Source organism: Ceratotherium simum, chromosome 5 (genome assembly GCF_057802395.1).
Source record: "Ceratotherium simum simum isolate JZ-2026a chromosome 5, ASM5780239v1, whole genome shotgun sequence".
NCBI lineage: Eukaryota > Metazoa > Chordata > Mammalia > Perissodactyla > Rhinocerotidae > Ceratotherium > Ceratotherium simum.
The window spans coordinates 92,824,183-92,968,361 of NC_141904.1; the positions used below are offsets into that span (position 1 = coordinate 92,824,183).

Consider the following 144,179-nt stretch of genomic DNA (forward strand, 5'->3'; position numbering starts at 1 on the left):
AAAATCCCATCCCCATAGGGTGACAAACCACTTCCGCCTTGTTCATTTTTCTGCATCAGACTTTGTGTTATGTCAAGCCCTCCATCTCCACAGTCCACAAACCACAGTGTACGTGAAATATAACTTTATTGGTGCTAATGAGTTCTAGTTGAAGTCCCCATGTCACCAGATGGCCAAACCTTCCCCTTACCACAAAGTTGCATCTAAGTTTTGGGGGGTGAGGGTGTCTTACCAAGGTACTCGAGTCACGTTAAGGGGCGTGCCTTCTGGTACTCGATGTCTGTCTTCTTTCTGCACTGACACCACGGAGAGGTCCATTGCCCCTAAGTACTTGGTTGTGCAAGGGCTCCCCACGTACCTGTCTGCACAAGTCTCTTGTTCAGTGGCTCTCTCTGCCACATGCAAGCCTCTGAAATGGCTACCTGGTGCCCTTGCTGCCCAAGATATTATGGAGTCATTCCCTCCATCTGGGTTCTGGCCACCTCGCTGCAGCGCTTCTCAGCGAGGGAGACATCAGTTCCCTCTCTTCTCAGATCCCACAAACCTCCCCATACTTAGTCCAGTCAAAATAGGTCTTCTTCCTTCTTACTTCTCTTTCAGAGTCCGCCCTTCTCCTCAGTTGGGGAAAGGGATATGGGAAGAGGATCTATTACTGTAATTTAGGTTTCCTCCCAAGTGTTTTATGCATGCCAATAATTCATTCCTTTCCTGAAAGGGCCTAGGCTTCTGGAATCAGAAAAGAGCTTTTCCATCCCCCACCCCACCCCACCCCTAGTTTTCTGCTGTCCTGATCTCCCGTAAGGCAATAAGCCTGGAGCAGTTGAACTTATTGAAATGGCACAGGAGCAAAGCATCATAAGGAAACATATGATGGAGGAAGGAAGGTGGAAAGAAACAGCTAATATTTTAAAAATATCACTCCACAGAGGCAGCCCTGATGGCCAAGCGGTTAAAGTTCAGTATGCTCCACTTCAGCGGCCCAGGTTCAGTTCCCAGGAGTGGAACCACAACACTCATCTGTCAGTAGCCATGCTGTGGAGGTGGCTCACGTAGAAGAATCAGAAGAATTTACAACTAGAATATACAACTATGTACTGGGGCTTTGAGGAAGGGAGAAGAAAAAAAAGGAGGAAGATTGGCAATAGATATTAGCTTAGGGCAAATCTTCCACTGCAAAAAAAAAAAAAAAATCACAGACAACAAGATATAGCAGAAGAAATGCAGCAGGGGAGTAAGAATGAAGACGTGGGAAGGAAAATAAAAGAAAGCTGATACCACTGTGTGTATCCATTGTTTTGGGGACTGAATGAAGTTTGAAATAATCAAATTGTTTGTTTTTTCATTTAGGAGCCTGGTTTTTCCTAATCGAAAGACTGCTCAAGCCAAGTTATAGATACAGCTCAAGATAGGGACCAAAATGTGCGGTGTCAGGAATAGTATTTCAGATGTGTGTACTTTTCCTTTAAAAGGTAGGGACATATGGGGTAGGAGGGGATGTGTGAGGAGAAAAGTGACTTCTGTATCAAGGAAAAGCTGCCCAGAGTCAAATCATAATAAAGGGAGCCATACACAGGTAGACCAGCTTCAAGGGGCCAGAACGAAGGAATAAATCACACCAAAATGGCAAAATCTGCCCAAAGGGATACAGAAAAACAACTCAACATTGTAAGAAAGTGAAAGCTGAAAATGAAGCTTTGAATAGGAAGAGAGGAGAAAAGATCACAAGAAGAGAAAGAGAGAGATAAGCAAGACGGAGTAGTGGTAGAAAAGGAGCAGTTTAAGTCCCTGCTGAGTAAAGAAGTACACATTTATAAATAGTATATTCAAGAAGCATATTCCAAAAACAAGTTTGTTATTACCAAAAACAAGTTTCTGGTCAGTCAGTATATGTGATAAACATTAATCCTTCATTAATCATTTGGCAAATGGATATTTTGGGAATTGACTAAAGCCCCAGAGTGAAAGCCCAGATTCTACCTTAGCCTCTGATCCCAAACCCTAGTTTTAGGGTTATTTCTCCACACAGTGGAGAAATAACTTCACATCATGTCCCACTTCCTCCTGAAACAAATGAAAGAGGTGAAATAAAGTAGCCAAATAGGAAATCAAACAGGGCCCTAGTGAAAATTAATAATGGAAACCTCATTTAAAATGGAGTTGAGAGGCAGACGGGGGACCTCTCATGCCCTACGATGATGGCAGAGCCCAACAGGAAGAAGAAAGACTTCTTCTTGCTCAGCAACAGCTCAGCCAATGAGAGATTGTCACAGCTCAGCCAATGAAAAGCCACTACACTTGGGACTCCCAGTCTCCTCAATGGACTCTGTTTACAACAGCCCTCCCAGCTTCCTCTTCCCCTCTATAAAAAAGTTTCTCCTCTCCTTGCTGCTTGGGGCTTACACATGGTTCACCATGGTTGCCAACCCCAAATTGCAATTCTTTGTTGATCCTGAATAAACCTTTTTTTTTTTTTGCTGAGGAAGATTCACCCTGAGCTAACATCTGTTGCCAATCTTCTACTTTGTTTACTTGAGGAAGATTAGCCCTGAGCTAACATCAGTGCCAATCTTCCTCCTCTATTTTGTGGGTCAGCACCACAGCATGGCTGCTGAGTGGTGTAAGCCCGTGCCCGGGATCTGAACCTGCGAACCTGGACCACCAAAGTGGAGTGCACTGAAACCAAACTACGCCATGGGGCTGGCTCCTGAATAAACCCATTTTTGCTGGAGAAATAACTGGTTGTCTATTTTTTAAGGTCAACATTTTGGTGGCCCATATAGGGATCCAGAGAAGACCCCCAATTACTCCGAGGCTGGTGATCAAACAGGTGTATCACCCACAAAAGAGCCCATTGAGCTTGCTGCTTTTCTCACCAACTCTGGAGTTTGAGAGTAAGACTTTCTCCAGATGTGAGCTTCCACACTCTTTGCATCTTGAAGGTCTCCAGGCTCTATTCAAGATCTATTTTAAGGTTTTGTCCTTTTCTGGTTAAGGCCTTGTTTTGTCTTTGACTACTTATTTGGCACTTTAGCCTGACTCTTCTGAATCAGGATGTTACATTGGAACTGGCTGCTCAGCCTTCAGTCCAATTTCTTTGGAATCAGACTGATCCCTTTTGTTTTGTTTTGTTTTGTTTTTTTAAAGATTTTATTTATTTATTTTTCCCCCCAAAGCCCCAGTAGATAGTTGTGTGTCATAGCTGCACATCCTTCTAGTTGCTGTATGTGGGATGCGGCCTCAGCATGGCCGGAGAAGCAGCGCGTCGGTGCGCGCCCGGGATCCAAACCCGGATCGCCAGCAGCAGAGCGCGCGCACTTAACCACCAAGCCACGGGGCCGGCCCCAGACTGATCCCTTTTGAACCAAGCTGTTCTATTAGAACTGTGCTGTTCAGCCTTTGGCCTGATTCTTTTGGGATTAGGCTGTTCCCTTAGAACTGTGCTAGTATTAAGCCTGCAGGTTGTTTGAGCTAATCAAGCTGTTTGAGCTGTTTAGGCTGTTTGAAAACTATTCTTTTACGCTAAAGAAAAACCTCTGATAAATGGGATCCCAGTTATCTCAGTATTTTGAGGCTGCCCCCTCCTATAGGGACCCTGGACAATTTTATTTTTAAAAACTGTGGTCACTCCTCATGTGCATTTCTAACTAAATGGACCAACTTAACCAAAAGTAATTTAGAATACCAATGGCCATTATGGGGAACTTTAGAACTCCCCAAACTTACTCTTCTTAAAACTGAATTGGACAGTTTTAGCTCTGTGATTTCCAAGGACTGAATGGAATGCCTATTTCGATTGGTATTTTGAGGTTTCCAAACATTATTAGGAGTCTAAAATTGCCTCTTTGCGCAATAAAATTTTAAGATTAACTGAGGCAAACAAATGATTAAAAAAGAGATAAAATGGCTTCTGAAGCCTCATGTTCCTCTCCCCCATTTCTCACGCTCAGGCCTTGCCTCTGGTGCCATCTTTCTCCTCCCCTTCTATACCATCTACAGGTCCCTGCTTTATAGAAATGGGATCAAGCACCGAGAGTGCGACTCTGGTGTCAGAAAGACACTCATCTCCAATTACTGAGGGTAACTCTATACCCTCAGTTCCCCCAGACTCTCTCACTGAACTTCCCTCTTTTCCTGAACCTCTCCCCACTGCCTCTTCCTCTGAACCTATCAGAACCTGTCCCTTTAAAATTAAGCCTTCTTGCAACAAAAAGAATAAAATACCTAGGAATAAACTTAACCAAAGAGGTGAAAGATCTGTACACCGAAAACTAGAAAACATTTCTGAAAGAAATTGAAGAAGACACAAAGAAATGGAAAGATATTCCGTGCTCTTGGATTGGAAGAATTAACATAGTTAAGATGTCCATACTTCCTAAAGCCATCTATAGAGTCAATGCAATCCCTATCAAAGTTCCAACAACATTTTTCACGGAAATAGAACAAAGAATCCTAAAATTTATATGGAACAACAAAAGACCCCGAATAGCTAAAGGAATCCTGAGAAAAAAGAACAAAGCTGGAGGTATCACACTCCCTGATTTCAAAATATACTACAAAGCTACAGTAACCAAAACGGCATGGTACTGGCACAAAAACAGACACACAGATCAATGGAATAGAATCGAAAGCCCAGAAATAAACCCACACATCTATGGACAGCTAATCTTTGACAAAGGAGCCAAGAACATACAATGGGGAAAAGAAAGTCTCTTCAACAAATGGTGTTGGGAAAACTGGATAGCGAGATGCAAAAAAATGAAAGTAGATCCTTACCTTACACCATACACAAAAATTAACTCCAAATGGATTAAAGACTTGAATGTAAGACCTGAAACTGTGAAACTTCTAGAAGAAAACATAGGCAGTACGCTCTTCGACATCGGTCTTAGCAACATCTTTTCAAACACCACGTCTGACCGGGCAAGAGAAACAATAGAAAAAATAAACAAATGGGACTACATCAAACTAAAAAGCTTCTGCACAGCAAAGGAAACCATCAACAAAACGAAAAGACAACCTAACAATTGGGAGAAGATATTTGCAAACCATACTTCTGATAAGGGCTTAATCTCCAAAATATATAAAGAACCCATGCATCTTGACAACAAAAAAACTACCAACCCAATTAAAAAATGGGCAAAAGACCTGAACAGACATTTCTCCAAAGAAGATATACACATGGCCAACAGACACATGAAAAGATGTTCAAAATCACTAACTATCAGGGAAATGCAAATCAAAACTACAATGAGATATCACCTCACGCCTGTCAGAATGGCTATAATTAACAAGACAGGAAACAACATGTGTTGGAGAGGATGTGGAGAGAAGGGAACTCTCATACACTGCTGGTGGGAGTGCAAACTGGTGCAGCCACTATGGAAAACAGTATGGAGTTTCCTCAAAAAATCAAAGATAGAACTACCATATGATCCAGCTATTCCACTGTTGGGTATTTAGCCAAAGAACTTGAAAACACCAATGCGTGAAGATACATGCACCCCTGTGTTCATTGTAGAGTTATTCACAATAGCCAAGACTTGGAAGCAACCTAAGTGCCCATCAAGGGACGAATGGATAAAGAAGATGTGGTATATATACACAATGGAATACTACTCAGCCATAAGAAACGATGAAATCCAGCCATTTGTGACAACATGGATGGACATTGAGGGTATAATGCAAAGTGAAATAAGTCAGAGGGAGAAGGTCAAATACTGTATGATTTCCTTCATTAAGTAGTAGATAATAACAACAATAAATAAACACATAGGGATAGAGATTGGCTTGGTGGTTACCAGAGGGGAAGGGGAGAGGGAGGAGGGGGAAAGGGATAATTCGGTACATGTGTGTGGTGATGGGTTATAATTAGTATTTTGGTGGTGAACATGATGTAATCTATGCAGAAATAGAAGTACAATGATGTACACCTGAAATTTTTACAATGTTATAAACCAATGTTACTGCAATAAACAAAAAATTAAAAAAAAAAAAAAGAATACACAACATTTTCCCACAGGAAAAAAAAAAAATTAAACCTTCTAAGTATCCAAAGGCTAAACCCTTAATTTCTTATATTTCCTGGACTAAAGCTGAACTGTGAGCCATAATCAAAGATTTTCGCAAAGTAACCAAAGATCCCCACAGATTTGCTGAGGAATTCAACAAATCAACAGTCATTCAACTTATCAACCTGGTTTCTCTGACTTACATCAGCTAGGTCATATGCTTGTTGGTGAAGCCCAGGCTCAGCATTGGATGAAAACTGCTCATTGTCAAGATCCTGGAAGGTCTCTAGAATTACAACCAGGAGACTAGTCCACTGACCTGTTGTATGATCAGGCTTGAACAATTGCTAGACAAATTCATAGGGCAATTCCCAGGGCTTTCCCAAAGCCTGTTGATTGGAAGAAAATTCAAGGTTGTGCACAAAAACCCGATGAACCTGTTCATAACTACTATAATCAACTTCAGATTGTTTTTAAAGAAAATTCTGGTCTTCCTTCAGATGTTGGTTCCACCTGGGTAGCTGGGCTGAATCAGGACCTTTCCCTTCTAGTAAAAAGGACCAGAATGGAATGGGAAACTATGTCCACACCAGATTTAGTTAATCTGGCAGACCAGCTCTCTCACACCCTAGATGAGTCACCTAAAAGAAAGACTGCTAAAATTCCTAATCTTCAACTCCAGCAAATGAAGGCCCCTAAAAAAATCAAAATCCTCCTAGTTCCTATTACTATTGCAAAGAGCCAGGACATTGGAAAAGAGACTGTGACATATTAAGCACTTCAGGCATATTCAGCCCTCTAAGTAGCCTTTCCAATGTCCTCCAAATCCCTAATGATGGGGCTCTGAGGAAATACAGGACCTCTTCCCAATCCTCACTCTCAATCGGCTTGGAGAAGCATTTCTCCAGATTGAAGATGAATGTCTTTCTGACACCAGAGCCACACTCTCAGTGCTCAACCCCATTTCTATAAAGCAGCCCCTGCCACAGAGAACTAAAACAGTTCAAACAGTGGGAATTTCTAATAAACCTCAACAGGTTCCTGTCTCTGAACCTATTCCCTTTTGTTTAGGCCCTTTGAGAGACACACATCCTTTTCTCCTTAGTTTCTCTGTCCTTATTCATTTATTAGGCCGAGACTTCTTAGAAAAGAATCAGGCCAGAATTTCTTTTCTCCAAAAGGGGGAAATAATTCTAGAATTTAACAGTGCTCATCAAAAAAGTGAATGAAATGACTCTGATGGTACTAGAGCTGGTTCTGGAGACACTGATCCTTTGTCCCTATTGAATCAGCTGCCACCCTCCTTCTGGGCAAAACCTCCAATGATATTGGTAAAATTCACAGTGCACCTCCCATCAAGATTCAAATAGATCCCTCAAAGCATCTCCCCAGAATTAATCAATACCCTGTAAGTAAAGATGCCCTTCAAGGTATAAAGCCCATAAAAGAGGATTACAAGGCTCAGGGCCTCATTATCCCTTGTACTAGTCCCTGTAATACTTCTATTTTACCTGTGAGAAAACCCAAGGGCTGAGGGTGCAGGTTTGTCCAGGACCTCCAAGCAATAAACAACACTGTTATCACTCAACATCCTGTTGTTCTTAGCCCCCATATGTTACTAACATCCATTTCCACTGGAAACAAATTGATTTATGTAATGCATTGTTTAGTATTCCAATTGATGAAGTTAGCCAATATCTCTTTGCCTTCAGTTGGGAAGGAAAACAATTCACCTGGACAGTAACACCTCAGGGTTTGAGAGCCTTCTTATTTCTCATAAATCCTGAAGGCTGATCTGGATGATATAAAGTTCTCTAGGGGTTCTACTTTGTTGCAACACGTGGATGATTTGTTTCTTTGTTCTGCCTCCCAAGCTTCCTCACAGGAAGACAGCATCTGCTTGCTAAAGCTTTGAGCCTTAAAGAGACATAAGGTCTCCAAAGTTTGCCCAAACCCAGGTTCAATGTTTAGAGCATCTGAAATCAGAACAAGGGCTACACCTAAATTGAGACAGGTTTCATGGTGTCCTAAGTTTCCCAAAACCCAAAATTAAGTGCCAGCTGCAAAGTTTTCTCAGACTAGTTGGTTATTGCAGAAATTGGATTCCAAACTTCTCTCTTATGGTCAATCTTGTGTATGTTTTACTAAAGAACAACAAACTTGACCCAATTTTATGGGAAGAACTGGATGATATAGCCTTTAGGGCCGTAAAGGAGAGTTTGATGAACCCAACTGCCCTTGGACATCCCAATTATCAGATTCTATTTTTCCTTTTTGTATATGAAAAGGAGGGAATGCCCTTGGGGTACTCGCCCAAAAACACAGGGACCACCATCGCTACAGCCAGCAACTGGACTCTGTGGCACGGAGATACCCCTCTTGCCTTAGAACCATTACTGCCACTCCCCTTTTGGTTAAGGCCATGGAGAAAATCACTGTGGGATCCCCTTTAACCATTTTTGTACCTCATGCAGTAGAAGCGCTCCTGAATTCTCATCACACTCAACATTTTTCAGTCAGCTGCCTCACCTCCTATGAAATCCCTTTGTTAACTGCTCCTCACATAACTCTTTTATGTCATAATAACCTTAACCCTATCACTCTTCTCCCCCCCATTACCAACAAAATCCTTCACAAGTGCTTAACGCTTATGGATCACCTCCTGACCCCTCATGATGATCTGCATGAAACTCCTTTGGTTAACGGCACCTTCTATGGTTCACTGATGGTTCTTATATAAAAAATGACAACGGAAAATATTGTGCTAGCTACGCTATTGCAACTCTTTCTGATATCATTGAGGCAGCACCTTTACCTATGGCTACTTCAGCCCAACAGGCTGAATTATACGTTCTTATACCAGTTTGTACTTTAGCCAAGGGCAAAACTGCCAACATTTATACCGATAGTAGAGATGCTTTCAGAGTTGCTCATGATTTTGGAATGTTGTCGAATCAACGTGGCTTCCTTACTTTCAGGGGAAATAAAATTTAAAATGGCCCCTATGTTCAGGAATTACTGGATGCTATACTTCACCTGCTGCTTTAGCTTTTATTAAGATTCTGGGGCATTGTAAACTTGACTCTCTGGAAGCTAAGGGAAATCACTTTGCTGATACTTCTGCAAGGAATGCTACCCTTAAAGGAACCAACAGCAGCCACGCTTCTGTCACAGTTCAAAGCGGTGTTTCCCCAAATGATAACTTAGAAAAACTGACTACAGAAGCCCAACAATTGGTCTCAGAGAAGGAAAAACACGAGTGGAAATTCAACAATTGTTGGTTTGATAAAAAGCGAAAGGATCTAGTTTGGACCAAATAACAACCCAGTTCTACCGGAGACTCCAAAATTCCCACTCACTCCTAACCACTGTATGTGCAATTAACCATTGGTCTACTGACAAAATGATAGCATTTATGAATCAATATTGGTGGGGAAATATTAACAAGTCCGCAAAAAGTGCCTACCTCACTTGTTCCACTTGTCCAAAATACAACCCAGGGAAGCCTGTTTATACTGCTCCTGGACATTTTAAGCTGCCTAATGGACCATTCAAAGTTGGGCAAATGGATTTCATACAATTTCACCATCTCATGAATGTAAATATGTTTTATTCATGGTCTCTATGTTTTCTCACTGGACTGGAGCCTTTCCTTGCAGATAGGCTACTGCCTTTTCTGTGGCTCACATCCATTTAGAAAAGATTATCCCTACCTGGGGAACTTCCCTCAAACTTCATAGTGATCAAAGAACCCATTTTACCGCTCAGGTACTTCGACAAGTCTGCACTGTTTGGCTGGTTTTACAATTTCACTGCACTTACTAACCTCAATCCTCTGGTTCAGTTGAACCCATTAACAGCATTATTAAAACTTACTTTGCAAAATTTGTAGAGACTCTCCAAATACCTTGGCCAAAAGCATTGCCATTGGTCCTCTAAATCTCAGATCCACCCCCTTTTGGAACTCGTAAACTCTCACCCTTTGAGACAGTCACAGGATGCCCAAGAGACTTGGTTCCTGCTTCTTTTGACCCACAGCTGATTAAAGGAGACATACTCCAATACTGCAAGGGCCTAATTGCTTTTATTAAAAGCAATCATGGTTTGGTAAAGCAATCTCTTCACAGTGCGTTCCAGGGAGACAAAGATTTTAAACATCACACTTTGCAACCTGGAGATTTTGTCTATTGGAAAAGACACCTCCAGAAGGACTCTCTGCAACTTTGCTGGTAAGGCCCCTATCAGGTACTGTTAACTAACCCTTGTGCCACCAAACTCCAGGAAATAGACTCTTGGATTCACGTGACACACCTAAAGAAAGCACCAAACCCTGACTGGACCTGCACATCATCTGGTGACCTGAAACTAAAGATTTCCTGGAATTGAAGCAGATGACATCTGATGGGACAGTTTTCCCAAGACGTCCAGACCAGGCCTGTTGGAAGTTTGCATGCCAAACCTTTGATGATGACATAAACTTCAGATAATCTCCAACGCCTATGATCTTGATAATATATGGACTTTAGAAAAGAAAAACACCTGAGAGTTCTCCCTTCTACCCCTCCTTGTTACTCGAACGTGACCTCAATAGGTTTCCAATCTGTGCACTTTCCCTCCAACCTGGGACACGACACCCAGGAAAAGTCCTTCCTGGCTTTGAGGGACAAAATGCCAATAAAACCAGAAAAACCTGACTCTTAATCAGTGATGCTTTTCGAGAAAAATCTCAATCAAAAGGGTAAAAGGTGAAAATTAACAGACACCTCATTTAAAATGAAGTCAGAAGGCCAGAAGGGGGAGTTCTCATGCACTACAATGCTGGCAGAGCCCAACAAGAAGACGACCTCCTCTTCCTGCCCAGCAACAGCTCAGCCAGTGAAAAGTCAGTATGCTTGGACCTCCCAGTCCTCTCCCATACACTCTCTGTTTACAATAACCCTCCCTGTCATCTGCTCTTATCCTCTATAAAGGAGTTTCCCCTCCCTCTGTTGCTCAGGACTTGCACATGACTCACCATGGTTGCAGACCCCAAATCGCAATTCTTTGTTGATCCCGCTTAAACCCCATTTTTGCTGAGAAATAACTGGCTGTCTGTTTAAGGTCAACATATATAGTTTACCACAAGTTTTAAGAAGTTGAAGAGGGAAGCAGAAGAAGAGGTAGCATCAAAGTGATGCAATGTGAAAAAGACTCTGCTGGATGTCTCTGGCTTCGAAGATGGAAGAAGGGGCCATGAGCTGGAGAATGGGGACAGTTAATAGAAGCTGGAAAGGGCAAGGAAATATTCTCTCCTACACCCTCCAGAAAGGAACACTGCCCTGCTGATGCCTTGATTTTAGCCCAGTGAGACCCATCTTGGACTGACCTTCAGACCTGGAAGAGAATAAATTCGTATAAAATAATAAATGCCAACACAGAAACAAATGTTTTGTTTTGTTTAAACTAGCTGACCTGGTACTACTGCTTTATCTACATAGCAGATATTCTGTGACACTTCCCTCAAAGAAACATTCCCCATCCCTGCACCACCCCAAACCTGAGAAGAGCTAACCTGTCCTTTCTCAGTCTTCTAGGAATCTTCTCACTCCGAGGGACAAGGCCACCAGCGATAGCTCCCAGGTAGAGGTGCCCAATGTAGCAAATAAAAATACAGCACCCAAAACAAACAACAACAACAACAAAAGACCCACACCCAGTTAAATGCGAATTGACCATGCAATATTTGCGACACACTATACAAAAAAAATACTGGCTGTTTACTGAAATTGACATTTAACGGGACATCCGGTATTTTACCTGGCAAGCTTACTCCCCGGGCCACATTCACTGAGACCACACATAGGGTTTTTTGGTCGTTTTGCATTTTTTAAAAAGATTAAACGGAAAGATTTGTGATTTTTAAAAGCCTCATTTAAGATACTCTTAGAAAATGTGTCCTCGCCCGCTCCTGGCCTAGCGCAGCCGCCCCGCACGCGGGTCGTCGCGGGAAGACTCGCGCAGGCGCAGAGCGGTCCTCTGGCTAGACAGTCACCGTCTGGAACAAGCGCGGGAAGGCCCTGCGCAGGCGCAGAGAGGCCGCCGGCGCTGTGGCGGCGTGGTCTCCGGCTGTGGCCCGAGGCGCGGAGGGCGAGCACCTGTCGCCTCGGCGGCGGAGCTGCCGGCGCTCTGGCTCCCCCGCCCTCCCGGCGCCGTCTATTTATATCGCGCAACCGGCACAGGCCCATATTTGGCAGTGTGCTCAGTCGGGCCCGTCGGCCGCCCCTCCCGGCTCGCCTGGCCCCGTGCCCTCCGCCCCGGGAGCGTCCAGGAGGCCCCCGGCAGGTCGCGGCGCCATTGCGGGCGGCCCCAGCGGAGCGAGTGCCTCAGGCCGGGGGCATCTCCGTGAGTAACAGAGGAAACGTGGGCCCCGTCGAAAGCTTGTCTTAGTTCCAGGGCCAGGTAATGGCGCAAGGCCGCGGGCGGGCCTGGGGCAGCGTCCGGGCCCTGTTCCCTTGCCGGTTCCTCTGCGCTTCCCTCAGGTCGCCGTGCGGCGGGCTCGGGCCGTCCGGGCTCCGCCCAGCCGTCGCCCCCTCAGACCGTCTCTGCCCAGCCGGGATCTCTTGCCTCCTGGCGGGCGCGGTCTTCGGTTTCGCAGCATTCGCAGTGTTCCGTTCTCTGAATTATCCCGCTAGGTTATCGTTCCCGCCCTCCCCAGACTGGAAGCTTCGGAAAGGTAGGGGCACTTCTGTCCTTCTGTTCCTGGGTGTCTTCCTGCAACCTTGAGTAGTGCCTGGCACTTTGAAAAGCTTCAGTAAGCATCGAATGTGTCCCGGGGCAACTCGCTTAACTTTAAAGGAAGAAATATAATCGCTCTGCAATTCCCCCCACGTGATTCTTAAGAGGAACTAATGAGCTGTAATGCATATTAAAGCACTTTGAATAACGCATGGTGAGAATGCAAAACTTTGTGAATTCCTCAAAGGAGAGAGAAAAGGAAACTTATTTAGCTTTATCATCCCTACGCCTGGCCGTTACTAAACGCCCAGTGTGTGGCATGAATTACTATTAAACGGATCAGGTATTTTTCCATACTAGTGGGGGACTCACTGCATTTAGGGTGGTGCAGGTGCTCTGAGCCATTTTCTACCAGTGTTTGCGGAAGATGGGGATGCCGAAACAAAATAGGATATAAGGATGTAATGGTAAAAACCAGGGGTCACAAACTTAAATGGCTATAGGTGATACCTGAAGGGGCAGGGGTGAAAAAAGCAGTAGCATCAGAAGGGTTATAAATGATGACTGACACTCAGGTCTCTAGAGGGGATACTGGGAGCTGGGGAATGGGAGAGTAGATGTGCCATCTGAGAGGGGGCAACTGGCTCCTCAGGTCCTGCACACGTTGTCGCCATGGGAATTAAGGGCCCACTGCTGCTATATCTCCCATTTTTTTCAATAGGTGCTGAAATGGTTCAGCTTTACATGTTGACAACTAATTAAAAAAAAGTGTGAGCAGCCAGTTTGTGAGCATAAGTGAAGCCAGTACCATGGCTTCAGTTGTTCTCTAAGAATGGGGGCCAAGTTTCTGAGAGCACGTGGTGACTGCGAATTAATTTTGAGGGTAGCAATCAGAAGTAGGTGTCACAATGCATTAAGCTATAGGCAAGGAAATCAACTTAATGATTCTGGGTGCTTTATCTGACTTGGACAAAGGGATAGCAACTTGCAGCATCAAGCAAGATTTTTTATGTAGAAAAAAAAATCTTCAAGATAGTGGATTATTAACATATATATAACCTAAAAGAAAAAAAAAGGTTTTCATGAACTTCTAATTTAGAACTAAGCAAATCATTCATTTAATTGCACAAACCGTATTGAGTAACTCGTATGTGCCAGGCGTCATCACAGACAGATTTTAAGAATACAGAAATGATTAAGTCATGAGTCCCCTGCTCTCGATGTGCTCATCACAGAAAGGGGAGGCAGGCATATGCATAAGTAAATTGCAGTAACAGCAGTACAACAACCACTGTGTTCAAGATACAAGAGAAGGGCAGGGAAGGCTCACTGAGAAAGTGATGTTTGAGCTGAATTTTGAAGAGCCAGTTACATTTTTTCAGGGGGAAGAGGAAGAAGGATATTCCAGACATAGAGAACAACATGTGTAAAGGCCTGTATGCATTAGAATTGTTAGTGGTTCAGTACTATTAAAGATTAAAAAATATGAGGAAGGAAAGTCAGGAGACGAGGCAGGAAAGGTTGGGAGGTGCATGATGTGAAGGGCCTCATAGTGCCTGATGAGGGCTAGTGTTGGTGAAAATAGGCTCAGGATAATTTTTTTAATGTGGGGTGGTGATTCTAAACATGATACATTGGAATTGGAACGTCATTTTCTGATATCATAATGTTGACATTCCTTGGCTTGCCGACCAGAGTCTGTTGAATGGAGTTTTAACAGACTGGAATTCAGGACCCTGTCCAAGTCATTTCTCAGGTCTTCACTTTTTTCATCAGTAAAGTTCAAGGCTTTATGTTGATCAACTCTTATCATATAATATTATAACCTACTTGCCATATTGAACATTTCTATGGGGAAAAAATACATACCAATTCAGGAATCTAGTAACCTCTTTTCCCATCACAAAGCAGGAGTAGGAAGGAAGTGTTTCTGCCCTTCCCCCTCATAGAGGCTGATGCCAGGAAATTAAGGAGGGAAGGCTTCAGCCACAAGTTTTCAAAGCAGTTGTCATTCAGACTTGTTGTAAGCCTTTGTATTTTCCAATCGCTCATAAATTGTGCTGCCTACACCTTGACAGTTAAAAAGAAAATTCATAATGTGTCTATGTATCCTCTCTCTCTCTATATATATAATATGCACAGACATGGTGTGCAATGTGGCTTAGATTTTCAAAAGCTGTAAGTTACTCTAATAATACAATTTTTTATTTTAAACTTAGTTTTATGCAATATTTAAGACATGCGAAACGCATAAAGAATAACAAATTATGTGTTGGGTACCTGCCGTACAGCCGGTGAAGTTAGACATTAGTTATGCAGTTGAAACTCCTTGTCACCCTTCCCCAGTTGGATCCACCTCCTTCCACACCTCCTGAAGACAACCACTTTTCTGAATTTGGTGTTGATATTTACATTTCATTTCCTTATATACCACTATAGTGGTATGTATCCTTAAAGAATATATAATTTTTTAAACTTTTTATTTTGATATAATTTCAAACACAGAAAAGTTCTAAGAATAGTACAAAAAACTCCCATATACTTTTTACCAGATTCATCAGTTGTTTATATTTGTCAGAATATATCATCTACATTTGCTGTAGTGGAATATGTAATATCATTTTGCGTATTTTAAAATGATATCAATGGTATGCAGCATCTATTCTTCCACAGTCTTTTTCATACATTGTTATGTTTGTCAGATTCATCCATGTTGATACATGTAATTCTAGTTCATTTTTTTATGCTGTACAATATTCTCTTGAATGAATATACTACGGTCTGTCTGTTCTCCTGTTAATGGGTATTTAGGTTTTTTCCAATTTTTGCTATTTCAAACAGTGCTGCTATGAATTCAAACGAATTTTAACTTCAAAACATGGAGACTTTTCATAGAAAAGAAGGCATGGTCATGTATCAGTCATTACTTAGAAAAAGTAGCAACTTTGGGCTCTGGCCCAGTGGCGTAGTGGTTAAGGTTGCATGCTCCGCTTTGGCGGCCTGGGGTTCATGGGTTCGTGGGTTTGGATCCCAGGTGTGAACCTACACACTGCTCATCAAGCCATGCTGTGGTGGCATCCCATGTACAAAATAGAGGAAGATTGGCACAGATGTTAGCTCAGGGACAATCTTCCTCATCAAAAAAAAAAAAAGTAGCAACTTTAAAGATAATATAAAGATTATAAAATTAAATATTGTAAAAGCAAAACCGACAGTTTAAGTAAATTAACATTCTTATGCCACATTAAAATCTATAGCAGTCCATTTCTCAAAACTAAGTGTAATGGATAGGAGTATAATTGCATTTTTGATTTGCAAAGTAATGAGGCTTTATTCTTGTGATTTATATTTATCTTTGCTACTCATTTTTTCTCCATTATTACGGGGACTATTAATATGAATGCACCAGTTCAGTCTTCTATAAATTGGAGCAGAGAATAACTTCCCATTGCTATGGTTGAGGACATTTATACAGCTTTGTTTTGCTGATAAAAGGAGAATGCCCCCTATGCCCTCATTACAAGAAAAAGTTGCTGTCAGCTCTCTTTATTTATGAACTGTGTCTCTACCCACAAGCAGTTTGTCTATGTCCCCAAACATTGTTATTATTTGAAAATTATTTGTACAGGTGTATCCTGCTTCACCTTTACCAAGCACATTACATATTGTATATGCATGGCCTTATTTAATTCTCCCAACTATTCTTATATAATTCTCAAAACTAATCCCAGGTGAGAAAACTGAAAGAGGCTAAGAAACTTGCTCATGTTACTAGATGGTACAGCAAGGATTCAAACCCAGGCCTCAGTAACTCAAGCCAAAGACCACATTTCTAGCCTCTGAGCTACACTATGCTACATTACTGTAAACTAACAATAATTTCCATTTGTTGAGCACTTGGATGCCAAGGACTAATCTGACTACTTTAATTATATACATTATCCCCATTCTCCAGATAAAGAAACCAAGGTTTAGAAAGGTTAAATAATCTCAAGATTACAGCAAGAGGCTAAACTGAAATTCAAAGCCAGGGCTATCTCACTTTAAAGCCCTGTCTGCAATGCCAATTTCTTCTCTACACCTTACACGTACAAGAAACAATGCCGAGAATGTTTTTTGAAGTGTGGTGCTAATTTAACTGCCCAGGTTATTTTCAGAATTTCCATCAGTCAGTTCATTTGGTCTGATTTTATAACAATCAGAGTAGTTTTGAGGAGTTGTAGGAAAGGCCGTTGGAAGGAAGGGATATTTAAAAAATCTCTGTGCCCATTTAAAAAATTCGTCAATGTTTCTTCACAATGTTTGAAACAGTTATTTCTGTTTTAAAAGTATTTTTTTGTTGTTGAAGTCAATGTTTGGGGCAGAGAAGCTGCATCCAAATAAAGTATTTATTCAAAAAACTGATTTATATTTGTGACCCCTGGAGACAACCAGATGATCTTTTTAAATAGGAATCTGACCATTTCCCTTTCCCAAAATTCTTCAGCTGGATTTAAGCAGAGAAGTGGAGCAGGCACCCACATAGGATATTGTCCTACTCATAATCTAGAAAGTGGATTTATTTATAACAGTAGAGCAGGAGTCAGTGACTTGTTGCCTCTTTTTGTATACCCTATGAGGTAAGAATGAATTTTATAATTTTGAATGGCTTTTAAAAGTCCAAAGAAGAATAATATTTCATGACGTGAAAATATATGAAATTCAAGTTTCAGTATCCATAAAACATTTTTTTGTTTTGTTTTGTTTTTGGTGAGGAAGATTAGCCCTAGGCTAACATCTGTTGCCAATCCTCTTTTTGCTGAGGAAGATTGGCCCTGGGCTAACATGCATGCCCATCTTCCTCTACTTTACACGTGGGAGGCCTGCCACAGCATGGCTTGATAAGCGGTGCGTAGGTCCCCACCCAGGATCCAAACCTGTGAACCCCAGGCCTCCGAAGCAGAGTGCACGAACTTAACAACTATGCCACTGGGCTGGCCCCCTCCATAAACGTTTTATTGGCACACAGTCACGCTCATTTATGGCTGCTTTTGTGCTACAATGACAGAGTTGAGTTGTTACAGAAGAGACCATATGACCTACAAGCCTACAGTATGTGTTCTCTGGCCCTAGTTTGCTGACCCTTGCACAAGAGGGAGAGGTTAAGAGTGCAGACTTTGGAGTCAGACAGAACTGGGTTCAACATTCAGTTCCTGCACCTATAAAATGTTGTGGCCATTAAATGAGTAGAAGTAAACTCAGAAGAGTGACTTAGTGATCGTTGCCTTCTATCAAGGAGAAATGAGGATAAGTAGAGGTTTCTATGGTTCTTTTCCCTGATAGTGTAATAATAGAAAATATAAGAGTATAACAAAAGTAAAATTTTATATAACATATAATTATGGTTACCATAGGTAATCTTTTCTCAATATTTTTGCATATGCCACTTATACTAGTAAGGACTCTTCAGTGCAAAGAACAGCAATCCCAGTTCAAACTAGCTTAAATAATAAAGGGATGGTTCATTTCTCAAAACTGAAAAATATAGATATAAGGCATGTTTCAAACTCCATTGCTGTGGATTTTCTGCCTTCTTCCCTGTATTGGCTTTGTCCTCATGCTAGCTTATGGGGACATGGCTGCCACAGTTCCAGACCTCCCATCTATGGACACCCCAACCACTGAACCAGGGACCTGAGCTTCGCTCTGATTAGGCTAGTTTCAGGTCTCACACCCATCCCTGAACCAGTCACAGTGGTGAGGGGGATGGGAGTCAACCCCACCCCAATGGTACTAAGAGAAGGCAGTTGGATACTAGGGGAAATGCAACATTGTCCACTATAGCGTTGTTTATAAGATACTACCTATAACGTGATTATAAAGAAAACAAGCACATAATGTACTAGTTATTCCATTTTTAATCTCTCTTTGAAACTAACGCCACTTGTGTTTTTATTAAAATAGCCCTATGTGAAAAAGCTCAACAAGGGTAGTTTGGTTTCTGCCTTAAAGGTATGAAATCCTAAGGTTGTGGTCATAACATTTGGGTCCCCAGCATCTCATTTCTGTCCTGGCAACATCATGATCAACACTTTAGGAACTAATGAGTCTGAACTACCTGCAGAGTGTTAGATCTAGTTATCCTGTCTGGAAGCTGCACTTGGCCTTTTAGCACTGTGAGTATTGGTATCCTCTGAGGGATTCTTGTATATCAGTACAAATTGAATAGTAGGAATTTTTTAATATTTATTTCCTTATAAGAAGGCTTTTATGCTTTTCAGTTCAAAGTAACAGCTGTCATTTATAAGTTGATTGATATGTTTATGTATAAAGAAGCCTACATAATATGATTTGGTCTGACCATAATGTATTGTAGGAGAGTTCAGAATATATAATGACCTCTTAATTGCCCATAATTGGATTCTCTTTGTAAAAATCTAAAACTAGTAAAAGCAAAAAGAAAAGGTTTACTTTTAACCTGCAAGCCCTCTCAAAGCCTTAAGCTTTTATTAAAATAAAACTGAGGGGCTGGCCCGGTGGCATAGTGGTTAAGTTTGTGCACTCCACTTCAGCAGCCCAGGGTTCGCAGGTTCGGATCCGGGGCGCGGACCTACACACTGCTTATCAAGCCATGCTGTGGCAGGCATCCCGCATATAAAGTAGAGGAAGATGAGCATGGATGTTAGCCCAGGGCCAGTCTTCCTCAGCAAAAAGAGGAGGATTGACAACAGATTTTAGTTCAGGGCTAATCTTCCTCACCGGAAAAAAACAAAACAAAAACCCTGAACCGTTAATGCCAGGAAATCTGGTAGGGAGGGTTTTATTCCCATTTCAAGTATTCAGATTCTAAGATTGACTAGTTATTATAATTCCACACTCTTCTGTGCAGTGATTTTTATAGTTGCCATTATATAATTAAACATTCCTATCATGCTGAACACTTATTTCCTGAAATGAACTTTAATTCAATACTGAAAAAAGTGCCATGTTTCATTGAGAACATGAGATTTCTAATCCTTTACAGGATTACAGAAATTTAGAAAATGTATAACCTTTACAGCTGACAAATTTTGCTTTCACCTTGTTGAAATTATCACCTCCCCTCCTTTCTTAACTCCTGGTCCTGACTTTTCTACCATCAACATTTATTATTATTGTATGCAACTTATAGCCAAGTAAGAACTAGAAAGGGTGACAGAAACTTGAGATCTGCTTCTCACATTAAGGTTTCTGACTCTAGGACTGTCCTCCTTTAAATCAAAACAGCTAATTAACTTCCTTGAAACATCTTGTGTTCATTCCCCTGGGGAAGGGGAAGATGTGACAACTAGCTTAAAAAGACTTCTAATTAGACTATTGCTTTTTAAGGCAAGAAGTGATTCAGTCTCTGCCACTATGAAATAGGGAACAAAGAGAAGCTGAGCAAGGAGGAAGGATAGAGAAATGGGATGGCTTTTGTGCATTTTTTAAGTTTACAATGCTTTAGTTGTAAGTTTCAAGTACTGTGAATTCTCAGATCAGCAGACATTTGGTTGGGCTTTCCAAAGCACTGTTTGAATTATTTGCCCCATAGCAAAGTTTGAGCAGAATTTTAATAGACTTTTTTTCTTCATGCATCCTACATGCACCCGTCGTGATTTTGTGGATTGGCCTAACATTTGGGTGCATTTTTTGGAGAGGTGCACATAACCTTTTTGGTGATGTTGCATCTCTTCAGAAAGAATGGTGCCTAATGATCCTGTACCCTCTGCCTGTGGGTCAGCTGTATTTGGTAACTGGAAATGGAATTGCAAAATGTGCCCATCTTATCACTTCTCTCTTCATTCATCTTGGGAGGGAGGACTTTCTGGCCTTTCTAGAAAAATCTCTGCTGCTGATTAGGAAAATATTGTTAGTGGTTAATAATTTACTGTTTATACAATCAGTGACATTATTTTTAGATACAAAAGTAGTGGTCTTAAACTACTCTGTTTGGAATGAATAATATTTATTTATAAATACTTCTTAGAACTAATGCTGCATGGTTAAATTATATAGAATTTTTTTCTTAGAAGAAAACTGCTTCTTTTTTTTCCCCTCAGGAATGTTACATCTCTGTTGCTTTGTGAGTAATCAGACATGCAAATAGCCCCTCAAGAATCAAGCTAAATTTAAAGACTTACTTTGAAACATTGAAGAGTGTGTCATGGAGTGCAATATTGAGGCAAAAGAAAAATATCAACATAGCTTGAATTTACTGAATAAAATTAAGAACATGAAAGAATTAGCAGAAATGATTGACGTAGTACTCATAGCAGAAGGGGAGAAATTTCCCTGCCACAGACTGGTCCTGGCTGCATTTAGTCCTTATTTCAAAGCTATGTTCACCTGTGGACTACTTGAATGTACTCAACGGGAAGTCATACTTTATGACATCACAGCAGAAAGTGTATCAGTAATATTAAATTACATGTACAATGCGGCTTTGGAGATCAGTAATGCCAATGTACAAACTGTAGCTATGGCTGCCTATTTTATGCAGATGGAAGAAGTCTTCAGTGTGTGTCAGAAATATATGATGGACCATATGGATGCCTCGAACTGTGTAGGTATCTATTATTTTGCAAAGCAGATTGGAGCTGAAGATTTATCTGATAAGTCGAAGAAATATTTATATCAGCACTTTGCTGAGGTGAGCTTACATGACGAAATACTAGAAATTGAAGTACACCAATTTCTGACACTAATTAAATCAGATGACCTTAACATATCCAGAGAGGAGAGCATTCTGGACTTAGTTCTGAAATGGGTAAATCATAATCAACAACTGCGCACAGAACATCTTGTTGAGCTTTTGAAGCAAGTCAGATTGGAACTTATAAATCCTTCTTTTTTAAGACAAGCCCTAAAAAGGAACACAATGCTTCTATGTGATGCAGGTTGCATTGACATAATTCAAAATGCATTCAAAGCCATCAAGACACCCCAAAAGCACTCTCTAAATCTTCGTTATGGCATGGAGACTACTAGTCTTTTGCTTTGCATTGGCAACAATTCTTCAGGAATCAGGTCAAGACACAGGAACTATGGGGATGCCAGTTTTTGTTATGATCCTGCATTACAGAAGACCTATTTCATCTCATCTCCCAAGTATGGGGAGGGTTTAGGAAATGTGTATACTGGTGTTGTCATGGAAAACAACACTATAATTGTGGCTGGAGAAGCAAGTGCCTCTAAGCTCTCTAGACAAAAGAACAAGAATGTTGAAATCTATAGGTTTGTATCTAGCAACATGTTTGTAAATTTGTTTCAGTTATCTGGCTTTGACGTCAGCAACAATAGGAGAAAGTACTGCTGAAAGAATGATCACATTTTAAGTTACATATAGTGAAAATTACCCTGTAATTACATATTTTATGTATATATAAAATTCATAATGAAATCACCCACATTTTAGAATTATTTTTCTCTTTATTTATAAGAACGTGTAGTTGAATTTGCATAAGTTAAATGTATGTATGCTATGATTCCATTGTGTATTTTCACTCTTAGCTTTCATTATTTATCCATATGATAGGGTGTAATTGCTTTGTTTTTGAAGAGGTTGATATAACTTTTAACAGGAAGAAAAGTTTATTAATGCTGACTCCTTTGAACTGATTTTTTTTAGTTCATAATTCAGAGTAGTAATAAGTAATTTTTTTCTTGGCCAAAAATTGCTAATTATGTGTCAGTTTTCATTCTCTATCCTTGATTTGTGGATTTTTCCTAAACCTCCAATAGTATAAAATGTTTGCAGCCTAAGAATACTTCAATCCTAGAATTTTAAGAGGAACGAGAGTGTCTGCTAAGAAGTAGCATATCATCTGGGTCTTGTATGTGAGGACACATACATTTGTTTACTGTTTATTCAGCAAGTATTCAGTGAGTAACAGCTCTTAAATCTAACTTGGTAAATAAGAAATATGCACATAGAATAGAGACTAGATAGTAAAGTTCTCCTTCAATATCCTTCCCCTCTCAGTTCCCTCCTACCAGGGTTTGTTCAGACTTTTCAGTCAGGAAGTAATTCTTCTTGACCGTGAAGTTGGGACAAAGAAAGAAGTAAGAGGTCTACTATTTTTCTGTCATCTCTTAGCATTCCATTATCTGTTTCAAGCTATATCCTGTCCCTTTTACACATTCATACCTTGAAGACATGTCTCATCTCCCCTAGTGTCTCATTCCCCCTAAGGGAGGGAATGCAGAGCTCTGGATGAGTGACCTGGCCCTAGGCCCATGGTAGCAGAGCATATCGCTGAGCAGCAGGAGCAGCCTTCTTCATAATTATCAGGTATAGACTACAGAACCAGGATATCAGATCCTGAAGGAAGAGGAAGCTTTGACTTTCCTGACATGGTTCTTACAGGTCCATGCCACTTGTTTTATACTTGCTCTTGGTTAGGTACCCTTCTTTCCATCTTAGAGCCTCTTGTAAAGGTACCTCAGTTTCTTTAGATAGCTCTTTTTTTTCCTTACCAAGATAGTCCACAATTCTGTCATCAGAATTTATTTTTTTAATTGTTTTACTGAGGTCTTATTGGCTTATAACGTATAAATTTCAGGTGTACATTATTATATTTCAATTTCTATATAGACTGCATCACATTCACCACCAATAGTGTAGTTTTTATCCATAGCTATACATATGTGCCCCTTTATCCCTTCACCCTCCTCCCACCCACTTCTCTGGTAACTGCTAATCTATTCTCCTTACTTGTGTGTTTTTCTTCCACGTATGGGTGAAATCATACAGTATTTGTCTTTCTCGGTCTAACTTATTTCACTTAGCATAATACCCACAAGGTGCATCCAAGTTGTCGCAAAGGTCATGATTTTGGTTTTTTTATGGCTGAGTAGTATTCCATTGTATATATATACCACATCTTCTTTATCCATTCATCCATTAATGGGCACTTGGGTTGTTTCCATATCTTGGCTGTTGTGAATGATGCGATACATAGGGGTGCATATATCTTTTTGAATTAGTGATTTCATGTTCTTTGGATAACTACCCAGCAGTGGAATAGCTGGATCATACGGTAGTTCTATCCTTAATTTTTTGAGGAAACTCCATACTGTTTTCCATAGTGGCTGCACCAGTTTGCACTCCCCCCAGCAGTGTATGAGAGTTCCCTTCTCTCCATATCCTCTCCAACACTTGTTTCCTGTCTTGTTAATTATAGCCATTCTGACGGGTGTGAGGTGATATCTCATTGTAGTTTTGATTTGCATTTCCCTGATAGTTAATGATGTTGAACATCTTTTCATGTGCCTGTTGGCCATCTGTATACCTTCTTTGGAGAAATGTCGGTTCAGGTCTTTGGCCCAATTTTTAATTGGGTGGTTAGTTTTTATGTTGTTGAGGTGCATGAGTTCTTTATATATTTTGGAGATTAACCCCTTATCAGATATATGGTTTGCAAATATCTTCGGCCAATTGTTAGGTTGTCTTTTCGTTTTGTTGGCGGTTTCCTTTGCTGTACAGAGCTTTTTAGTTTGATGTAGTCCCATTTGTTTCTTTTTTCTATTGTTTCTCTTGCCCGGTCAGACATGGTGCTTGAAAATATGTTGCTAAGACTGATGTCGAAGAGCGTACTGCCTATGTTTTCTTCTAGAAGTTTCATAGTTTCAGGTCTTACATTCAAGTCTTTAATCCATTTGGAGTTAATTTTTGTGTATAGTGTAAGGTAAGGGTCTACTTTCATTTTTTTGCATGTGGCTATCCAGTTTTCCCAACACCATTTGTTGAAGAGACTTTCTTTTCTCCATTGTATGTTCTTGGTTCCTTTGTGGAAGATTAGCTGTCCATAGATGTGTGGGTTTATTTCTGGGCTTTCAATACTATTCCATTGATCTGTGTTTCTGTTTTTGTGCCAGTACCATGCTGTTTTGATTATTTTATCTTTGTAGTATATTTTGAAATCAGGGAGTGTGATACCTCCAGCTTTGTTCTTTTTTCTCAGGATTCCTTTAGCTATTCGGGGTCTTTTGTTGTTCCATATAAATTTTAGGATTCTCTTTTCTATTTCTGTGAAAAATGTTGCTGGAACTTTGATAGGGATTGCATTGAAACTATGGATTGCTTTAGGAAGTATGGACATCTTAACTATGTTAATTCTTCCAATCCAAGAGCACGGAATATCTTTCCATTTCTTTGTGTCTTCTTCAATTTCTTTCAGCAATGTTTTATAGTTTTCGGTGTACAGATCTTTCACCTCTTTGGTTAAGTTTATTCCTAGGTATTTTATTCTTTTTGTTGCAATTGTAAATGGGGTTGTATTCTTAATTTCTCTTTCTGATACTTCGTTGTTAGTGTATAGAAATGCAACAGATTTTTGTATGTTGATTTTGTATCCTGCAACTTTACCGTATTCGTTTATTACTTCTAAAAGCTTTCTGGTGGATTCTTTAGGGTTTTCTATATATAAAATCATGTCATCTGCAAATGGTGAGAGTTTTACTTCTTCCTTTCCCATTTGGATCCCTTTTATTTCTTTTTCTTGCCTGATTGCTCTGGCTAGGACTTCCAGTACTATGTTAAATAGGAGTGGTGAGAGTGGGCATCCTTGTCTGGTTCCTGTCCTTAGAGGGATAGGTTTCAGTTTTTCACCATTGAGGATGATATTAGCTGTGAGTTTGTCATATATGGCCTTTATTATGTTGAGGTACTTTCCTTCTGGTACCCATTTTTTTCAGAGTTTTTATCATAAATGGATGCTGTATCTTGTCAAATGCTTCCTCTCCATCTATTGAGATGATCATGTGATTTTTATTCTTCATTTTATTAATGTGGTGTATTACGTTGATTGATTTGCCAATGTTGAAGCATCCCTGCATACCTGAAATAAATCTCACTTGATCATGGTGTATAATGTTTTTAATGTATTGTTATATGCGATTTGCTAGTATTTTGTTGAGGATTTTTGCATGGATGTTCATCAGTGATATTGGCCTGTAATTTTCTTTTTTTTGTGTTGTCCTTGTCTGGTTTTGGTATCAGGGTAATGTCAGCTTTGTAGAATGAGTTAGGGAGCTTCCCCCCTTCCTCAATTTTTTGGAAGAGTTTGAGAAGGAGAGGTATTAAGTCTTCTTTGAATGTTTGGTAGAATTCACCAGGGAAGCCATCTGGTCCTGGACTTTTATTTTTGGGGAGATTTTTGATTACTGTTTCGATCTCTTTACTGGTGATTGGTCTATTCAAATTCTCTACTTCTTCTTGATCCAGTTTTGGAAGGTTGTATGATTCTAAGAATTTATCCATTTCTTCCAGATTGTCGAATTGGTTGGCATATAGCTTTTCATAGTATTCTCTTATAATCCTTTGGTTTTCTATGGTGTCTATTGTAGTTTCTCCTCTTTCATTTCTGATTTTATTTATTTGAGTCGTCTCTCTTTTTTTCTTATTGAGTCTGGCTAAGGGTTTGTCAGTTTTGTTTATCTTTTCAAAGAACCAGCTCTTAGTTTCATTGATCTTTTCTATCATTTTTTTAGTCTCTATTTCATTTATTTCTGCTCTGATTTTTATTATTTCCTTCCTTCTACTGACTTTGGGCTTTGTTTGTTCTTTTTCTAGTTCTTTTAGGTGTAGTGTCAGATTGTTTACTTGATATTTTTCTTGTTTCTTGAAGTAGGCCTATATTGCTATAAATTTCCCTTTTAGTACCATTTTGCTGCATCCCATAGGTTTTGGTATGTTGTGTTTTCATATTTATTTGCCTCCAGGTATTTTTTGATTTCTCCTTTGATTTCTTCATTGATCTGATAGTTGTTCAGTAGCATATTGTTTAGTCTCCACATATAAATATTTATGACTTTCCCAGGTTTCTTCTTGTAGTTGATTTCTAGTTTCATACCATTGTGGTCAGAAAATATGCTTGATATGATTTTAATCTTCTTAAATTTATTGAGACTTGTTTTGTTTCTCAACATATGGTCCTTCTTTGAGAACGTTCCATGTGTATTCTCCTGTTTTGGGATGGAATGTTCTGTATACACACAGACACAGACACACACACACAGATATATCTATTAAGTCCATCTGGTCTAGTATTTCATCTAAGGCCACTGTTTCCTTGTTGGCTTTCTGTCTGGATGATCTACCCATTGATGTAAGTGGGATGTTAATGTCCCTTACTATTATTGTGTTGCTGTCAATTTCTTCCTTTAGGACTGTTAATAGTTGCTTTATATACTTTGGTGCTCCTGTATTAGGTGCATATATATTAATAAGTGTTATATATTCTTAGTAAAATGTCCTTTTTATCATTATATAATGCACATGTTTGTCTCTTGTTATCTTTTTTATCTTCAAGTCTGCTTTGTCTAGTGGGCTACACCCACTTTCTTTTGCTTGCCATTTGCTTGAAGTATTGCCTTCCATCCCTTCACTCTGAGCCTGTGTTTGTCTTGAGAGCTGTGTTGGGTTTCCTGGAGGCAGCATATTGTTGGGTCTTGTTTTTTAATCCATCCAGCCCCTCCATATCTTTTGATTGGTGAATTTAATCCATTTACATTTAGAGTGATTATTGATATATGAGGACTTCATACTGCCATTTTGTCTTTTGTTTTCTGTTTGTTGTATATTTCCATTATTTCTTTTTCCTTGTATTTCTGTCTGCCATTTCAGTTTGGTGGTTTTCTGTGATGTTTTTTGTTAGTTTTCTCCTTATTTATGATTTGTGACTCTGCTCTGACTTTTTTTTTACGGTTACCATGAGGTTTGTATAAAAGATCTCATAGATGAGATAGTCCTTTTTCTGATAACCTTTTATCTCCATTAGCCTATGCAGCTTCCATCCCTTTCCTCTTCCCTATGTTTTTATTGTCACAAATTATTTTCTTTTATGTTCTGAGTTTGTGACCAAATTGGAGTAGTTATAGTTATTTTCGATGCTTTCTTTCCCTTTATCCTTTATGTTACATTAAGTGTTTGCTAACTTATTCTGATATAGAGCTGCCATTTTCTGATTTTGTCTATCTCCTTCCTCCAAGCTTTGTAAACCTTTGCTTTTTTTTTTTTTTTCAGGTAGGAGGGCTCCCTTCAACATTTCTTGTAAGGCAGGTCTAGTGGCAATGAACTCCCTCAGCTTTTGTTTGTCTGGGAAAGCCTTTATTTCTCCATCCTATTTGAAGGATAGTTTTGCTGGATAGAGTATTCTTGGCTGATAGTTTTTGTCATTCAGTATTTTGAATATGTTATTCCACTCTCTCCTAACCTGTAGAGTTTCTACTGAGAAATCTGAAAGCCTGATGGGGGTTCCTTTGTAGGTTATTTTCTTCTCTCTGACTGCCCTTAATATTTTTTCTTTGTTGTTGACTTTTGGTAGTTTTAATATTATATGCCTTGGAGAAGGTCTTTTTACATTGAGGTAATTAGGAGTTCTGTTAGCTTAATGTACTTGCATGTCCAGTTCCTTCCCCAGGTTTGGGATGTTCTCAGCTATTATTTCTTTGAATGAATGCTCTGCTCCTTTCTCCCTCCCTTCTCCCTCTGGGATACCTATAATCCTTATGTTATTTTTCCTAATTGAGTTGGATCTTTCTTGAAAATTTTCTTCATTTTTTAAAATTCTTAGTTCTCTCTCCTCTTCCACCTGAATAATCTCTAGATTTCTATCTTCGAGCTCACTAATGCTCTCCTCAATGAGGTCTGTTCTATTTTTAATGCTTTCTACCTTATGTTTCATCTCATTGATTGTGTTCTTCAGATCCAGAATTTCTGTTAGGGATTTTTTAGGTCTTCGATGTCTTCAGTAAAGTATTCTTCATGTTCATTAATTTTATTCCTGAGCCAATTTTCCTTCTGTTATGCAGTAATACTGTAGTTCTTCATGGTATTTGATGAATTGATCCTCTCCTGGTTTGTTTGTGGTAGTAATCACTTTTTCTTGTTTGGGTATGGCTTTAGTTACTTTGGTTCTGAGCTGCTTCTGATTGTATTTGAGAGCCTGCGCTTTTCACCCTCTACTGCCTCTGCCAGAAGTATTGTCATTGCCCTCCTTGTGCCTCTTGTGCCTCTGGGGTTGCTGGTGCTTTGCTGCTTATGATGTTGCTGAGTCTCAGGTGACGCCACTGGGGTCACCAGGCTGCGAGCACTTCTGCTGCTTCCGGGATTGTCTGGGTCTCGTGTTCCTCCACTGGCTCTCTGCAGGTTTGGATGCTGCCGTCCCATGCCTCACCTATGCTGCTATTCCCAGGTTGTCTGCCAGTGCTGGGTGTACCACTGCTAGAGGTACTGGGTTCCTTGGTGTTGCTGTCTCTGGCAGGGGCTCATGGACCCTGGGACTTGTATGCAGCCACTGCTGCTGGTGGAGCTGGTGTCAGGGTGCCACCACTGGAGGCTAGGTCACTAGTTCTGCTGTGGTTCCTGATGCTTCTGGTTGCAGGTTCCACTTGCCACTGCTGGGGGCAGGGGCAGGGGCTGTTTTTTCTGCTTCGCCTTGTCTGCTTACAGTTGTGCAGGTCAGACTACTGCCACTGCTGCCATTCCACAAGCCATTGTGCAGGCTGGGCTGTCCTCGCCTTCACTTACAGTCGTGCAGGCCATTGCATGAGGATCCACACTCTGGATTGCTGCTTCCAGGGGAGGGAAAAGGGGCTGCTCCCCTACTTACACTACTTCCCAAGGGTCTAGTCCACCTACCTTCATATGTATAGATGTGTGGATTTCTTAATCATCCTGTTGTGCTGTGTAGGGATTCCTCTGTTTGTCAATGGATATCCATTTGCTTATAACTTAGAGGTGAGAGACAAAGGGAACAACGCACTCTGCTGTGATGCTGATGTCACTCCAGAATTTATTTTTAATAAATATCCAATCCTGTCAAAGTATCTTTCTGTTTTGATCCTCAAACATCTTTCCTCTAAAAATTTTGGAAAGGCTACTTCCCTTTGTTATGGCATATGTCTAACTATATACCCCATGTTTCCCTTCTTGTCTATCTTGAATTAAACCAGGTTCCCATCACCAGCCAGCTCCTCCACATTGGTCAGAATTAGGATAAAAGTATCAGTTGCCCTCCTCATTTCCTTCAATAATAAAATTTTCAGCAGGGCAGAGAATGAAATTATCAGAAGCATTCTTTTGGACTTAAATGAGACTTCCAGCAGATGTCTGGATAATTAAAATCTTATAGCACTACTGAAGGTCACTTTAGTGTCAGTTTTGTGATATATGTGAGAAATTATCATCTTGTGATACATTTGTACTAAATTATTTCTGTTTCTTATCCCTTTTATCTTTCCCTAGATGCTCTTAAGTTTGCCTCTACTCTATATAAATTTCCATGTAGATATATTTCTTCTTGACTTAAAAAAGGAAGTAGACTAGTACTCTGGTAGGTCATTTCTTTTCAAAAAGATATACTTTTCCATCTCTTTTAACTATCTCTCATACTTTGGTATACAAACAGCTGAGGACATAAATGTCTTTAACTATCAACCTCTATGAATCTTGAATGCTTTTGTCACTATTATTTTCTTTTTTATGTCATATCCATTATTCTTAAAAAGTTCTATAGTTTTATCTGGGCATTTTCTCTCCTCATTTTCAGTTCAAAATGTTAAAGCAAAAATCAGATTAGCAAGTTGTGCAGCAAACGTACACTTCCCAGCCTTCATGGGATGTATTTCATTCTTGGCCTATTTTCTTAAACCATGTCTTAGAAAACCAAAACCCATTTTTAGTTCTATTTATATATTCATCCATTGGCTTTACTTCAGTATCCCCCACCTGTAGACACCTAATTCTCCTTTCTCTTCTAAAATCCAGTACAACAAAAAATAGTGGTGAAAAATATCACCTGTGATTCTAGGGGCTTTTTTCTACCTGGAATTACATAGAAGACAGCTATCATAAGGTTTGGTAAATTTCTGCATTCAATTTGTGACAAGTCAGATGTGGCCTCTAGGAAAGGAACATAATCTTCCTACTTCTATGTCAAGCCTAAAGTAAAAGGTTATCTCTTGGTGTGAATATAAGAGTTGGCCTAGAACAACTGGGAAAAACTCCTATAATATTATTAACTGTTAAATATTTGATGCAAAGTAAGTAGTCTGTACTTAAAAATTGTACTCTGTATAGAACACACACATTATAATTTCTTCATTTGTTTCCAAACAGAACAACGTTTTTTTTTCTTATTTTCCATATTTTCCTAGTTTTTGTTGTTTGTTTTGTTTTGTTTTAGTTTTGAATCCCAGGTATATACTTTCTGGATTTTCCACAACAGATCTAATTTCACATATTTTATCCCACTCCCTCCATAAGTACTTTTGTCCTTAGACTGTGTCCCAAATCATGATTGGAGAAAATAGACTTACCATTATCCAGAGGCAAGACAGAGTTAGCCACAAAATCATATATTTAATGCCTAATGCCATACACACACAGATACATGCACACGTAGATAATCAGTTAATGTGTTGGACTCTACTAGGTATTGAGAGACCATATGTCTAAGTATCCCTACCTCCCAAGATTCTTCTCAGACCAACATAATTATTCATGGAAGAAATTACTTAAATTACCATACCTAGAGGATTAAGATAGTTGTTCAATGCCCATCAGACTCCTACAGGTGGGTTTTTATATACCTACAGGTGCTCTTGACTCTGTTCTAAGCCAGTTAGAACTATACGAACAATCCTTAAAATTCTACATATCATACATCATCCCATTATAAATCTCTAAATTGAGATATTTTCAGATTCTCTGCTCTAAAACTGATTTCTTTAATGTAGTATTAAAGTGAGACTTCTAGTTCACAGAATAAGACATTTTTGTATTTTTCTTTATTTTTACTTATTCTTATCCTCTGGTAAAATTACAGATGATTTGCTGAAAGGCTTTTCTATTTGTTCTTGATTTTCTTTCCCAGAATTAGGAAATGAAGGCTAGTCCTGGATATTCTATACTTTTTCAATATGTTATTTTTTCTAAAATTCTGCAGGTAGGTGTGGTTAATTGTTTCTGTGCACATTATATTTTGTTCATCAGTCTTTGCCAAAAAAAAAAAAAAAGCACAAACCTGTGTCAGTATCTTATATTAATAGTTTTTCCTCTCCAATTAGAAGAACCAAATTATCTTGTTGTTAGTTGGAAAAGAAACTTAAATGTGTTTCTTAGATAACGTTGTTTCATGTTTTCATGCTAATTCTCGGTTCTCTCTCTGTTAATTTACAGGTATCATGTTAGAGGAAACCAGTTTTGGGAAAAGTTATGCACAACTGAATTTCGAGAGCTCTATGCTCTGGGCAGTGTCCGTAATGACCTCTATGTTATAGGAGGACAGATGAAAATTAAAAACCAGTACCTTATTACAAACTGTGTTGATAAGTACTCTGTTGAACGGGACAACTGGAAAAGGGTGTCTCCCCTTCCGCTACAATTGGCGTGTCATGCTGTAGTAACAGTGAATAATAAACTTTATGTGATTGGAGGATGGACCCCTCAGGTTAAGAAATTTCCTGTATACCTAATTAGCATGGCTATGCTGAGTCTGGCTGCTATGTTGAAAAATGTTGTAGTTGTTGAATGTTAAAAGAGTATGGCTTCTTACATTTTGGTAAAATGCCATTTGTTTTATAGAACATTAAACTTAAGATTTTAAAGTGTTAAAGCAGTTTAGGAGAATGAATTTTAAAGTGTGTTATTCATAGACATGACTTCATTCAGTATTCATGCTATATTCTCCATAATCCTTCCCATTCTTGCTAATTATGAAAGATGTTTATGCTGATGGATTATTTGTAGGGAGCATCTAAGTAGGAGGCAGAGAAGCTGGATCCTCATCCCACTTCTGTCTGCTTAATAGCTATGTGACCTGAGGCAAATAGCTCTTAGGTCTTTTCCACATTTTGAATTCTTACTCTAAGTACAAAGCCAGAATACTCATTCTGTCATGGCACAATCATTTCCACAAAAATATGTTGTGATTTTAAACACTTTATCTTTTTGCTGGGCATCAGCAGATAAAGAAACCAGAATACTGTTTGTATTGAAGCCCAGCAAAGTGATAGCCAGCCAAATTGAAATCAGTAGTGTGTGACCACAGTGGCCCTTTCTTTTCTCTTTGGGTGTCCCTCCCAATGCCTTGGAGCTCTCACACTAGTATCACTCCAGCTGCCTTCTACCCTGGCCATCCAGTCTTTCTAATAAAAATTAATCTTAGTAGCTCATTGCCTGTCCCCATGACGTAAAGTAAATTTATTTTTGCCTGTATGATTTCTTATTTCTCTAGATTTGCTTCGTATGACTGATGCTTTTTGCATTAATTTCCTAAGCTTATAGCATATCATATCATATGATACCTGTTTGTATAGCATATCTACCTGTTTTTAAAACTTAAACTTCACATTTAATACATTTTTTAATTTGTGCTATGTATCAAAAAGTAGTACTGACTTAATCACAGCTAGTATCTGAAACCTGATAAATTATTTGTAATTAAACTTTTTCAGAACTATCCATTACATTCTTAATTTTTCATGAATAAGCTCCAAAAACAACTTAGAAGCTTTTGTTTCACTAAAATAGAGATTAAATACTTAAATTAGATGGAAAATTAAAACAATAAAGTCAATATTTGTTAATTTATAGTGTCTTTAAACAGATGACATGTGAATATTTATTGTATAACGAAAGCTTTTGCTAGTCTGTACCTAATACAATATATTAAATTGCAAGATGATGTGGGTTGTGATTGCAACATAGTAATCATAACTGTCGATGTATTTAAAGCAGTTAACTAAAATTAATTGCATACAACTTTCGTAAGTATGGCAATTATTTGTGTTGAACACCCACATCCGAAACAAAAACAAAAGACATGTAAGCATCCTTAGCCTGAAGTCATAGAAGTTTCTGACACATTGTAGAAAAAAAACACTTCACCTGAAGTTTATTAGTAGGAGAAGCCACATACATCTGTGTAAGAATAAACAGTCATTCGATTTGTACTGTCTCTAGTCATTAAAAATATATATAAATAAAATATATAAAAATAACTGCAAGTAATTTATATTAATCCATATATCTTGAAAATTAAATTCAGACCATTCCTATATAGGTCATAATTATGGTGTAAAAATACTCTAATTACTAAAACACTAAAATGTTTTTGTAATTTTGTTCCATTTGGATTAGAAAAATATTATAAAGAAAAATACCTTATAAATTATTAAAATTAGTTTCTCAAATATTATTAAAATCCACCACTATAAAGTTTGGTAAAGTACAATTACACTTTAAATGCTGTTCAAGAAAACTTGGTTTCATTTTTAAGTCTTTGTAGTTGCTTCATTTTTTAAAAAACGCTATATTGTCTCATTGTTAAGATCACAGATTGTTTGCTATAACACAACACCTTAGCCCCATTATTACAGAATATAGATTCTTCTGATATTGACAGTGTACTTATACCCGCAAGTCAAGGGATTTGGTGTGTTTGTATGAGTCACTACAGTTAACCTCTGTTTACCTCCTTGGCTGTCTGCTTTGATTAATTGCATTCTTATGCTCACAAAGATCGCCAAGTGGTATGTTATTACATTGGCTGTCATATTTTATACAGATGGATCTTCCTGATGAAGAACCTGATCGATTAAGCAACAAACTGTTGCAGTATGACCCCAACCAGGATCAGTGGACAGAGCAAGCACCCATGAAGTACTCTAAGTACCGATTCAGTACAGCTGTAGTCAACAGTGAGCTATATGTTTTGGGTAAGAAGAATCAGATTGCTAAAAGAGTATAACTACCTTTATTTTTCTCAGAAGTTTGCCTCAGTAAAAATGAAATATTCTCCATTCCTCTTGCGTCCTAGTTCAAATGTACACATAACTAGCCAAAAATTTTCTTTTGTTTCTTGTTTTCTAGAGCACAGTCAGATAAGATTAAATGAAAGTCCACTAACTTACTGAAAACAAAATTGTTTTATGGAATTTTCAAGTCCCTTGGAATGCAAGAATAGTAGTGATACATCCTTTTATATACTACCAAGTAAGATATTTTGAAATGAGAATAAGCCTTTGGCCACATTTACTCAGTGAAATGTGGGCTTTTGCAGCCAAGTGTGATTATGCTGATAGAAGAGAAAGCCACTATAGGTAAGACAATACTACAGATTATGGCAATCCTCCTTGTTTTACCTCACCCACCAAATTTCTATAGAGGTGTTATCAAATAATATTTATCTGAAGGCGTTTTTAAAAAATTTCTTGAATATATGTGGTCTTGTACCAGCTAGTAGGGATTGGTGAAAGATTGGTTCATTTGCACAAGAGTGGGTAAAACATTCTAGAACATCCCTTATATTCCCCTATCCTTTTTCACTCCTTGTTTTTTTCCTCTTTTATTAAGTCCTTTGCTCTTCCAAGCACATTCCATCTCCTTAACATCATTTTCTTTCACCTCCCCTCCCTCCCTCCCTATCACTTTCCTGTGAGTATGGGGAAGAATGAGGGTGAGATAAGGAGGCTTACTGGACTGGTAAAATGACAAGTATGCGAATATTCTTTATTTTATCCCATTAGCATTGGTGGCTAACTGGCAAAAACATGGGGAAGATGCTGGATAGCAAAGAGATGGCAAAGAAAAAACATGAAATATGGGCTGAAAGCAAACCTAGCATTTGAATAGTTTTTTTGTTTTTTGTTGTCTTTTACTAAAGAGAAGCCATTATCTCTTGGCTGCCTGCATAGCATGAAGCAAAATAATTAATGTACTCAAATATTAATAGTTTTATGATTTTAAGTACAAGAACATTATGCAACATTATGATACTTCAGTTATGAGACTCACTTGTAATTATAATTAAGTTTTTCCTCTGAATATACATTTGTTACTCTGTTATGACCATATGCTGTGTCATAGGCCCAGAAAAGACAATATCTAAACTAGGATAGATTGCCTAGGATAGATGTATAACTCAGGGGAGTGAAGGGCTGATGTGCTAATTATATTCAAGTTGGAGGTAGTCAAAAGTGGGATAAAAGTGATGTATCAATTGAATAAAAAAGAGATTTCCCACTAGTGTGGAGCCACAACTAGTCTAGATGTGAAATAAAAATGATAATGTCTTTTTGGTAAATTATATGGGGAAAGGCATCTTAGAGACACCCTTTGGATATTACACTTCATGGCATGAACAAATATCCACTGAATGAATGAAAGGAGGTAGATTTTAAAGAACCTGTAAGATTTGGGTGGGTGAAATAGAGAAAAGAGTATGCTCCAGGAAAGAAGGTAGTTTGGAGAGGCAGGGAAGAGTAAGTGGGGAGAACGGCACAATCAGAGGTTTGGAGGTGAGAATGAAGGTGGTAAGAGTGAAAGATGAAAGGAGAGTGAGTAAATGAGCCCACCAGGGGCAGGGAGTTGTGAGAGACAAAGTTGCATAGGTAAACTGGGAGTCAAATTATAAAGGCCTATGGATGAAGAATTAAGAGAATAATAGTAAATAGTGAGAAACTACACAGAAGCAACATGATTAAAGAATGTTTGGGGAATATTGGTGAGGTGAGAATATAAAGAACAGATCACAGGTGAGAAGAAACTGGGAGTGGAGAGACCATTTAGGAAGGCTGATGAAGTAGCTTAGAATCTGATTTCTGGATATTCAGAACTGACCAGATTCATAATGACTGAAATTTTACCATCTTGTAAGATTTAATCCAAAAGAGTCAATGTCCCCAATTCTACTTAATTCCAAAATGTATTTATAAGCATTGAAATGGAATGAAGTTCAGTTGTTTAGGTATTTTTGTGGTAGTCTTAGTTCAGATTTAATTGTTCATTGTATGCATAGTTGGAATTTGGGCAAATATCGTATAGAACCCTAAAACCTTATCAGTTTCAATCACTCACACAGGTACCTTACAGTCATTTGTTAATTGTCTTAGCAAAAGCTCTGTCTGCTTTTGGGAATCTATATGTGCCCCTCTGTAATTGGGGTCACTGTCAGTTAGTATAACAATAAACCCTCTTCTTAATACCTATAATGGATTTAATTCCTTACTGTCTCTTAGATAGGCTACAGGGTACCTCAAAAGAGCAGCCACTGAAATCTCTTTCACCATGGAAGCAGTATGGTAAAGTGGGGAAGGTACCACCTTTGGAATTGAGTAGATCTGGATTGAAATCCTGGCTCCACCATTTACTACCTGTATGTCCTTGGTCTGGTAAATCCTTTTTTGGCTAATACCAAAATTGGAATACCTACCTCTTGGAGTTAAGATTAAAATAATGTATGTAAAATCTCTACAATATAAGTGTTCAGATGTTGTTATAACTACTTTTTTTGAGCCCCTTTATGTTACAGATACTTTGCTGAATTCTTTGCATAAAGAATTTCATTTAATGGTCATAAATGAAAACTGACAAAGTATTAACTCTCCTCTTTATGGCTGACTAGATATCTGGACTGATCCTCCCCCTGAAAATACCAAAAAATATTGGGTAAAATGTTTTTTAAATCTCCTGAAAGTCTTCTAAGATCTGTCATGGCAGTAAGAATTTAGCAGGCCAAAAGCTAAGTGAAAGCGGTAGGCTTCCAGCTATGGAGAAGTGAATGGGTCGATGTCCTTTCCCCAAAAAGCAAATATAAAACCAGACAGATTTGTCAAAAACAACCATTTCAGATCTCTAGAAATCAACCAAAGACAAACAAATTGAGAAGAGCTTAACTTTTCAAAACTGCTGAACTTGAAGTAAGTCTTCAGGCATTCTGTGGCATTCTTCTCTGAGGCTGCCCCTATTCCCCATTTAGCCTGGTAGTTCTACCAGAGTGGGGCTAGCTATGAAAATTAGCATCTTTGTTTGCCAGAGGGGATTGGCTGACATATTTGGGAGTGGAGGGTGGAAAACCCATACTCACAGTGGCAAATGGGAAAAGCCTGCAGCTGTTTCCTAGCCATAGCTTTTAGTCCTGGTTGGGATAGCAGCAGTCAAGAGAACTAGCTAGAAGTTTAACAGGGATCTTCCAGGGAAATCCTGAAAATGAGAGTCATAGAGGGGCTTGATAAATTTTCCACACATCCCTGGGGACTAGGGAAGCTGCACAAACATGCAGCCCCCAAAAGGGTACAAGCTCTTCACACATTCCTGGGTGACTGGGTGGCTGAGCACATGTACAAAGGAGATCTGAGAGGACCAGGCACAAAGTAAAAGTCATGGTAGACTTGAAAACTACCTGAACTTTGAATGCATTCCCCAACCCACATAGACCCACAAAGAGAGGGTGGAAACCTTCTTGGTGTTTGAGTACAAACAGCTAGTCATTGACTAGCCACTAAATAATGAAGAAATAAGAGTAACCCCTAGGCTAAAAAATGAAAACGAGAATTTTCAAAAATTGAATAGAGACAGTGGCGAACCACAGGGAAGGGCAGATTAAATCCAACAGCGACAATGATGCAAAGCAGAAAAAAAAAATACCCTCAGGGGAAAAAAATAAAATCAGAGTCAAAAGTTGCTATGATGTAGTATTTTAAATGTCTAGTTACTAACAAAAATTTACAACATATACAAAGGAAAAGAAACAGGTGGGGGTCGGAGGAGAGCATTCAATAAAAACTGTCTCTGAGTGGGCCCAAATGTTGGATATAGCAGGCATAGACTTCAAAGTAGCTATTCAATATATGTTCAAAGAATTAGCAAAAACCATTTTTAAAGAATTAAAGAAAAATATGATGACAATGATGTCAAAAAGGAAATAGAAGTTATGTAAAAGAACCAAATGGAAATTCTAAAGTTGTAAAGTATAAAAACTCAAATGAAGAATGTACTAAATGAGCTCAAGAGCAGATTTGAGATATCGAAAGAAAGAATCAGTCAACTTGAGATAGAGCAATAGAAATTATATAATCTGAAGAAAAGATGGGAAAAAATTGAGGAAAAATTAGCAGAGCCTCAGAGACATGTGGAATAACATTCAAGCCTACAGCATAGGTATAATGGGAATTCCAAAAGGAGGAGAGAGAAAGGAGCAGGAAAATTTTTTTCAAATAAATAATGGTCAAAAACTTCTCAAACTTGATGGAAAAACATTAATCTACAGATCCAAGAAGCTCATCAAACTCCCAGTAAGATAATTCACAGAGATCCTTAACTAAACACATCATAGACAAACTATTGAAAGACAGAAGAGTCTTAAAAGCAGCAAGAAAAATGACACATTGTATAGAGGGGAACAACAATATGCTCAACAGGTGACTTATCAGAAACGGTGGAGGTAAGAAGGCACTGGAATAACATTCAAAGTGCTGCAAGAAAATAAATTCAAGGTGACATCAGCATCATGGCAGAGTGAGTTGTTCCCTTTGTCTCTCCCCTCTAAGTTATAATCAGTACAATATTCATAGACCAACAAAGGACTGTCTGCACAGCACAGCAGAACGCCAGAGAGATCCGTACATCTATATGTCTGAAGGTGGGTGGAGTGGACCTCCCGGACGTGGTGGAACCAGGGGAGCAGTGGGGGCAGCTCCTGAGACTGGAGGTTCCAGGAACTGCGGCCATGCCAGAGGCCCCAGGAACTGAGGTAACATCCATGAACAGAGACCTTGGAATCCAGGCAGCCAGCCCTCCTGGAGGCACCAGCAATTACTGTGGGCCTGCAACCAGAGGCTCTGAGAACTGCAGTGATGCCTGTAACCCAGACCCCTCCCTCTCCCCCAGAGGCAGCACCTCTGGTGCTGGCCCTTCCAGCAGCAGGGGCTGCATCCAAGACCACAATACCCCCAGCGGTGGTGGCAGTGCCCGTGCCCTGAGGTTCCAAAATGCACCAGTGCCAGAGACCAGAGGCTCAAGACCTGCAGCAGCACTCATGGCTCAGCTCCTACTCCTCCCTCAGGAGTGGCAGGTGGTGAACATGACATGAGGCTTCAGGAAACACAGTGGTGACTGTGACCCAGCCCCCTCCCCATCCCCCAGTGGGTCGCTTCCAATGCCTGCCCTTCGAGCACGGGGGTTGCATCCAAGACTGTAGTACCCCTGGCAGCAGCAGCAGTGCTGTGATCTGATATTCCAGGAATCATGCTGGTGCCTGAGACTAGAGAGTGTAGGAGCCACAGTGGCACTTGCAGCTCAGTCCCTACCCCTCCCCCAGCAGTGGCACCTGGTACCTATGACCTGAGGCTTCAGGAACTGCAGTGGTGCCCACAACCCAGGCCCCTGGCAGTGATGGTGGTGCCTGTGACCTGAGGTTCCAGGAACTGGGCAGATGCCAGAGACCAGAGGCATCTGGAACTCTGGCAGTGCTTGCAACCCAGATATCCCTCCCCCTGTGGTGATGGCGATATCACTGATGACCCTGGCCCACCCAACAGTGACAGCAACACCCACAAACCTGGCGTCCCTGGCAGTGGCGTTGCTGCCACCCCCAGATAACCCAGGAGCAGCAGTGCCTGACTCTGCAGAGAGCCTGTGGAGAGCCAGGTAACAGTGATAGCAGAACCCATGAGTCTGCTCCCCCTCAGCTGCAGAGACATCCACATCTTCACCACCACCTCCCCCTACATGTAGCAGCAGTGCCTGCAGACCCAACAAACCTGGATGTAGCAGAGATGCCCATGACCCCAAATCCCACCCTGCTTTCCCTCCCCCCACCACCACAGTGGGGGAACACACAACCCAGGCAACCCCAGAAGCAGCAGAGGTACTTGCAGCCCAGTGACCCCAGTGGCAGTGCCTGTAACTGCAATGACATCATAAGTAGCAAGGCACGAGCAACCTTGGGGGCACAAGCAGCACAATGAGAGCATTGATACCACCTTTGACCAAGGCGTGGAAGGTGGAAAGCACAGACTCTCAAATACAGCCAGAAGCAGCTCAGAATCAAAGTAAACAAAGTCTCACTGAAATAAAAAAGGTGTTTGCTACCACAAATGTGCTGGCAGTGGAACAACTCATCAAGCACTATGAAGAACTATAGTCACATGGTAGCACAAAAAGAAAATGACAACTCTTCAGAAAACAAAATTGAAGTCACAGAAGATTGTGATCCAACTGACAGAGAATTCAAAATAGCTGTCATGAAGAAACTCAGTGAGTTACAGGAAAACTCAGAAAGGCAATTCAATATGCTCAGGAATAAAATTATTAGCAGGAGTACTTCACCAAAGAAATTAAAACTTTAAAAAAAAACACAAATTCTGGAGCTGAAGAGCACAATAAATGAGATGAAGAATAAAGTAGAAAGCATTGAAAATAGAGCAGAGCATATGGAATAGAGAATTAGCAAGCTTGAAGATAGAAATCTAGAATGATTCAGGTAGAAGAGGAGAGAGAACTAAGGTTTTTTTAATGGAGAAGTTCTATGAGAAATATCTGACTCAATTAGGAAAAGCAACATAAGGATAATGGGTATCGTAGAAGGAGAAGAGAGGGAGAAAGGAGCAGAGAGCTTATTTAAAGAAATAATAGCTGAGAACTTCCCAAATTGGATAAGGAACCGGGTATACAAGTATATGAAGTTAGTAGAACACCTAATTATCTCAATGCAAAAAGACCTTCTCCAAGGCACATTATATTAAAACTATCAAAAGTCAATGACAAAGAATATTAAGGGCAGTCAGGGAGATGAAAATAACTTAGAAAGGAACCCCCATTAGGCTATCAGTGCATTTCTCAGTAGAAACTCTACAGGTTAGGAGAGAGTGGAATGATATATTCAAAATACTGAAAGACAAAAACTATATATTTTTTTCATATATTCATATATATACATATATATTCAATATTCAAAATATTGAAAGATAAAAACTATCAGCCGACAATATTCTGTCCAGCAAAGTTATCTTTTAGATATGAATGGGAAATAAAGGCTTTCCCAGACAAACAAAAGCTGAAGGAGTTCATCACCACTAGACCTGCCTTACAAGAAATGTTGAAAGGAGCCCTCCTACCTGAAACAAAAAGGCAAAGGTACACAAAACTTTGAGTAAGGTGATAAATAGACAGAATCAGAAAATTGCAACTCTATATCAGAATAGGGTAGTAAACAATAAAGGCTAAAGGAAAAGAAAGCATTAAAAATAACTATAACCACTTCAATTTGGTAACAAACTTACAATACAAAAATAATTTGTAACAAGAAAAACATAGAAGGGAACAGGAAAAAGACGGAACCTGCATAAGCAAATGGATATAAGTGGCTATCAGCAGAAAAAGGACTATCTCGTCTATGAGATCTTTTATACAAACCTCATGGTAACCACAAAACAAAAAATCAGAGCAGAGTTGCAAAACATGAAAAAGACGAAACAGAAACACATCATAGTAGATCAACAAACTGAAAAAGCAGACAGAAACACAAGGAAAAAGAAAACGTTTAACAGAAACACAGAACAACCAAAAAACAGGATAAAATGGCAGTATTAAGCCCTCATATGTCAATAATCATCCTAAATATAAATGGATTGAACTCACCAATCAAAAGACACAGAGTGGCTGGATGGATTAAAAAACAAGACCCAACAATACGCTGCCTCCAGGAGACCCATCTCAGACAAATATAGGCTCAGAGTGAAGGGATAGAAGGTGAAACTCCAAGCGAATGGCAAACAAAAGAAAGCTAGTGTAGCTATACTTATATCAGACAAAACAGACTTTAAGACAAAAAAGATAACAAGAGACAAAGATGGGCATTATATAATGATAAAGGGGACATTCCACCAAGAAGACATAACATTTATTAATATACATGCACCTAACATAGGAGCACCAAAGTATATAAAGCAACTATTAACAGACCTAAAGGGAGAAATTGACAGCAACACAATAATAGTGGGGGACTTTAATACCCCACTAACATCAATGGATAGATCACCCAGACAGAGTAACAAGGAAATATTGGCATTAGATGAAACACTAGATCAGATGGACTTAATAGATTTATATAGAACATTCCATCCAAAAGTAGAAGAATACACATTCTTCTCAAGTGCACATTGAACATTCTCAAAGATAGACCATACATTGAGAAACAAAACAATTCTCAATAAATTTAAGAAGATTGAAATCATATCAAGCATATTTTCTGACCACAATGGTATGAAACTAGAAATCAACTACAAGAAGAAACCTGGGGCAGTCACAAATATGTGGAGACTAAAGAACATGCTACTGAACAACTATCGGATCAATGAAGAAATCAAAGGAGAGATCAAAAAATACCTGAAAACAAATAAAAATGAAAACGCAACATACCAACCCCTATAGAATGCAGCAAAATGGTACTAAGAGGGAAATTTATAGCAATATAGGCCTACCTCAAGAAACAAGGAAAATATCAAATAAACAATCTGACACTACACCTAAAAGAACTAGAAAAAGAACAAAGCCCAAAGTCAGTAGAAGGAAGACAATAATAAAAATCAGAGCAGAAATAAATGAAATAGAGACTAAAAACACGATAGAAACGATCAATGAAACTAAGAGCTGGTTCTTTGAAAAGATAAACAAAACTGACAAACCCTTAGCCAGACTCAATAAGAAAAAAAGAGAGAAGACTCAAATAAATAAAATCAGAAATGAAAGAGGAGAAACTACAGTAGACACCATAGAAAACCAAAGGATTATAAGAGAATACTATGAAAAGCTATACACCAATAAATTGGATAACCTAGAAGAAATGGATAAATTCTTAGAATCATACAACCCCCCAAAACTGAACCAAGAAGAAACAGAGAATCTGAATAGACCAACCACAAGAGACTGAAAGAGTAATCAAAAACCTCCCAAAAAACAAAAATCCAGGACCAGATGGCTTCTCTGGTGAATTCTACCAAACATTCAAAGATTTGGTACCTATCCTTCTCAAACTCTTCCAAAGAATTGAAGAGTAGGGGACACTTCCTTACTCATTTTACACGGCCAACATAACCCTGATACCAAAACCAGACAAAGACAACACAAAAAAGGAAAATTACAGCCCAATATTGCTGACGAACATAGATCCAAAAGTCCTCAACAAAATTTAGCAAATCAAATACAACAATACATTAAAAGGATCATACACCACAATCAAGTGGGATTTATTCCAGGAATGCAGGGATGGTTCAACATCTGCAAATCAATCAATGTGATACACCACATTAAAAAAATGAAGAACAAGAATCACATGATCATCTCAATAGATGCAGAGAAAGCATTTGACAAGATCCAACATCCATTTATGACAAAAACTCTCAATAAAATGAGTATAGAAGGAAATAACCTCAACATAATAAAGGCCATATATGACAGACCCACAGCCAACATCATACTCAACAGTGAAAAACTGAAAGCCTTTCCTCTGAGAACATGAAGAAGACAAGGATGCCCACTCACATACTCTTATTCAACATACTATTGGAAGTCCTAGCCAGAGCAATTAGGCAAGAAAAAGAAATAAAAGGTACCCAAATTGGAAAGGAAGAAGTAAAACTCTCATTATTTGTGGATGACATGATTCTCTATATAGAGAACCCTAAGGAATCTACCAAAAAATTACTAGAAATAATCAAAAAATACAGCAAAGTTGTAGGGTACAAAATCAACACACAAAAATCAGTTGCATTTCTATACACTAATAACGAACTAGCAGAAAGAGAAGAAAACAATCACATTTACAATTGCAACAAAAAGAATAAAATACCTAGGAATAAATTTAACCAAAGAGGTGAAAGACCTATACACTGAAAACTATAAGACATTATTGAAATGTCTTTGATTTAAAGACAACATAAAGAAATGGAAAGATATTCCATGCTCATGGATTGGAAGAATAAACATAGCTAAAATGTCCATATAACCTAAAGCAATCTACAGATTCAATGCAATCCCAATCAGAATCCCAACATTTTTCACAGAAATAGAACCAAGAACCCTAAAATTTATATGGAACAACAAAAGACCCTGAATAGCCAAAGCAATCCTGAGAATACAAGGACAAAGCTGAAAGTATCACACCCCCTGATATCAAAATATACTACAAAGCTATAGTCATCAAAACAGCATTGTACTGGCAGAAGAACAGACACACAGATCAATGGAACAGAATTGAGAGCGCAGAAGTAAAACCACACATCTATGGATAGCTAATTTTCCACAAAGAAGCCAAGAACATACCATGGAGAAAGGAAAGTCTCTTCAATAAATAGTGTTGGGGAAACTGGATAACCACATGCAGAAGAATGAAGTAGATCATTATCTTACACCGTACACAAAAATTGACTCAAAATGGATTAAAGACTTGAATATAAGACCTGAAACCATAAAATCCCTAGAAGAAAACATAGGCAGTATGCCCTTTGACATCAGTCTTAGCAGTATCTTTTTGAGTATCATGTCTCCTCAGGCAAGGGAAACAAAAGAAAAAATAAACAAACTACATAAAACTAAAGAGCATCTGTACAGCAAAGGAAACCATCAACAAAATGAAAAGACAACCTACCAATTGGGAGAGGATATTTGCAAATCATATATCTGACAAGGGGTTAATTTCCAAAATATATATAGAACTCATACAACTCAACAATGAAGAAATGAACAACCCAATCAAAAAATGGGCAGAGGATATGAACAGACATTTTCCCAAAGAAGATATACGGATGGCCAACAGGCACATGAAAAGATGTTCAACATCACTAATTATTAGTGAAATGCAAATCAAAACTACAACGAGATATCACCTCAAACTCATCAGAATGGCTATTATTAAAAAGATAAGAAATAATAAGTGTTGGAGAAGATGTGGAGAAAAAAGAACCCTTGTACACAGCTGGTGGGAATGTAAATTGGGCAGCCACTATGGAAAATAGTATAGAGAGTCCTCAAAAAGTAAAAGTAGAAATACCATGTGACCCAGCTATTCCACCTCTGGGTATTTATCCAAAGAACATGAAATCACTAATTCAAAAAGATATTTGCACCCCTATGTTCATCGCAGCATTATTTATGATAGGCAAGACCTGGAAGCAGCCTAAGTGCCCATCAACGGATGAATGGATACAGAAGAGGTGCTATATATACAGAATACTACTTAGCCATAAAAAAAGACAAAATCTTGCCATTGCAACAACATATGGACCTTGAGGGTATTATGCTAAGTGAAATAAGTTAGAAAGAGAAAGACAATTACCATATGACTTCACTCATATGTGGAAGATAAACAAACCCATAAATATGGAGAACAGATTGATGGTTAGGAGGGGGCTGGGGAGAGAGTGAAAGGAGTAAAAGGGCACATGTGTCTGGTAAGGGATGGTAACTAGACTTTTGGTAGTGAACACAATGTAGTCTATACCGAAGTCAAAATATAATGATGTACACCTGGAATTTATATAATGTTAGAAACCAAGGTGAACTCAATAAAAAAAAGCAAGAAAAAGAAACTCAACCAAGAATTCTATGTCCAACAAAACTGTCCTTGAAAAATGAAGGTAAAACAAAGATATTCCCAGATAAGTAAAGACTGACCTAATTTGTGGCCAGCAGACTTGCAAGGAATACTAAAGAAATACTAAAATCCTTCAGATTAAAAGGAAATATACCAGACACTAACTTGAATCCACAGGAAGAAATGAAAAGCATCAGAAATGGTAAATATGTAGGTAAATATAAAAGGCTGTATAAATGCTTTTCTTTTTTGTTCTCGTAATTTCTTTAAATGATATAAGAGCATATAAAGCAATAATTATGGAACCATATTGTTGGATGTATTACATATGTGGATATATATAACAATATCAGAAAGCAGAGGTGGAGAAAATAGAGATATATTGTAACAAAGTTGCTATATTTTAATGAAATTAAGCCAGTATTAGCCTGAATTAGATTGTGATAAAGTAACATACATATGAAATTTCTGGAGCAACTGCTAAGAAAAAATTTTAAATAGTTTAAAAATTAAAAGAATTAAAATGGTACACTTTAAAAATGTTAAGCACAATAGAAGGCAGTAAAGGAGAACCAGAGGAATTTCTATGAGACATAGAAAACAAATAGCAAGATAGCAGATGTAAATCCAACCAAATCAAAAATTACATTAAATTAGAATAGACCAAACAATTTCCTCAAAAGACAGATTTTCAAACTAAATAAAATAAGACCAAATTATATGCTGTCTATAAGAGAAACACTTTATATTCAAATAAATAAATGGAAAGTTTTACCATCATTTTATAGAAGAAGACATATTATGCAAATAGTAACTTTAACAGAGTTGAAGGCGCTACAATATTATCAGAGAAATAGACTTTAAGACAAGAACTATTACTACAGGTAGAGAGAAATTTCATAATAATAAAATGGCCAATACATCAGGAATATAAATCAATTATAAATGTATTATACCCAACAACAGAGCCCTAAAGTTCATGAGGCAAAAACTGAAATGAGAAATAGAGAATCACCATTGGAGATTTCTATCCCATTATCAGTACTTAATAGAATAACCAGACAGAAAATAAGCAAAGTTATGGAAGACTTGAACAGCACTATCAACCAACTTTATCCACCTGAATTTATAGTACACACACATAACATCAGCAAATACACATTCTTTTCAAGTGTACTTGGAACATTCTCCAGACTAAATCATATGCCAGGCCATAGAACAAGTCTCAATAGATTCAAAAAATTGAAGTTATTCAAAGTATATTTTCTGACCACAACAGAATTAAATTATAAATCAGTGAAAGGAAAAATTTTAGGAAATCTTCAAATATATAGAAATTAAACGACACACTTCTAAATAACCTTTGGGTCAAAAAAGAAACCACAAAGGAAATAAAATATTTTAGGTTCAATGAAAACTACAGATCAATATCCCTCATTACCGTAGATTCAAAAATCCTTAAGAAACAATTAGCAAACTGAATCTAGCACCATAAAAAAATGATTATATACTGTGGCCAAGTGGGATTTATCCCAGGAATGCAGGAATGCAAAGTTGGTTTAATGTCCAAAACTCAATTAATGTAATATACCATGTTAATAAAGGCAAAAACCAAATGATCACCTCAATAGATTTAGAAAAAGCATTTGACAAAATCCAACCCTGATTCATGATAAAAATTCTCAACAAATTAGGAATAGAAGGGAATTTTTTCAACTTCTTAAAAGGTATCCATGAAAAATCTACAGCTAACATGATACTTAGTGGTGAAAGATCTTTCTTCCTAAGATCAGGAACAAGGGACAGATGCCTGCTGTTGCTACTCCTATCTAACAATGAACCAGAGGTTCTAGCCCATGCAACAAGGCAAGAAAAAGAAATTAAAGGCATACTGATTGGAAAGGAAGCATTAAAAAGTATTCACAGATCATATAATCCCATGTGTAGAAAATCCTAAGGAAGCTACCAAAAAAAAAAAGACTACTAGAACTAGTAATTAATTTTAGCCAAGGTCACAAGATACAAAATCAATATACAAAAATTAATTGTTTTTGTATATGCTAGCAATGAACATTCCAGAAATGAAATTGAGAAAATAATCCCTTCCCAATAGCATCAAAAAGAATAAGATACATCTGAATAAATTTGATCAAAAAAGTGTGAGTCATACACAGAAAACTATAAAACACTCCCAAGAGAGTTAAAGAAGATCCAAATAAATAGAGATATATTTCTTGTTTATGTATTTGAAGACTCAGTATTGTTAAGATAGTAATTTTCCCCCAATTGATCTACAGATTCAACACAATCCCTATAATATCCCAGCATTGTTTTTTAATATTGACAAGCTGATCCTAAAATTATGTGGAAATACAGGGTACATAGAATAGCCAAAACAATTTTGAAAAAGAAGAAAATTTAAGGACTTAGTTAACCCATTTTTAAAACCTACTATAGAGCTACAATAATTAAGATATAGTGGTATTTGCCTAAAGACAGGCAGATATATCAGTGGAACAGAAATGAGAGTCTAGTAATGAATCTTTACATTTATAGTCAGTTGATCTTTGACAAAGGTGCCAGGCAATTCAATGGGGAAAGATGAACTTTTCAACAAATGTACCACGACAATTAGGCATCTGTATGCAAACCTATGAGCTTAGCCCATTACCTCACACCATAGCAAAAAACAAACAACCAAACAAAAACCTCAACATGGATCCTAGACCTAGGAAAACATAGGAGAAAATTTTTGTGACCTTGGATTAAGCAAATATATGACACCAAAAGCATGATCCATAAAAGAGAAAGTGTTGAATTGGACTCCATTAAAATTAGAAATCTTTTTTCTTCAAAGGGAAACATTAAGAAAAATGAAAAAACAAGCAAGAGACTGGAAGAAAATATTTGCAAATCATATATCTGATAAAGGATTTGTATACAGAATACAAATAATTTTTACAACTCAGTTATAAAAAGACAATCTAATTTAAAATGGGCAAAAGATTTTAGTAGACATTTCACCTAAGAGGATATATAGCTGTCTGGTAAGCACACGAAAGGATGATGTTTGCTCGTTAAAAACCTCAGGAGCAAGAAGGCAATGGGAAAACATTTTTTAAGTGTTAAAAGAACTGTCAACATAGAATTCTATATCCCATGAAAATATCCTTCAGAAATGGAGGTTAAATAAGTACACTCAAAGATGAAAGAAAACTAAAATGCATGCGAATGCATAGCAAGTAGATCTATTCTAAAAGAATTGCTAAAGGAAGTTCTTCAGACAGAGGGAAATGATGGCAGAAGGAAACTCTGAACATCAGGAATGAAACAGGACCAATGGAAATGGTAAATATCTGAGTAAATATAATAGAATGTTCTTCTCCTTTTGAGTTCTTTAGAATATGTGTGATGATTGAAAGTAAAAATTATTATATTTTCTGATGGTTTTTTTAATGTATGTACATGTAGCATATGAGATATATATTTATATAGCATAAAGAGGGGAAAGGAAAGGGACCTATAAGGTGGTAAGGTTTCTACATTCCAATTACAGTGGTAAAATATTGATTCCAAGTAGACTATGAAATGTTAAGTATGTATTTTTTAATCCCAAGACCAACCATTAGAAAAACTATATTCAAAGAGATGTGGTCAAATCACAATAAACACATTAAGATGGAAAATTGAGAAATGTTCAAATAATCCAAAAGAGAGTAGAAAAGGAAAAAAAGAGGAACCAAAAAAAAAGAAAAGAAACAAAAAAGAGCAGGGGGAATAAACAGAATACAAGCAATAAAATGGTAGACCTTATTCCAGCCATAAGAATAAATATCTTAAATGCAAGTGGTTTAATGATACCAATTTGAAGACACAAATTGTCAAAATGAATTAAAAATAGAATAACCTAACAATATGCTGTCTACAAGAAACCCACAACTATAATGATGCAGGTAGTTTCAGAGTAAAAGGATGGAAGAGATATATGATGCAAACATTAATCAAAAGAAAGTTAGAGTGACTATGTTAATATTAGACAAAATAGACTTCAGTGCAAAGAAAATTACTAGGGATAAAGAAGAACATTAACATGATGATAAAATGATTGATTTACCAAGAAGGGATAACAAATGTGTATGCACCTAACAACAGAGCTTCAAAATACATGAAGGAAAAACTGACAGAACTGAAAGGTGAAATAGACAAATCCATAATTATAGTTGAAGATTTCAACACTCCTCCTCCTATAATAGAACCAGTAGTCAGAAAATCAGCAAGTATGTAGAAGAACAACACCATCACCTCACCCTCAACCAACTGGATCTAATTGACATTTATTGACCACTTATCCAAAAAGATCACATGAACACTTAAGTGCACATGGAACAGTCACCAAAATAGAACATATCCTGAGTCATAAAACAAACCTTAACAAATTTAAAAGAAGTGAAATCGTACAATGTTCTTTGACCATGGTGAAATTAAACTGGAAATCAATAACATAAGGATAACAGGAAGGTCTCCAAACACTTGGAAATTGCACAACACACTTCTAAATAATCCACAGGTCAAAGAGGAAGTCTCAAGAGAAATTAGAAAATATGTTGAATGAAAATGAAAACACAATATATTAAAATTTATGGAGTATGGCTAAAGTAGTGCTTAGAAGTTAACTTATTAAGTGCTTATATTAAAAAAGAGGAAAGGCCTCAAACCTATAATCTAAGAACTCACCTTAAGAAACTAGAAAAAGAAGAGCAACATAAACCCAAATCAAGCAGAAGGAAGGAAAAAATAAAGATGAGAAGAAAACAACGAAATTGAAAGCTAAAAAAAAATAGAGAAAATCAATGAAACCAAAGCTGTTTCTTTGAAAAGATCAATACAATTGATAAACTTCTAGCAAGAGTGACAAATAAAAAGAGAAATAAGGTACAAACTACCAATATCAGGAATGACAAAGGACATATCACTACAATCTCTGAAGGTATTAAAAGGGTAATAGAGCAGTGCTACAAACAATGAATTTGTGCTACACACATAAATTTGACAATTTCGAGGAAATGAACCAATTCCTTGACAACTGCAAACTACTTAAAGCCACCCAAGATGAAATTGATAAGCCCAAACTACTCAATACGTAGAATTCTTCATTTAAAACACTCCAAAAAATAAATCTCCAGGCCCAGATGATTTCACTGGTAAATTCAATAAAACATTTAAGAAAGAAATAACACCAATTCCACAACTTCTTTTAGAACACAGAAGAGGAGGGAATACTTACCAACTCATTTTATGAGACAGCATTACCTGATATGAAACCAAAGATGGTACAGAAAGAGAAAATTACAGACCAATATCCCTCATGAACATTAACATGAAAATCCTCAGCAAAATATTAGCAAGTTTAATCCAGCAATATATAAAAAGAATAACGCACCATGACCAAATATGCATTTTATCCTGGGAATGCAAGGTTGGTTCAGTATTCAGTAATTAATCAATGTAATCTACCATATTAACAGTATACAGAAGAAAAACCATATGAACACATAAATTGATGCAAAAAAATCATTTGAAAAAATATAGCATCCATTCATGATTAAAAACTCTCAGCAAACTAGGAAGAGAAGGGAACGTCTTCAACCTCTCAACCTGATACAGGGCACCTGTGAAAAAGCTACAGTTAACATTTTTCTTCATAGAAAAATTGTATGCTTTCCCTCTAAGTTTATGAACAAGGTAAGGATGTCCACTCACAACTACTGTTCAACGTCATACTGGAAGTCTTAATGCAATACAGAAAGAAAAAGAAATAAAAATCAGGTAGATTGAAAGGAAGAAATAAAACAGTTCCTGTTTTCAAATGACATGATCATCTATGTAGAAAATCTCAAAAGATCTATTTTTTAAATTCTTAGAACTAATAAATGAGTTTAGTGTGGGCAAAATATACAGAAGGTCAATCTTATGCACTAACACTGTGCACTATGCACTAGCAAAGTACAATTGGAAAACAAAAATTTTTTAAACTACTTACAATTGCTTCAAAGAAAATGAAATACTTAGATATAAATCTAACAAAACATGTACAGGACCTGTATGCTGAAATTTAAAAATGCTGATGAAATAAAAGAGGATTGGAAGACTCAAACTAGTAAAAATGTCAATTCTCCCCAAATTGGTCTACAAATTTAATGCAATACCAATCAAAATGCTAGAATTTTTTTGTAGATCTAGACAATCTGATCTAAAATTTATACAGAAAGGCAAAGAAACTAGAGTAGCTAAAACAATTTTGAAAAAGAATAAATTTGCAAGAATCACACTATGTGATTTTAAGATTTTCTATAAAGCCAAAATAATCAAGACAGTGGGGCATTGGCACAAAGATAGATATATAGATCAATGGAACAGAATACAGAGTCCAAAAGATAGACCCACACAAGTGTGGTCAATTGATTTTTGACAAAGATGCAAAAGAAATTCAAGGAGAAAGGATAGTCTTTCAACAAATATCATTGGTGTTCTAAACAACTTTTACAGATTTTTGTGATTGAAGATTTAGCATCCATTGATCACAGGGCCAAACTGCCAAAATTGTTTACATCTCTCCTACATTCTGGCTTTTGTGGGCACTTGAAATCATATTACAAATTGCCAACCACAATTCTCAACATCTCTGTTTCTCTTCCTGCCAAATAGGGGACATCCCCACCTAACAACTTCCTGCCATGTAGTAATAAAGGCTTGTACCCATGCTTTCCCTTTGCTTCTTCTGCCTTCTGACTGACCTTGGTACTTCTCCCATGTGGCCCTGTGTGGCATGGAGTGCCCCCTCCTCTCAGGAATTGTAACTAATAAATTCTTTCAGTGGCATTGACCTCTCCATGTCATCACTCAGTCACCTCTATAAATTAAAATCTCATAAGTACGATCAAGACAATTGGAACAACTGGTCATACATAAGAAAAAAACGAACAAAAAAACCACCTCAGCCTAAATCTCACACTTTATGCAAAAATTAACTCAAAATGGATCACAGATATAAATGTAAAATATAAGAATTTAAAATTTCCATAGAGAACATAGAAGAAAACCTAAATGACCTTGAGCTAGGCAAAGGGTTCTTAGACATGGCACCAAAACCTCAATCTATGAAAGAAAATACTGATATACTGGACTTCATCACAATTAAAAACTTTTGCTCTGTGAAAGACACTGTTAAGAAAATGAAGATAAACTGTATACTAGGAGAATATTTGTAAATCACATATCTGGCAAAGAACTTTTGTCCAGAATATATAAAGAATTCTCAAAACTCAGCAACAACAAAAAGTAGGCAAAATACATGAACACTTTACTCAAAGAGGATATAAGGATGGCAAATAACACGATAAAATGTTCAACATCATTAGTCATTAGGGAAATGCAAATTAAAATCAGGAAAATATATCATTTACAATAGCATAAAAGTAGCAAGTATTCAGGAATAAACCTAACAAAAGTGATACAACAGCTTTTTGGAGAAAATTTTAAGACTTTATTGAAGACATTAAAGAACTCCTAAATACATGAAAAAAAATACATGATGCTCATGGACAGAAAGGCTCAATCTTGTAAATATGTTAATTCTTTCCAGAATGCAGGGCAGCCTCAAACTTTGAACTTTTTTTTAACTTGACAGGATGATTGTAAAACGTTAAAGTGTAAAGGATAATAATAGCTAAGATAGCTTCAAGAAAAATAAGGTGGGATGGCATCCTGTATCAAATATTCACGCATATTATACAGCTGTAATACTTAGAGCAGTGTAACACTTGCATAGGGATAGGCAAATATTCCAGTGAGACAGAACAGAAACCCCAGAACAAATCCCCATATATATGGACACTTGACATCATAGACGTGGTATCGAAGATCAGCAAAGAAATGTTGAACTTGCCAATAAATGGTGCTGGGACAATTGGGTATCTGTATGGCGAAAAATGAAATTATAACACTACCTCCTACTATTCACAAAAATTACGTTATATTCTAGATTGATCAAGACCTAAATCTGAAGGGCAAAACTATAAGGTATATTTCAAGTGTGTCTTTTAGACCACGTACATTTCATGTAATTACTAATGTAGTTGGATTTAAGTTAATCATCTTTCAACTTGTTTTTATGTCTTATCTGTTTTTTGTTTCTTTATTCCTCTTTTCCTTTCTTCTTGTGAATAATTATTTTTATTCCATTAAAAAAATTATACATTCCTGTAATTTTTCAGTAGTTGCCCTGGGGATTTTAATATGCTTTCTTGCCATTACAGTCTACTGTAAGTTAATACTTTTACCACTTCTCAAACAATATAAGAACCTGACAACAGTTTAACTTCATCCCTTCATTGTACTTTTGTTGTCATATATTTTACATATCCTTATTTTGTGGTTATTGTTGCTATTGTTGTATAAACAACCTTTTATATTTATTCACAAATTTGCCATGTCCTGTGCTCTTTATTTCTTCCTGACATTGTAGGCTTCCAACCTTCCCATAAAAAGAAATTATCTTCAGTCCAAAGAATTTTCTTTAAAATTTCTGATAGTGCAGGTCTGCTGGTAATGAATTCTCTTGGCTTTTTTTGTGTGTGTGTGTGAGGAAGATCAGCCCTGAGCTAGCATCCATGCTAATCCTCCTTTTTTTGCTGAGGAAGACCGGCTCTGAGCTAACATCTATTCTCTTGGCTTTTGATTGTCTGCAAATGTCTTTATTTTGCCTTCATTTTGAAGCATATTTTTTGCTGGTTATAGAATTCTAGGTTAGCAGTATATTTTTTATTTCAGCACTTTAAATATGTCAGTCCTGTTGCATCTAGCTTTCATAGTTTCTGTTTAAAAAGCAAATGTCATTCCCGGGCCAGCCCCGTGGCTTAGCGGTTAAGTGCGCGCGCTCTGCTACTGGCGGCCCGGGGTTCGGATCCCAGGCGCGCACTGACGCACTGCTTCTCTGGCCATCCTGAGGCTGCGTCCCACATACAGCAACTAGAAGGATGTGCAACTATGACATACAACTATCTACTGGGGCTTTGGGGGAAAAGAAAAAAATGAGGAGGGTTGGCAATAGATGTTAGCTCAGAGCCAGTCTTCCTCAGCAAAAAGAGGAGGATTAGCACGGATGTTAGCTCAGGGCTGATCTTCCTCACAAAAAAAAATGCAAATGTCATTCTCATGGTAGTTCCTTTGAAGGTAATGTGTCCTTTTTTTCTGGCTTCCTTTAAAATTTTCTCTCCATCTTTGTTTTCAGCAGTTTCACTGTGATCTGCCTAAGTGTGATTTCTTTGTTTTTATAGTGCTTGGGATTCACTGAGCTTTTGGAATTTATGGATTGATGTTTCCATCAGTTTGGGGGAAATTTTCAGCCATTATCTTTTTCAATATTGCTTCTATTTTATTTTCTCCCTTCCTTCCTTTTGTGAGACTCCAGTTAGCTGTATGTTAGACCTTTAGACTTGTGCTATATGTGTCTTATGATCTTATCTAGATTCTTCTTCCGTACGTTTTTCTCCTATACTTCAGATTGTATATTTTTTATTGAGATATCTTCAGGTTCATTTATTCTGTCTTCTACTCTGTCCTGACTGCTGTTAACCTATCCTATGAGTTCTTATTTTTAGATACTATGAATTTTGGTTCTAGAATGTCCACTTTCTTCTCTTTCATAGATTTCAGTTCTTTGGTGAATTTCTTTAATTTTCTCATCCCTTTTGTCCATCTTTTCCTCTATTTTCTTTATCTTATTAACCATTTATTTTATTTGCTACTTCCAATATTTGGGTAATTCATGAGTTTGCTTCTATTGTGTTTTTGTTTTTTTTTTCTTTTATCAGTCCTCTTTCCCTCCCGATTCACATGTCTGGTAATTTTTTATTGTATGCTGAACAATGGAAAAGAATCAAAGAGGCTCCCAATTCTATTCTCTACCAATGAAGGTTCTGCCTTTCGTTGGTAAGACAGAGAAAAGGACTGGTCACCTCAGTCTAATCAGGGATTGAGCTGGGCCAGGGCTGAGTTGCAGCCTTAGTAACACTCAATCCACCTATGGTTTGTCCCTGTTCCTTGGATACAAGAGTGAAAGCTTCATGGATCTCTGTCTCCTCTATTCTGAAAGACTATGGGGATTCAGTTCTTCCCTTCAGATATTTTTAGCTTAGCTCTTTAGCCTCCCTGAACAGCTTCAAAACCTGACAATTTCTCAAGAGGGAGTCCTCTCATTTGTGGCAGGTCTCCTCACATTAGCCAGATTTCGTCTCCTATATACCATGTAACTCTGGGAGATTTCCCTCTGGCTGTTAGAAGTATTTGTCCCAGAATCTCAGATTGCCTCTATAATCAGTATTTTTGAGTAGAAAATTGGCCATGTGTTTGAGGTTCCTCTTTGCATAACCTCTGGTTTCCTATCTGTCACACCAGCCCCAGACAACTGCCAAAATCTCCCCTGGTTTCTCTTTCCCTCACTAGAGTCCCTCCATCTGAGTCAAATCCAATTCTTAGCCTTGGTCCAGAATTAGCAAATATCCCAAGGGCAGAAAATGGCCCAGGAAGAACTCTTTCCCCTCTGGAATTTTAGTTCATCTAGTCCTTATTGTTTCCACACCTCTCAAATATCTTTAAAAATATGAATATGATTTTTTCAACTTATCCATTTTTTCTAGTTGCATTAGGATCATTAGCCTACTGTGACCTACTACATCTTACCAAGAAATGGAAGAATGATTGCTATACATGGGTTTTATACACACTTCATCTTTTTAGACACAATCCTTTTTGTATATGCTATGTTTGTTTCACAATTTTATAAGGGGAAAGAACAAAATCTCAGAGTAAGTACCTTATTCAAATTTATAGTTAAGTGGCATAACAGTAATCAGAACTAGTCATCTGACAACAAAGCTTACTTTCTACCACTGTATTCCTTCCTTACATCAAGGTTACTGATTTTTATCCTGCCATTCCACTAAGGCTGCTTCAGTAGCCACCCTAAGTGGTTAACAGAGGCCGTTAGGGAAATACCCAGTTCTGTCTTTAACTTGAGTCAGCTGAGAGTGGGGGCAGTAACCCCACTGAGTTATATATTGGACGATACTGGCCCTGCACTCTCTGCCTTCAAGATTTTGGCTTCCGGGTTTCGGTATTTCCTTATCTCTTACCGAAGATCATTAGCTAGACCCTTTCCACAGGGGCTGACTTAGGCAAACTTGTTCACCACTGTGTAAGCATATGCATTTTGTGAAGTTTTTCCATAACTGGAAGAGTAGGGTAAAGCACAAACTCACATACCCAAGCCAAGGTCATGACATCTCATCTGAAAGTCCTGAATTAACAGGATCTGTAGGTCCTTGTCACAAATTCCAAGTTGAGAAACAGAATGGATAAACATTTGAAGTTAAAGTTCTAGCTGGGTCTTTAAGAAATTCTCACTCTTTAGCGAGTAAAGCAAGTGAGTTCTTTGCTTCTTTCTAGTATCTGCATTTTAGTCACTATACTGTTGAAGTGTAAGCCAGATGGTGAGCCAGAGAAAGGAAAGGAACTGAAAATCAAATTAGCTAATTTTGCCCTCTGACTTAATAGCTTTTATAAATGGTTTGCCAGGGCAATAGCTAAATTATGGCTTGGATAAAATGTGAATTTTATTATCTATTCTTTCTTTGCTCCCTCTTACCATGAGAATTTAAGAATTGGCTTTATAGTTTGACCCATTGGGTTAGGGTAAGAATGTAATGTGATTTCCATTACTTTTGTAGTTTTAAAATTTTGTTTGTTATCTGAACTTGATATAGTAATATTTGCAATATGCATAAAAATTAAAATTACAAACCCCTTGTAAGATGTATCGTTTGCACATATTTCCTCCCATTCCATAGATTGCCTTTTCACTCTGTCAATTATTTCCTTTGCTGTGCAGAAGCTTTTAGTTTGATGTAGTCCCATTTGTTTCTTTTTGATTTTGTTGTCTGTGCTTTTTATGTCATATCCATGAAATCATTGCCGAGACCAATATCAGGAAGCTTTTCTCCTAAGAGTTCTTCTAGTAATTTTACAGTTTCAGGTCTTATATTTAAGTCTTTAACCCACTTTTAGTTGGTTTTGTGTACGGTGTAAGATAACGGTCCAATTTAACTTTTTTGCATGTGGATAAGTGTTGGCGAAGATATGGAGAACTTAGAACCCTTGCATGCTGTTAGTGGGAATTCAAAATAGTGCAATCACTATGGAATATAGTACAGAGGTTCCTCAAAAAATTAAAAATAGAAATATCATATGATCCAGCAATCCAACCTCTGTGTATTTATCCAAAAATCTGAAATTAGGACCTCAAAGAGATATTAGCATTCCCACATTCATTGAAGCACTATTCACAATAGGTAAGATGTGGAAATAACCAAGTGTCCACTGACAGATGAATGGATAAAGAAAATGTGGAATATACATACGATAGAATACTAATCACCTTTTAAAAAAAGAAGGAAATTCTGTAAGATGCAAGAACATGGATGAATCTTGAGGATATTACACTAAGTGAAATAAGCCAGTCACAGAAAGACAAATACTGCCTGATTTCACTTTTCTGAGGTATCTAAAATAGTCAAATTCATAGAATCAAAGAGTGGAATGGTGGTTGCCAGGGTCTGGGGGAAGGTGGAAATGGGGAGTTACTAATCATTGGGCATAAAGTTTCAGTTAAGCAAGATAAGTAAGTTCTAGAGAGCTACTGTACAACATTGTACCTATAGTCAACAATACTGTACTATACACTTAAAATTTTAAGAGGGTAGGTCTCATGTTAAGTGTTCTTACCACAATAAAATAAAATTAAAAATATTAAAATTACAAAACATGAGCTAAGAGAGATGGAAAAGGGTGGGGGGAAACACACATACTAGGGAAAGAAAATATGGTATAGAAATTCGAAATTGTTACAGTGAGGGAAGTGGGAAGAAGGAGGTAGCAAGGGCCCAGGGCTAATAGGAAGGAAGAAACATCAAGAGACTTATGAGTGAAAACAGTTCTTAGGAGCTAGATGAATGAAAACGAGCAAAGTTTGACCTTTCAGAATTGAGGGGAGAAATAATTCAGTGAAAAGTAAGCCTTTTTAAACAACAGGCAAAGTTCAATTGAGTAACATTGGTGTCAGACTAATAATTTTCATTGGAGAGATATTCTATTTTCTTATCATACTGTAATTTGATTCAACATATACTTGTTGGGGCATATGATATGTCAGACTCTGGGCTGGTTCTGAGGACCTAGAAATGAAAGACACACTCTATGCCCAGAAGGAACTCATGGACTAGGACAAGATATAGAGAGATCAATTGTGCATACAGTTAAGTGCACACCTATGGGGACATAGTGGAAGGTCAACTAACTTGCTCTATAGGTAGGAATTAGTCAAATGAAGAAAAAGGGGAAAGATATACTTGGCTCGAGGAACAATATAAGTTAAAACATGGTAGGGAAAGATTAGGTTGAGTTTCTTTAATGCTTTAATATCTTCACTTCATGAGTGAATATTAATTTAATCTGTTTCTCAATTAAATGTTGGTTATTGATTACCATTAAAGGATGAGACTACCACTCAGTATCTGAAATCAAAAAAGCTGAACTTATTGCATACTTAGGTGCAGGAATGGTGAGCTGGTCAGAGATATTCTCATTGAGCAAAGCTGACTGATAAATGGGATCATGGGCAGGAGTTTATTTTGGATTAGCGTTATTACAAAGGTGGGAGTGGGTGGTTGTCAACCTTAGAAGTGTGGTTTGTATTCTTTACAGAGGCAGGAGTGGGTCAAATCAGCCTTAGCAGAGGATTCAGTGGAGTGTCAGCTGCTGGTTGGCTGCCTTTCACAGTGTGAGGCTCCATCTGACTGACTGGTTCCAGAGGCATGTTCACTGAAGCAAGTTGTCATTGACTGATTAACCAAATTGAAAACCAGTTCTGATGTTGATTTGTTCCCGTGGCTATAGAACAATTAGTCTTTCCCTAGGAGTGCAGAACTTTTATATATTCTCACTCTCCCCTTTTAGTCTTCCATCTCCAAAGCAACAGGAAAGACCATCATGCGTTGTCCAGATGTTCTCCACTGTTGTTGATTCTTCTTGAAGACAAGGTTTTATTTGTGGGTCTGATTTTCAGTTTGTATGTCGATCAGCATGAGGTCATCCTGTTTTTGTCTTTAAACCATTTATTGAAAATTTGTTAGGACAGTGGCTATGTAGATTTAAGACTCTGGATAAACAAATCAAGCTGCTCAATATACAAATATAACAAAGTATTACAAGAAGGGATTGGAGGACATTCTAATGGCACGATGTAGATTTTTCCAGGTCTGACCATGAAAACAAGTCCCAGCAACTCCCTGAGTTCTCCTTAATAGTCAGTTTGCCTTTTCTTTTTGTGTAGATAGAAATTGTTCTGCCTCATCTGTGGTGTTAATCCAGGTACAAAATGAAGTGTTAGCGATAACACAGACTCTCTTTGGTTAGCAATAGAAAAATCCAAGGTTAGGCTAATTTCCATGACTATTTGGGCAAAGGAATTTTAACTAGTTAGTTTCCTATTTTCTATAGAGAAAGATTTTTGAGGATCACCTGAATTGAATAGCACCTGTGGGTGGGATTGTTATCCTCGGGAATCTGTCCCACCAGTGTTCATTTATTCTGCTCCGGAAGGGTTTTATCCCTTCAGACTCTTTATAAGAATACATAGCCTCCTGAGGGTATTGGAGAGTCATACACTCGAATGGTCTAACTAATAGTCTGATAGAACAATTGGTCCTGTCCTGGATTGGCATCAAAGAGCCTGATTCCCACACAGGAAAAAAGAACCCAGGAGCTGCCTTAGAGATATGATCAGTCTTATTGGAGCTGTAGGTATACGGTCTTTAGGTTTCATGATGAACAGTCACTATTACGTCCCAAGAAGATTTTTATCCCCCCATCTCAGTGCAAGGACATTTTTTTAATTTTTGTATTTTATCATTATCGGTAATGTTAGTATAATGTATGTCTATACCATACTTCAAATTAGCTACACAAGCAATAGTTCGGGAGAGCCAAATTAGAAAGTTAGGATAAGTATCGCCCTTAGTAAGCCAATAAAGAGAAAAAACATGACCAAAGGGATAAAGAATAAAAGTACGCAGAGCAGAGTGTGACAGTGGGTTTAGTAGAATCTTGTTCTCATGGTCTTAGGCAGAGTGCTTGCTTTAGACAGCTGTCTTCTTAGTCCAAGGATTTTCCATGGACCAACTGCTTCTGGGGATTATCTGGAGAACCTCAGTTTAAGATCCCTAACAGGTGTGTGTGCAATTATGTTTACTTTCTAAAGCTCTTTGAAAATGTTCAGCCCATGTTAGAGATCTTCTAAATCAGCAATTTTCCATTCCAATTTATTTTTTCTGAGACTCCTATTTCAGGTTTGAGTCCATTTACAAAAAGAGAAGACAAGGTTTACTTTACCTTAGCTGTTGGGTGTTCCCCAGAAAATTGTCTGCAAGTTTCCTAAAGTCTATTTTTAAAGTCTCCTATTGATTCACCTTTATTGTGTTTACAATTTTGAATCTTTGTGTTACTATTACTTATCTAGCACTAGGTGGATAATTACATTGACAAGACTCCTGTCCACAAAAAGTCTATCATTTTACTTATGGGGTAAAACATACCTTTAAGTAAGTAGATAATCCACTATGACAGTCTGAGTTCTGAGTAATGCAAAAACTGTTTTTCTGAAAATGGAAAATGAAAAAATTTATAGTTACATTTTCCAAATAATTGATGCTAGCACCTTTAAGTGCCAGAATCTGATAACATTTTTAACTAGAAAAAAATATTTTATCATACTCTTCTCTGCCTCATGAAAAATTTCTTTGAGGGAAAGTAATATTTGTCGAAGAACTACTAAATGCTAGGTGCTTCACACGTACTATCTCAGTTCTCATAATATCCTACAATAGTAAGTTCTTTGTTTATTTTTATCACACAAATAGTGTGATTAAACCCAGGATTCAAATACAAATCTGTCCCATTTCTAAATTAAAGTAACTTTTAAAAATAACTCAATCATCATGAGCATCAAAAATTGTGCTCCTCTGTATGTAAGTACCGTAGATTGGGTGTTGAATTATGTAAGACTGCTCCTTGAGCTAGGAGGCCACCAACTGCTATGTTCTGATGGTTCTTCCTTTTGTTTCCACTGCTCAGTTACCATTTCTTCACTTTTCGTTGCCATCACCATATTGTACATACAAGATTCTACAAACAGTTGTACATACATATTGTTCATACAGTTGTATATACAAGATTGTACATGCATACAATTGTGCATACATACAGATTGTACATACAATTAGGCCATTAGGCCATGTGTTTTTAACAATGTCTCCAGTTTTTCAGAATAAAATTCAAGGTCTCTTTCACGGCACTGTTACTCACTTTTTTTTACTTTGTTCAGGGTTTGCATTTGTGTTCTGGGCTGTCGCTTGAAGTCTGGCTTCCTTTCAAATGAGAGGTTACTGTAACAGGTTAGCTGGAACCTTAGGGGCCTGAAAGCCCAAAGCATCTAACTACCATGAGGAGTGATTTAGACATGAGGGATCATCTAGCTCATTTGATTAATGTCCCTTGCCTTTACCTTATTATATTTTTATAAATCTGAGTTAATCCCATCTGTGCAAAGATTTCCCAGGCATCTTCTTTACCTCAAATAAAGTTAAGGTCCTTCTGCATACGAATCCTATCTCTTTAACTTATTAACACCATATGATTTTGAGCAAGTTGCTTAACTTGTGTGAGTCTGTTTTCTTCATTCATAACATGAGGATGATAATACATTATCATCTCATACAGTTGTGAAGCTTAAGAGAGAGTATTATGTCAAATGATGGGTACTGTGCCTGGCATATTGTTCAATAAATGGTATAGTATAGTAATTGTTATTATTTTTACTTGTAATAAGTGGCAAGAGGTCCAATTATACTTCAGTGCCCTAATAATGCTCAGCCCTATTCTTCTCTTGTCTTCAGTAGCCTGGAACATTCCAGCTTCTCCCCTGACATGTCTCTGTGCTGGCCACATGGCCTAACTGACGAGGCATCATTGTGCTGGGTTGACTCTTTCCTCATGCATTTGGAGTCAAAGGACTGCTTCTTTCTACTTTCTTCATTTCTTTCCATTTCAAATATACACCAATGACGTACTACACATTCAGACAACTGGCTTTTCCATATGGAGTAGGTACACATTTTCATATGAGCGACTCTGAGAATATTATCCAAAATGTATTATTCTTATAGGAATTAAAGATGAAAACATTAAACTACTGGACATTGTGGCTAATGCTGACCCTGGAGGTTTGATTTGAGTTGTAAAGATTTTAGAATACTGGCCTCAGTCAAAATCTGTGCTGAATTTTTATTGTGGAAATGCTTGTCTTTGAAAAGCATGTCATCACAGATACCATGAATAATTTGAATTTAGAAGAAAACAGCTTGTGGAATTATGGCAAACTAGCCAAAGGGCAGTTGGTCAGATACTGGATAGTTTTCCTAGAAATCTAAAAATTTTCTTCTTAACAGAAAAATATATGGCTAGATTGTTTGCTTAAGTGACTCCATTGTTGATGCAGTTGTCGGTGTATTTTATCAGCTTTACCACTCTATAATTGGCTCTTCTGTTGGATAACTGCCTGAAAGGTTAAAATAATTTAAATAGTCTATCTAAACCTTATGAGTAAATGATACTCTTATTGAAAACCTAAGTATTTAAAACTGGCTGATTTTCATTTTGACTCTTTTTCTGAGGGCTTTCTTGGGAATGTAACCATTTTTGTTAGGAAAGAGAGGTGCTGAGTACTTAATGACAGAACCGATTGAAATCCTCTGCGAGAAGATCAAATGGAAGGGTGCTGTTTAAGGCCATGCATTTTAAGATGCTTTATTTTTTAAGAAAAATCTTTTGTCATTTGTACTGTGAAAGCTCATTATAAGAGATGCTTAAGCTGCTTTAATCCAGAATATGTCCTAACCTTCTAAAAAATGTTCTTTAAAAAGATATATAGGGCCGGCCCCGTGGCTTAGCGGTTAAGTGCGCACGCTCTGCTGGTGGTGGCCCGGGTTCGGATCCCGGGCGCGCACCGACGCACCGCTTCTCCGGCCATGCTGAGGCCACGTCCCACTTACAGCAACTAGAAGGATGTGCAGCTATGACATACAACTATCTACTGGGGCTTTGGGGGGAAAATAAATAAATAAATAAAATTATTTAAAAAAAAAGATATATAGGTTAATATTTATTATTATAAATATATGACCTAAAATATATTAGGTTAATATTTCCTATTGCTATGAGAAAATGTTAACTCCTTGTTTTCGAGGTTTTAAATCCTACTTTTGTGAATAATAAAGTAGGAAATGAATTAAATGCAGACTCCTATTGGTAAAGTTTTGAAAAAGATAGAACCTTCTCAGCTTCACCTCATTAAAACTTAGTTGTGAGCACTTGTTGAGTGCCTCGATTATAAAATACTGATTTAAATATGGTACCAGGGGTTCTCTCATTGAAAAAAGTTTTTGTGAGATAAACCAGGGAGCATTTTAGATCTAATACTATTAGTTGTGCTTTTAAATATATTATGCTTGCTTCTGAAATGACAATATATATTCACAAATATACTTTGGATTTCCATCAAATGTTCTTAAAAAGTCAAATTGTATTCAGAAGTTGCTTCAGCTTGATGGGTCAGGAAAAATCAAATATAGAAAGTGAGCACCAGAATCTATATATGGAAATGTTTAGACCTTTCGCAAACTGGCCCCAGCCTGCCATTGCAGTCTCATCTCTTCCAGCCTCTTCCCTCCCAACCCCACAAAAGGTGAACTCCAGCCACAGGGACTGAGGGTCATTTCCTAAACTCGCCTCCCTTCTGTGCCTTTGTTTACTCTTCCCTCTGCTTTTAATGCCTCCTCCTCTGTTTAGCTAACTCCTACACATCCTTTAAGGTCTGGCAAAAATGCTACCTCCTCTTGGTGGTTTGTGTGACCCCTTGGTGAGAATTAATTGCACTGGTTCTCTACAGCAAGCTACTCTACCTGTCATTGCCCTCATCACACTATGCTCAGACTATCTAGGGAAAGAGACCCTGCCTTATTCATGTCTGTGTCTCGTCTAAGAGCCAGCCCAGGGCCTGGCTTATGTGATAGATGCTTAGTAAATATCAGTTTACTAAATTGACTTTTCTCTTCTCTGTAGCCTGTCCTATTCTTCCATTATGTAAAAAGCCACAAAAATAATCAGAGTTACAGGTCTCGTGGAGAATTTTGTAAAGTAGGGACTTTTCATTTCCTTGTCTGGGGACCCAGCTAATAATAAGTCTTCCCACACAGCTAATGTCCCAAACTATCAGTGGTGTTTTCTCCAGGAGACCATTCTGTGCCTCACTGGCTTTCTGAAACAGCAGCCTTGTGTGAGTCTGACTCTCAGCTGGAGTGCCATTGAGGGTGATGAAGGGAAAATTACACAGAAGGTTCCAGTTACTATAGTAAATGCATTTCAAAGATCACTTTAGAGGTCAGTTATTTTATGAGAGGACCAAGTTTCAATGTGGTAAGATTTTGCCTTTTTCTTTCTTTTGATAAAATTCTAAGCAATTTTTAAAAAATATAAGTGTTTCTCAAATTACCTACGTTGTTTATTAAAATGGCAGATTTCTGGCCTTCCCCCCTGGCAAATTCTGAGTTAGTGGGTCTAAAGTGGGACCTAGGAATCTGAATTTTAGGAAGCATACAGGCAGTTCTGCTGTGAATAATCATATGACTGCACTTTGAGAAATACAGATATAGTGGGGAAAGGGAAAAGATAATATCATGTTAATGGAGGTATCGTATGCTCAGAATATTTACTAAGCATATGTTACATAAGCCAGGCTCTGGGCTGACTTTTACAAGAGATACAGAGATGAATGAGACGATGTCTCTTCCCCTGGACAGCATTGTGTATTCGAGCATTCTGGGAAGATGGGTAAGGTTATTTGGTCAAAGTATCCTGGCATTCATAAGTTATCAGAGTAGGCTGGCAGGTATGTTCTAATCTAATTCTAAGGTATGTTCTTAGCTTAGATACACATTTCTTAAGCTCATGCTGAATAAAGAAAGAAATATGCTTTTACAATGGCCAAAGAAGTCAGACGGTATTCCTAGTGCCTCCTTTTGCTGAGAAAAGACTTGGATTTAGAGATTCAGCAGCTGAAGTGGCTTTGAACTGGAGTAAATGACTCACCATGTTTTTTCTGTAAGTATCCATGAAATGTACTTCCAGCTAATTATATGAAGGCACTGATTATCTGCCACTCTTAATGGGGACCCTAGAAATAAGTGCTCTAAGAGACCAAAATTTGCCTACGGCTCCCAAATTGCCACTTAGCTATGTGGTAAATTTTATCATTGATATCCTAGAAGTTCACAGAGAGTTGGCAGTTTCACATTTCATTGTAACAATTAGAATTGCACTTCATTCAATCAGTGTATAATTGTAATGCTGCATTGTAAATGGTTTCGTATCTGCCTTTGATTTCCCAGTAAACTATGTCTTAAGAACAACAACAAAGGGCCGGCCCGGTGGCACAAGTGGTTAAGTGTGAGCACCCCGCTTCAGCGGCCCAGGGTTCGCGGGTTCGGATCCCGGGCGCGCACCAACACACCGCTTCGTAAGCCATGCTGTGGCAGCGTCCCATGTTGGGTGGAAGAAGATGGGCACGGATGTTGGCTCAGGGCCACTCTTCCTCAAGAAAAAAGGGGAGGATTGGCATCGGATATTAGCTCAGGGCTAGTCCTCCTCACCAAAAAAAAAAATAAGTAAAACAGCAAAAAATTCTTAAACTTGTTTTCTGTGACACCTAGTACAAGCATGAAGTGGATGTCCAAAATATACTTATAAATTGCTTAAAATTAATTAGAAGCTTAAAGTATTTTTGAAATCAGAGAATGTTTGGAAGCCTCTACAATGTGAAAGCCCCTGATGAACAGTGCTGATAATGTTACTAAGAGTAGATGAGAAATATCTTAGGAGAATGTTGTCTTGGCCTCTGATTTAGTTGTGTATGTTTGCAAAAAAGCATAGTGTTACACAGCCAAAGAGTTGTGCAACTACACATTCTATGCTTTGCTTTTATGAAAAAGAGGTAAATTGCAAAAAGCCACACCAATAGCAAGGATTTGTTCAAGAAAGCAAATCTTAGGTATGTCTTCATGCAGCCTAAAATATAGAACCATCTTTATCTATGGCATATTATGAGAACAGATCATATTGCTACTCCTGAATCCTTAAGAAAATGTTAAATTATATTTGGTATATTCAATTCACTAAGGCAGGGAATAATGTAATATATGTTTTAAAACATCATAAAGAGTTGAAACAGGAAAATTTTGATGCTTTAATGGAGGAAAATATCAATTATCCAAAAATCCTATCATTTTGAGTAAAATGTATTATCTTCAATTAGTTTATCCTAACTCATATATGTGATCACTTTTTTTTATCACTCCCTTCCTCTACCAGTTCTTGGATAAATATGGAAGTGAGCACAAATTATCACTTTCTGTAAATCATTTTATTTACACACAAGATGAATATGCCAAAGACTTATGATCATTTTTCTTTTTCTTCTTTTTTTTTTTTTGCTGAGGAAGATTCACCCTGAGCTAAGATCTGTTTCCAATCTCCTTCTTTTTTTGCTCAGGAAGATTCACCCTGAGCTAACATCTGTTGCCGATTTTCCTCTGTTTTGTATGTGAGCCACTGCCACAGCATGGCCGCTGACGAGAGGTGTAGGTCCATGCTTGGGAACTGAACCTGGGCCACTGAAGCAGAGCGCACCGAACTCAACCACTAGGCCGCCAAGACTGGCCCGTAATCTTTTTTCTTTAATAGTTATTCAACAAATGTTGTCAAGCATCCTTTAGAAGAAAGACATTATGCTTGGAACCTAGGAATCTTGATTTATGTTCGAGGACAGTGGAAGCCCAAAGGAAGGAATGGCCAGTTCTATGTAGAGAGACATGAAAGATTTCTTAAGAGGATGACTATTGATCTGAGCCTTGAAAGAAGAGTAGGAGTTTGTCAAGTTGAGGAGGAGGAGAAGGAAGAGAGGCTGTTCTAGGCAGAGAGCAGCCTAAGGAAAGGCGTAGAGGTAAATAATCTTGCCTCTTTGGGGAACTGCAAGTAGCTGAGTGTGCCTGGAGCATAAGGTGCTGTGGAATGTGGGAGGGAGATGGGAAGGGCGAGGAATGTGAAGAATTGGGTGGTGGCTGGGTCATCAAAGCTTTGTATAGCTTTAGAGGAAGGGATAGATCTGAGAGGTGTTGAAAAGGTACAATCAACAGAATTGTATGACTGATGAGATATGGAGGGTGCTAAATCAAGGAGGACAGTGGTGATACTCATCTGAGGCTGAGCCTTGTCACCTCAGAACCTGTTGTGACATTGAGAGGTCATTGGCTAAGCTTGCTCCTACCCACTGTTCCAAAGCTCTCCCTTTGTTCTCCCTTTATATGCTCAGCCTTCAGACCTGCTAGGACCTGCAGGACAAGCTCTTGAAGAGGGATGGGGAAGAAACAAGGAAAAGACAGGCCCAGGGTTTGATGGGGTAAGACCTAGGCTTGACTCGCACATTGAAATCCACTGAGTCCCAATGCTAGGTTGAGACATAAAGCCCAGGGATTATTCAGAATCAGGTGGGATAGCAATTTTGTAATTGCAATTTATTTGGCACCCAGAGCTCAGTACCAGAACTTTCTATTCAACTATCTACATTTCCACTTGGAAGTTGTGATACATTTCAAACACTTGATTTTCCCTATAAAATCAAGCAAAGTCAAGCTCTAACAAATGGAACTTGGTCTTCCCTTTCAGCTCTTTTCTTTGATTTTAATGGTAATCTGTTTGAGGAGCAAACAAAATGCACACAGATGATTGTGTTTTCTTAGCTTGGCAAGAAAAAACTGGCAAAGCACAATGAAGGGTTAGCAGGTGAAGAGAATGTCCTTAATAGAAATGAGGACTATCAGCCTATGTTATGTGAGCCCAAGACACACTATAGATTAGCATTACCTGGCCTAACCCAGAATTTTGTAAAAGGCAGGTAAGCCTGCTTTCAACCCTGTCCTGAAGGACTTTTTTCTGAAAATACCCAAGAGACCCCTGTGTTAGACTAAGACAGGGACAAGAAGCTAGGTTCATGTCTTCTAGGGTCTTAGGCTCCAAATCTGGAACTCTAAAATGAGAGTAGAAAAAAATCAGAGAGCAGACAACTCGAGTGAGAATGAAATTGTCACAAGTATTATATTAGCAATGAATAGATTGTATTTGACATGCAAGTCAGAAAGTAGCCCATCCGCTCAACTGTGTAGACCAGCTTCACTCCTGGAAGCCTATGGATTACAAAATCTTTTTCTAGCTTTTATGACGTCACCTGACAGTTCCTACCTCTCTGAAATGTTTTAGACCAAATGAGTTACTCTAAATCATGTCAGGGAGCTTTTCTCCCCACCTGAAGGCTGAGAGGAAGCCTCAGCTTATTTCTCAGCCCTTTAACTTTCTGATTATCTCTATCCAACCTTGAAAGAACCTTTTAAGAGAGATTTCACTACATAGTCAGTAAGCCATCAATTATAGAATAGACATAGCAAATAATTAAATTGAGAGTAAGCAAACATAAGATTTCAGCAACTTCAGTAAACACTGGTTTACTTACACAACATCCTAGAACATGAAAGAGAAAGAATGAGCATTATTGAGTAGCTACTACATGCTAGCCATTTTGTTTACATGCAGTACATGAGAATAAATAAAATTCCTATAGTAATACTTGTGAATAGGTATACAGCAAATGTGAGTTCCTCCTTTACATAGTTATCCAATAATTTAATCTTTGCAACAACTGTGAAATTGGTCTTATTGTCCTTAACTTACAGATGAGAAAATTGAGACTTAGAGAATTTTATTGACCAAAGTTGTCCAATTAGTAAGTGGTAACACAGGCATACGACCAGGATCTGTCTGTTTCCAAAAGCCTGCACGCTTTTTCAGTGACACATGGGAGCCTACAACAGTGGATCTATTTACTAAAGCTTGTTAAGCAATGCAAGCAACTTTGGGAGCTTGCCAGAACAATTACAGAATCCCCCTTTTCTTTTAGGGGGAGAACAGAGTAAGGGGAGAATAGAGTAAGCCTGCCACCTGAAGGCAGCCCAGCAGGCAGAAGGGCATTTGAAGCCAGCACCATTGTAGTTAAGGCACCATGGACAGCATGGCAAGTCCTTGGAGAATGTCAGAGAATTACCACTCCCTCTCTGCCCTCAGCCAGCTCCCTGCCAGGCTTTGCATGGGGAGAGGTTTCCTCCCGCACCCCACAGAAAGGAAAGAATCTATAATAGCCAAACACAAGAAGAGTAGGTCTTCATCTTTGTAGAAATGAAAAAGAGGAGAGGGAAGCATTATCCTCTTGTCTAATTTTCTCCCCACCAACAACCAAAAAGACCTAAGGTATATTTTGCATTTGAGGTCCACTTGGGAATGACTCACAAAGATAATTTCTATTCATTTGTCTGTTTTTGAATAAAGAAACGTCAGGCTCAGAGGTTCTGATAGCATATAAATTAAAGATACGGAGGTATCTCATTGAAATTCTAAAGATGTGCTGATCCTACCCTAGGAGTTCTCTCATCAAAAGAGTTCTCTTGTATTGCTGCTGTTGACTTATGAATAAAGATCATGCTTTTATTTGATTATTTATCTAATCAGGATTCACCTTCGGTTTAAGCTCATTAAGTCTGCTGTTAATAGAGTGATGCTGAAAGTGTACTTGATGGTAGAATTACATCCAAGTGAGACAGAAAATGTGTTCAGGCGTTAATGGTCAGAAACAAAGACAGAGCGCCCTGTAAACCCACGTCACCCTCGAGTGGAGTGTGTGAACTCTCTGCCAACCAAATAGAAAGGGCACGTATTTAAAAGGTTAGTTTTGTAGAGTAAGAGATGTACATTATAATTAAACACACTTAGTAACAGAGAAACGAAAATGACAAGCACTCTAATTATTCCAAAAACCAAGAGAATAAAACCATTCTTTATATGCATTATGTTGGGGAAGCTTTTCTATGGGCTTTTATGTGAGATTTCTGAGTTACGTTAAAGATGTTGGTTTCTTGATGTGCCCCAGCCAGACTCCCAGTGACTTGCATTTAACCTGTTTGCTTCCACTTACTGGTCTTCTAAAGTGGTCGTAATATGAACCAGCCTAGTAACATCTCTTCTGGGTCTTGCAGAACAGGTAACTATATCATCTCATTCTTACCTGATGGGTGGTTGCCAGGTTCAATTGCTACGGATAAATCCTCTTCTTTAAGGCCCTCTTGCCCCACAAATAGGAAATTCCACTTTTTGTTGGACTAAGAAACCTCTAGCTACCACAGCGCCACTTTGAAAGAGGACCCATGCACAGCAGAGCTGTGCAGTTAACCGAGGCCAGTGTGTCCCCTCCTTGGAAACGCTGCAGCTCAGACTTAGCACTGTAATGGACTAAATTATTTACCTAGTCAGATAAGAGAGAAAGCAGTTAAGAGCTTCCTGAGTTTATAGCCTTAGTTCCTGGATTCAGACTGAGACAGGAAACAGGCCAGTCTCCATCAGCAAGGAGAAAAAAAAAACTTCCTCCAAAGCCCTCTTCCATCACCTCTTATGCCTGGCAGAAGTCCCAACCATGGAGAAATTAAGCAGTTCCTGTCAATCTTCTTGGATTCATTGAGTACTGTGTGCCAGGCACTGTGAAATAGATGTGTAAAAAATGGTCTTTGCTCTCAATAAGCTTACAATACATTCACTTGGACAGACAGAGAAAGCTTAGGAAAAGTTAAATTTCTCATTCATTCGTTCCAGACACACATTCGTCAGGCACTGTGCTAGGTACTGGGGATGCAGTACTGAAGTGATTGAAAACTGAGTGATGATGACAACGCCGTCTGACTAGTGCAATGATGGGTAAAAGGTCTTAAATGACAGTGAAAGAAGAAATGCTTTGAGACGGTATGTGATTGATTTCTCAGTAAGTGAGACATTTGGTAAATGCCATGAGATCAGAGCAGTTCTTAGTTTTGGTTTTGTCATTGCTATAAACAACATAGCCAAGCACCGTCAACACCCCACAAGTGCGATGACTCTTCTAGGACCCTCTCTACGGGAAGGAGAGCTGGTTTAGCCTGAGGCCAGCACTTTAAAGTCTTTTTGATTGGTCATGTAGATCAGGGTCATCAGATTGGGTCTGCATTGAATGAGGTCACCAGTGAAAGGAGTATCTGCACGTACAGGAGTGTCTCTCCTACCAGGGAATTCACCTCAGTCTCAGGAGCCATCCTTCAGGTCAGGAAATATGGCCCTGACGTTTCAGACCTTTCATTGTGGGACTTCAGGGGAGAGAACAAAAAAGATCGCCTACAAACTTGTATTTCTAATTACAGTGGATTGGAAATTCTTACACAATTACTTTTCTTATGGAGGGTTGTACTTAAAGTCATAATTATGTAAAAGACATTTCCATTTCTTGTTACAGTCTCTGGACTTGTGAGTCTAATTTGTATCTCTTTTAAGGTACCTGTCATGATGTCCTCTATTCGTTTGCATACATGGCCCTTTCCACCCCATTAATTTCTTAGCGGCAAGAAACATGCCTTATTCATCTTTCTAAACTCCTTATCAGTTAGCACATTGCCTTGCATATAATAGGCAATCAATGAATATCCGTTGAATGAATTGTATCATTCAAAAATGGAAGATGCACTAGGCTTTTGGGTTTGGGGCCTTCCTTTGACCCCAAACCTGAAATTTACCAAATAATGGCCCTTCCTAATGGGGAAAAATTCATGCAACTTAAGGAGAGAGGGAGAGACAGGCTTGCAATGATGAGGAATGGAAAGGACACATCCCTAACTAGCCAGATCAGTGAAATCATTGTTAATGATCAACAGGAAAGCAGATGTCAGAGGCAAGTTATCCTCACATTCAAACCTGAAATGCTTATTCTAAAGGGGATGCTCATTGTGTGAACCAGCGTTGCATGTAGTAGAATATAAAGCCTGCATTGGAATCAGCCTCATGCATAAGCACAAGCAGATGGAACACTGAATAAAAATAATATTAAATTTGGCTATGGAGTACATAGAAGATATCACTATTGCTTAGAAATTATCTTAGAAGTAGCACCAGGCAAGGAAGAGAAGTCAAAGGCCCATGAACCTGTGATTCAAACCATAGCTGGAAGGGGGTGCTATCCACAGTGAAGTTTCAGTTCTTGGTCATCTCATTTCTGTGTATCATTCTCTGTAGGTGGAATTGGCTGTGTAGGTCGAGACAAGGGCCAGGTTCGAAAGTGCCTTGATGTGGTGGAAATCTATAACCCTGATGGGGACTTTTGGAGAGAGGGCCCACCTATGCCAAGTCCCCTGCTCTCACTTCGAACGAATTCTACCAATGCAGGAGCAGTGGATGGGAAGCTGTATGTCTGCGGGGGATTCCATGGAGCAGGTATTGATCCAGTTGTAAACATTTGTAACCTTTGGTATTGATTTTGACCTCCCTTAACTGACTCAACCACCAAAGAATAATCTTGAGATCAGTGTGACCACTGTCAAAAGCATGGTTTTGAGAGTTCAGTGACCTTGAGCAACACACCAAACCTCTGAACTTGAGTTTTCACGTCTATAAAAAGGAAGTATTACCTCCACAGGCTATTGTAAGAATTAAATACCTAGTTTATAATGTGTCTGGCACATAGAAGACACTCAATAAATATTAGTTGAATATGAGAAGAGAAGAAAAGAGAGAGGGAAGGCTAATGCCTGATTATAGGACTGAAGGAGAGAGTTAAAAATGTGAAGAACGGGTGGAAGTAGAATGATGACCAGAAGCATTGGGTTTTATCTCCGCCTGTATTGATCAAGAGATTTTGCCCTCAGAAGACTCTCTGATTCCTTCTCCACTACTGCCACTTGAAATAGATTGCTTGAAAGCATTTCTAAAATAAAACGCAATGGATATAGTTATTACTGAACTTAATTTCCATATACCTAATTGTAACATCATTGCAATCTACAATATAGATTTATAATTTTTTAATGTAACAGGGACATTTTTAAATATGCACAAATCTAAAAAGCTACTGTCTCCAAAATTTGATTAGTTGCATCAGTAAATAAGGCAGGAGGCAGTTATATTGAAAATGACTAGCCTTAATTCTAACCTTACTAATAGAAGCACTAGACCAGTACATATCCATGAAAAACATGCCTCAAGAGCACTTAAAATTTTGGAAGTGTGCCAGGTTAAAATAAAGCTGACATTGCAGCAAGGAAAAGGTTTTTATAAGTCTACTTTCATTTTTAAAGTACATAATTATATGTAAGTTAAAGAACAAAGTTTTCAGTACAAATTAAAAGAGACTTAGGAAATATATGAACCAGATACAATGAGTGGGCCTTATTTGGCTCCTGATTCAAACAAATCTTCTGTAAAAAGATATTTTTCAGATGATTATCCCAGGATTTGAGAAATTTTAATATGGACTGGAATATTAGATAATATTAAGGAATTATTAATTTTGTTAGGTTATGACAATAATGGCATTGTAGTTTTATATAAAAGAGAAAGAAAAAACAAAAAATGTTCTTAACAATTAGAGATTGTTTGGATGAAAATGATATGCTGTCTGAAATTTGCTTTAATCTACTCCAGCAAATATTTTTTAAAAAGTGAACGGAGGAAATGGAGGGGCAAGAATAGATTTTACAACATTGGTAAAATGTTGATTGTTGATTTTACCATTGGTAAAATGGTCATTGTTGAAGCTGGATAATGGTTACATGGAGCTTTATTTTACTACTTTTGTATATGCTTGAATTTCCCATAATAAAAAGCTTTCATTTTTCTTTCTCTATTTTTTCTTCAGATGACTTTTCAGAGAGGTTTTTAAAAAACTGTTCTAGTATATTTTATATTAAACATCACATGCTTGTGTAAAGGTAGTAATCTATCATAGTAGCAAGAATGACATAGCAAGGAGATCTAATAAGTACCCCCTTGGTCAAGCTCTGTGTGTAAGGGGTTAGGAGAGAGCTCGCAGGTGCTGGACCCACTCATCCACCAGGGCTCTCCTCCCACTGCGGATCACATCCCCTCATCTCCATCCTCTGGCTTTTGGCTTTCTTTTGACCAGAAGAGAAGGGCAGAGAATGCACAAGGTAGCCTCAGGGCCTCCAGAGGGATAGGTGGTAATTGGTGTCTAAGGATCTAGAAGATATTCTGTTTTGTCTTGTTTCTTTATCTCATCTTTCTTTGTATAATATTGAGTTAGCAAATTGATATCCTCTAGTTTTTCAAGCATGTCTAAACTTGTACTATGAGCCAACCTCTTTTCTTAGGACAATAATGGACTAATAATGCTTTCAGCCAGAGGAAAAGAGATTTACTATATGTTCTCTCAAAGTCCATTTTAATTATATGGTTCTAAGATGGTAGATTGTCTGGGATTAGCTGAATGAGTCGTCACTGGGGTGTTATGAAGAATAGAACAATTGTATAATATCGTGCCCATTATGAACTAGAGATCTCAGCATCAGACCTAAAAACAGGCACTGAATTTTCTCTCCTTGTGTGATACAAATCAACTCATCCCATTTATTTATTCAGAAAACCACAGTCAAGAAATTAATCTCTTTTAATTCAATAAAAATGTATTGAAACATATTGTTTGCAGGCATTTGGGATACAATTTTGAGATATTCAACATTTGATGGGAAATCAGATACATTAACATGTAATAAATATAGTAATTTGATTTTGGTTAAAATAGTAGGTGGAACATCTCTATTTTCTCCTCACACCTCACTAAAATGATAGTAAATGAAATAAACACAGTCAGATAAAGAGAAGAGGAGGGAGGATAACAGCAACAAAATTTTGGAAGCAGGAAAGCAGATGAATGAGTAGTAACTAACTAGACCTGAGCAAGTCCAATCTTAAACTGGCAACAGGAAAAGAAAACAAACCAAAAAACCAATTTGTACTGCAGGACCCCAGATAGTCTCAGGAATTGGCAACAGGTAACTCTGGAAGAGGGAATGAAGGTGACACTGAAAACACGAAGATTAGTTGAAAGACAGGAACTCTCCAAATCTGCCCTATTCTCAATAGTGAGATAAAGCCCCTCCTCCACCCCCAACAAAGGCCAAAGTTGAGGTCATGCATCCAGTACTAAAAGCAGAGATTAAGTGAAGAATTGCATACTGAATATTGATATAACCAGCTTTCTTCCTGGCTCCCAGAATGTGGGCAGCCATACCCTCCAGGCAAGAGACTGGAAGATTCTTCTTTGGGGATCTCACCAGCCCAAAAATAAGGCAAAGCCAAATCACTCTGTAGAGAACTTCACAGAAAAAGCTTCCATGGTATCTCACTCTTAAAGATGAGCAAACATCTGAGGATCATCAGACATATGATGAAACCGTGTATATAAAAGACAGAAATCAGAACAAACAAACGAAGAAAAGCAACCTGGAGGAAACAGAGACTATGCCAGGAGAAGAAGTATTGTCAGAGAGAAGAGAGAAAATATTGCATCAATGGAACAGGAAAAGGATATTTAAAAGAGTTCTTGGAAGTTAAAAATATGGTAGCAGAAATTAAATAAATTTGGAGTGTATAGTGGAAGAAACTTCTCAGAAAGTAGAGCTAAAAGCAATTAGATGGAAAATGAGAGAAAGAGAAATTAAGTCCAGGAGGTCCAATGTTTGAATAATAGGAGTTCCAGTAATAAAGAACAGAGAAAATGGAAGGGAAATAAATCATCCATGAAATAAATTAAGAAATTTTCCCAGAACTGAAGTCACCAGATTGAAAGGATACACTGAGTTCCCAGCACAGTAGATGAAAACAGACCCAAACCAAAGCACATCATTGTGACATCACAGAACACTGGGAACAAATAAAAGATCCTAAAAGCTTCTAGAGAGAAAAAAATAGTTTCATAGATAGTGTTAAGAGTTAGAATGGTATCAGATCTCTGAACCATGACATTGGAAGCTAGAAGAAAATTAAGCAAATGCCTTCAAAAATTCTATGGGAAAATTATTTTCTACCTACACTTCTATGCCTGCTGAACTATTAATTAAGTGTGAGGGCACATTTTCAGAGATGCAATGTTTCAAAAAGTTATCTCCTATGTGCCCTTTTATTACGATATGCTTCACCAAAAATGAATATTTAAACCAAGAAAGAGCAGACATGTGATCCAGGAAACAGGATTAAACACAGTAGAGGGAATAGGAGAGCTCCAGAAGGATATTGAGGCAAGATTCAAGAATGACATCTTGTACAGCAGATCTAAAAAGCTACCAGTACAGAATGGAGCTGGTCAAAAGGCTCTGGGGAGATGACTTCCAGAAGAGAAAACTGATAAATCTTAATGTTTTGAAAGATTTAGACGTTTAAACATTTGGAGAAGAGCAATGAAAACTAACAAAAATAAAACAATTAACTTGAAAGAAAACAAGAAGTTGCACAGGAAAGGAAAAGTATGCTCTATGGTTCATCTGTGAATAGAATTTATAATAATAATGTCTAATAATATAAATATTAAATATTGAACTAACCAAAATTATGCCTTAACTGTACTGGAAAAATGGGAAACAGAAAGTAGACAGATATGGTGGGGATGTGAAAGAAAGCTATGACCACATTTTCCACAGTGCATCAAGAGTTAATGCCTTCATCTGAGAAATCAAGAAGTGCGCTATAAGTCATGTGCCGCATAATGACTGTTTCAATCAATAATGGACCACATATATGACAGTGGTCCCATAAGATTAGTACCATATAGCCTAGGTGTGTAGTAGGCTATACCATCTAGGTTTGTGTAAGTACACTCCATGATGTTCACACAAAGATGAAATTGCCTAACAACACATTTCTCAAAACATATCCCCATGAAGTCATTAAGTGATGCATGACTATAGTATAAAAAATGTTATTATGGTGCTCAATGCCAGAAGAATCAGCCAGAGTTGAAACAGGAGCAGTAATGAGGAGTAGGGTAGAAGACAACTGTTTTTAAGGAATAAGCCTTGTAAAGCTGTTTAACTCTTTAAACCATGTGCATGTATAACTGATAAACTGAAACTAAATTTAAAATATATAAATATAGTACATATAGTAGAGGAATAATAAGGGAAGTATTAAGGAAAATATTAACAGGTAAGTCTGTTGGGAGATAATTTTCCATGGGTCTCATGCATTTCTGCATGTCTTGTGAGCAGAGACACTTGACTGTCTTTGTGCTGGACTATCTTTTTAAGCATGTTCCTATAGCAGACAGCCTTAGAGGATGGGGATAGTGTCTCCCTCCACAGCAAAGGGCAGACATGCCTGCTGGCCATTATAAGACCTTCAGGTTCCCTAAGCTCAGGGTTCCTCTCCTATAAAGCAAGCCACTGATTATATAGGTGTCACCTGGCACTCTTCATCTTGGTCTGTGGGAATTGGGGCTCAAATAACTGACATTTTTAAAATGCTAAAACACTGGCTGCTACTATTGCTATAAGTGACACTGTCCATCTCTGACCTAGGAGTTTCACGCCGTCTATGAAATGTCCATGAAACTGTAGCAAGCTCCCTTGTAAAATCTCTGACTCTTCATAGTTCTTGACAGAGTCCCCGGACTCACCAGGAAAAAAACAAAACCTCTCTTCTCCACCTCCAGTACAGAGTGAGGATGCCAACATTAAGTTTCCAAAAAGGTCATAACACTAATCCGTCACAAACTTACAAAATATAGAAAATGAGGAAACATTTCCCAACTCCTTCTATGAGGCCAGTATTTCCCTGATAACAAAACTAGACAAAGACATTGCAAGAAAACTACAGGGCAATATCCCTTATGCATATAGATACAAAAATCCTCAACAAAATATTAGCAAACTGAATCCAGCAACATACAAAAAGAATTATGCACCACGACCACGCTGGATTTATCCCAGGAATGCAGAGTGTGTTCACAATGTGAAAATGAATCAATGTAATATACCATGTTAGTAGAATAAGGGACAAAAACAGATTGATCATCTCAATAGATGCAAAAAAAGAATTTGACAAACTTCAACACCCTTCCAGGATACAAACTAGATAAACTAGAAAGAGAAGGGAACTTAATCTAATAAAGGACATCTATGAAAAATCCATAGCTGACAGACAAAAGACAAAACTTACCCCTAAAATCAGGAACAAGACAAAAATGTCTACTCTTGCTACTTCTATTTAACATCATATTGGAGGTTCTAATCAGGACAGTTAGGAAAGAAAAAGAAATAAAAGGTATCCAGATTGGAAAGGAATAAGTAATTGCATATGACGTGATCTTTTATTTAGAAAATCCTGGGGAATCCACAAAAAAAGCTATTAGAGCTATTAAATGAGTTCAGCAAGGTTGCATTACACAAGATCAATATACCAAAAAAAACTGGATTTCTATACACTAGCAATGAGCACTCTGAAAATGAAATTAAGAAAACAGTTCCCTTTATAATAGTATCAAAAAGAATAAAATAGGAATAAATTTGACAAAAACAATGTGCAGGACTTGTACACTGAAAACTACAAAACATCACTAAAAGAAATTGAAAACCTAAATAAACGGTAAGACATTGCACACAAAAATTGACAAGCTGATCCTAAAATTTATACGGAAATGTTAGAGACCCAGAATATTCAAAACAATCTTGTAAAAGAAGAACAAAGTTAGAAGACTCATACTTCCTAATTTCAAAACTTACTTCAAAGCTATAATAATCAAGACTGTGTGGTACTGGTATAATAATAGACATATAGATCAATGGAATATACTTGACAGTTCAGAAATAATCCCTTATATTTATGATCAATTGATTTCAACAAGGGTACCAAAACAATTCAATGAGGAAAGAATCCCTTTTCCAACAAATGATGCAGGAATAATTGGGTATGCACATGCAGATGAATGAGGTTGGCTCTCTACTTCACACATGTACGACAATGAATTCAAAATGGATCAGAAACCTAAACATAAGAGCTAAAACTATAAAGCTCTTAGAAGAAAACCTAGGCATAAATCTTCGTCATCCTGAATTAGGCAATGATTTCTTAGATATAGCTAAATCACAAACAAAAAAGAAAAAAATAGATAAAATGTACATCAAAATTAAAGACTTTTGTGCCTCACAGGGCACCATCAAGAAGGCGAAAAGACAACCCACAGTATGGGAGAAAATATTTGCAAATCACGTGACTGATAAGAGACTTGTATCTAGAATGTATTAAGAAGTCTTACAACTCAATAATAAAAAGAAAAATACCCATTTTTTAAAAAAATTGACAAAAGACCTAAATAGACATTTCCTCAATGAATATAAACAAATGGCTATGTGTTCAGCATCATTAGCCATCAGGGAAATGCAAATCAAAACCATAATGAGATAACGCTTTACACCCATTAGGATGACTATAATCAAAAAAATAAATAGCAAGTGTTGAGAAGGATTGGAGAAATTGGAACCCTCATACACTGCTGGTTAGAATATGAAATGGTGCAGCTGCTTTGGGAAACTGTCTGGCAGTTCCTCAAAAGGCTAAACATATGACCCAGCAATTCCACTCCTAGGTATATACCCGAGAGGATTGAAAATATATGCCCACACAAAAACTTGTACATGAATGTTCATAACAGCAGTATTTGTAACAGCCAAAAAGTAGAAACAACCCAAGTGTCTATCAACTAATGAATGGATAAATAAAACAATAAAATATGTTGCATTCATACAACAGAATATTATTCGGCAATAAATAGGAATGAAGTACTAATACATGCTACACACAAATGAGCCTTGAAAACATGCTAAGTAAAAGAAGACAGTCACAAAAGACCCCATATGATCCCATTTATATGAAATATCCAGAAAAGGCAAATACATAGAGACAGAAAGTAGATTTGTGGTTGTCGGGGGCAAGGGGAAGTGTGAATGGGAAGTGACTGCTAATGGGTACAGATTTTCTTTTTGAGGTGACTAAAATGTTCTGAAATTAGATGGTGGTAATGGTTGTGCAACTCTGTGAATATACTAAAAACCGCTGAATTATACACTCTTAAAAGATGAATTTTATGGTATATGGATTATGTCTCAATAAAGCTGTTATTAAAGAAAAAAAGTCAGAGCTCTGCCACTTCTCTGCCCTCAAAGTAATCAGCCTTTGTGTTTGACACTAATAGGGAGAATTAAACTGAATTGCCCGTAGGGAGAGTGCATGGAAGCTGGTTCTTTGAGTGGAAGAGGCAGAAATGGCTCATTTCAGGGACAGAAATTTAGTTTTCCAGAGACAGAGAGAAGACAGTGGTGGCAGATGACACCTAGTGGCAGGAACCTATTCTCTGCTCATAAGAGCTTCCAAGAGATGAAAACATTGTGGCCTTAGGAACTTGCAAAAGATTCCTGTGCCCATGCTTGGCACACAGAAGTCCTGCCTTTCAAGGGACCACGTGGGCTTAGACAGCAGGCACCTTGCTGATAACTGTAATTAACTGAATACAGAAGACCCACTCCCCTGTTTTCTAGCTGGGGGATGCCCCCAGGATTCTTGCATATCCCACAAGGAGGGGTTGCTCCCAGAGGGCTCAGCTGGCTCCCTGCTGACAAAGCCCCACTTTGGCTTTTGTTCTAGCTACTGGCTCTTTAGTCTGTTTCCCCCTAAATCTCTGGTGCAGGGTCCTCTCCCCCAGCCCCTACAGCAGCCAGTTGGCACACACACTTATGTGCAACCTGCAGCTCCTCTTCCCTTCCTCCAGGGTAACACTGGACAACCATGAGCATGCTGAGGAAGCAGGAAGGCCTGCTGTGTCTCCATTCCAGCTTTGCTCAGGCCAGGGCTCTGGGCAGAGATTTCCCCCCGAGACCAGTCATAGTCCCTTCTGCTTTCAGCCCCACTCAACCCATCTGAGATGTTTTCACCCTTGGCTAACTTCTAGGGAACTCGGGAAATGTTTTGACCTTAGTCCCATTCCCTCCAAAACTGTCCTTCCTCCGCTCAGGACTGGAGAAGCTCTCTGCCTCCCCTATCCTCAAGAATTTCCCTCAAACCACTACTCTGTCTTCTCTAGTCAAGCCCATGGCCCAGTCTTAATGGTGGAAAGGCTACAGAGGACAAACCTGAATTATCAAAAAGACAAAATGCATTGGGAAGTATTTCAAAAAATAAATTATCTGACTAACAAATAGAGAATAAAATTGACAGCTAACAGTTACCTCATGTTGACTCTGTTGGGGGCTGTTCTAAGCACTTTCCATGTGTCTATTTGATTTTCACAACAGCCTGCGAAATAGATGCTGTTATTACCTTTATTTTATAGACAGAGAAACTGAGGCCACCTGAAGAGGTCACACAGAGGGTAAATGTTGAATCTGGGATTCAAACCCAGATAGTCTGGCCCCAAAGTGTATATTTTTAACCAGTAGGCTAAACTGTCTCTCCATGCCAGACAAATTAAAGCAGAATATTTGGGTATGGGGCCTGGGCATCAATCTTTTCTAGAAGCTCTTCAGATTATTCTAATATGCAGTCAGGATTGAGAACCACTGCCTGGCTGATGTCTGTTGGTTTTCATTTATTCAACAAACCTTTATTGAATGCCTTCTAGGTAATGAGCCCCACAGATTCAGATATAAACATATGCAGTCCCGGCCCTGAAGGAGCTAAATGAGGGCAAAATAGGAAGTTGCTACGTTAGTGGGATAACGTTTCAGCCAGCTGCTTAGAATGTGGCTATGCTCCGTAGAGAGATAGATGATTCCTGGTTTAGAGCACAGAAACTACAAGGTGAGCTTAGGATAGCTTGTTATACCAGAAAGCAAGTGAGCTGTCAAAGACTTAAGGGAATCATATCAAAAGACAGAGAAGCCAGCCTTAAAGGGCAGCCACTGGCCAAATTTGGAATAATTTAAATATCAAAAATCATAATTGATTATAGGTGATTGAAGAACATTGAATAAAAAGCCAGCTAGGGGCCGGCCCTGTGGCATAGTGGTTAAGTGCGCGTGCTCTGCTGCTGGCAGCCAGGGTTCGGATCCCAGGCACACACTGATGCACCGCTTGTCAGGCCATACTGTGGTGGCGTCCCATATAAAGTAGAGGAAGATAGGCACAGATGTTAGCCCAGGGACAGTCTTCCTCAGCAAAAAGAGAAGGATTGGCACGGATATTAGCTCAGGGCTGATCTTCCTCACAAAAAAAAAAAAGAAAAAGCCAGCTAATAAATGTAGAAGGAATGATAGAATCATCATTTTGTAACCTGTTAATATAGTAATTGGTTCAGGCAAAATCATCAATAATGCTAAAAGCAATGGTTGAAAGGTTATGAAGAACAGGATATTCACATGGTGCCAAAGTATTACCCAATATTAATCACAATACTAGTACTAATTACAATGAGAAAAAATAAATACTTTTACAGTGGCAAAACTGTATGGCCACCATTGTAACCAAATAATCATCATTAATAATGGGATAATTTTATAGTATTTTCTTTCTGTGTAATACAGTGAGAAGTGTTCTTGCCTCCCGCACAGCCAAAATACTTAACTTGTATCTAATCAAGCCTCTAGACTTCCAGTTTATAGGAAATACGAGGGAGAGGAACAATGTAAATGACCCGATGAGGAAATAAATAGATAAATTCAGAATGTGGCACATTCAACAAGAAAACTAGCCCAGACTCTTTAAAACGTTGTCGTGGGGGGAAAAAAAAAAAACAAAATAGTGCTATATGAAATGAAAAAGGACAAAAGACACATAAAAACCAGATATAATATGTGAGCATTTATTGTATTCTGGTTTGAAAAGAACAATTACGTAAGACACTTTGGGGCCAACTGGGGAAATGAGAATATGAACAGGATATTATTCAATGTTATGGAATTAATGTTGTTTTTTCTTAGGTATGATAATTGTATTGTAATTATGTAAAGGAATATTTTTATTCATAGAAGAAGCATGCTAAGTATTTACGGGTGAAGTGTATGTCTGCAATTAATTTTTAAGAGTTTCAGAAAAAAAGTATGTGTGTGTATGTGTATACATGGGGGGGCGGTAAAGCAAATATGGAAAAATGTCAACTATTACTGAATCTAGAGGTAGAATCTACAGGTATTCGTGTACTATTCTTTCAACTTGTCTGTTTAAAATTTCTCAAAATAAAAAGCTGAGAAAGAAACAAAGTTTTAGTGGCCACTAGCTATGGTGGCCACTACACTATCAGCTTTTGTTTTACCCTAGAACTATTGACTACAGAAAGAAATATAGTATGGTTGAATTTGTCTGTTTTACTCTTGGTATTTTCGTCCTTCCTGGTGAAATTGTACTGAAATTGTGATATCCTCAAGGAAAGTTGCTACTTTTATTTTCAACTTTAAATATTCTATATATTTATACTGTAGGTATCATATATCCCACATCTGTTTCCAAAAAGAAGGGAGACAATTTCTAGAATAAGCATAGATACAATAAAACTAAAAACATGCTTAGTAGTAAATAGAGGGGGTAATTTTATCAGAAAACCTAAGCTAAGAAAAACTTCCAGAATTTAGCTCAGCTTCCTAGCCACCAAGGCAAAGAAGGAAAAATGAAGGGTTCTAAAGCTCTTGTTGTGAGAGGCCTATGAGTGTTCTACTGCTTCACATCCCAAGTGTACCTTATTCTTTTCTTTCTCTTCCATCTGTGTTCTTCTCAGGGACCCTCCATGATACAGAGCAAGATGGCTCAATAGCCACCAATTTCACCCTGCTCTGCCACTCTGGTCTTACAGCACTGCTCCTCTAGATGCTAGAGCAATAGACTATGGATCAGTTCATGTGTGGGCCATCAGGAAGGTAATATCGTCCAACTGATAGGACCACCTGCCACTAGAGAGTGAGAAGCTAAAATGCCATCCTGAAATCTTATGGCCTCACTGCATCAGTTCATGTCCTGACTGCTAAGGGACTAGTTCCCTGTGCCACACCGTTGGACCTATTCTTTCCCCTCCGCACCATTTGGCTTCATTTTCCAATTAAGTTTCCAATAAATAAAAGTAATCATCTGTCTTAGGTTGAGCTCCCCCAGAAGCAGATGCTGAAACAGGATTTGAGTGTAAATAGTCCCAGAGGCACTAGGAGGGAGAAGAGAATGAGATAGAAAAGGAAGGGAGCCATAAGGGAGTATTAACTGGCAGGTTACTGCTGTGGGCCACTGGGGCTCAATCCCTTTGGAAAACTCGGGGAGACTCTATGGATCATGCCTCAGAGTTTTTCCCACCCAGAGGGTGAGGAATCTGAGGTATTTATCCTCCAACTTATTTCTAGGCACTCTCGATTTGCCCCTCTTGAGCTGAGAGAAAATCTTCAGGCAAAGAGTAGCAGGTGGATGTAATCACCATGTTCTGGAACAGTGATCACACAGGGGCCATGGCTGACAGCTATGTCAGTGATATTACTGACAGTCTTCTACGTCATCTCAACCACCCACCTTTAAACAATGAAAGTTTATTACTTTTAACTAAAAAGATATATCTGAACAGATTCAGCTTGTGGTGGGTTTAGCCAACTGTCATTGTCTCATCTTCCACCAGCGTCTTCCTACCATGTAATCACTGGTTTTGCATTCTTTGTTCTAGAATGCATCCAAGAATAGGAACTCAGCCTCCGTGCTCTGTGCTAAGCTGACGTACAGATCTATACGTTTTGTAAGTTTTTTCAAATTTGAGGACTGACATTGATTTGTAAGCATTAAATAGAATTCTCTCTCCAATCACCAGCAAACTAGGAAAGGCTGAAGAAGTCTGCTACTGGCTGGACTTCAGGCAGCAGAAAAGGCCTGAGATTGGTTACTGCTATTTCCAATATTGATTGACATCACAGTGGTCATGAGAGAATAGAATTTAGGGGATATCTGTTCTTTTTTTATTTGGAAATAATTTCAAACTTACAGAAAAGTTGCAAAAATAAAAATAGTATAGCGAATACATAGATTCACCTATTGTTAACATTTTGCCCTGTTTGCTTTATTTGACATTTGCTCAGTCACTCAATCTATCTAGCTATATGTGTATATACATTCATACAGACAGACAGATACATAATTCTGTTCTAACCATATGCAAGTAAAGTTGGATACATCATACTCTTTCCTCCTAAATACCTAAGTGTGTAGAATAAAAATATTCTCTTACATAACCACAGTATAACTCACAATTTTAGGAATTTTACATTGATTCCATACTTTTATTTATTCTACTCTTAGTATTCTAATTTTGTCAGTTGACCTAATAATGTCCTTTATAGCATTTTTTTTCTTTCCATACCAGTCTCAGATAATGTAGTGTACTTTGTTGACATTCTCTTTAGTTTCCTTAAATCTGGAATATTTCTACAAGCATTTTTTGCCTTTTATAACATTGACGTTTTAAAATAATACAATCTTCCCCCCTCTTAAATAAAATATTCCTCTTTTGAGGCCCATCTGATGTTTCCTTGTGATTAAATTCAAGTTATACAGTCCTGGCTGGAATATCACATAACTGCTATTATGTCCTTTGCAGGGTATCACATCTAGAGGCAAATCAAGGCAATCTGCCCCTCCTTGGCAATGTTAATTTTATTTACCTGGTCAAGATACTGTCTAATTTCACCACTATATAGTTACTATTTTTCCTTTGCAACTAATAGGCAATGTGTAAGGAGATCCTTTAAAACCATGCATTTTATTTTTTTCACTTAGCAATATCTCCCGGAAATCATTCCAGATCAGACATCTTCTGTGTTCATTTTTATAGCTGTATAGTGTTCCATTGTGTGTATGTATCATAGGAACTCTATTCTTTATTTTTTGCTAAGGCAACATCCCAGCATATCTTTGGACCAAAAACTAGGGCCATCCTCCTGATTTTAACAGACTGGAATACTGGGTTCCAGTCAAGATGGAATAGCACCTTTAACCCTGTCTCTCCCACTGAATGCAAATAAAACCCCTGGACGGAATGCATGGAACAGCTATCTGAGAACTCTGAAAAGTAAATAGTAGTGGGAAGACTGGGGAAGGAAACCAGAACTGGAAGTACCACCAAATCAATGATAAGTTTCCCGTTTTTTCTCCCTCAATATTTCCTGACCTGGACTCAAAGGCAGCCTGAAACCTGGAACTTCACACCAACTGTAGACAGAAAGAGCTCCAAGACAAACCCTCTATTTCTGTTTCAAGCATCAAGAAAGAGGACCCCTTGGGTCAGAGAGAGTAGGGGAAAGTTTTTTTTCTTTTTCCATTCTCTCCCACCCTAGCCCTCAGGCAATCCCAGGTGATAGCAGCAGGGGTTGGGCTGGCCCTTCTCTCTTGACCAGGGGAACTTTGGTCCCAAAAGGAGTATGAGGAAAGTCCCCGTTGCTTTTCTCTCTCAATCCACTGGCCACTTAGCCCTGGAGGCATACACGTTTGTGGAAAGTGTGCAGCAGAACACGCTCTAAAGCCGCAGCTTTTTAACCAGAAGACCAGGAAGGAGAATAAGGGAATTCCTAGGATCAGAAAAGTGTCAGAAAGATTGTAGACAGGAGCGAGCGCAAGAAAGTGAGCCCATAAAGTTGCATGTGAACTCCTGGGCTCACACTCAAGCTGCACATGGATGATTTAGCCCTAAACAATATACCAAAGTTTTTGAGAACTGACCTGAAAGGTAAACCACTGCTTGGTCCCAGCCTGGTCACTTTATGATGCACACATGGAGCAGATCCAAATAGCACTGCAAGGGCTTTGAAAACTGAACTGACATTAGAAACAGCCCACAGAAGGTAGGTAGGGACTTGTGGCCTCCCTAACTGGGTCAGTTTTCTGCTTTGAAAAAAATCAACATTTTTCATAGGATTTAAACAAGACCCAGAATCATATAATATGGTATTCAAAATGACTAGTATATAATTCAAAATTACTGGACGTACCAAGAACCAAGAAAATATCAACATCTCACAAGGAAGAAGACAAGACAATCAACAGATACCAACCCTGAGATGGCACAGATTTTGAAATAGCTATATAGATACTTTAAACCAGTTATTATAGTGGTGCTCCAAAAAATAAGCATGAACACTTTTGAAAGATATGAAAAGACAGAAAATCTCAGTAAATAGAAAGTATTAAAAAAAAAAAAAAGAGCCAAATGGAAATTTTAGAACTGAAAACTAAAATAACAAAAGAATTACTGAATCGCTTAATAGCACTGTGGAGATGACAAGAGGAAGTGAGTGCCCTTGAGGATATACAAATAGAAATTATCCATCCAATCTGAATAAGAAAGAGAAAAAGATTGAAAAAAGTAAACAGAGCCTCGGGGATCTATAGACAATACTAAAATGTCTAGTATTAATGTCATTAGATCCCAGAAGGAAAAGAGAAGGAATGTGAGCAAAGAAAAAATATTTGAAAAAATAATGGCTGAAATTTTGCCAAATTTAGCAAAGATATAAACCTTCAGATTCAGGAAACTCAGCAAACTAAAAACAGGATAAACTTGAAAAAATCCACACCCAGACACATCATGATCAAACTTCTAAAAAGTAAAGATAAAAAATCTTGAAGGAGCCAGAGAAAAACAACAGATAACATCTGAAGGAAAAATTATTAGAATAACTGTTGATTTCTCAAACCACAGAGGCCAGAAGGCAATGGAACAAAATTTTTAAGCACTAAAAGAAAAGAACTATCTGGAATTATATATCTAGTAAAAATATCCTTCGCGATTGAGGGCAAAATTATGATAACATTCTCAGATGAAGAAAACCTAAGAGAATTTATTGCCAGCAGACCTGCTCTAAAAAAGAAAGTTAAAGAAAATTTTTCAAATGGAAGGCAAATGACACCATAGAAAAACTTGGAACCTCAGGAATCAAGGAAGAGAAACAGAAATGGTAAATACTTAGATAAATATAATGGACTATTTTTCTCCTCATCAGTTCTTTAGAATATGTGTGACAGTTGAGAGCAAAAATTTTAACATTGTCTGATAGTTTTTCAGTGTATCTTAATGTTACACAGAGGGGATCATCTCCCCTTTGGTGACAATTACAACATGAAGGGGGCAGGGCGAGAGACTATATGATGGTAAGGTAGGTACCTACATTCCACTTGAAGTGATAAAGTATTAATTCAAAGTACTTAAAAGTTAAGTATGTATATTGTAATCCTCAGAACAATTACTAAGAAAATAAATACAAAGAAGTGTAGTTAAAAACTCAAGATAAATTAAAATGGGATATTAAAAATATTCAAATAATCCAAAAAAGAATAAGGAAAGGGGAAATAGAGGAACAAAAATAAAAGAAATAGTAAAATAGTAGACCTAAATCCAAACATATCAATATTTACATTAAATATAATGGTCTTGATCAGATAATTTCTGATAGACCTAATCTCATAGACCTTACACTTGTGCTTAGGGAAAGCTTAATCTCATTAAAAAAAAAAAAAAAAAGACATCTTTCTCTTAAGAAAATCAAAAAAATAATTTTCTTGAGAGAACCATTTTCTATTTTAGCTCTTACATGTAACTTTAAGCATAAAACACATTCTATATTTCTTTTAAATAAACCCAGAATACTTAGTAGGAGTTTGTTTACAATCAATTACACGGGATGCCAATTATCCCTTGATCAAAAGTGGATTTACCTAAACTTTCTTCAATTTGGTGGCAAATATAAAATTTTTGATTAACTAATTGGATTTATAGACAGAGAAAGAATGTTACTGTTCAACATTATAATTATGCTGATATACTCTAGAGGACTATAAAGAATTGTTGCTCCCCCCACCTCATTTGCAGATAGGCAACTACATATATTCAGCCATTAATTTTTCTTTTTTGCCCACTTGAATGGACCATTGGCCTCCTCCACTAGCCGAAGCGATCATCTGCTAGTCATGCCTATTTGTGACACTCATGACCCTCTTCTTTCTGCTTGAGTCAGGGCAGCTAAATTACCCCTTTCACTGACTGGTGGCTCCTTCACCACTAGAGAGGGTCAATAATACCCGTCACCTGAGGACAAGCCAACTTAGCCTGCGTCAGTTACTCATTTTATGATTTATTATCTATTCACATACTCATTCAAAATGAAATTGAATTTGACATGGCTTATAGAGATGCATATGACACAATAAGATAGAAATTAAAATAGATCAGGAAATGGGATGAAGGGAAAATAAAGATAGAAAAATAAAATCAAGCGACACAGGGGTCAAGTTGCCCAAAGCTCTTATGCACTGGCTATAAATAGACCACAGTTTATATCTGATCTGACTAGAGACCAGAGCAAAAAGGAAGGCATGCCATGTTAGAGATTTGCAGTGTCCTGAAGGGAAGAACAAACCACTGCTTAGAAGGTGCTCATCTTTTATGCATGGGAGATGTTTCTCCCCTTAGCCTCATATGCGGTGGTGGGAAATGTCCTCAATAATATTCCTATAATAAATAAAATGGCAAGTTAACATTTCATCAAAGAGCAAGTCAGAAAAAAAAAACTCTACAGGGGCCTAAAAAATATCCTGTTTTCAGTTTTCTGATAGTCTGATTGAATTCAAGGATGAAATTTAGACTAATATGGTGCTTCTCAAATTTTTCCACTCAAGAACCTCCAACAACAGAGAGCACTCCCAAAAACGCATAGGGATACAGCCCAAGTCAATCTACCATACACATGAAATTTCTTTGACATCTCATTATTTACCTCAAAAAATCATGTGAATTTTTTATTTACTTCATATAAAATAATGTTTTAAATTGCTTACTATTGGAGGTGGCAGGATGCAGGGAGAGTTTCCTGACTCCTTTAATAATTAAGATGCTGTTGCATTGTGTGTCTATTTTTAGAAAATTAACAGAATTGAAAAGAGCTGACATTGAGTTCAACTTCCAGATTTCTTTTTCCTTGTTCGTATGATAATATTTCAAGAACCCAAACTACGTAAATAGGTAGATACAAATGCCACCATTGTTTCCTTGCATTATGAGCTCTGTAGGGTAGAAACTTAAGATGACACCCAGAATGCCCCACAAGGATATGCAGTGCTTTCAGACGACTCTGGGCGGGAGCTTTGACTAGGGTGCATTCTTCCTGAGAGTTCAAGTCTCTGCGTCACACAAAAAGTCTGGGATCTTGTACACTTTCTCTTTCACAGTCAAGAAAGCTTGCTGATTATCTTCTTTACTTCTTTGCCACTAATGTGGTAATTATCATTCCATGTAATTAAAATAAGAGATTTCTAGGAAAGATGGCAATATGCATGAAATTATCTCCCCAATAAACACTGAAATGAGTGAAAGGAAGCAAAATTAATGAAGAGGGGGCCGCCTAGTGGCACAGCGGTTAAGTGCGCGCACTCCGCTGCAGCGGCCCAGGGTTCAGATCCTGGGTGTGCACCAAAGCACCACTTGTCAAGCCATGCTGTGGTGGCATCCCATATAAAGTAGAGGAAAGTGGGCATGGATGTTAGCCCAGGACCTATCTTCCTCAGCAAAAAGAGGAAGATTGGCATCGGATGTTAGCTCAGGGCTGGTTTTCCTCACACACACACAAAAAAAATTAATGAAGAAAACTCTGTCTACTTAAATTTTAAAAGGCCCCAGCCTGCATTAATTTGAATAAGGACACTGTAAGCCTTCATCTGGCTAAAACAAAACAAAACCAAAAACCCAGCTGTGGCAATGGTAAAAGACACATTCCAAGACAATGGCAGAAAATAGGAAGGAGAAGGCTACTTCACCTCGATAGGCAGAACAAGCAAGAAGCCAGAACAAGGGAACCCTCATACGCTGCTGCTGGGAACGCAAACTGGTACAGCCACTATGGAAAACAGTATGGAGATTCCTCAAAAAATTAAGGATAGAACTACCATACGATCCAGCTATTCCACTGCTGGGTGTTTATCCAAAGAACATGAAAACACTAATTTGAAAAGATACATGCACCCCTGTGTTCATTGCAGCGTTATTCATAATAGCCAAGACTTGGAAACAACCTAAGTGCCCATCAAGGGATGAATGGATAAGGAAGATGTGGTATATATACACAATGGAATACTACTCATAAGAAAAGATGAAATTTTGCCATTTGTGACAACATGGATGTACCTTGAGGGTATTATGCTAAGCGAAATAAGTCAGACAGAGGAAGACAAATACCATATGATTTCACTCATGTGTGAGATAAACAAACAAACACATAGATATGGAGAACAGATTGGTGATTACCAAAGGGGAAAGGGGTGTGGGGAGGGCGAAAGGGGTAAAGGGGCACATATGTATTGTGACAGATGGAAACTAGACTTTTGATGATGAAGACAATGCAGTCTATATAGAAGTGGAAATATAATGATGTATGCCTGAAATTTATATAATGTTATAAACCAATGTGACCTCAATAAAATTTTTAAAAAAGGTTATGGACAGAAAGCCAACCAGGCCTTATTTAACTCCTGATGAAGTGCACAGCACCTTTGAAATACCCTTGCCAAAAAGTCAAACCTGAATCCAATTAAGGTTTTGCATCCAGCTACTAATTTACAGGAAATATAGGAAAGAAAGCGACATGTTAAAACAACCTCATGAGGATGCGAGCAGCAAAACCAGATTATGGGAATCTCTACAGGACAAACACCTTAGTTTCTTTAAAAAAAAAAAAAAAGGCAACGAAAAGAAAATTCTGAAAGAGGAATCGTCAGATTAATAGAGACTAAAGAGACAAATTAACATATCACAATAAAAAAACATTCTGGGAAATGTGAATGCTGACTGGATATTGGATAATGTTAAGGAATCACTATTAAATTTGGTGGGGGGGCGGTGTTGGTCTTGGGGTTATGTTTTTTCAAAGGAAGTACCTTAATATCTCTTTTAAAAGAGATACATATTGGAGGAAGTCAAGATGGCGGCATAGACAGACTCTGAACTCACCTCCTCCCACTGACACAGCCAATTTACAACTAATCGTGGAAAAATTACCCCTGAGACAGAACTGAAAACTGGATAAGAGGAACTCCTGCAACAAAGGACAATCCTAATTGAGGTAGAAGAGGCAGAAACTCCCTTCTGGAGAGGACAAATGCCACCTTCACAAGCCCCAGCGCCTCACAGCCGCCCGGGAGCAGCCCACAGGTATGCACCCTCCCTGGAGGAGCAGGGCCCCGAGCCAGGGAGTGCCCCCACTGTGGGCATTTTGTGGACCCAGCACAGTCGAGGCGAGTGGCATAATATCTGACTTTGCCTGCTACTAAAACATTGGGGAGCACCCCCAGAAAAGCTGGTTCACAAAGAAATTAAAACCGGCTCTTAAAGGGCCGACACACAAACTCACCCATTTCAGAAAGAAACCTAAAATCACCAGAAAGAAAGGTGCACAGTGCTTTGGTGAAAAGAGACTCACCTAATAGGCCCTGAGTGCATCTCGGTGAGAGGTGAGACCTCTCCAGGGACTGGGACATTGACGGCAGCCATTGTTGTGGCCTGGTGTGGGCGTGCTGACACAGACGCCATTGGAGTTCTCCCTGGGGCCTGCTAGCCCAGGGTCTGCCCCACCACTAGAGCAATGATTTAATCCAGCTCAGCCAGGGTGGGCAGCCCACCATAAAGACTGGCCCCACCCAACAACAAACCCTCAGGCAACTTGTGAGCCTGCATAGATTGGTGACTGGATTCTCTGCAGCCTGGCAACTGAGCCACTTCAGTGGGGCAGGGCGTGCACAAGGAGTGGGTGGAGTGTGTGGGGCTCCCGGAGTGGAGAGACTGGGTCTGCTTCTGGAGGTCAGGGTGCACACACGGGGCAGGACTGTGTTGACTGTGTGTGTGGACCTGTGGGTGGCAGGGCTTGTCAGCTACAGAAGACTTGTGCTTCTCAAAGACCCACATAGGGGGTTTGCCCCACCTACCCAAGCCTGAAACAATTGGGTGCTCCCGTGCCTGAGGCAAGCTCCACCCAGCTGCAATCCTCAGAGAGCTGACAAGAGACCTAAAGGCGGGAGGCTTATAACAATTGTAAGCCCCTGAGCCTAACGATCTGCCACGCTGGGGGCCTACTCACTTAAAAGAAATACTGCAACACAAATGTGGTATTAGAAATTGCAGCCAACTGTGCTGGGGCTCCCCACACCTGATAAAGAGACTAAAGGGCCCACAACAACTACAAGCAGCTGAGCATTACAACAGCTGGCCAGGAGCATAACTCGGCCTCCCTGGGTGCCTACAGGGAGAGCAAACAGGCCACAACAGAAGGACACATGTAGTCCACATAGGGGTCACCCCTAGAACATTGAGAACTGAGGGAAGCACACTGCAGGCCTCCTAAGGCATCACTTACATAAGGTCACCTATCCAAAAGTAGGAGACGTAGCTGACCTACCTAAAACGTAGACACAAGCACAGGGAAAGAGGCAAAATGAGGAGGCAAAGGAATACATTCCAAGTGAGGGAACAGGACAAAACCCCAGAAAAGGAACTAAGTGAAACAGAAATGAGCAATCTACCCGACAGAGAGTTCAAACAAAGAGTGTTAAGGATGCTCACTGATCTGGGGAGAAGAATAGAGGAACACAGTGAGAATGTCAACAAAGAAATGGAAGATATAAAAAAGAACCAATCAGAAATGAAGAATACAATACTGGAAATGAAAAATTCACTAGAGAGACTCAAAAGCAGAGTAGAGGATACAGAAGAATGGATCTGTGAGCTGGAAGAAAGACTAGAAGAAATTACCCAAGCTGAACAGGTAGAAGAGAAAGAATTAAAAAGAGTGAGGACAGTCTAAGGGACCTCTGGGACATCAAGTGCACTAACATCCATGTTATAGGTGTGCCGGGAGGAGAAGAGCGAGACAGAGGGGCAGAGAATCTATTTCAAGAAATAATAGATGAAAACTTCCCTAACCTAAGGAAGGGAACAGACATCCAGGTACAGGAAGCACAGAGAGCCCCAAACAAGATAAACCCAAGGAGGCCCACACCAAGACACGTCATAATCAACATGTCCAGAATTAAAGATAAAGAGAGAATCCTAAAAGCTGCCAGAGAAGACAAGTTACATACAAAGGAAGCCCCATAAGGCTATCAGCTGACTTCTCAGCAGAAAACTTACAGGGTAGAAGAGAGTGGCACAGTATATTTAAAGTGCTAAAAGGAAAAAGCTTACAGCCAAGAATACTCTACCCAGCAAGGTTATCATTCAAAATGGAAGGAGAGATCAAAAATTTCCCAGACAAGCAAAAATTAAAGGAGTTTGTCACCAAGAAACCAGTGCTACAAGAAATGTTAAAGGGACTGATTTAAAGGAAAAAGAGAAGACCACAAATAGGAAAAATTATCTATTTCCATGATAAGAGGGCAATGGATACAAATGCACAAAAAAGAGGTTAGATATGACATCAAAAACATAAAATGAGGGAGGAGGGGAGTTAAAGAGTAGAGCTTTCAGAAAGAGGTCAAACTAAAGAGACCATCAATTCTGTGTAGAAGAAGAAAGGAACAGAGAAGGACTACTAAAACACTGAGGGAAAAAAAGTTAAAAGATGGCAGTAAGTACATACTTATCAATAGCTGCTTTAAACGTCAATGGACTAAATGCTCCAATTAAAAGACATAGGGTGGCTGATTGGATAAAACAACAAGATCCATATATATGCTGCATACAAGAGACACACTTCAGACCTAAAGACACTCACAAACTGAAAATGAAGGGATGGAAAAGGATACTCCACGCAAATGGCAATGAAAAGAAAGCTGGGGTAGCAGTACTCATATCAGACAAAATAGACTTTAAAACAAAAACTGTAAAAAGAGACAAAGAAAGGCATTACATAATGATCAAAGGAACGATCCAACAAGAGGATATAACACTTGTAAATATCTACGCACCCAATGTAGGTGCACCTAAATATATAAAGCAATTATTAACAGACATAAAAAGAGAAATAGACAGTAACACAATAATAGTAGGGGACTTTAACACTCCCCTCACACCGACGGATAGATCATCCAAACAGAAGATCAATAAGGAAACATTGGCCTTAAATGACACACTAGAACAGATGGACCTAGTAGATATATACAGAGCATTCCATCCAAAAACCAAAGAATACACATTCTTTTCAAATGCACTTGGAACGTTCTACAGGATTGATCACATATTAGGCCACAAAACAAGTCTCCATAAATTTAAGAAGATTGAAATAATACCAAGCATCTTTTCTGACCACAACGGTATGAAACTAGAAATCAACTATAGGAAGAAAATCAGAAAAGCCACAAAATATGTGGAGATTAAACAAAATGCTACTGAACAACGACTGGGTCAACGAAGAAATCAAAGAAGAAATCAAAAAATACCTGGAGACAAATGAAAATGAAAATACGACATGCCAGAATTTATGGGATATGGTCCTAAGCGGTTCTAAGAGGGAAGATTATAGCAATACAGGCCTATCTCAACAAACAAGAAGAATCTCAAATAAACAATCTAACAATGCACCTAAAGGAACTGGAAAAAGAAGAACAAACAAAGCCCAAAATCAGTAGAACAAGTGAAATAATAAAAATCAGAGCAGAAATAAATGAAATAGAGACCAAAAAAACAGTAGAAAACATTAATAAAACCAAGAGCTGGTTCTTTGAAAAGATAAACAAAATTGACAAACTGTTAGCTAGACTCACCAAGAAAAAAAGAGAGAAGGCACAAATAAGTAAAATCGAAATGAAAGAGGAGAAATTACAACAGACACCTCAGAAATACAAAAGATTATAAGAGAATACTATGAAAAGCTATATGCTAACCAATTTGACAATCTGGAAGAAGTGGATAAATTCTTAGAATCATACAACCTTTCAAAACTGGATCAAGAAGAAGTAGAGAATTTGGATAGACCAGTCACCAGTAAGGAGATCGAAACAGTAATCAAAAACCTCCCCAAAGGGGCCGGCACCATGGCTGAGCAGTTGAGTGCGCGCGCTCCGCTGCTGGCGGCCCGGGTTTGGATCCTGGGCGTGCACCGACGCACCACTTCTCCAACCAGGCTGAGGCCGCGTCCCACATACAGCAACAGGCAGGATGTGCAGCTATGACAAAACAGCCATCTACTGGGGCTTTGGGGGAAAAAAAATAAATAAAATTATAAACAAAAACCTCCCCCAAAATAAAAGTCCAGGACCAGACAGCTTCCCTGGTGAATTCTACCAAACATTCAAAGAAGACTTAATACCTATCCTTCTCAAACTGTTCCAAAAATTGAGGGGGAGGTAAGCTCCCTAACTCATTCTACGAAGCCGACATTACCCTGATACCAAAACCAGACAAGGACAACACAAAAAAAGAAAATAACAGGCCAATATCACTGATGAACATCGATGCAAAAATCCTCGACAAAATACTAGCAAATCACATACAACAATATGTTAAAAAGATTATACACCACGATCAAGTGGGATTTATTCCAGGTATGCAGGGATGGTTCAACATTTGCAAATCAATCAACGTAATACACCACATTAATAAAATGAAGAATAAAAATCACATCATCATCTCAATAGATGCAGAGAAAGCATTTGACAAGATACAGCATCCATTTATGATAAAAACTCTGAATAAAATGGGTATAGAAGAAAAGTACCTCAACATAATAAAGGCCATATATGAGAAACCCACAGCTAATATCATCCTCAATGGTGAAAAACTGAAACCTATCCCTCTAAGAACAGGAACCAGACAAGGATGCCCACTGTCACCACTCCTATTTAACATAGTACTGGAAGTCCTAGCCAGAGCAATCAGGCAAGAGAAAGAAATAAAAGGGATCCAAATTGGAAAGGAAGAAGTGAAACTGTCACTATTTGCAGATGACATGATTTTATATATAGAAAACCCTAAAGAATCCACCAGAAAACTTTTAGAAGTAATAAACAAATACGGTAAAGTTGTAGGATACAAAATCAACATGCAAAAATCTGTTGCATTTCTATACACTAACAATGAAGTAGCAGAAAGAGAAATTAAGAATACCATCCCATTTACAATTGCAACAAAAAGAATAACATACCTAGGAATAAACTTAACCAAAGAGGTGAAAGATCTGTATACCAAAAACTATAAAACATTGCTGAAAGAAATTGAAGAAGACACAAGTAATGGAAAGATATTCCATGCTCTTGGATTGGAAGAATTAACATAGTTAAGATGTCCATACTTCCTAAAGCCATCTATAGATTCAATGCAATCCCTATCAAAGTTCCAACAACACTTTTCACAGAAATAGAACAAAGAATCCTAAAATTTATATGGAACAACAAAAGACCCCGAATAGCTAAAGGAATCCTGAGAAAAAAGAACAAAGCTGGAGGTATCACACTCCCTGATTTCAAAATATACTACAAAGCTATAGTAACCAAAACAGCATGGTACTGGCACAAAAACAGACACACAGATCAATGGAATAGAATCGAAAGCCCAGAAATAAACCCACACATCTATGGACAGCTAATCTTTGACAAAGGAGCCAAGAACATACAATGGGGAAAAGAAAGTCTCTTCAACAAATGGTGTTGGGAAAACTGGATAGCCATATGCAAAAATGAAAGTAGACTCTTACCTTACACCATACACAAAAATTAACTCCAAATGGATTAAAGACTTGAATGTAAGACCTGAAACTGTGAAAGTTCTAGAAGAAAACATAGGCAGTACGCTCTTCGACATCAGTCTTAGCAACATCTTTTCAAACACCACATCTGACCGGGCAAGAGAAACAATAGAAAAAATAAACAAATGGGACTACATCAAACTAAAAAGCTTCTGCACAGCAAAGGAAACCATCAACAAAACGAAAAGACAACCTAACAATTAGGAGAAGATATTTGCAAACCATACATCTGATAAGGGCTTAATCTCCAAAATATATAAAGAACTCATGCACCCCAACAACAAAAACCTAACAACCCAATTAAAAAATGGGCAAAAGACCTGAACAGACATTTCTCCAAAGAAGATATACAGATGGCCAACAGACACATGAAAAGATGTTCAAAATCACTAACTATCAGGGAAATGCAAATCAAAACTACAATGAGATATCACCTCACGCCCGTCAGAATGGCTATAATTAACAAGACAGGAAACAACATGTGTTGGAGAGGTTGTGGAGAGAAGGGAACTCTCATACACTGCTGGTGGGAGTGCAAACTGGTGCAGCCACTATGGAAAACAGTATGGAGATTCCTCAAAAAATCAACGATAGAACTACCATATGATCCAGCTACTCCACTGTTGGGTATTTATCCAAAGAACTTGAAAACACCAATTTGCAAAGGTACATGCACCCCTGTGTTCATTGCAGCCTTATTCACGATAGCCAAGACTTGGAAGCAACCTAAGTGCCCATCAAGGGACGAATGGATAAAAAGCTGTGGTATATATACACAATGGAATACTACTCAGCCATAAGAAACGATGAAATCCAGCCATTTGTGACAACATGGATGGACATTGAGGGCATGATGCAAAGTGAAATAAGTCAGAGGGAGAAGGTCAAATACCGTATGATGTCCTTCATTAAGTAGTAGATAATAACAACAATAAACAAACACATAGAGACAGAGATTGGATTGGTGGTTACCAGAGGGGAAGGGGGGAGGGAGGAGGGTGAAAGGGATAATTGGGTACATGTGTGTGGTGATGGGTTGTAATTAGTATTTTGGTGGTGAACATGATGTAATCTATGCAGAAATAGAAGTACAATGATGTACACCTGAAATTTTTACAATGTTATAAACCAATGTTACTGCAATAAACAAAAAATTTAAAAAAAAAAAAAAACAAGAAAGCCCAGAAATAAACCCACACATCTATAGACAGCTAATCTTACACAAAGGAGCCAAGAACATACAATGGAGAAAAGAAAGTCTCTTCAACAAATGGTGTTGGGAAAACTGGATAGCCACATGCAAAAAAATGAAAGTAGACCCTTACCCTACACCATACACAAAAATTAACTCCAAATGGATTAAAGACTTGAATGTAAGACCAGAAACTATGAAACTTCTAGAAGAAAACATAGGCAGTACGCTCTTCGACATCGGTCTTAGCAACATATTTTCAAGCACCATGTCTGACCGGGCAAGAGAAACAATAGAAAAAAGAAACAAATGGGACTACATCAAACTAAAAAGCTTCTGCACAGCAAAGGAAACCATCAACAAAACGAAAAGATAACCTAACAATTGGGAGAAGATATTTGCAAACCATACATCTGATAAGGGCTTAATCTCCAAAATATATAAAGAACCCATGCATCTTGACAACAAAAAAACTACCAACCCAATTAAAAAATGGGCAAAAGACCTGAACAGACATTTCTCCAAAGAAGATATACACATGGCCAACAGACACATGAAAAGATGTTCAAAATCATTAACTATCAGGGAAATGCAAATCAAAACTACAATGAGATATCACCTCACACCTGTCAGAATGGCTGTAATTAACAAGACAGGAAACAACATGTGTTGGAGAGGATGTGGAGAGAAGGGAACTCTCATACACTGCTGGTGGGAGTGCAGACTGGTGCAGCCACTATGGAAAACAGTATGGAGATTCCTCAAAAAATCAAGGATAGAACTACCATATGATCCAGCTATTCCACTGCTGGGTATTTATCCAAAGAACTTGAAAACACCAATGCGTGAAGATACATGCACCCCTATGTTCACTGCAGCGTTATTCACAATAGCCAAGACTTGGACGCAACCTAAGTGCCCATCAAGGGACGAATGGATAAAGAAGATGTGGTATATATACACAATGGAATACTATTCAGCCATAAGAAACGATGAAATCCAGCCATTTGTGACAACATGGATGGACATTGAGGGTATTATGCAAAGTGAAATAAGTCAGAGGGAGAAGGTCAAATACCATATGATTTCCTTCATTAAGTTGTAGATAATAACAACAATAAACAAACACATAGAGACAGAGATTGGATTGGTGGTTACCAGAGGGGAAGGGGGGAGGGAGGAGGGGGAAAGGGATAATTCGGCACATGTGTGTGGTGATGGGTTGTAATTAGTATTTGGGTGCTGAACATGATGTAATCTGTGCAGAAATAGAAGTATAATGATGTACACCTGAAATTTATACAACGTTACAAACCAATGTTACTGCAATAAACAAAAAGTTTTTTAAAAAAAGATAGATATTGAAATACAGGTGTAATGATAGGATGTCTGAGGTTTATTTCAAAATAATCTGCAGGGGTTGGGGGATGGGGAGATGGCTGAGGACAATGTGGGAACAAAATTGGCCATGAGTTAATAATGGTTGAAGTTGAGTAATAGTATTGCAAGTTCATTATACTCTTGTGTTATGGACTATATGTTTGTGTCTCCCCAACATTCTTATGTTGGAGCCCTAACCTCCAATGGGATGGTTTAGGAGGTGGAATTTTTGGAAAATAATTAAGTTCAGATGACTTCATGAGAGTGGAGCCCCCCGTGATGGGATTAGTGCCCTTATAAGAACAGGAAGAGACACCAGAGCTTCCTCTCTCTGCCATGTGAGGATACAGAAAGAAGGCAGCCATCTGCAAACCCAGAAGAGGGCCTTCACTAGGACTTGACCATGCTAGCACCCTAATCTCAGACTTCTCAGCCTCCAGAACTATGAGAAATAAATGTCTGTTGGCTAAGCCAAAAAAAAAAAGAAGAAGCCAGAACAACTGTACTGGACATCTGTGATGTTTTTAGCCACCTGTTGTCCAAGCCGTCTCCCTTTACTGTTAGGATGCAGTGCCCTACTACCACTGGGAGGGTGGAAGTGGGAGCTTTCCTCATCTTCCCCTCTGACAGTCCCAGGGTTGGGCCAATCAACCTCTCACTCCCAGGATTCTGAAGGGAATGGTAGTGTTTCCAGCAGTAGCTTCCCCCAGCCACAGCAGCCGGCAGTGTGTAGGAGTGGAGGTAGCACTCTGGCCTGATTGGGCCTACTGCCAAGCCTCCAGCTTTCCTCAGTCTGGTGAGCTACCTTCCTTCCAATAAATCCCCATTTTGCTACAGCCAGCCAAAACTGGTTTCTGTTGTGCCACCAAGAGCTCTGATACAACAGGCATGACCCCTTTTGCATTTAACAGCACAACTTTGAAATATATAAAACAGAAACTATTACAAATCATAAGATAAATGGATAAATCTACAAATGGACTTTAAGACACCTTCCTCAGAAATTGACAGAGCAAAGAGATAAAAAACTAAAGCAGGGGCCCGGCCCAGTGGTGCAGCGGGTAAGTGCGTGCTCCGCTTTGGGGCCCAGGGTTCGCAGGTTCGGATCCCGGGTGCACACTGATGCACCGCTTGTCAAGCCATGCTGTGGCTGTGACCCATATAAAGTGGAGGAAGATGGGCATGGATGGTAGCCCAGGGCCAATCTTCCGCAGCAAAAAGAGGAGGATTGGCATGGATGTTAGCTCAGAGCTGGTCTTCCTCACAAAAAAATAAAAAACCTAACGCGAAAAGAGATTTAGAGCTTTGTGTCTATTTAAATTTTAATTTAAGCTAATTGCAATTAAATAAAACTTAAAAATCAGTTCCTCAGTATCACTAGCTACATTTCAAATTACTCAATACCACATGTGTTTAGTTGTTACTGTATTGGACAGCATGGATTATAGAACATCTCCTTCATCACAGAAAGTTCTATTGGACAGAACTGGTATAAAGAAAGTGTGGTGTACAGGCAAACCTCGCATTATTGCACTTTGCAGATATTTCATTTTTTACAAATTGAAGGTTCGTGGCAACCCTGTGTCAAGCAAGACTATCAGCCATTTTTCTAACAGCATTTGCTCACTTCACGTCTCTGTGTCACATTTTGGTAATTCTCGTAATATTTCAAACTTTTTCATTATTATTATATTTGTTATGGTGATTCATGATCAGTGATCTTTGATGTTACTATTGTATTGTTTTGGGACCCCACAAACCATGCTCATATAAGATAAATGTTGTGTGTGTTCTGACTGCTCCACTGACCAGCTGTTCCCCCTTCTCTCTCCTTCTCCTTGGGACACAACAATATTGAAATTAGGCCAGTTAACAACCCTACAATGGCCTCTAAGTGTTCAAGGAAGGAAGAGATGCACATCTCTTTCCTTAAATTAAAACCTAGAAATGATTCAGCTAGTGAGGAAGGCAGGTCAAAAGCCGAGATAGGCTGAAAGCTGGGCCTCTTGCACCAAACAGTGAGCCAAGTTGTGAATGCAGAGGAAAAGCTCTTGAAGGAAATTAAAAGTGCTGCTCCAGCGAACACATGAATGATAATAAAGTGAAACAGTCTTATTGCTGAAATGGAGAAAGTTTTAGTGGTCTGGATAGAAGATAAACCAACCACAACATTCCCTTAAGCCAGAGCCTACTCCAGAGCAAGCCCCTAACTCTCTTCAATTCCCTGAAGGCTGAGAGAGGCGAGGAAGCTGCAGAAGAGAAGTTCGAAGCCAGCAGAGGCTGGTTCATGAGGTTCAAGGAAAGAAGCTGTGTCCATGACATAAAAGCGCAAGGGGAAGCAGCAAGCGCTGCTGTAGAAGCTGCCGCAAATCATCCAGATCTAAGTAAGATAATCAATGAAGATGACTACACTAAACAACAGATTTGCAATATAGACAAAATAGCCTTATATTGGAAGAAGATGCCATCTGCGACTTTCACAGCTAGAGAGAAGTCAGTGCCTGGCTTCAAAGCTTCAAAGGACAGGCTGACTCTCCTGTTAGGGGCTAATGCAGCTGGTCACCTTAAGGTGAAGCCAATGCTCACTTTTTTTTGTTAGCATCCGCAAGTTGATTCTGACTCCTAGTGACCCTGTGTGCAGCAAAGTGGAACCATGCCTGGTCTTTTTTGCGCCATCCTCTCATCTTCTAGTTCTGTATCAGACAATGCTCCACTGCTACTCACAGGGTTTTCATAGGCAATTTTTTCAGAAGTGGGTGGCCAGGTCCTTCTTCCTGGTCTATCTAGTCTGGAAGCTCCACTGAAACCTGTCCCCCATGGGTCACCCTGCTGGTGTTTGAAATCCCGGTGGCACAGCTTTCAGTGTCACAGCAACACGCACCTGCCACAATATGATAATGAACAGATGGGTGCTGTGGTCCCCTGACTGGGAAACAAACCCAGGCCATGGCAGTGAGAGTGCCAAAGTTTAACCCCTAGACAACCAGGGCTGGCTATAATGCTCATTTACCATTCCAAAAGTCCCAGGGCCTTTAAGAATTATGCTAAATCTACTCTGCCTGTGCTCTATAAATGGAATGACAAAGCCTGGATGACAGCACATCTGTTTACAACATGGGTTACTGAACATTTTAAGCCCACTGTTGAGACCTACTTCTCAGAAAAAAAAAAAAATTCTTTTAAAAATATTACTGCTCATTGACAGTGCACTTGGTCACCCAAGAGCTCTGATGGAGATGCATAATGAGATTAATGTTGTTTTCCTGCCTGTTAATAAGATATCCATTCTGCAACCAGGATCAAGGAGTAATTTCAACTTTAAAGTCTTATTATTTAAGAAATAGATTTTGTAAGGCTGTAGCTGCCATAGATAATGATTCCTCCAATGGATCTGGGCAAAGTAAATTGAAAACTTTCTGGAAAGTATTCACCATTCTAGATGTTATTAACATTTGTGATTCATGGGAAGAGGTCAAAATATCAGCATTAACAGGAGTTTGGAAGAAGTTGATTCCAACCCTCATGGATGACTTTGAGGGGTTCAAGTCTTCAGTGGAGGAAGTGACTGCAAATGTGGTGGAAACAGCAAGAGAACTGGAATTAGAAGAGGAGCCTGAAGATATGACTGAATGGCTGCAATCTCAGGATCAAACTTTATGGGATGAGGAGGTGCTTCTTATGGATGAGTGAAGAAAGGGGTTTCTTGAGATGGAATCTACTCCTGGTGAAGATGCTGTGAAGATCGTTGAAATGACAACAAAGGATTTAGAATATTACACGAACTTAGTTGATAAAGCAGCAGCAGGGTTTGAGGGACTGACTCCAATTTTGAAAGAAGTTCTACTGTGGGTAAAATGCTATCCAACAGCATCACATGCTGCAGAGAAATTGCTCGTGAAAGGAAGAGTCAATGGATGCAGCAAACTTGTCTTATTTTAAGAAATTGCCAGAGCCACCCCAACATCTAGCAACCACCATCCTGATCAGTCAGCAGCCATCGACATCAAGGGGAAGACCCTCCACCAGCAAAAAGATTATGACTCACTGAAGGCTCAGATGATGGTTAGCATTTTTTAGCAATAAAGTATTTTTTAATTAAGGTACGTACATTGTGTTTTTAGACATACTGTTATTGCACACTTAGTAGACTACAATATAGTGTACACATAACTTTTATATGCACTAGGAAACCAAAAAATTCATGTGACTCACTTTATTGTGATATTCACTCTATTGTCGTGGTCTGGAACTGAACCTGCAGTATCTCCTATATATGCCTGTGTGTGTGTATATATATATACACACACACACACACACAATGGAATATTATTCAGCCATAAAAAAGAAGTAAATACTGTCATTTGCCACAACAAAAATGAATCTGGAGGATATTATGCTGAGTGAAATAATCCAGACACAGAAAAACAAATACTGTATGATCTCACTTATATGCAGAATCTAAAATAGTAAACTCACAGAAGCAGAGAGTAGGAAGGTGGTTGCCAGGGACTTGGGGGTAAGGGAAATGAGAAGATGTTGGTCAAAGTCTCCAAACTTTCAGTTATAAGACAAATAAGTTCTGGGGATCTAAGGTACAGCATAGATCTAATGATGCTGTATTGTACACTTGAAATTTGCTAAGAGAGAAGATCTTAAGTATTCTCACCACACACACACACAAAGATAACTATATGAGGTGATGGATGTGTTAATTAGCTTGATTGTGGTAATCATTTCACAATATATACATATATCAAATCATCACATTGTACACCCTAAATATATACAATTTTTATTTGTCAATTATACCTTAATAAAGCTAACAATAAATATTCACTTTCATACCTAATTTTGTATTTGTAATCTTGTAATATTTTCCTTAAAGAGGGCCACCAAAATTGTATAAGCTCTAGGTCCCACAGAACCTCTCTGCTCCTGGCCTCATCAACCAGCTATGGAAAGTACAGTTACACTATGTCCTTCTTCATTCGCTAAAGCACAGGTTTTGAGAATCAGATCTGGTTGCATATTCTGGCTCCGCCACTTCTGACTGTATGCCTGTAGGCATGGCATTTAATCTCTCTAAGTTTTTCCCAATCTGTAAAAAAGGGATAATAATAGTACTTGCCTCACAGGGTTATTATGAAGATGATATAACATAATGCCTCGAAAGCAGCTGCCGCAAGGTGAGCATAGTACACATAGTACACAGTAAGCATACAATGAATCAATTACTACTTTTTTGGTGTTTGGGGAGTGAAAATTCTTTCAGGAAATGCAAGTGAAAAAAGACATTTTCAGACAGAAAAAAGCTGAAAGAGTTTGCCATAAGACCTCCTCTAAAGTATATACTTAAGGTGTAAGGAAAATTATCTCTGATAAAAAGTCTAAGAGGCAAGAAAGAATGAAAGTGTAAATATGTGGGTTATTCTAAATAAGCATTTACTGTATAAAACAATAATAAGAATGTCTTGTGGAGTTAAAAAATATATAGAATTAAATTGTACATCAATAATAGCCAATAAATTGGCGAGGAAGTAAATACAATTAAACTATTCTAAGGGCCTCCAAAGGAGACTCAGGTATTGATTATCTTTAGATCTTGATAAGCTGAGGTATGCATGTTTTACTTTCTAGGATAACCACCAAAAGAATAGAAACAGGGTTTATAACTTCTGAATCAGTGGAGGGAAATAAATGGAATGATAAAAAATACTCAGCCAATCCAGGGGCGTGCCCAGTGGCGCAAGCAAAGTGTGCACGCTGCACTGCGGCGGCCCAGGGTTCGCAGGTTTGGATCCCGAGCGCACACTGACGTACCGCTTGTCAAGCCATGCTGTGGCGGCCTCCCATATGAAGTGAAGGAAAGATGGGCATGGATGTTAGCTCAGGGCCAGTCTTCCTCAGAATAAAAAGAGGAGAATTGGCATGGGATGTTAGCTCAGGGCTGATCTTCCTCACAAAAAAAAAAAAATACTCAGCCAATCCAAAAGTCAGCATCAAAGAAGAAAAGAAAGAACAAGAGAGATAAGGACAACCCACAAATGGGATGGTAGATTTAAATCAAAATATATCAGTAATTGCGTGAAATGTAAATGGACAAAGATTGTCAGAATAATTTTTAAATTCATACTTTTTACTATTTATAATATTAGTCAAAAGAATTCTGATGGAACTTATTCTAGAGTAAGAGGATCACTTACAATGATAAATTTATAAATGATAAAATTTATATTAATAACAAACTCAAAATGTATACACTAAAAATTGACAGAACTAAAAGAAGAAATAGACAAATCCATAATCTTAGTGGAATATTTTAACACAGCTCTCTCAGTAACTGACAGAACAAGCCCCCAAAAGTCATAAATATGTAGAAGAGTTGAATAACACGACCTAATGAACATATGTGGAACACTGCACCCAACAACTGCAAAATACACATCCTTTACAAGCACACATAGACCATTTTCAAATATTGACTTTTATATGCCAGGACTAGGCACTTTACGTACATTATCTCCTCTAATCATCATAAAATTGTGAAATACACATCTGGGCTGGAAATCTTCCATTTGTCTCTTGCGACTCACCCTGTTCTCTTCTCTATTGTGCTCTGTGTCCTCTGAGGCTGACCTGTAGGGGCTGCATTCATAGACTCTTTTCTCCTCTGGCTTCTGGTTGGGTTCAGCCAGTGGGAGGCAACAGCAGAAATTGTTGGGTGAAAGGAGGGTAGGGTAGGGTGTTTATTCTCCCTGTTCCCTCCTTGTGGGGTTGCCAAGGACAGCTGCATCCGTCTTCCCCTAGCTAAGTCTGTTCCTGCCAGGCAGCACTCTCCAGACAGCTGCCCTCTCCAAGTTCTAGTATCCATTCCTCCCCATTGTTTTCTTTCAGATCCAGGGGTGGTAATGGTCCTTGCTATTCTTAGTCCTAGAGTACTCTGCCATCCCTTGTGGGTCTTCCTAAACCCTGCCCACACCTTTCCAACAGTCCCTTTACTAAACTCTCTTCAAATTACTCAGTTTGAGTGTGCCATCTGTCTCCTGCAAGGACCCTGGCTGTGTATGGGCATCCCATCTACATTTAAGGAAACATAAGCTCAGGGAGGTCAACAACATGCACGAGATCACATTACTCTGGCTGTACCTCCTCTCACAGGTGTAGAAATAAGGACAATTTCATTCCTTTCTCCCATCATTAATAAATCATTAGCATGGTATTGGAACGTCCTTTCAATTTTAGACAATAGTATGCCCTGTCAGTATGTCCTGAATAATTTTTTAATGTGAGTTGTAACATGGCCTTTCTTAGTTTCTTAATTATAAGGAACACTGTGTCTTCCATTTCAAGTATCTTTATTTGATTGTTTGTTAATTAATTTTTGGTGCATAATGCCTTTTGGAGCAAGTTGTTTAATACAGGATAATGACCTCTGAATTTAATACCCCCATGATATTTTGTCTTCCTACTTTGCTGTTTTTCAGATCGCCATGAAGTTATCTCCAAAGAAATATTGGAGCTGGACCCATGGGAAAACCAGTGGAATGTTGTAGCCATAAATGTCCTCATGCATGACAGCTATGATGTCTGCCTGGTGGCCAGGATGAATCCCCGAGACCTCATCCCCCCGCCTTCAGATTTGGTGGAAGAAGGCAATGAGCACTGAGGTCAGCGTTGCTGTAGGGCCTCCGGTTGTGTCTGAAAAGGAGGCTTTAGGAATGGAGTGAGCCCATAGGCATCTGTCAGTCCCCCGGGACATGTGTGTTGCATGCATCGTGATCTAGTGCAAAGCAGCGTGTGGTGGGCACTGCAAGGGGGAGTGTGCAGAGTCCACCCTCACGGACCTCCAGTTGGCTAGAGTGGGCAAGATACTGCAAGGCCAAGCATGGTGACAGCACAAGAGAAGCACGGGGTGAGTGCCGCAGGAGTGCAAGGGATGGAGGACCTCACACTGCTGGGGACTCAAGGACAGCATTGCCAAAGAGCAGGGCCTTTGGGTACAGTCCCATGGGTGGAGTTGATGGTGAGGTCACAGAAAGAGCTGAGCAAAGGCCCGGAAGACTGAGTTTGGACCTAGTCTCTGAGCAGGGGATTCATCTCAAAACAGTGTTGTTAAAAGAAGACTTCTCTTTGGGCACTGTTCTGGCTTCAGTCTTATAAAGACTGTCTATTCTCATGCAGTATACCCTTCTACTACAGTGACATTGCCCAAAACAGGGCTAGCCGTGGACTGCAAGTTCACTGCAACCCAGGCACTCAAGCCTCACCACAGCGAACAGTGGAATTCTGCCCTGGGTCACATCTGTGTCAGCGACAGCGACGCGGGCTTCCACAGGGGGTTGGTACAGAGTGTCCTGGACTGGTCTTACTCGAGCTGCCCTTGGCCAGCTCTCAAATACACACGACCTTCTGCAGGTTGACCCTGGCTGAACAAAACTGGCCTAGACCACCCAACCCAGCAATAGACCAGGCTCTGGAGTGGAGGAGAGAGAAAGCACATCCCTTTGATTGTCAGTGCCCTATCTGACCCAGACTTTGCAATATCTTTCCCAAGTTTGGAGAGTAAGGATAGAGCTGCCTGCTTCAGCCCACAACTGAGCATAATCAGAAAACAGCCATTCCCAAAATATATTTTAGTGACAACATTTAAACACGTAGAAAATCATCTGTTATTTTACTTACCATCTATACTTCTGGAAGCACAGTGGATTCAAAGAATCCATTTTAGGAGTTGTTCTTCAACAACTTCTCAAGAGTTTCATGTTGAATGAGTCTCTTTTTTAAGCGGGAGTGGTCAGTAAAATTCCCTAGAATTTTCTCAGAGGGAGACAATCCTAGACTGTAACAGCTCTTCTTTGTCACAGAGCTGTGTGACTGTGCTGACCCTTAGCCCTTGTCCCCAGGTTCCAGCTGTTAATCTAGGCAGGAGAGGCAGGTCCATGGAAACAAGCCAGGTGGAAACTTGCTTCTGCCACCATGAAGGGGGGACCACTTAAACCCAGGGGTGGCTGTCCCTGAGTAGGTTAGACTCTGTGAGGGCTGCGGCCATGTCTGTCTCTCTGCAGTTCTACCCCAAGTACCCATCGCAGTACCTGGCACATGGATGGATCTTTGAGTGGCCAGCATGGGGTAGCATTTCTCAATTCGAGGCTTGGTCTCTGAGCATGTCTGGGAATCTGAGTTAAAATGAACTAATTCTTTCCCTGGTGAAGGGTCATAATCTTGGATTCTTTTCCTTGTTGCAAAGGCGGAGCAGTTGCCCTCAAGTGGGCTGTGCTGGCTGATGGCAGCCATGGTTGAGGACAGACCCTACAGCTTCCCCAACTTCCTCTTAACAGAACCATGCACTGGCTCCACCTACTTGAACATACTAGAAGCTGTCACATTTCCCTGGATCAAGGAGGCCTTGTTGGCATGTCATGACACATTTCTAGATGAATTGGGTCCAAGATCTAGGCTCTAGTCCCAGCTCTGCTACTTAGGCAAGATAACCTTTCTAAACCCTTATTTTCCTCATTTGCAGAATGGGAAGAAAAATACTTTATAGGGTTGGTGTGAAGATTGAGTGAGAGAGTGCTGAGCAAAGTGCCTGTTAGACACTGAACCAGTAAACATTCTTTAGCTGCCATTATTTTTATTATCATTATCATTGTAATCAGCATTTCCCAAAGCATAGTGCCCAAAACAACCAGACGCAAATGCTTGAATGAAATCTCTTGGGATTTTAGGGAGAAATGTCCGTATTATTTAGATGGTTCTTAATTTCCCAGCCCCAGCCCCTCAGCTCTCCATTTGGTGTGCTGACCAATAAGGCAAAGTTTGCTTCAGTGTTTACTCTAAGCCCTGGCTGCTGCTTGTCTGACTGTCATATTTGTAACTGAAAACAAGCCACCCCTGCCGTCCCGTTGTTAGATATTGTGAGAGTCACCTCTGAAACTACATTCTCCAGTCACTCTTTTGTTCACTTTAATTGAAGGCTGTCTCAGTATTGCATGGAGGACTCATAAAACTTTGACTATTTGCTAGTTCTTATCTTTGTGAAACAGCAATGGTTTGACACTGAGCTGCGGAACACAAGAGGGAAGTGATCTGGATGCTGAGGCTGATGGAAGGCTGCAGCTGCCGGCCACCCCCGGTTCAGTTTGTGCTCATCGAGAAAGCGTCATTGTTCTCGCTGATTAACTTTATAGTGAGCAAATGCTTTAAATTTGAATGTATAAAATATAATTTTACTAATAAAGGATTGTTTTTGTTTTGTTTTTCATATTGCAACTCAATGTAAACCTCATCTGAAGAAGGGGTTCTCATGCCTCAGAAGTGCTGAGAGTCAACAGAGTGGGGGGACTGACCAGCCAGAGGATCATCAGGAGCAAGGCCCAGAGGCCAGGACATGTGAGGTGGGGGAGGGGCAGGAGGTCCCATTTCCAGGGTGGCTAAAGCACCAGAGGATGTCAGGGACGGGAGGTGATGCCAATCACAAAAGACCTCGAGTGACACGCCAAGGAGTCGGCCTTTATGCCTCAGCAACACACTTTCAGGCAAGGAAGTCCTTTAAGCACATCCCTCCACAGCCCAGTGTAGACGAGCAGGGTGAGAGCAGACATGGGCAGACAGGCAGGAGGCCTTGCAGGAGCCGGTATCAAGGAAGCTGAACCATCCTGGTGGCAGTGGGAACCGTACAAGTCCTGTGCAGCCGGAACTGGAGGGGGTCAGCAGTTTGCTGGCCGATTCAGAGGAGGGAGATGGCAGGAGTGTGACCTCAAGAGAACGGCCAGTCAGCCAAAACCAAAGACCAGAAAATATTTGAAGGGGTCCCCTCCACCTTAAAGTGTTCCTTAAAGACAGCCACCACCCAGATGGCTTCAGCTGTTCACCCCAGGCCTGGCTGGAGGCACCAAGAGAGAGAAGAGGCATTGGGGTATATTCAAGTCACCCACTTCCTTGCCAACCCTAGCAGACCCGGCTGGATGTGCCCCCCTCAGCCATTCCCCTATTCTTTCCATTGACAAAGACCCTGCCCCAGCTCACTGGTAAATCCTGCGTAGCATGAACCAGCTATAGCAATCCCATTCCTTTCCACCAGTGGTTAGTTTAATACAGCCATATGGCAGAATCCTGACCAAAGAGACACAGAGGGAAACCTGTGGAGGGGCTTTTGGGAAAGGTTTTCTCACTCTTTAAAAGAGGTGTAGAGGAAGAGATGGGCTCTTCTTCTGCTGAGTCTTTTCAAATCTGGACACCCCTGGACCTGCAGTGACTGACCTGCAGTGAGGAACTAGACAGAGACTGCGGCAGTTGATCCACAGAGGGTGGTGGGATGGGGGGATGGAAAGACCCACGCGTCCTGGGTGGTGTGATTGAGCCACTGAATGAACCAGCCATGGGGCTTCTTGCTAGATGCTAACTGTCACAACAAATGTTCCTTATTGTTCAGGCCGCCTTGAGTTACTTGCAGCCCAAGATTTCCTCGTGATACTCCAACCTTCCCCTGCCAAAGCCACTTTCTCTTGGGATGACATTTGATACCCCTACCAAAGGGGAGGGCTTAACCAGTCCTGGCCCCTGGGATGTCTGGTGACAAGGCGTTCTAGTTCCCTGCAGTGAGGTAAATTCTGCACACCCAGAGAGTGCCAATGCTTCACAATCCCAAGTCACTTCTTAGCTATTTCTCAGATATTTTTCTCTCAGAACTTCAACATTTTTTTACTGTAACTCCCACCCACCACTTGTTTTTGTAAATAAAATTTTATTGGACACAGTCACAGTCATCATTTATGTGCTGTCTGTGACTGCTATCGCACCGCAACAGCCAAGCTGAGGAATTACATCAGAGACCTTCTGGCCTGCCAAGTCTAAAATATTTACTATCACAGGAAAAGTTTGCCAACTTCTGGTGTGTTCCATCAAATTTTCTTGAAGAACAATACTGAGCTAAGGGAATATATAAATTATAAAGGAATATATATATGCATATTCCTTTATTTTTACATATGCATAACATTTTTACATATATATATAACATGGTTCTAATCCATTCTTTCACACAACAAAATATCTTAAAAAAACTGTTCCATACACTCTTTCTTTTTAACAGCTGCATAGTATTCCATCATAGCTACAGCATAATTTCTTTAACAAATCACCTAGAGATAGATATTTTGGTGGTTTCCTCGAGCTGTTATTTGAAGGGGGAGGGGACTCCATTCTTTTGCTATAGGCTCTGGCACTAAATTCCAGGCTGGGGGTTGTTTAGAAGGTGGGCTTTGCTTTGATTCTCTCTGGGAGCCCAGGAGCATTACAGTCAGATGCAGGAGCCTGCCTGGCTGTGCTCTACGTGGCCTCAAGCCACTTAGAGTCTTTCGGGCTTATTGAGAGACATTATAGTCCGCAGTCAAGCTAGGAAACAGACCAGTCTCCTGCAGAGAGAGGAGCACTGGGAGGGAGCAGGCAGACGCCACTGAGAAGAGACCCGGATCATGCAGGCACAGTTGCAGGATCTCATTGGAGGCCACGCCTGTCCTGCGGCATCGGGAAACAGTAGTGGATGATCTCCACTGGCGTGCAGCATAGGAAAGTACATGGGTCGAAAAGAGCAACCGAAGCTTCAAGTTCAGGCCAAACACGAGGCAGTCCACCACCAAGGGCGCTTCCTTCAGGTCAGAGGCATGATTTATGGCCCAGCAGCCCCACCAAAAGCCTGTTTCTCTGCCTCCTCAGTGCTGTGGGTCTTTAGAGCAACACTCTAACAAGGAATCATGCCAATACCGGATCTGCAGCATCTGGGGGACCACACCATGAGAGAGTGGGCCAGGAGAAGGCAGGGGCAGAGAGTGTCCCCATGGCACGGAACCAACAGCTTCTAGCTCCAGATGAAAGCCACTCTCTCCCCACTTCTCCGTCTCGACTCAACATGCACGGGTGCTCAGCCCTGAACCAGGCACTACCAGGACATCCAGAATAAAGCCTTGCTGTTGAGGAGTTGCTCAGAGGACAGACACACGAGGAAGATGGAAAGGCGTCAGTAGTCAGTCAGCATGTTCTGACTGCTTTTTCTGAGCCCGGCGCTGCGCTGTGCAGAGAGACGCGACGCAAGGTCCTGCTCCTGACAAGTTCACTTTCCGGAGGAGGGAGATGTGCAAACACAGTGATGGGACATCCTATGAGGGGTTAGAGTCTACACGCACGTCAGACAAAAATGCAGTGTAGTTCACGTTGTGCCTGTATTCGTTTCCTATCACTGCCGGGTCAAATCACCACATGTTTAGTGGTTTGATACAACATAAATTTATTATCTCACACTTCAGTAGTTCACAAGCCTGACCTGGGTCTCAGTGAGCTAAACTCAGGGTGCCAGCAGGACTGCACTCCTTTGAGGGTCTGGGGAAGAATCCGTGTCCTTGCCTTTTTCAGTCTCTAGAGGCTGCTGGCATCTCTTGGCTTTGGCCCCTTCCTCCATCCTCGAAGCCAACAATTACAACGTGCTGCCTTGCTCCCGTCATCACATCTCCTCCTCAGACTCCCTCATCCACTTTTAAGGACTCTGTGATTACACTGGGCCCACCCAAATATCCAGGATATTCTTCCCGTCTCAAGGTCAGCTGATTAGCAACCTTAATTCCCCTTTGCCATGAAACATTGTATATTCACAGGTTCCATGGATTGGGATGTGCCTGTTTGGGAGAAATCATTATTCTGTCTACCACACCACCTGATGCCTAAAACTGCCCATAAAGTACATCTGTGTACAACCTGCACAGGATTTCTTGTGTACACCAAGGGTGGGGGCCACAGGGGTGACAATGGCAAGTGTAAATGCAGATGCATAACCAGTGACAGCCCCCATCTCAGAGACCCCCGCGCCATCCCCGTGGAGGGGACAGTGAGGGGAGTGGCTCCTCCTTGCCCGCAGGATTACCTCCATGCTGCTTTAGCAGCAGTCTCTGATACGTGCCCTAGGATTCAGAGAAGTGCAGTAACAGTTAAGCACGAATCATCACATAAGCTAAACACTTCCTGGTACAAGCAAAGCGACTGACATGGCTGAGGCGTCCAAGAGGGAGTACTCAAAGCTTAGGGGGTCTGGGGGGTGGGAGGTGGGGCTCTTCGCATGAGCAGGTGACCAGTGGGCTTGGGTTTGCTGGATGGACAAGAAGGAGGAAGGGCGTTCTAGGCACAGCAGCAGCCTGTGCAAAGGCCCTAGGATGGGAGAGGGCCTGGTGAGTCCGGGGTACAGAGAAGGTTTGTGGGGGCCATGTGAGAGCAGGTGGCTGGAAAGGCGGACTGGGCCAGGCTGGGAGGGGCCCTGGGTGAGGACTCAGGGAAGCCAGCATGGGATTTTATGAAGATCACCTTGGCGACCACACCTCAGGATGGACGAGAACGGGCAACCTGATAGAAGGCTGTCGGCAGAGTCCAGGGGAGAGGGCAACTAAGGCAGGACAGCGGGGCTGAAGAAGAGGGACTGGAGGCCAGGGCTGGAGTGGAGTAGGGTGGACAGGACATAGGACCGGAGGCGCCCCACTGCCTGACTGTGTGGCTTGGCTGGTTGCCCTTTCCCATGACCACCCTCCCCTCGCCATCTGGAGTGTGACGCGCAGATGCCCCTCTGCATCTGTTTCCTCGCCTGCACCACTCCCTAGGGTGTCTGAAGATGAAAGATCATGCACTGAGGCTCTTGCACAGCGCCAGGCACAAAGAACGCCCTCAGAAGCCTTACCTGCTGTGGCCATTAGGCGGAGGGTGAGGGGAACCCTCAGCCTTCTGTCTAGACAGGTGGCTTCCTGCCGTGTCCAGAGCTAACCCCTGGGCTGCAGGTGTGGTGGTGGGTTCCCCAAGGTCCTGATGCTGCCCCCTTTATTCCGTTAGGAATAGGAATTTCTTGTTCTTTTGAAGGGCAGGGGGCCGGAACAAGATTCTCTAAATTCATTTCTCAATATAAAAGCAAACCAAAAAAAGAAAGAAAAACCTCAAGAGAAATCACTCCCTGCTTTCTTTGCTTGTTAAAATGCAGAAGCGATCACCGTCTTCACCACCCTACGTTTCTCAATCGAACGTGCACCAAGAGCTCCCCTTGCTCCCGTACCCAAACCCCAGGGGAGGAAGAGAGGCTTTGGACATCTGCTGTGACTTTCAAGTGTGTTTTTTTCTCAGAACCACACCACGACCCCTGCCCCATCCCGTGCTTTGTTCTTTCGGTAATGCCGTTGTACACAGAGGCATGTGTCACCCTGTCACCCAGCAGCTTACTGTAAGTGCTGGCCATACAGAGGTGAGGAGGAGACAGGTGGGGCGGAGAGGCATCAGGGGATCTTCCTCAAAGAAGAAGGGAAGCTTGCCAGGTGTACGGGGCATGGCTTGGGGGGCCAGAGGGACCAGGAAAAGCTTGGCAAATTCTGGGAACTGTACATAAAAGAGAATGGTGCAAAGAGGAGAATGGAGGGGGTCCAAGCAGGAGAGTTTGGCTGGCCAAGATCTCAGGGCCTGGGGGTCCAGGTTGCTGAGTCTAGACTTTACCAGGTATCTAGGCTCTAGGAAGGGGAGCAGCTGACAAGGTCTGGAATTTGGAGAGACACCTCCTACATATGGTGGAGGCGGACCAGAGAGCCCTGGGGGCGGAGTCTCTCTGGTGTCCCAGTGTCACACAGGCCCCTCAGGTGGTCCCAGGGCGGAAATGTCACACTCCAGATGGCGAGGGGAGGGTGCTCATGGGAAAGGCTCTAATACTCGGGGCCTGGTTCCGTCTTGGCCCAGCTCACTGAGTGACCTCGGGGAGAACACTGGCCCTCTCTGAGCCACAGCTGGGGGCTTCTGTTAAAGGGGCAGTTGGACACAGTGCATTCTTCTCACCATCCCCACGGCCCTTGCCCCCAACATCTCACTAAAATGAGAGTAAAGGAAACTGAACGCCTCATGCAGAGAAATGGATGAGGACAGTCAGGGCTTGGGGACCACACATGCTGTGGAGAAGAGAGCCGAGCACAGGGCTGGAGGACGGCCCGACAGACAGCCTGCAGGTGGAGCAGCTGGGCCATAGCACCTGCTGCCAGGCATCCCCCTGAGGGAGAGGAGGAGTCCACGCTGGAGGAACCCAACAGTCCCAGAGAGAAGACTCCTGCCCGCCAGCATTTGGGCCTGCCCCTGTTTGGATGCCTCCCAGCTTCTATTGGTGAAGATACCCTAGATGACCACTGGAATTCTGCCACCGCCCTGAGGTTCACAAGGCATTGACGTCCACCTCCCGTCTAGGGAGCCTGGCTGGACAAAGCCCCACCTGTGCAGGCTCCTAGGCCCAGCTGCACACACCGCAGGCTGGACCAGTAGGAGGGGCCTGCAGAGAAGTTCTGGGACAGTCTACTTCCCTGGAGGAGGTCAAAGAAGCATGCACACTTGGGTTGGCTGGCAGCCATGGGGCATCCACAAAGGACCAGCCCCAGATGCAGCTGGTACCACGGAAGGAAAATGCAGAGCAGAAAAAACTAGGTCGCTCATGGTGTTATTGTGCCCCTGAATTAGCCTGCCCCACCTCTGGCCTTTCCCGGTTTGTGAGCCAATAAATCCCCTTTGTGAGGGGGGTTTTATGTTTCTTACATCCAAAAGCTTCTTGATAATGGTGCAGAGAGTATGATGTTTTGAGTGGGAAGTAGGCAGTGGGGTGGAGGAGGTCACGAGATCACAGTTCCAGGCTAAGGAGCTGGCATTCTGGTTCTGTGATTACGCAGTCAGCAGTTGAACTGTATCTATCACACCTGGGGACGAGGAGGCCAGGTGCAGGCAGAGCTTCAGCATTCAGGGGCCTGCTGAGGAAGACTCAGGATGATGGCGCACAAGGCTGCCTCATAGGACCTTATGGTCTCTGTCTTAGGGGACTTCTGACCTATAAGGCAGAGACACTTCGAAAGTGGCCTATTCGAAAACAGAGAAGGAAGAAAACGTATTTGTTAAGAGATGCCCTTTCTGGGAAACTAGTAGAGGCTGCACGGGATCTCTCTATATTATTTCTTACAAATGCATGTGAATCTACAATTATCTAAAAATTTTTTAAAGTTTAAGCAAAAAAGAGAGATGCTCTTTCTACCTACAGTACTAAAAACAGCTCTGGAAAGTCCCTTCTTCTGCAGTCTGCCAGGGTCATAAAAACTAGGGGTAAGAATATAGATTCTGAGCCACGCAGGTTCTTAACTTGGCTGCACCACTTACTAGTTATGTGACCTTGGGTAATTTAACTGCTCTGAGCCTCATTTTTCTCATCCATAAAATGGGAATAATGATAGTACCTACATATACATAATATAGTTATTTTGAGAATTAAATGAGATAATACATGTTACACTCTTAAAACAGTGGTTGGCACACGGTAAGTGCACAGAAATATTAATTAGTGATGGTAGCAGTTGGCATAATTCCACCCCAGCTATGGTCTGTACAAGTAAAAGCAGAGAAGTGGGAGACTTAGCAGCAGATAATATTGGAGCCCAAGATAATCCTGACTCTCCTAGAAGATATTCTCTCCTCAAAGCAAAAGAAGATAAATTATGAAAAAAGAAGAAAGAAAAATAACTATTAGAAATTTATCTTTATGAAAGCCAAAATAAACAATTCAATAGAAGGGTAGGAAAATGGTCCAGAAAGTGGAGCTAAAGGACAGGAGAGGAAAGAGGCCTAGGGACTCAGTCCAGGAGATCCAACAGGCAGCAAGCAGGAGCTCCGAAAAGAGAGGGCAGAGGAAGCCGGGGGAAGGAAGTGCCCTGTGGAGTGACAGGTTTTCCCAGGACTTGCCTGATGGAAAGGACATCTTGAAACCCAGGATGAAGGAGTTAAAATTTACCTAGATTAGGGTGAACCATGCCTGTACCCACAAGGTTGACCTGGGAAACAAAGTAACCAAAGTTTCCCAGCTTGCCTTGCAGAACAGCAGGAGGACTGCTGATAAGAGAGGAACTTGCCGACAGCCCTGACTAAGCATCTTGCAGGAACGTTGAGAAGCTAAAATGACCGATTGTAAACTTTAGACGTCAAAGACTAAAGATCCACTGCGTGCAACACACAGAACAGACAGTGAGCTGCACAGAGGACTCTTAGAACTTCAGCCCCAAGGCCACATGGATGCTCCCCCTCCCCTACCTAAAACCCCAAATAAAAACCCTTTCATGTAGCTTTTCAGGGAGGTCAGGATTGCAGCGTTGGCTGCCCGTTCTCCTTGGTCAGCACTTTGCAATAAAATTCCTACTTTCTTCCACTACACCCCGTGTCAGAGATTGGCTTGCTGCGCGTCGGGTGAGCAAACCTACTTCTGGTTCAGTAACACTCTCACACAACAAATGAGCAGTGTCCTACCCTGAGCCACCTCCTGGGACATTTCAGAAATCCAGGATAAAGTGAAGGCCCTAAGGGCTTTGGGCAAGTGGAGGGAATTGCATTGAAAAGGATGATAACCAGAGTGCATCAGACATCTCAAAAGCCAACACTCATGCTGGAGACCAGCAATGGAGCAATGCCTTTAAAGTTTGGTGGGAAATTCATTTTCAATCTATACAGATCTTCCTTGGCTTAGGATGGGGTTACACCCCAATAAACCCATTGTAAGTTGAAAATATCATAATGTCAACCTAAAAAGCAAAATTGCCAGTTATTTTACCCTCAAAATTAGTTTATTAATCAGGAATAGCCAAAGAATTTCAATTTGGGATGTGCGTGCTATGGTGAACCATAGACAAATCCAGAGAAGAAAGGAGGGGCACTGCTTTTATAGAGAAAGAGGGAGTAGGGAGGGGCTGTTCTACAGGAAAGTCACTGGGGGAAAGTAACAGTTCAGGGCGGCAATGGCATCTCATTGGCCGAGCTGTTGCCGGGTGGGGAGAGAAATCTTCCCTCAGTAGTGAAGTAGTTGTGCTTCCTGTCAGAGATGCAAGCGTCTGTCTCCTCCTATTTGGAATAATTGACGGTGTGTGATAGGGCACGAGAGCTCCCCCTACAGGCCTTCCCGTCTCCAATTTAGTTACAGTTTCTTTTATTAATTTCCACATTTTTCCCTTTTGATCAAGATCTTTCTCCAAAAGCATTGCTGATCAACAGTCAGATTCTCTGCACATACTGGTCTTGTCCCTCGGTGCCAAGAAGGACCTCTCCTGGTTGTCACGTCTGACATTGGAGGGAAAGTGCATAGCAGTTGGAAACCCTTTAGGCCACATGTGAGTAACAAGGAAGGTTAGGAGGGAGACCTTTCAGGATTTCCCATCTAAAGTCTATATTTCCCCAAAGTTGTAGGCATTGAAAATCATCTCAAAGTGCTGAGCCAGTATCACCTTATTGGGCACATCATTTTTACAGAGGCTTAACAGATAATAGGCACAGAATTTCACAATAAGCGTACAGAGTAAGATTAAGACAAATAGTATAAGCCCAATCTGCAAGACGGTTCTAGACCAGGAGCTCAGACTTGAAGGTAACCAGCTGAACAAATCAAAAGACAGTGGATTGTTAGACAAAATTTGTTGTAGCCAATGTGCTTGCTCTCTAATCTTATGTAATTGGGTTTCTACTTCCCCAGAGGCATTTATCCATGTGCATTAGGAGGTGTTGCCACTGCACAGACACCTTCTTGTTCGGCAAGTAGATAAACAAGGGCCATACAATTATCCAAAACGACCTTGGCCAGTGAGTTAAGTGATCATTGCTGAGCTGAAATTGCTTTGGCTGTGGAGTCGGCAACTCCTCTAGTGTCAGAGAGAGAGTCCTGACTCTTCCCACAGAAGGGAGGCCAGAATTTTCTTTGAAAGTGATCTGAAGTCAATCAAAATCATCAGGAACAAGTTCATCAGGCTTTTGTACACAAGCCTGAATTTTGTTCCAATCGGCAGGCTTGGGAAAGGCTACTGGGATTGCTTGGTGGGGTTTTCCAGCAAGTGTTCTAACCTCTTGCCAAAACTTAGGGGTTCGTTTTTCTAAATCCCATTCAGGATGTTCCCATTGGACAAGTTTCATCCAATGATGGGCCTAGCCTTCCCCAACAGGCATATGAACTAGCTGATATAAATCTGAAAACGTCAGCTGGCCAGTCTGAACAACTATATTAAATTCGTCAGCTAATCTATGGGGGTCCTCTTTTGCTTTTGGAAAATCGTTAACAATGGCTCACAATTCAGCTTTAGTCCATTGAACATGAGAGACCTGGGGTTTGTTTGGATCCTCAGAGGGGAGCCTGAGACAAAGGAGTCTGGGAAGACAAACAAGATGGCGCCTGAGACAAAGAAGAAGGAGGAAGGGAACATGAGGCTTCAGAAGCTATTTTGTTCTCCCTCCATTTTTCAGTTGTTTTCGTTAATTTAGACACAGTATCTTGCAGGGAGGCAGCTTTAAAGGTTTGTACGCATTTAAAAGCCTCTAGGTACCAATTAAAATAAACATACCATTCGTTTTGCTTAATGGTAGAGCCACAGTCTTCCAATTTGGTTTTAAGAAAAGCTAATTTGGGGAGATAGAAAGTTCCCCATAATGACCATTGCAATTCCAAACTGCTTTTGGTCTGTTTGGCCCACTTAGTTAATAACACTCATGAAACCAGTAAACAGTTACCTATTGATGATTACGTAGCTATTAACAAAAGTTTTTTGTAACTATTGATTATAGCTTTTGGTTGTTCCCCAGCCCGTTGTTAACTGTGTTGTTTAGGTAATATGCTATCTGACTCCCACTGAGTTCCTGCAGACAACATCTCCCTGGTGCCTGGGTCACCATGGTAATGGGTGTTTGAGCTGTTTTTCAAGAATTAGAGCCACCTTGTCCAGTTCGGGCCAGTTGAGACCACCAACCCATTTACTGGGCCCACGCAGATGCCCAATAAGTGACCTTCTGACGTCAAGAGGCTAAAAACTCCACCCTCAGGTCATGCTGATGCCACTATTTTCTGAACATGCGACCTATGAAGAGGCATGAAGTCTGACTACACTTGTGCAGATCATCAATTACCTCCTCTCCCCTTACCTTCAATCATCTATCTCTACACTTCAGACCACCTTGCCCCCTACCCCATAAATATCCCTGAGTCCCTATTTTGGGGGACTCAGTTCCCATTTGGCTTTCTGGGTGATGGGCAAAAATGAACCTGGTTCAGTAAACACTCATGTAGAGGGCCCATAGTTTTTAAACATAAATGCAGCTGGGGTCCCTGAAAGAGAGTTTCCCTCAGAACACTTAGATCACTGGGATCTCATTTCTGAAATTTCCTCTGAAAACCCAAAAAAGATGCTAGAGTCCTAGCCTTGATCCCCAAAGGAATCTAAAAACCAAAGAAAGTTGCTGGATTCCCAGCCCTGATTCCAAAAGAAATCTGAAAATGAAAGAAAAACTCCTGGATTTTCAGCATCTGAACTCCAAAAGGAACTGTGCTATCTTCAGAAAATAATGAAGTATTTACCAAGGGTTATACCTTGAATCCAAGGACAGAGCCTTGAAGCCAAGGACAAAGTCCTTCCCCAGAAAGGTCAAAGCCTCTCCCAATCCCAAATAAAGTCTGAGAGCTCAGAACACAAAGGGAGTGGAGTTCAAAATCTGAGAGAAGACTTGTCAAACCAAAAGCAAGCAGCAACTCACCGAAGCAATGAGCACAAGGGGCTCAGAGCGGGTACCTCACTCAGTTCTGGGGGTTACCATCTCTTGGGGGTCACCTCCCTCAGACCCCACTCTTCTGACACCAAATTTGTCAGCTTAAAAAGCAAATTTGGGGGCTGGCCCAGTGGCACAGATAGCGGTTAGGTTCACGTGCTCTGCTTCAGTGGCCTGGGGTTCGCAGGTTCGGATCCCAGGTACAGACCTACACACCGCTCATCAAGCCCTGCTGTGGTGGTGTCCCACATACAAAACAGACGAAGATGGGCACAGATGTTAGCTCAGGGCCAATCTTCCTCAAGCAAAAAGAGGAGAATTGGCAACAGATGTTAGCTCAGGGCCAGTCTTCTTCACCAAAAAAAGAAGAAAATTTGCCAGTTATTTTACCATCAAAATGAGTTTATTCAGGAATAACCAAAAGAATTTCAATTTGGGATGTGCGTGCTATGGTGAACTGTAGACAAATCCAGAGAAGAAAGGAGGGGAGCTGCTTTTATAGAGAAAAAAAGGGGACTAGGGAGGGGCTGTTTTAACAAAGTCCATTGGGAGAAGTTCAGGGCAGCAACAGCTTCTGATTGGCTGGGCTGTTGCCGGGTGGGGAGAGAAAGCCTCCTTCAATAGTAAAGTGGTTGTACTTCCTGTTGGAGATGGAAGCATATGTCTCTTCCTTGGAGTAACTGGCAATGTGTGACAGGACACAATAGCTCCTTCTACAGGCCTTCCTGAACCCAGTTTAGTTAAGGTTTCTTTTATTAATTTCCACAGTAAGTTGAAAATGCATTTAATACATCTAACCTACCAAACATCAGTGCTTAGCCTAGTCTATCTTAAACATGCTCCAAACACTTACATTAGCCTACATTTGGGCAAAATCATCTAACACGAAGCCTATTTTACAATGAAATGTTGAGTATCTCATGTAATTTATTGAACACTGTACTGAAAGTGAAAAACAAAATGGTTGTATGGGGACAGAATGGCTGTCAGTGTATCGGTTGTTCATCCTCGTGATCATGTGGCTGACTGGCAGCTGCAGCTGGCTGCCACTGCCCAGCATCATGAGATAGTATCATACCGCATATTGTTGGCCCAGGAAAAGATCAAAATTCAAAATTTGAAGTACCATTTCTACTGAATGCGCATGGCTTTCACACCATCGTAAAGTCAAAAAATCATGTCAAACCATTGTTGAGTGAGAGACCGTCATATTTCTATTCCCAGCCTTACTATTCATCAGCAAGAGAGTAGAATAAAGACATTTATAGACATGTGTGATATTGTGATTTATAATAATAAATATATATTTTGTTTTCATTCCTGTTTCTGACACAGAGCTCCTAAAATTCTTGGGGTTTCCTAAGTGATGAGAGTGATAAAGGTGTATTTTGTTATGTTAATGAGGTGACTTTTATCTAGCACCTTCGGATGGGGGCTGGTTGCCAGGGGAACCAACCACATGATTAGAGGGGTTGAACTTTCAGTCCCACCCCCACCCCCACCCTGACCTCCCGGGAGGGGAGAGGGGCTGGAGGTTGAATCAATCACCAATCACTCCTGTGTAATGAAGCTCCATAAAAACCCAAAAGGATGGGGATTTCAAGAGCTTCTGGCTTGGTGAACACGTGTAGATTTGGGGAGAGTAGCGCTCCTGCAAAGGACATGGATGCTCCATGCCCTTTCCCCATACCTCGCCTCATGCATCTCTTCCAGCTGGCTGTTCCTGAGTTATATCCTTTCATAATAAACCAGTAATCTAGTAAGTAAGATGTTTCTCTGAGTCCTGTAAGCCCCTCTAACAAATTAATTGAACCCAAGGAGGGTTTGTGAGAACCTCTAATTTATAGCAAGTTGGTCAGAAGCAGAGGTGACAATCTGAACTTACAATTGGTATCTGAAGTGGGGGGAGCAATCTTGTGGGACTGAGCTCTTAACCTACCTAGTAATCTACCAGGTAGATAGTGTCTGAATTGAATTGCATGACACCCAGCTGGTATCAGAGAATCCCTTGGTGGTGTGGGAAACTACGCCCCCGGCCCACCAATGTTGGAATTTGGTCCCAGAATCACTTTAAAAATTTAGAAAACATTTTGTCCCAGTTGTCTATTGTTACGTGCCAAACTTAGCAACAACCTTTTTACCACATCTCACTACTTCATGGACGAGGAATTCTACCATGACCCAGCTGGGCGATTTATCTGTTCTGTGTCATTGATGGAAGTCCTTGGTGGTATTCAGACCTAGCATTGCTCCCAAGCCTGGAACAATGATGTGGATGGCTAGAAGGCCAGGGTCACCTGGGACCCCATGGCCTCTCCAGAATGGCAGCCTCAGAGTTCCAAAGTAAATGCTCCAGCAGGCAAGGCAGAAGCAGCATGGCCTTGCATGACTTCCCCTCAGAGGTCACATAATGTCACTTCTACCATACTCTATTAGTTGAAACAGTCACAAGGCTGCCCAGACTCAAAGGAAGGGGCCTAGACCCACCTCTCAATGAAAGGCATGTCAAAGAATGTGCAGCCATTTTTAGAACTGACCCATCTACCTTCCATGCCCTTTATTAGAGGCTCCTCAAGGATGTACTCAAGCAAAATGAGGGCATAAACTGAGAAAAAGGACAACATGGGCCCTGGAAAGAGTGGATTCTACTAAAACAGTCATAGTTAGTCCCAGAGGCCAACTTGCTGTGGGCCCAGAAAGCATCCACTCCAGGAGGGAGTTCCAGGATAAAACAACAACTAGAGAGACCAGATGAGCTACTGATGAAGTGATAGAACATAAAGAAAAAAATAAGTATGTGGATGGAGAGAATTATGCAAGTGACAACATGAGGCAATTACCATTTTCAACCTACAAAAACAGAAACCAGTTTAACAGGAAAAGCGTTTATTTAGGATTGAAGAGTTGCAATTTAGGGAGCACAGATTCCCAGGTAGAAATTCCCAGGGTTCCTAGGTAGAAACCCAAATAGTGTCCACTAGGGAGTAAAAGGCAGGGGCTTTTAAAGGCAAAGAAGGGAGGTTGTATCACAAAGAATGTTAATTGGAGTTGGAGGCAGGGAGCTAGTCTTGGCTAAACATTGATTGACTATTGAGTCTATCTTCAGAAAGTCCACAGTCCTCAGTCTTTGTGATCAAGATGTCATTCTCCTGCTGACTTCTCAAACAATTGCTGGTAAAACAATTGCCATTTTGGCCCAGGCAAAGGTTTGGCCCAGTCCAAACTTCAAAACAGCAAGGCAGTTTCTCTGGAAAGTCAGCTCTGGCTCCATTTTAAAATGGCTCCACTAAAGTCAATTTTGACATCTTCCCCTTTGATTGAGATCTTTCTTTGAAAGCATTGCTGATCAACCATTTGAAAGCACAGCTGATCAACTGTTGGAAAGCATTGGTGATCAACCATTGTAAAGCATTGCTGATCAGCCATCAAAGCATTGTTTGTCCCTTATCACCAGGAAGGCTCATGCCTGGTATGTCATGTCCTACATAGGAGAGAAAGTACTTTCCATAGGAACCTTAGGCCATTTTTGAGCAAGGGCACCAGAGCAGAGAAAAGCCTTACCATCAAGTTCCTTTAAGGGCAAACGTTGTCTGTAGTTCCTCAGAGTTTCTCAAGTGAAGGCTAATAAGCCTTAGTGATCATTCTAAAATGCTGAGCGACCATTATCCAAATGGTGTTTTATAACATTGAGCCATGCAGACAAGACAAAATTTTACTACAGTGAGAATTCCTATAATAATAAGCAAAATGCTAAGTCCAAATTGGAGAATAGATCTGAACCAGGAGGAAATACCCGAGGGTAGCCAGCTAGAGAGATCAGAGAACTATAGGATGTCAGTGCCCTGCATTTAACCATTCGGCTTGTGCTCAAACTCTATCTAGTTCTGTCTCCACCTTGCCAGAGGGCTTTACCCAAGTTCAACAAGAGGTATTTACCACAGTTACAAATGTTACCTCTTAAATCTCTGGAGGTTTGATTGTTTAGGCAAGAAGTTCTAGACACTTCCACAAGGAATTAGGGGAGGAATGGCAGAGAGATTGGTAATTAAATGTACTAAAGAATTCTCTAGATTCATTTACAGAAGAAGGCTTCTGATGACAAACCCAAGAGTCAGAATTATTTCCCCCTTTGTAATTGAGAGATGAGATATGAGTAATGTCTTTCCAAGAAAGAAAGGGAGAAAATAAGGTAAGAAGCAACAGTGAGTAAAAGTTGCACAGGCCTGATTCAACTATCTGGGGAAAGCTGTCTGCTACAGATGTTGCTTGCTTCTCTTCCCAGTCACTTTGATTTGAGGCCTCCAGCATTTGTACAGGACTAGATGTTAGGTGGAGCCTTCCTTAGCTGTGAGATGTGTCTCCAAGGTTAAACGCCGTCTAGTTCTGCAGCAGTGTCAGTGGTTAGGAGCACTTGGTAAGGTCCTTTCCAATGGGGCTTGAGGGCCATCTTCCTCTGATGATGTTTCCAGAACACCCAGTCACCAGATTCTAGACTGTGATCAACCGGATCCTTTAAACTGGAATCCAGGAAAGCTCCTTTAACTTGTTCTTGCTAGGCTTGAGTATAAGACATTCGAGACTTACTTACAGTAGCTGGTCATACTAGCATAAGACAACAAAGGGTCAGTAAAAGATTATGTACCAACAGACACTGATCTGCCAGTGAGCATCCCATGTGGAGTCAGTTTGTATTTTCCAAAGAGGGAATTGCGAACAGTCAGCAAGACCAAAGGCAATACCTTAAGCCAGGGGAGTCCAGTCTACAGTATATAACAAAACTTCAAAGACAATTAACAGGACTAGAATCTAATATCTACAAAGGTGTAAACATAATTTTTCTCTCTACACTTACACTCAATTTTTTTTAACCAAAGATAATCACAGTAAAACTAATTTGTTTATATTGAAAACTTGGCCTGATTAAATGAAAATAAGAATACTCACTGAGAGCTTCTGAATTCTGGAGGGATCGGGTAGGGAGAAAAAGTAAACGTTTTATCTTTGTTCACAAAAATATGTCTTACCAAATTGTTGATAACTTAAGAGAAAAGATTTCTTTAAATCTGGAAAAATGAAACATTAGAGACTCCTCCACAGTTCATGTAGTGTGATGTAATTAATACTTGTTATAGATCTTTTGTTAACAATTTTATGAAGCCATCAGTTTCTCCATTTGAGTTCTGTATTTCCTTACCCAGTTCAGTTTTATGATCTGAAAGTATGCTAGAGTGTCAGAGTCCTTTCCATAAATCTCTCTGAAGATTAAACCTATTGGCAAAAGATTCAGAGTAAAACAGTAACTGTCTGTATTTGACAAAAGACTTAAAATGGCATGCTTAAAGATCTGATTACAATGTAATTTACAAGGAAATTTGATTATTTCTGTAATACACATTTTAAGATAGAGACTAAAATTATGACTGATAACATTATACCAGGACATATCAGAATTTTATATAATTTTTAGAACACATATTAATAATATTTACCCATACAATATAACTGAAGAAAGTCTATTATATTTTAATTGACAATGCTTCTCATGTGACTTAACATACCAAATTAGCCTAATTAGTTTAATATCTCCCTTTTTATAGGAAGAGAGAAGAAACTCTTTGAGAAGTCCCAGGAGCCCTCTGGAAATTCTCATTGTTACTTTCAGGTTAAAAAACAACAACACCTTATTTAGGATTTGAATTTTGGGAAATTAGTCAAAAATATCAAAAGGTTTTAATACACTTGATCAAATAGGATTATAGGTCACTGTGAAATAAAACTTAGTTATCCATTTAACCAAAGTGACAAAGACTTTCAGGCAAATACAGAAATTTGAAAAAAAAACAAAACCTTAGCTCTCCTAATAGAGACGCCTCAGCTTTTTAAACATAGGAAATTCTTGTGACAAAACATAGAATCTCTGCTTTCCAGGCAGACCACTCTAAAAGAACATCTTTTACAATCTTTTATCAAGAGCAGACAAAGAGTCCAAGAAAACTGTCTTTTTAAGAGAGAGAAAACAAAATTCTAATTTTGTACCAGCTTACTTTTGATATTGAAACTCATGTACTTAATTAAATTAATTCCAGTCTTAACCAGATGACCATGCACAAACTCTTTTCTCAGGGTTCCTCTCTCAGAAACCTTCTATTTGTCCTTTCCTCTTTCCCATAACCAGTTTGTTTTACTTTAGGACAAATTTATTTCTCTTTGTTTGTTTGTTTGTTTGTTTATTGCAGTAACATTGGTTTGTAACGTTGTATAAATTTCAGGTGTACATCATTATACTTCTATTTCTGCATAGATTACATCATGTTCACCACCCAAATACTAATTACAACCCATCACCACACACATGTGCCGAATTATCCCTTTTGCCATCCTCCCTCCCCCCTTCCCCTCTGGTAACCACCAATCCAATCTCTGTCTCTATGTGTTTGTTTATTGTTGTTATTATCTACTACTTAATGAGTGAGATCATATGGTATTTGACCTTCTCCTTCTGACTTATTTCGCTTTGCATAATACCCGACATGTCCATCCATGTTGTCACAAATGGCTGGATTTCATCGTTTCTTATGGCTGAGTAGTATTCCATTGTGTATATATACCACATCTTCTTTATCCATTCGTCCCTTGATGGGCACTTATGTTGCTTCCAACTCTTGGCTATTGTGAATAACGCTGCAGTGAACACAGGGGTGCATGTATCTTCACGCATTGGTGTTTTCAAGTTCTTTGGATAAATACCCAGCAGTGGAATAGCTGGATCATATGGTAGTTCTATCCTTGATTTTTTGAGGAATCTCCATACTGTTTTCCATAGTGGCTGCACCAGTTTGCACTCCCACCAGCAGTGTATGAGAGTTCCCTTCTCTCCACATTCTCTCCAACACATGTTGTTTCCTGTCTTGTTAATTACAGCCATTCTGACGGGCGTGAGGTGATATCTCATTGTAGTTTTGATTTGCATTTCCCTGATAGTTAATGATTTTGAACATCTTTTCATGTGTCTGTTGGCCATGTGTATATCTTCTTTGGAGAAATGTCTGTTCAGGTCTTTTGCCCATTTTTTAATTGGGTTGGTAGTTTTTTTGTTGTCAAGATGCATGGGTTCTTTATATATTTTGGAGATTAAGCCCTTATCAGATATATGGTTTGCAAATATCTTCTCCCAATTGTTAGGTTGTCTTTTCGTTTTGTTGATGGTTTCCTTTGCTGTGCAGAAGCTTTTTAGTTTAATGTAGTCCCATTTGTTTCTTTTTTCTATTGTTTCTCTTGCCCAGTCAGACATGGTGCTTGAAAATATGTTGCTAAGACCGATGTCGAAGAGCGTACTGCCTATGTTTTCTTCTAGAAGTTTCATAGTTTCTGGTCTTACATTCAAGTCTTTAATCCATTTGGAGTTAATTTTTGTGTATGGTGTAGGGTAAGGGTCTACTTTCATTTTTTTGCATGTGGCTATCCAGTTTTCCCAACACCATTTGTTGAAGAGACTTTCTTTTCCCCATTGTATGTTCTTGGCTCCTTTGTGTAAGATTAGCTGTCCATAGATGTGTGGGTTTATTTCTGGGATTTCAATTCTATTCCATTGATCTGTGTGTCTGTTTTTGTGCCAGTACCATGCTGTTTTGGTTACTATAGCTTTGTAGTATATTTTGAAATCAGGGAGTGTGATACCTCCAGCTTTGTTCTTTTTTCTCAGGATTCCTTTAGCTATTCGGGGTCTTTTGTTGTTCCATATAAATTTTAGGATTCTTTGTTCTATTTCTGTGAAAAATGTTGTTGGAACTTTGATAGGGATTGCATTGAATCTATAGATGGCTTTAGGAAGTATGGACATCTTAACTATGTTAATTCTTCCAATCCAAGAGCACGGAATATCTTTCCATTTCTTTGTGTCTTCTTCAATTTCTTTCAGCATTGTTTTATAGTTTTCTGTGTACAGCTCTTTCACCTCTTTGGTTAAGTTTATTCCTAGGTATGTTATTCTTTTTGTTGCAATTGTAAATGGGATGGTATTCTTAATTTCTCTTTCTGCTACTTCATTGTTAGTGTATAGAAATGCAACAGATTTTTGTATGTTGATTTTGTATCCTGCAACTTTAGCGTATTTGTTTATTACTTCTAAAAGTTTTCTGGTGGATTCTTTAGGTTTTTCTATATATAAAATCATGTCATCTGCAAATAGTGACAGTTTCACTTCTTCCTTTCCAATTTGGATCCCTTTTATTTCTTTCTCTTGCCTGATTGCTCTGGCTAGGACTTCCAGTACTATGTTAAATAGGAGTGGTGACAGTGGGCATCCTTGTCTGGTTCCTGTTCTTAGAGGGATAGGTTTCAGTTTTTCACCATTGAGGATGATATTAGCTGTGGGTTTCTCATATATGGCCTTTATTATGTTGAGGTACTTTCCTTCTATACCCATTTTATTCAGAGTTTTTATCATAAATGGATGCTGTATCTTGTCAAATGCTTACTCTGCATCTATTGAGATGATGATGTGATTTTTATTCTTCATTTTATTAATGTGGTGTATTACCTTGATTGATTTGCAAATGTTGAACCATCCCTGCATACCTGGAATAAATCCCACTTGATCGTGGTGTATAATCTTTTTAACGTATTGTTGTATGTGATTTGCTAGTATTTTGTCGAGGATTTTTGCATCGATGTTCATCAGTGATATTGGCCTGTTATTTTCTTTTTTTGTGTTGTCCTTGTCTGGTTTTGGTATCAGGGTAATGTCGGCTTTGTAGAATGAGTTAGGGAGCTTACCTCCCCCTCAATTTTTGGAACAGTTTGAGAAGGATAGGTATTAAGTCTTCTTTGAATGTTTGGTAGAATTCACCAGGGAAGCTGTCTGGTCCTGGACTTTTATGTTGGGGGAGGTTTTTTTTTATAATTTTATTTATTTATTTTTCCCCCAAAGCCCCAGTAGATGGCTGTTTTGTCATAGCTGCACATCCTGCCTGTTGCTGTATGTGGGACGCGGCCTCAGCCTGGTTGGAGAAGCGGTGCGTCGGTGCACGCCCGGGATCCAAACCCAGGCCGCCAGCAGTGGAGCGCGCGCACTCAACTGCTAAGCCATGGTGCTGGCCCCTTTGGGGAGGTTTTTGATTACTGTTTTGATCTCCTTACTGGTGATTGGTGTACTCAAATTCTCTACTTCTTCTTGATCCAGTTTTGAAAGGTTGTATGATTCTAAGAATTTATCCATTTCTTCCAGATTGTCAAATTGGTTGGCATATAGCTTTTCATAGTATTCTCTTATAATCTTTTGTATTTCTGAGGTGTCTGTTGTAATTTCTCCTCTTTCATTTCTATTTTACTTATTTGTGCCTTCTCTCTTTTTTTCTTGGTGAGTCTAGCTAACAGTTTGTCAGTTTTGTTTATCTTTTCAAAGAACCAGCTCTTGGTTTTATTAATGTTTTCTACTGTTTTTTTTGGTCTCTATTTCATTTATTTCTGCTCTGATTTTTATTATTTCCCTTCTTCTACTGATTTTGGGCTTTGTTTGTTCTTCTTTTTCCAGTTCCTTTAGGTGCATTGTTAGATTGTTTATTTGAGATTCTTCTTGTTTGTTGAGATACGCCTGTATTGCTATAAACTTCCCTCTTAGAACCGCTTTTGCTGTATCCCATAAATTCTGGCATGTCGTATTTTCATTTTCATTTGTCTCCAGGTATTTTTTGATTTCTTCTTTGATTTCTTCATTGACCCAGTCGTTGTTCAGTAGCACTTTGTTTAATCTCCACATATTTGTGGCTTTTCTGATTTTCTTCCTATAGTTGATTTCTAGTTTCATACCATTGTGGTCACAAAAGATGCTTGGTATTATTTCAATCTTCTTAAATTTATGGAGACTTGTTTTGTGGCCTAATATGTGATCAATCCTGGAGAACGTTCCAAGTGCATTTGAAAAGAATGTGTATTCTTTGGTTTTTGGATGAAATGCTCTGTATATATCTACTAGGTCCATCTGTTCTAGTGTGTCATTTAAGGCCAATGTTTCCTTATTGATCTTCTGTTTGGATGATCTATCCGTCGGTGTGAGGGGAGTGTTAAAGTCCCCTACTATTATTGTGTTACTGTCTATTTCTCTTTTTATGTCTGTTAATAATTGCTTTATATATTTAGGTGCACCTACATTGGGTGCGTAGATATTTACAAGTGGTATATCCTCTTGTTGGATCGTTCCCTTGATCATTATGTAATGCCCTTCTTTGTCTCTTTTTACAGTTTTTGTTTTAAAGTCTATTTTGTCTGATATGAGTACTGCTACCCCAGCTTTCTTTTCATTGCCATTTGCGTGGAGTATCCTTTTCCATCCCTTCACTTTCAGTTTGTGAGTGTCTTTAGGTCTGAAGTGTGTCTCTTGTATGCAGCATATATATGGGTCTTTGTGTTTTATCCAATCAGCCACCCTATGCCTTTTAATTGGGGCATTTAGTCCATTGATGTTTAAAGCAGCTATTGATAAGTATGTACTTACTGCCATCTTTTAACTTCTTTTCCTCAGTGATTTAGTAGTCCTTCTCCTTTCCTTTCTCCTTCTATACAGAATTGATGGTCTCTTTAGTTTGATCTCTGTCTGAAAGCTCTACTCTTTAACTCCCCTCCTCCCTCATTTTATGTTTTTGATATCATATCTAACCTCTTTTTTGTGCATTTGTATCCATTGCCCTCTTATCATGGAAATAGATAATTTTTCCTATTTGTGGTCTTCTCTTTTCCCTTTAAATCAGTCCCTTTAACATTTCTTGTAGCACTGGTTTCTTGGTGACAAACTCCTTTAATTTTTGCTTGTCTGGGAAATTTTTGATCTCTCCTTCCATTTTGAATGATAATCTTGCTGGCTAGAGTATTCTTGGCTGTAAGTTTTTTCCTTTTAGCACTTTAAATATATTGTGCCACTCTCTTCTAGCCTGCAAGTTTTCTGCTGAGAAGTCAGCTGATAGCCTTATGGGGTTTCCTTTGTATGTAACTTGTCTTTCTCTGGCAGCTTCTAGGATTCTCTCTTTATCTTTAATTCAGGACATTTTGATTATGATGTGTCTTGGTGTGGGCTTCTTTGGGTTTATCTTGTTTGGGGCTCTCTGTGATTCCTGTACCTGGATGTCTGTTTCCTTCCTTAGGTTAGGGAAGTTTTCATCTATTATTTCTTGAAATAGACTCTCTGCCCCTTTGTCTTGCTCTTCTCCTTCCCGGACACCTATAACATGGATGTTAGTGCACTTGATGTTGTCCCAGATGTCCCTTAGACTGTCCTCACTCTTTTTAATTCTTTTCTCTTTTACCTGTTCAGCTTGGATAATTTCTTCTAGTCTTTTGTCCAGCTCGCAGATCCGTTCTTCTGTATCCTCTACTCTGCTTTTGAGTCCCTCTAGCGAATTTTTCATTTCCAGTATCATATTCTTCATTTCTGATTGGTTCTTTTTTATATCTTCCATTTCTTTGTTGACATTCTCACTGAGATCATCTATTCTTCTCCCCAGATCAGTGAGCATCCTTGACACTCTTAGTTTGAACTCTCTGTCAGGTAGGTTGTTCATTTCTGTTTCACTTAGTTCCTTTTCTGGAGCTTTCTCCTGTTCCCTTACTTGGAATGTATTCCTTTGCCTCCTCATTTTGCCCCTTTCCCTGTGCTTGTGTCTACGTATTAGGTAGGTCAGCTACGTCTCCTGCTCTTGGATAGGTGACCTTATACAAGTGATGCCTTAGGAGTCTTGCAGTGTGCTTCCCTCAGTTCTCAATGTTCCAGGGGTGACCACTATGTTGGCTACATGTGTCCTTCTGTTGTGGCCTGTTTGCTCTCCCTGTATGTGCCCAGGTAGGCCAAGTTATGCTCCTGGTCAGCTGTTGTAATGCTCAGCTGTTTGTAGTTTTTGTGGGCCCTTCAGTCTCTTTATCAGGTGTGGGGAGCCCCAGCACAGTTGGCTGCAAGTTCTAATACCACATTTGTGTTGCAGTATTTCTTTTAAGTGAGTAGGCCCCCAGCGTGGCAGGTTGTTAGGCTCAGGGGCTTACAATTGCTATAACCCTCCAGCCTTTAGGTCTCTTGTCAGCTCTCTGAGGATTGCAGCTGGGTGGGGCTGGCCTCAGGCACAGGAGCACCTAGTTGTTTCCGACTTTGGAAGGTGGGGCAAGCCCCCTATGTGGGTCTTTGAGAAGCACAAGTCTTCTGCAGCTGACAAGCCCTGCCACCCACAGGTCCACACACACAGTCAACACAGTCCTGCCCCGTGTGTGGCCCCGACCACATGCAGTGGACCCAGTCTCTCCACGGCGGGAGCCCCACACACTCCACCACTGCCCCACACTCTCCACCCACTCCTTGTGCACACCCTGCCCCACTGAAGTCGGCTCAGTTGCCAGGCTGCAGAGAATCCAGTCACCAATCTATGCAGGCCCACAAGTTGCCTGAGGGTTTGTTGTTGGATGGGACCAGTCTCTAGGGTGGGCTGCCCACCCTGGCTGAGCTGGATTAAATCGGTGCTCTAATGGGTGGGGCAGACCTGGGCTAGCAGGCCCCAGGGAGAACTCCAATGGCGTCTGTGTCAGCACTCCCACACCAGGCCACAACAATGGCTGCCACCAATGTCCCAGTCCCTGGAGAGGTCTCATCTCTCACTGAGATGCACTCAGGGCCTATCAGGTGAGTCTCTTTTCACCAAAGCACTATGCACCTTTCTTTCTGGTGATTTTAGGATGCTTTCTGAAACAGGTGAGTTTGCGCGTGGGCCCTTTAAGAGCCGGTTTTAATTTCTTTGTGAACCAGCTTTTCTGGGGGTGCTCCCCAATGTTTTAGTAGCAGGCAAAGTCAGATATTATGCCACTTGCCTCGATTGTGCTGCATCCACAAAATGCCCACAGCAGAGTTGCTCCCCTGGCTCAGGGCCCCGCGCCTCCAGGGAGGCTACGTACCCGTGAGCTGCTCCCTTGCGGCCGTGAAGCTGGCGGCTTGTGAAGGCGGTGTTTTTTCTCTCCAGAAGGGAGTTTCTACCTCTTCCACCTCAACTAGGATTGTCCTTTGTTGCAGGAGTTCCTCTTATCCAGTGTTCAGTTCTGTCTCAGGGGTAATTTTTCCACGAGTAGTTGTAAATTGGCTGTGTCTGCGGGAGGAGGTGAGTTCAGAGTCTGCCTATGCCGCCATCTTGACTTCTCCCCTCAGGACAAATTTATTTCTTAACAAAAATATCTCCATTCCTTCTTTTCTACCTTCTTTTACTGAAAACATACATTTTTCTCATACCATAAATTTTTAATGTGGCACAAGACATGTTTACTAATAGAGCCAAACATCTTTTAGTTTTTCTATAATAAGAAGCCAAAAGTAGAGAAACTTATGTTTAGTAATTAATGTCTAATACTTTACCTTATTTGGAAATGATCTAGATACTCAAAAAAATTTTGTCATTTTATCTAATTTAGCAAAAATCTAAGCTTTCAAGTTACCAAAAGATTTCTAAGTTATTTTTAATTACATATACCATAACACATAACTATTGTTAAAAAGTTCAACTAAAAACTTTTACTGTTATTTACGTCTATTTAGTTTACTTGTTTCCAATAATTATGTTTAGATTACCTACAAAAACTTTATGAAACATCAGACAAAGTCAGCCATCAATTATTTTTTTTTTGGCTGACATATTTTATAACAGAGATAACATGAATTTGTTTGGCCTTTTGGTTAACCTAGTGAGAACAAAAGTTTTATATTTAATACTAAGAACTCTAAAGACATGCCTATTTTAATTAACCCAACAAATTTAAATTAGCTTTAATACCAAACATTTTTCTAGATCATGGGATCCTGAAGTTCATTTGGGTTAGATTCTGTTATATTTTTAAGAGTATACTCTTATATAGCGCTTGTTTATTTTTAAGCCAATTAAATAGAACTCTCTTATAAACTAGTCTTGATAATACCATCTTGAGGTGGAAAAATATAACTTATTTATAACATACATATATAGACATACACATAAACACACAAACAGATGCAAACAGAGATTTTATAGCCTCTGTTTTAAAATTTTCCCTAGATTTTTGGGCCAGGGTGCTTCCACAGCAGTCTCCATCTCTTAAAGCTTCCCCCCACCTCATTTTTTCCTTCAGTCTTATGAATCAGAGATGGTCTATAATGGAGAGGTTACAAGCTTTTTGAGATAAACAGGAGAGGTCAGTTGCTTATCAAGGACTGACATACCCATCCAATTACATTATCCTTAATTTATTTCCTCCCTCTGGGTACATAGTTTTATTTTAGCTTAGGAGGAAAAGCCTAAAAAAAATTCCTTCCAGGCTCTGAATATCAGCTTCCAATTTGGCCAAATTTCTGATCATAAGTTACTAAATCCTTTCAAATACCTCATCTGGTTTCAGCCAGGACAAACAGTAAATATTCCTGACAGTATTAAATAACTCCATTAATTTTAGTTTCCACTTGGCTGTTTAAGGAATAATGTAGCCGTTTCCCAGAAAATCTGTCAAAGTCTCCTTAACTCTGGGAGGTGCCCATATGTAGGCCCATAAGTAGGTGCCCTACTTCAAAGGTAGGTATGAGGGTGTCTATAAAGCCACTAACTTAATGGATTTTTGTATAGTCTTTTCTTTTAGGTACATCTTATGTCTTAAATTTTCATTAACTTTTTGCAAGGAAACTTTCAATAGGCTGTTTTGGAATTTTGAAGCCTTTGCTTTTAAGTGCACTTCTTAAACGATCTTATCTAATTTGAACTTTCCTTCTAACTGTCCATGTAATGCCCCTGAGGGCTGGCAGCAGTTTGGTGGGACCTGAGCTGCAAATGGTGTTCAACTCCTATTTCTGCCCAGCCATATTTGACCACAAATGGAGTTGCAACCTACATTTCTGTTAGACCACATTTTGAGACCCCCAACCTAACGATTACCAAGCCAAGCTCTCAGGACTCAAAACAAGCTTAGTAAGATTTTGCTGTTCTCTGTAAATATTTACAGCTTCCGAGACCATAGTTTTTAAGCAAGTGTGCTGGAAGGTAGTGCACTTGACTCTAGAAATTAAAGATTGCATTCAATTTGTCTGGTCCACGGTTCTCAAATCTAGTGCACAAAAAGACAAGTTTTGGAAGATCAGAGAAGCCCCAAAGTGGCCACTGTAATTCTAAATCATCTTTTGTATTATTAGTCCAGCAGGACAAAAATTTACAAAAAGAAGGGCCATAGCTCTTAAATATAAATCCAGCTGGAGTTCCCAAGGGAAGAACTTCTCAGGAACTTTTAGAAGTTGAAATTCCCATGTTAAAGCATGGCAGGACAAAGAGACACTAGGTGCAAGCCCCAGGTGATTACCTGTGCTTCCGACTCACTGGCTATCACTATTTGGACAAACAACACGAAAGACAGAATTTGAGTACTCACCAGACAGGGAGTAAACCTTTACAGATGGCAACAGCCATGAGCCGGCTTGAAGACAATTGTCTTCTGGTTGGTCAACCCCAGGTTGGGCTGTTGCCCCAGAATCCCAAAGAAAGGCAGAGACCTCAACCAGAGGCAGGGGATCAGAGCCTGAGAGGACCCGTGATTGCAGGAGCCAGGGGTCCATCGGAGCCATGAGCACAAGGGACTCCTGTTGCACAGAACCCATTTCCAGCGGACGCCAGTCCGTGAAGGCGAGATCGTTTCTGGTCCCGCTTTCTGATACCATATGTCAACCTACAAAAACAGAAACCAGTTTAAGAGGAAAAGCATTTATTTGGGATCAAACAGTTGCATTCGGGGAGCACAGATTCAGGTAGAAATCCAAATAGTGTCTTCCTAAGGAGTAAAAGTCAGGTGCTTTTAAAGGCAAGGAAGGGAGGTTGTATTACAAAGACTTTTAGTTGGAGTTGGAGGCAGAGAGCTAGTCTTGGCTAAACATTGATTGACTATTGATTCTGTCTTCAGAAAGTCCTCAATCTTCAGTTTTCATGATCAGGACACCCATTCTCCTGCTGACTTCTCAAACAATTGCTGGTAAAACAATTGTCATTTTGGCCCAGTCCAAAGGTTTGGCCCAGTCCAAGGTTCTCTCAAGACGGGAAGGCAAGTTTCTCCGGAAAGGCAGCTCTGACTCCATTTCAAATGGCTCCACTATTGTCAATTTTGACACTACCATAATGAAGAAACTAAAAATACAATGTAGATGAATGGAAACTTAATTATAGTGCACCGCTTGGGTCTAAAATGAATAAGTCTATGGAGAGGTAATATCTAAGCACTGTATTTAAAAAAAGAAGAGTAAATACTTAAAAATTATTAAAAAATAAATATTAAAATTTTAAAAAAGAAAGATAACTATTTGGGAAGGGTAGAGGAGGGGAGGTGTAGGTATGTAAAAGAACTAAATCTTCGCTAACCAACCTATAACATCCAAGATTGATAAACCAAGAAGTAGCAGTATAAACATTATTTGGAAATATGGGGTAACTACAGAAAAAAATCAGCTAAAAAGTTAAGGGTGCCTGCCTCTGAGGAACAAGCCTGGAAGGAGGAAAAATGGGGCAGGACCTACTCATGTAACTATCAGCTTTCTGGAATTTTTATGTGCATGTACTAATTCATAAAATGCTAAACGTTTAAGACTTAAAATACATTAAAATAAAGGGGCAACTAGAAGGTCTCACGGTTCCATAGCATAATAGACTCTAGGCAGACAGGACTGTAAGGACGCTCTCTTGGGAGCTCAGCAGGCCCTCCAGCCTTGGAGGGGCTACCGAGGACTGAGAATGTGAGCCATGGGAGCTGGCAAGGAGCCAGGCCCCTGCCACTGGGAGCCCTGCAGGCTGGCGGTGGCCTGTCCGGAGCCAAGCCTCAACTGCTCCAGCCTGAGAGCTTTCTTTCCAGCAGTGAGGTGGTTGGCATGGCCCCCAGGATCTGATGAACCCCTGTGTTTGTTCCACAGCCCCAATTGGCTGGGGAGGCCAAAAGTCAAAGAAAAAGGAGTGTGATTATTTGGTCACAAAGTAACATTGATCAGATGCATTGTTTCCAGTGGGACAAATAACCAAACTGGGCTGGGCTGTTCACTCCAAAAGCCTGTGCCTGATCCCTTAAGCTTCTCTCCCAGCTTTGCTACCCCAACCCACCAGGCCAGTTCATGCCACATTTGGTCTGGGTGGGGGGTCGCCATCTGTCTTGGGGTGCCAGGAATGGTTTTTCCAAGGGAAGCCCAAAGATCTCTGCTTAGATTGGGAGCCTCCTTTCATTTGTGTTTAAGCTGGGGGCTTGGAACTGACCTGGTCCCAGAACCACTTTTTCCAGTTTCAAACACAGCTAGAGGGAGTCAGTCCCTCCTGTAGTCACCTCCAGTTCATCCACCAACTTGCATTGCCCCCTCTCGGCACCAGGCTGGCACTGGAGCCTCAGGGGAGGTGGCTCAGGATCCAGCCAGAAACAGCCATGGCCTTAATTACCCAGGCCCTATGTCCACTCTGTGACACACAGAGGGCCTGAAAACATGGACCAGGTGCTCTCACACACATTTGGATGCACTAAGAATTGACAAAACCTCTTTGGAGGACAATTTTAAATTTTAAATGCCCATCCCCATTGCCCAGCAGCTTTTTCTGTTTCTCTGAATGTACCCTACAGGTAGAGCCCCTTAGGTACATAAAGACATCATCAAAACATCCCAGCAAAGGCTGAAAACAGCCCCAGTGCCCATCAATGAATGATGTTGTATCTCTACCAGGAATACTCTGTGCGTGTTCTGCGGTCATTACAAAAAAACAAGGCTGACAGATAGCACTAAGGGACTAACTCCAGGATAAGCTGTTAAATAAACAGGATGAGGAAGTGTCTGTACAGGAAACCACCATTTGTGTAAAAAGGTAGGAGATATAAGTACAAATGAGCTTATGTGTGGATAGAACGTTCTGGAATGATACACAAGAAACAAGCAAGAGAACTAGAGGCTACAGACAGGGGTAGGAAGTTGAAATACTGTTCAGTGTGTATCCATTTAACACACAATGGTTTCGATTTTTTGCACATGCTTGAAAGCCTGTTTTAAAAACAATATTTTTTAAATCAACAAGGGCACAGAGAAGAGTTTGACAGAGGAGTGGTTGAGGGATTGGGGAGGTGACAGTGGCCCACCCAGCCTGGCAGTTTGAGAAAAAGGCAGGAGAATATGAAAGCGTTTAGTGGGCTTGGGAGCCTGGCTGAGTTCGGTAAGGCTGGGGCATAAAGGGTAGGGATGGAAATGAGGCCAGAGGCGAGATTGGGCCAGGTCATGATGACCTTGAATGCCAAGCCAAGGAGTCTGGGTTTCATCCAGTAGACAACAGAGAGTGGGCAGAAGTTGATAACCAGATCAGAAAGATGACTCATGGCAATGCAGGGGAGTGTTGTGGGAAGAGGGAGGTCTCACTGGAGTCAGGGAAGACGGATTTCGTCACAGGTGGGGTGAGTGACAGTGATGAGATCCCCAACTAAGATAGTAGACACAGAGATGGAGATGAGAGTACAGAATCAGAAGAAAACACTGAGGCCTTGGTGAAGCCTGAGGAAGAACAACTCTGAGGTCAGAGATGACTGGTAGAGCCATTAACCAAGAGAGACTACACCTGGAGGATGGGGGAAGGAAGAGAGAGAGGGAGCAAGAGAGAGTGGAGAGAAGGGAGAGGGGTGGAGGGATGGCAAGAGTGAGGAGAGAGGAAGAAAGGGAGGGAAAAGAGGTGAAGAGAGGAGGGAGTGACATGGCCTACGGCAAGTACTCAATTAAAAAGAAAGATTCATTATTATTATTTATTGATATTATAATTATTATTCCCACTTCAAGTCCAACTAGGAGGAGAAAAGATATGTCCCATTACTTTAAGCACCTGGCACTCTCCCTGCCTTTTCTCCTGCCCTCCGTTCTTTGGAGAAGCCAGAGACTTTATTATCCATATAATCTGACCTCCCATCTCTGGCCCCTAGCTCAGAAATCATGGCATTCCACCCTTGTCTTCCCTTTTGAGCCTTCTTCCCTTGGCAATGACTCTTTTATATGTATATACTGATAGATTGAATAGAAGATGGAGTGAGAGATTAACATAAAAGATGGATGGACAGATGAAAAGATGAATGTATGATGGACAGATGGATGAATGGGAAGAGAAGAGCATAGTAAGAGAATAGATAGATGGAAGGATAAATGATTGAATGGATGGAGTGATGAAAAGGTGAAAATGAGGATACACAGATGGATAGATGAGTGGATGGGTGAGTGGGTGGATGGAGGACAGGCTTATGAACTGATGAATGGACATATGGATGGATGAAAGCCCCAAGACAGCATTCTGCCAAAAAAGATGAGTTTATTCTCCCTTACTGTCGACGGCTTTGGGTGTTGCAAATTGAGCACTGCTGGCAGATAGCAGGAGGCCAAGCAACAGCTCGTTGGCCAGGAGATCCAGGGAAAGTTTCCCGATCACCTGCTCCGCACAGGGCCTGGTGCTGGACTTGCCCTGGGCATCCATTCAGATGCCTGAACCTCACAACAGAACCTGCTCCTGGTGCTCAGCCAGTGCTCACCAAGTGGATAAAGGAATAAATGAGCAAAGACTATTAACAGAACAAAAGATTGGGTTAGATGGTCTCTAGGATGTCTTCAAAGTCAGACATGCAATGAATGTTTCAAAGTCTTTGGCTGCCATAATAAGATACCATTTCAAACTCCTTAGGGTGGCTATTATAAAAAAGACAGAAAATAACAAGTGTTGACGAGGATGTGAAGAAATTGGAACACTTGTGCGCTATTGGTGGGAATGTAAAATGGTGCGCCCACTGTGGAAAGCAATATGGTGGTTCCTCAGAAAGTTAAACATAGAATTCCATATGACTCAGCAATTCCACTTCTGGGTGTATATACAAAAGAACTGAAAGCAGGGACTTGAACATACATTATTCACAGTAGCCTAAACATGGAAGCAGCCCAAGTGTCCATCAATGGATGAATGGACAAACAAAAGGGGTATGAACAGACAGTGAAATATTAGTCAGCCTTAAAAAGGAAGGACATTCTGGTACATGCTACAACATAGATGAACCTTGAGGACATTATACTAAGTGAAACAAGTCAGTCACAAAAGGACAAATGTTGTCTGATTCCACTTATATGAAGTACCTAGAATAGGCAAATTCATGGAGACAGAAAGTAAGTTAGAGGTTACCAGGGGCTCGGGGGAAGAAGGAATAGGGAGTTGTTGTTTAATGGGTACAGATTTTGTCTTTGGCTGGTAAATTTCCTGATAGATTCTGGAAGCCAGTCAGGAACCCTGCTCCAGGGAAGCCATCAGTCTGAGACAGCCCAGGCTCCAAGGCAGGAGGATGGACTCCGTCTTCCAAAGAACCTCGCAAGCCCCATGATTCTGGGAACCTATAGCTTCCACCACAGGTTCCAGACCACCACACAGAAAAGCTGCTGGTCCCTCGCTGAGACCTAACATTCCTAAGAACTGGCCATTTCTATATTTGTAGATTCTCATAGAGCCCTCTGTGGTCCCTGAAGCAAGACAGGGTCAGCCAGACAGCAGGAGGCAAGCCACCTGCCTCTACAACTGCAGGACACAGAGCTCTGCTGTCTTCCAGCGTATCACACAATCAGCCCCCTTGTCCATTATCTGGACATCAGACAGGGCATCAGCTCCATCGTAACACCATGGCCCTGATATGTCTACCCTCGATTGAGTCGACACTCTCAACAGAGGCAACTGACACAAGAAGCTCGCCAGTCATGGTGGATTGGGAAAGGGAGGAGATGCCCAGGGAGAGGGGAGAGATCAAGATCTTTTTCTCTCTTTTTAACTAGGATGCTGATGTACATATTGTCGATGGCAAATGTCTCTCCCATCTAAGCAGGATTCTGGAGTTCCATCTGTGTGGTCTCATCCCACCATCACAGTTATCCAGGTAGAGTTGGGATGATTATTTGCATTTTACAAATGGGGAGGCCAGGACTTGGAAGGATGAAGTTGTCTGTCCAAGTGCACCAGCTGTGACTTACATCTAGTCTTCCCACTCACCTGGATGTTAATAAGCCAAAAATGGCTAG

General features: G+C 39.8%; 1 protein-coding gene across 1 annotated transcript; it reads left to right on the forward strand.

Moving 5' to 3' along the window:
* The first annotated feature begins 12,157 nt into the window (after positions 1–12,157).
* Positions 12,158–111,511, forward strand: KBTBD12 (kelch repeat and BTB domain containing 12). The gene is made up of 6 exons (XM_004442439.3): positions 12,158–12,446; positions 20,783–21,956; positions 31,906–32,176; positions 34,295–34,445; positions 73,514–73,711; positions 109,003–111,511. Exons 2-6 carry the CDS (start codon positions 20,887–20,889, stop codon positions 109,182–109,184), a joined length of 1,872 nt encoding a protein of 623 aa, XP_004442496.2. The 5' UTR covers positions 12,158–12,446; positions 20,783–20,886; the 3' UTR covers positions 109,185–111,511.
* The last annotated feature ends 32,668 nt before the right edge of the window (positions 111,512–144,179 follow it).

Bases quoted from the DNA above. Each gene is read 5' to 3' on its own strand.
- KBTBD12 (XM_004442439.3), top strand. From the start codon at position 20,887: ATGGAGTGCAATATTGAGGCAAAAGAAAAATATCAACATAGCTTGAAT. The intron at 21,957-31,905 runs GTTTGTATCTAG...GTTAATTTACAG, and splicing joins AAGAATGTTGAAATCTATAG to GTATCATGTTAGAGGAAACC. The intron at 73,712-109,002 runs GTATTGATCCAG...GCTGTTTTTCAG, and splicing joins CGGGGGATTCCATGGAGCAG to ATCGCCATGAAGTTATCTCC.